Raw genomic sequence first — 140068 nt, 5'->3', positions numbered from 1 at the left:
GCCTCAGATGAGGCTGAGGGTCGGCTCCTGGATACCTCCTTCCTCAGGGTGGAGTGGGTCCGGGGCTGAGGACTTGGCAGGAGAGCGGGCTCTCAGCAGAGGCACCCACCAGGCACCTGTTCACGGGGGCGCTGTCTGTCAGGACGTTAGTCTGTGTACCCCTGAGCACCCCTGGGGAAAATGGTGAAGGATCCATGTTGAGACCTCATGGATTTGGATGTGGTGTCTTTTATTTTTTAATTTTTAAAAAGATTGTATTTATTTATTCATGAGACACAGAGAGAGAGGCAGAGACAGAGGCAGAGGGAGAAGCAGGCTCCATGCAGGGAGCCCAGAACCCCGAGATCATGACCTGAGCCAAAGGCAGATGCTCAACCACTGAGCCACTCAAGTGCCCTTGATGTGGTATCTTTTTAAGAAAGAGACCTCCCCACTCCCTGAGGAGGTGACACACGGCCAGGGAACTCAATCTTGGTAAGCAGAGCATCCTGGGAGCTGTGCCTGGTGAGGACAAAGGCTCCAGGCCCATTGGGGTGGCTCTGCCCAGCTGAAATTGGTTCACATAGCCCCTCAAACCAAGCCCAGGCCAATTTGCATCCTTGATTTTTAAAATTTCATGTGACTTTTTATCCCCATGGCCCTGCATCCCTGGTAAAATAGTTAACATGCTGGAGCACTTTACATAGCAGACATAGTTTCAAGTACTTTACAGGAGCTGGCTTGCCTAAACCCAACAATTATTCTACGGGAGCCCCATTAGCCCCTTTTCTAGCTAAGAACACTGAACAAAGGTTGGACGAATGTGCAGGTCACACGGGCCTGGGACCTGGCCCAGCCCTCAGGTGGCTCCATGATAACTGGAAGTTCCCCAGGCTGGGCACTCAGAGCATCTCAGAGGCTGTTCTAAGGGATTAATCCACTTCATCCTCTTAACAACCCTGTGAAGTAGGTATTAGCATCGTCATCCCCAGTGCACCCATGTGGAAACAGGGGCACAAAATGGTCTAGAATTTGCTCCTAGCCACACTGTCCAGAAGTGTGAGCTAGAACCCGTGCACTTAACCACAATATCCTGCTCCCGGCGGGGGGGGGGGCGGGGGGGGGCAGGAAGGGAGGTGCTTTCTTTTCTCTGTTGCCCCCCACCTGGCTCTTGTTACCTAGGATCTCATGGCATCCACCTCAGATTGGTGTGACCACCCTCTGCTGTTGGGCAGGGGTCTCGTACCTCTTGCCTCTATGGCTTCCTAGAATGGGTTCTGAAGGCTTTCCTGGTGGGGGCCAGAGGATGCTTTGGAAAGACCTACTATTAAAGAACAGTGTACCCCTGGGAGCCTCTCCAGTCCCGAGAGAGGAAGAGAGCTCCTAGCTCTCCTGGGATGGCCGGGATGAAGGCTTGATCAGCATTTACGTTCCTGCCCCCAACCTATAAAACAAGACCAGCAGACTCCTCAAGGCTGCATGCATACTGGCCTCTGCAGCCTCCAAATGGGCACCCAACTGGGTCCAGGATTCAGGTTGTGCCTCTGGCTTTGCCTAGGGGACACCAGGGGCCAGGCAGGCAGAGCTGAGCCCAGACTTTTCCAAGGCCAGATTGTTGTCTTGATCCCTTTGACCTGAAGCTTAGGACTCATTCTTTCCCTGGCGGGTAATGCTTCGGAGGTCGTGATGAGATGGGAAGGACGCTGGGTTCTATCCTGACTCTGCTAGGACGTCTCTGGGGCTTATTTCCTTCTCTATACAATTTGAGGGCTGTGAAAATGTATCTGACAGTATTTACTACTATTTCCCAAAAATGTGTTCTGTGGGAGAAGGCATCGCTTGAACCAGGGTTCCATATAGTCAAATACGTTTGAGAAACACTGCATATCTGGTCTACTCTTAGAGAGCCACAGCACACGTCAGCACATGCTCTGAGAAGTTCCCCTTTAAAGGCACGTATTTAGCCTGACTCAAGCGAGCTTCTTCCATTTTACTTGTTAATAGAACGCTTTTTTATAAATGTGGCAACTGTTAAGTCTCCTACGGAGGGTATGTATAGAAGCCCCTGTGGCATCGGGTCTGGGCTATGTTCCTCTGCAGACAAAGAGGTGAAGGAGACAGCCCTACCCTCCAGCGGCATGAGGCCCAGTAGAGACATGGGGCGTCCACAACCTGGCCTAAGAGCCAGAAGGGGGCTCCGGGAGGGAGACTCAAACCTTTCCATCCAGGCATCAGGGAAGATTTCCTGGAGGAGGTAGCCTGAGAGTCAGGCCTGATGGGGTAGGCTGGGGATCGGGCTAGATGAAGACATGCGTGTCTTGGTCTGATAGTCTAAGGTGGCGTTGGGGAAGGGAGGACAGGGTGCAGCGTCTCCTCTATGATCTTGAGCACCCTGACTCTGACTCCGAACCTACAAACTCCACTTGGCAAATCAAAAGCCGTCCAATTAAATGGCTCAGCTCCTTAGAAGACGAATGAATAGCCATCTTCTGTGCCTGGGTTCGCTCCACATAGCTTGTTGGTATTCCTTCTAAACACATGCAGTTTTATTCTTTAGAAGAGTCCTATTAAATATACTTTTCCTGTCCCCTTCACATTCTAGTGATATTTCAGTGCTTCTTAAGAAATGGAACCCATCCTACCCCTGAATCTGGCTCTGACAGCGGAATGAGTTAAGGGAGCGATGTTTCAGGCATGCAGGACTTTTGTTCATTCTTTTGAGTTTTTCTTTTCTTTTTTTTTTTTTTTCTTTAATGATAGAGAGAGAGAGAGAGAGGCAGAGACACAGGCAGAGGGAGAAGCAGGCTCCATGCACCGGGAGCCCGACGTGGGACTCGATCCCGGGTCTCCAGGATCGCGCCCTGGGCCAAAGGCAGGCGCCAAACCGCTGCGCCACCCAGGGATCCCTCTTTTGAGTTTTTCAATAGGCAGCATGTACTGAGCATCTACTCTCCTGTTCATTCATTCTCTCATTTTTTTTTCAATCAACAAACAGTTACTGAATGCCTCTTCTGTTCTAGGTGTTGTGCTAGGTGCTAGGGATCCAGAGGGGCATCAAACATGCCCTTTTCCTTAAAGAAGCCCAGAGTTGTAGCCCTCAGAAAGGCATTGCTCTTGTAATATAACGGTGAAGCTTCCATGTGTCATAAATAGAACATTTGTGGGAAGCTGCTGCGTCACAGCGTAAGAATGGCCATCTACTGGGTGCAGGGCCTGAGAAGGGCACAAGCATCCCGGGTGCAGGACAGCTCTTGGAAGAGGAGTCGAAAGGTAGTCCAGGCAGAGGAAGCAGCCTGTGCAAAGGCACTGCAGCCTAAATTGCTGAGTGTGGAGAGCTAGAATTGATGTGGTTGTTCTTTTTTTTTTTTTTTTTTTTTTTTACATCGACAAGGCCCAGATCATGAAGTGCCTCTTAAGCCATATAAAGGAGTCTGCACTTTGTCTTGAGGGCTATTAGTAGGGAGGGGATTTGATAAAATGTGTCTTTTCAGGAAGATCTCTCTGGTCATGAGTGGAGGGGTAGGGGCTGGCAGGATGGCAGTTTCCAGAATGAAGGGACGCTCCTACGTCGTGAGGGCCCAGCACAGCAGATCAGTATGTCCCCAAGGGGCAGGCCGGACCTTGGGTTTGGAGGAGACCTGGAAGGCAGATGGGGCAGCCGTGCTGGGGAGATCCTGGGAGCCCCCACCCCCGGACAGGCACTGCCCCCTGCCCAGCTGGAACCTGCCAGGCAGTGAGGGCAGCGGGGGCACAATTCCGGTGACACGCCTCCAACAATAGACTCGGGAGCTCTCGGGACATCTCCAGGGGACATGTTTCTTCGAGAGAGAGCAGACAGTTTCTGCTCCAGGACAATCCCTTCACGGTATCCAGGCAATTAATTATTTCTTATCTCACCAAGTAAGGGGCCCACATGGAAATCACTCCCATCCTTCTGTTCAAATTTTTTGTTGCTGTTTATTCTGAACAGGAAAAGAGCAGAAAATAGAACTGCTTTCAGATGAATGCCAATTAGAGGGTTTTTTCCCTTTTATTTCTGAGTGGTGGGGAGAGGGTGAAGGTGGGGGCCGCTTTTCTCTGGGGCCGTGGGGGTGAGAGCAGGCTCGCCCCGGGGATGTGCTTGGGAACTGGCCTCCCCAGCACCCACCAGAGGGGGCCCTGAGAGCCAAACGAGCCCGAGCCCAGAATCCACAGTAGCCCTGACCTGACAGCTCTTCTTGGGGTCATTCCCTTTGTGGGGAGGGCTGAGAACAAGCCTGGTTGATAGGACCTAGAGCGGTTCAGGCCTGCAGCGTCTCCAAGGGACCCGAATGAAAGAAGGGAGCAGGGCACAGGCCCGCTTGGCTGGTTCCTTGGTGTCCTGAAGTGAGCACTGGGCTGGGAGCAGGGAACCCAGGCTCTGGCCTCCGCCCTGCCTACTGTGTGATGCTAATTCTGCTCTCTTTCTGGCCTCAGTTTCTCCCTCTGTAGAATAGGCCTTCCACCCTCAACAAATGCCCTGGAAAAAAGTGTAATACGGCTCCTTAACTCCCACACACCCAAATAAAACACCTAACACTATCCTCCAAGAGCAAATGGACTGGAAGTCCCGGTTGGTTACTGTGAGGGTGGTGCGCTGGTTGGCAGGGCTGGCGGTTGTCTCCAAGCCATGGTTTTGCTGCAGTTTGTGTCTCCCTAGAAACTGCAGGGAAGTGGCCCACCACGGGCCTGGATATCACCTGGGTTTCAGAGGAGGGTCCCTGGAGCCTTGGAAGCTGGGACGAGGGTTGACAGGCCCTGGAAGGGAGGAGGTGGAGGCTGAGTCAGGACTGCCTGGCATCGGGAGCAGGAAGGAGTCTCTCTGCCATGGCCCTGCTGTGGGTCCTCCCTGGGCCCAGCCATCTCTCTGAGCTTCTGTTCCTTCATCTGTGCGCTGGGGATGGTGACACTAGCCTGGTGACTGAAGGAGAAACAACAGAGAGAACAGAGCGGTCATGTTGAAAGCGGTCACCACCACAAACCCAGTACCTAGGTGGCCTCCAGGAAATGTCTGTTTGGGACGCCCAGGTGGCTCAGTGGTTGAGCATCTGCTTTGGCTCGGGTCGTGATCCCAGGGTCCTGGGATCGAGTCCTGCATCAGGCTCCCTGCAGGAAGCCCGCTTCTCCCTCTGCCTGTGTCTCTGCCTCTCTGTGTCTCTTGTGAATAAATAAATAAAATCTTGAAAAAAGAAAAAAAAGAAATGTCTGTTTGTTGAATGACCACTGGAGTGAAGTGCATATTGCACTGTACCCCATACACATAGTGCAGTGACTGGCGGAGAAGCCAGCGTGGCAGCTGTCCTCCCTGCCTCCATCCCTCCTCAGTGGCACTTACTGGCTCCGGCGTTTTGCACACTCAGGGATCTGTGCTCACCCCAGCTCTGTGGTCCTTGCGGTTCAAACTCCATCACAAAGGGATGTCTGTGCCCAGGTTACCATGCCCTGTTCTCTGTGGCTGCCGGAAGCCTCCATTGTCTGCCCCACCAGGTGCTGAGGCATGTCGTGGAAGATACCTCCCCAAAGAAAGCAGGGGTCCCCAGGACTCAGTTGGGGTCAGCCACCTCTGCCCTGCCCTACCTTGTATTGTCCTCCTACCCAGGGCGGGGCTGAGCCACGGCCCCCCGCTCCCCTCAGGGCCAGCCTGGCCTCGCCCCTCACCCCCTGACCTGCTGGATGTGGGGCTGTGGGCTGCCTCTTCTGGTTTGGGACAGGAGTCCTCCTCGTGCACCTGCCCCTTTCACACCCACTTCATCTCAACCCCAAAGCCCAGCTATTGTTTTAGGATCATCTCAGGCCCATCCTCAGCCTCTGGCTGTCCATGCTGGGATTTGAGTAGAATGCTCAGATTTCTGCCACCCACTCCAAACTGACTGTTTTGGGAAGAGTACTTAGCTTGTGCTCTCTGTAGCACTCCGGGCTGCAGGGGCGAGTGTCCTCCTGGGCCCCTGTGGGCCTCTGACTTGAGCAAGGTTCAAACACTCACCTGGGACCTCTTCTGCCTCCGTTCCCCCAAGAGGTCTGCATCCTGCCTGGTGCCTGTTTCTCCCCAGAGCCCTCCCTCAGCCCCCACAGCCCTCCATCCACTCTCCTGCTCCCCTAGGAGAGCACCGATGGCCCCAGGCCCCTAAGAGGCAGCCACACATCTGTTCATAGCAAGCATTACACAGAAGCTTGCTCACCCTCTCTGAATAAGGCAGGGCTGGCCTGCAGGTTGTTGAGAGTAGGCCGGCCCTGGTCTAGGGCTCTTAGTCAGGACCGGGTGGAGTCCACCTGGGAGGTCAGTCCCCTTGCCCAGGGTGTGGTCTGTCCTGGCTGTGCCTCCACCTGAGCCACCCTGAGGCTGATTCTCCTACTGAGCCCACCTGCCAGGGCAAAGGCGTGAGGTTGGTGAGGCCTCGAACAGAGCTGCAAGAGGTTGTGACCCAAGTGCAGCATTTACTCAGCACCTGTTCTATGGGGGTGTGGCACCAGCTGTGCCTGCCCCGTGTAGTGGGGGCTCTGGGGAATGAAGTGGGTGTTGTGACTCCAATGTGGGCATTGGGAAGCCCTCATGGAGGAGCTGGCCTTGAACTCTTGCACTTTCAACTGGCAAAGGTGAGGAAGTACATCCCAGGTGAGAGGAACAGAATTTGTGGAGGCCAGAGGTCAGAAGGGATGGCCATCTTGAGGGCTGTGAGTAATCTGGGCTTTCCTGCTGGGTGAGGGCACTGGGAAATCAGGTGACCAACTGTCCTGCTTTCTGGGACTGAGACGCCTCCTAAGACAGAGGACTTTCAGCGCTAAAACTAGTTCTAGACAAACGGGGATCAGTTGGTCAGTGTGTTGGGAAAGTGAATTGAATTTTGATAGAAACAGGCTTTGACTATCCTAGTGAGAAGTTTGGGGTTCTGTTCTCTAAGCCATGAGGAATTACAAAGGCCTTTCTTTCTTTTTCTTTCTTTCTTTCTTTCTTTCATTCTTTCTTTCTTTCTTTCTTTCTTCTTTCTTTCTTTCTTTCTTTCTTTCTTTCTTTCTTTCTTTCTTTCTTTCTTTCTTTTTCTTTCTTTCTTTCTTTTTTTTTTAAGGGCTAGGGGAGGAAGTATCTTCTACAGTCAAGCCCACTGATCCCCACACTGATGGCAACACTTATCTCCATCTTGTAGAGGAGGACACTGAGTGTCAGAGAAGTTAGGTCACTGGCCCCAAATCACACGGCAAATCAGCAGTTGCTGATTCCAAAATTTGTGCTCCGAACCACTGACTCATCGTCTCAGAGTGAAGGTCCGGCAGGACAGGGACTGGGTATTGTGGCCTGAAAGCCGAGGCTCCTGGGGTCTCTCTGGAGATGGGGACTTCAGGCTCCTGGGAGACAGGCCTGCACTGACCCTTGGTGTCCTGTCTGTGGCACAGGCCCCAGGGCCACGAGACCTTCCTAGCTCTGTGTCCCTGTTGTCTATCCAGGGGCCTGGACAGGGTGGGCTTCAGTGAACAGTATTGAAAGAACAGTGGGACCTGTGCTGGCCTCCCTGTGACTGAGACGGACCATGAGGGGCTGCCCAGCAGCCCTGCTCAGCAGCAAGGAACAGTATTGCAAGGAGGCCACAGGGTACAGAAGGAGACCTGGGGTGAGGAAGGCTCTCCCCTTGCTGAGCAGATGGCACATCTTCTGCTCCCAGCAAGAAAAGGCGCAGGTCCAGCTCTCCCCCTGACCAAGGCCAAGCTGCTTCAGACGTAGCAGCTACTCCTCCCTGGCAGCCAGGCATAGAAGCATTAACGGACGGACCCAGGGAGCCCTCACCTAGAACCAGGCACCCTGGACCGGGGAGAAGCAGGCAATAGGAGGAAGGTGGGCCGGAGAGGCGGAGCCTCGGCTTGACGGCCCCGCAGCATGTGTGGTGGGCAGCAAGCATGTCTGGAGTGTCTGGACAGGTGGCTTGAGCCCGACGACAAGAGTCTGGCAATTGTCAGATAGGTCTTGAGTATCCAAATCCAGAGCAGGAAGCCAGGCAGGTTGATGATCTAGGTGTGTGATAAGGTGGCAGAGGGTGATCTGAGTGGCACTGAGCTCTGGCACACGTCTGGCTTTCAGGCCATCCTGTGTTCAACATGCCCGGGCCATGTAGTTACCCAGGGAGCCAGCCTGCTGAGCTACCCCAAAGTCAGAGCGTAGTAGTGATGCTTCCTCCTGCATAGTTGCTGGGGTTTCTGGAAACTTTGCATGGGGTGCCTTGCTGGGAGAGCCCTGCACTGGCCCCCAGAAGAGAAACGCTAGTGTAGGCGGCTCGGGCCTCAGCCACAGGGCTCTTGGTGGATCTGAGGAAGGAGGCATCTCGGCCTTTGTTAGCCAGAGCAGGGCTGTTTCCAGAGAAGAAGAGGGGCAGGTGTGGGTGTTTGACTCCTCTCCCTGCTTTGCAAGCACACAGTGTGCTGCGCATCAAGGCCGGGATCCCGCAGGGGCACCAGGGGAGGCCAACCCCACAGGCCTTTGTGTGTTGTGTGCTGGGTCTAGAAGGACTGATTCTGGTCAGAAACAAGGCCTCCTTCCTGGGACTGAGGCTGGGTTGGGGCCTCCTCGGAGCCTCTCATGGGGCACCTGGCAGAGGGGAACGAGGAAGGGGGCTCTTGCTTCATGGTTGCAAAGTTTCTGTTGGGGTGACGAAGGTGTTTTGGAAATTGATGGTGGTGCTGGATGCACAACATTGCGAAGGTAATTAACACCACAGAATTGAGCATTTTATGTTGGGTGTGTGTATGTTTTACCACAATTAAAAAAAAAAAAAGGAAAAAAAAAAAGGAAAAAAAGGTCAAGGTCATGAAAAACAAGCAAAGACTTTGAGACCAACAGAGACAGAAGGAGACTTAAGGAAACGTGAGAGCCAAAGGCAAAGGTGGTAACCTGGTCCTGGGACAGGAGAAGAGGACAGTTAATGTTTATTAAGGAAGAATTGGTGAAATTCGAAGAGTTTATAGTCTTGTTAACAGTATTGTCCCAATGTTGATTTCTCAGTTGTGACAAATGTTCTAGGGTTATGTAAGATGTTCGCATTAGAGGAAGCTGGGTGATGGGTGCCCGGGAACTCTCTGTACTCTCTTTGCAACTTGCCTGTAATCTAAAATTATTCCAAAATAAAAAGTTAAAAGAAAAAAAAAGCCAAAACAAAAGCCGGACCCGGACTACCAAGGGGGGCTGGGGCCCAGTGTGGTGCTGGGCCCCTGGCTGTGCCCGGGAAAGGCTGGGGTGGCCAGGGCTGGCTCTCAGCTGGCCGGAAGGATTTGGCGCCAACTTGGCAGGGGTGGGGGTGGGCCAGAGAAAGACAGAAACAGGCGAGAGGTGGGAGAGCTCCCAGTGCCCCCCAGCTGGCTCGGCTTGTCTGTGAGCTTCGCTGGTTTTCTGGTGTTCCCTGCTCTCCAGAGGGGGCCTTTGTGTCTTCTCTGGGTCAGAGCAGAGCCTTCCCCAGCCAGCACTGGGGTGGGGGTGGGGGTGGAGCTTTCCCAGCCAGTACTAGGGTGGGGGGCCCTTCCCCAGTCAGCACTGGAGGGGCCTTCCCCAGCCAGCACTGGGGGGGCCTTCCCCAGCCAGCACTGGGGTGCAGGGGGACTTCCCCAGCCAGCATTGGGGGCTTCCCCAATCAGTACTTGGTGGGGGGAGCCTGGGAACCTGTGTGGACGCGGACTTGGGGGTCCAGCGGGCAATGGAGGCCTTGGTCTGGCTACCCCCTCCTCCAGCCACAAGCTGAAGACAGAGGCCTGGGCCCCACTCTGGTGCTGCCCTGGCTCCATGCAGACCCCACACCAGGGCCTCTTCCCGAGGCAGCTCTGCTCACACCATTTGGGCAGCTTAGAGAATGAATTCCAACTCTGTAATGTGGCCCCTGGGTCTTTCTTAGTTGCGTCCAGCCTCCTTTCCCTGGCTGGCTTCTCCCTCCACAGTCACTGCTGACCAGATACCCTAGCCCAGCTCCGAAGTGCCAGCCTCAGGGCCTTTGCTCATTCCTTGCTGTTGTTGTCTTCATAATATTCAAATTTAGTCTTTCCAGATCCACATCGAATTCCACCCTCCTGCTCTCTCATGGCTTTCGTGACAGGCCCACCTAGAAGCACTGATTTGTTTCACACTCACATCTCACAGGGCTGTCAGACTTCCTTTCTGTCTCCCCGGAGAGACCAGGATAGGGCCTGGCACAAGGGGATCTGGTGAAGGAGTGGTGGAGGTTGAGGCATGTGTGGGGCTGTCAGGGTGCTCCTGGACTGGGGCTCAGCCAAGCCATGAAGGCATTGAGTGCTCTGCCTTGGGGGCGCCGGGTGGCTGAGTCAGTGGAACCTGTGACTCTGAATCTCAGGGTTGTAAGTCTGAGCCCCTGCTGAGTGTAGAGATTACTTACAAATAAAATCTTTAAAAAAATAAATAAATAAGAGTGCTCTGCTTTCCTGCCCAGATATGTGGTGCACCCCTGCCTCAGTTGGCCATGGAAGGACTGAAACGCCTCCTTGGACCTGGCCCTGGGCCCCGGGGTGGGCAGAGAGGAGCCCCTGCACTGGGCTGCTGGCTCAAACTTTTCTGACGGCCCCAGGCCAATGCATCCTCTCATTCTTGAACTGGGATGACGGAAGGCTGCCTCCAAGCCTGGAACTTCTCAGGTGGTGGCTGCAGGGAGCCTAGGGCATGGGGAGCAGTCTGCTGTGGCTGCCAGGCTGGCCTGGTCACCTGTGTTGTCCTGCCTCAACCTGAGCCGGGCCTGGGGTGGGGGTCCCGCAGCGTACTGGCAGGGCCTAACGTGGCGCTTCCTCAGAGTGCCCCCCTCACCCAGCCCCCACACTGCTTGATGCGGCTTCCTGGGTCACTATTTTGCCTTTGGAGGGACCACAGACATCCTGGAAGCTGTCCCCCTCCCATCCTGCCATCCTTCCAGGCTCTGCTTCGGTCTTCCCACACCCTCCACCCCATTGGCAGACACTCCCTGTAGCAAGGAGCCCCCATAGAGCCTGGGTGGTCTTCAGGTCCTCTGGTCCCCACCATGACTGGCCCTGAGCTCAGGGCTCCTTTGAGCATCCCGGGCATAGACAAAGGAACCGCACGTGGGAGGCCCCTGGTCCCTGCTGGAGTCCAGGCCAGCCCCGGACACACTGCTCGTCACAGAGCCTCTGCTTGGAAAGGCAGGTCCTGCAGCCCAGAGCCCCAGTTCTGCCCAGGGCCCCAGTCCAGGCCCAAACCTGCCCTGCTGCTCTAGGTACAGCCTCTACTCTGAGCTCCACTTCCCCAGCCCAGAGAAGGGGGTGAGCCCAGAACGTTCTGTGATTAAGGCTGTGGGTGTTGGCTGTGACTGTACAAAGAAACCAGAGTGTTTCCAGTAAAACACGGAGTGATCTAGAAAGCAGTGACCACGCCCACCACATTTATTCTTAGAAATCCCAGAACTAGCTCACTCTTGGAAACTGGACTCTGGCAGAAGACAAGGGGGTCTGCTGGAGACAACCCCCTGGGCCCCTGCCCGGGACAGAGAGCAGCCTGCGGGCAGGCCTGAGAAGCAGTCGGGAAGGGGTGGTTCACCAGGTCCCTGGCTGTCCTGGAGCGTCGCGGTGACCTGGGGCCATCCTCCCTGCCTCTCAGCTGCCTTTCTGGCTCCAGAGTCCTTGGTTGATAAACACACCTGTCATATGCCCTCCTCCCTTCTCGAGGAATTCCATCCAGCATCCCCCGCTGCTGGGGTCTCTCTGGAGGCTAAGGGGATCCCGGTTGGAAGTCCCTAACCTTTAATTCCTTTGGCTTTGGGGACCTGAGAATCAGACTATTCCTTGTTCCTTGCTTATTTCTTCAGCAAGTGCAAGGGAAGGGGCCTGGGGCAAAGAGACTCAGACGCTGTTCCCGGCCTCCTTGGGAACTCTAGGTGCGAATAACTCTGAAATAACAAGTGTGAAAGGGCCAGAGAAGGCACCAAAAGTTTACGAGGTGAGGAAAGAGAGGTTTGGCATAACTGTGTGGATAGGCAGGCTTCCTGGAGGAAGGGACATTTGACTGAGACTCGAAAGAATTACTGTCTTTTTTTTTTTTTTTTTTTACATCTTGAGTATTGTAGAGGAACAAGGCAGGGGGAAGTCCCTGACAACAGGAGCAGGAGAGGTGAAGTGGGATGACGCCAACCGTGTCAAGCAGGACTGGCCCGAATCCCATTCCTGAGAGCAGGTCTTTCTTCCCGAGTGCATTTCTCACTGGAAGCAGAAGAAGATCATGAGGATACGGTGCAGGAGCTTGGGAGAAATCGCCCGGCCCCGGCATGGGGGACACCTATGGGCAGGACCCCAGCCATACTCGCTGGTGCTGAATGTGGTGATGACCTGCTGGATGCTCCAGGTTGCCTCCAGGAAGATCTGGTTAGTCTGGTGGCACTGGTTTGCAGGGAATCATTAGACACTGAACACAGAGTAAGCTCGAGGACATGACAGTTGGAAGAGATAAATGTTGTCACCAGAGCCACGGGTGGGTGGCCAGCACTGTCTGTGTGTATAGGTCTGTTGTGCAGACCCGGGAGAGCTCCACGCTGAGGCCCCTCCCCACGGGGAAAGGAGGCTGAGGCCTGCACTTAGGCCCGCGGGCATCGGAGGGGCTCGCAGCAGGGCTCCATCCTCACTTCGCTCCAGAAGAGCCCCCTGGGTCATGTCAATATGTCCAAAGGAGGAACAATGTACATCCAGTGAAGGGATGTCTGTTTACACTTTTCTCCTCAGGCCCTCTGCACGTCCAGGTGGTTCAGGGCCTGGGCTCCTCAGGTGATGAGGAGCGTGCAGGAGCACAGAAGCCTTTTGCTGTCCCCAGTAACAGAGCTAAGGCTTTTGCTTCAATCCTCAAAGAGCAAACAGGGGCATCCTTGAGTTCTTTGCCATGTGATCTCGAGACAGCCATTGGCAGCCCTGGGGTCTGACCCCCCACTGCAGGGAAGCAGCTCAGCGGGCAGACTGTAGCAGGTGGACTCTGCTGCCACCTGTGGGGTCGGAACTACTGGGAGCACAGAGCACAGAGTCTGACCATGACCATTCCTTCCATGGGCAGGGGTGGGGCTCTGGGGAACCCCTGCTCTAGGTCCCCTGTGTGAGTGAGGAAGCCGAGGCCCAGGGAGGGTGGCAGGGACCAGGGGTGGGGTTGAGGAGCCTAGGGCCTGGACTGAGAGGAGTCTAGAAAACCCCTGAGTTGGGTTTGTGGTGGTGGTGGGGGGGGGGGGGTGGGTGAAAGAGGGGGTGGGAGAGGCTGTCAAGGAGCCCCAGGAGGGATCCTTGTGACAAAACCTTCTGTATCTTGTCTGCACTGTCAGTATTTCCATGTCCCCGCAGTGGCATGGCCCTGGAGTTCTCCAAGATTGGGAGGGACATGGTAAAGAGGATACAAGATCTGTATTATTTCTTTAAATTGCCTGCGAATCTACAATGATCTCAAAATAAAAAAGGGCAATCAGAAAAAAAGAAAGGAGGAGAACACTTTGGAGCTGGCTGTGTCCAGAGGACTGAGGGACAGAGGAGCCAGCCGGGAGCAGACGCCTGAGATGGGTGAACAGTGGGCCACAGGCGCTGGGCTGGGCTCGCTCTGTGAGCAGTGACTTCTGGGCGGGACAGAGTGAGTGTCATAGGGCAAGGAGCAGAGCTGAGAGGGCGCCAGAGGGAGTAAAGGGTGAGGAACCATCAAAGATCCTTGATGACTGGTGAGGAGGGGTGTGGGGCTATTGGTGAGGTTGGTGTCTGCTCTGTGGCCCAGTGTCATGGCAGTCAGAATGGGACTTGCCAGCCAGCTGAGGGCAGGAGGGCAGGAGGGCTCTGGGATATCTCTAAACCAATAGGTATTTACATCTCCATGGGAAGGATCTCAGATCTGAGGCCAGGAAGGCATGGCCTGGAGGCAGGAAGTGCTATCAGAGGCTGTTTGATGAGCTGCCCGGCTGTGCTGCCTGCAGCTGGGTCAGAGGCAGGTGGACCTTCCCGGCGTGTCTGCACTTCGACCCTTCTGAGCACGCACCCGGTAGCAGGTGCTGGGGAAGATGCGCGGATGCTGGCATCCCATCCTCCCCTTGGGGATGGCGACACAGAAAGCAGAAAGGTGACTTTAGTAGCAGATGAGATTGAATCTGGCAAAGGGACTCATGGGCTGGGAGCTCTGGTCAATGGCACAAGGTCTGTGGTTTGCAAATGCCTCCTTATAAATGCCCTAGACAGAGCCCAATCACTGGGGTCCCCTTCTGTTCACGAAACCAGCGTTTCTGAGTCTCCTCATGTGCCTGAGAAACACTCCCACGTTTTCAGACTTCAGTCCTGTTCCCTTTTAGCCCCCACTACACCTTACACTCCACGTCCCAGCCCAGACAGGGAAGCCAACATTATTTTGAGGGTTCCTGCCTCTGGCTGCTGGAGGAGCCCCTGTGCACTGAGCAGGGAGACAGACGGAGCCCCTGTGCCCAGAGCCTGCCCACCTCGTCTGAAACGAGGCCTGCAGAATTGCCGTCAGCCCTGCTGAGGCTTGCCTTGTGCCCGATGCTCAGGCAGGTCTGGGGACAAGGCAGACGGGAGGTGGAGGTGGGAAGACCCACATGCCGCCCCACATAGCTCCCGGCCACGCTGGTGCAGTGTGAACTCATCTCACAAAGCCAGAGATAATTAGACAGCGGGTGGGGGTGCAGCCCATCTGGGCTGCAGGCCCGTGGGAATGTTGACGTGGGGAGGCTCTTCTTGAAGGAGGTTTGACCCCAGCGTTCTCTAGGTTGGGGATGTAGCCGGATCAGGGAAATCTACTGCAGGGGAAGATAAGGAAGGGCAAATGGGCCAGGGTGGGCACCTGGTGGGTTGTGCCAGATAGGCCGGGAGGGTTCCGCTTAACGTCCCGATTGTCCTCTGGGCTGCCTCGCCACTCAGGACGTGTGCTCCCTCCAGTTCAGATGATGGAAGCAAGGTCGGAGGAGATAAAGGACCACCCAGGGGCTCCGAGCCAGTTGCCAGAAGAAACCAGCTTCTCAGCTGTGCCATCCAGGCCAGTTGGTATGGGCTGGAGAGGAGAGAGCTCCTGGGGGGTAGGCACAGAAAGGCAGCTGGGCTGAGGGCGGCAGTCTGCCTGCAGAAAAGCCTCAGAAGTCAAACCAGGGGGTCCCCACGGTGGCGGTGGCTAAATGTTCCGTGGCTCACACGTGATTGAAAGGCCGGGTCCTCCAGCCGCTCTCGCTCTGCTGCAGGCTCTGGCCGTGTTTCTGGAGAGCACTCGAGGGGGCAGCTGGTACAGGACATGAGCACACGCTGGGACTCCACTCTGGGTTCCAGCACCTCTTAGCTGGTGGCCTTGAACAGATCCCGTAAGCTCTCTGATCCTCCGTTTTTCAGTGTGGCGGGATCTAATAATACACTGCCAGCTGCTGCGAGGATTGGAGGTACTGTACGCAGAGTGCTGGATAGATGATCACGCACTGCAACGAGGAGCTATTAATATTATGTCAGCTGCTGGCTGTGGGCATGTCTTCCTGAGGGTCCCTGTTCAATCACCCGATCGCCTCCACGGGGCTTGTGGCGACCCTTGCTAATGCGGTGAGAGGGAGGGGAATCTCCCAAGGATTTGAGACAGAGCCCTGTGGTCTGGGATATGCCCGAACATAAGGAAATCGAGTGGCATCCCTAATCCTGCATCTCACGCGTTTTACACAGCATCCGAGAGGAGCTGCCGATGTAGACAGCTGGTCCCGCAGCGCTCCCTCTCAGAGGAGCTATTAGCTGTGTCATGCATCCATTTGTAATGAAATGGAAGTGTTTTGATTTCTCTAGGAAGCCGGATTTTCTCCCAAATCCTTGCTGCTTTCATCCTTGGACATGAAACAGCCCATTCTAATCTCATATGAAGGGGCAGCAGTTATAAGGCGCCCATGAAATCTGATCACCAACTCAGCTCCCAGGCGGCAGCTTTGATCGCTGGGAGGGAGCGAGGCGTCCCCAGCTTGGCGCTAATAGCCCTATGCATTATTGAAGAGCCACGTTTCAGTGACAGACATGTTCAGGGAGATATCCAGATTGCAGGCTGGAGTGTCAGCTGCTTCCCTCACTCTGCGGTGATGGAGCTTTGTAATCTGGACAGAGCCACTAAAAATAGGCACCTGACAGAGCTGTCTGTGCAGCTTACCCCATCCTCGCCACCGACTACTTGGGGGCAGCTGACATGGAACATGCAAATAAGGTGAAACCACCACTTTCCAATTCGCTTAATTGCTGGTCCTCTGATCCAAATGTCTGAGGAGTGAACAGCTGCCCAGGGAATAGCCTTCGGAAATGCACATCCGATGCCTCAGCTGACTATGGGCTGGGCTGTGGCCTGACTGTGCTCTCCTACCCTCCGAGTGGGATACAGATGCCCAGGCTTTGCGATCTGGGGCCGGGCAAAGGTTGGGACTTAATCATCCCTGAGAATTTGCTGGCAGTGCTAAAGGAGGTGGGTAGGCTCCCTCTATCCATCCTCACTTAATTATTGAAGAGGATAACCTAGGGAACCCTCTTTCATTCATTCAAAACCTATTATTTCAATGTCTACAATGTGCCCGGCACCGAAGCTGTACCAGGGAGCCAGGACAGACAGGATTCTCAGCTGTGGTAGATTCCCTTCAAGATGGCCTCCAATGACGCCTGTAGTCACGTACTGACATAGCTCCCACCTACACGATTACGGTTGACCTGTGTCATCAGTAGAGTACTGTGGAAGCGATGGGGGGGTTGCCTATAGCAATGTCACAAGAGATGCAGCGGCTTCTGCCTTCCTTTCTTGGATCGTTTGTTCTCTGAGAGAAGCCAGCCGCCATGTTGTGAGGACACTCAGCCCGACGGGAGAGGCCCAGCAGCCATGCTGGAGGTGGACCTTCTAGCCCTAGTCAAGCCTTCAGAGGATGGCAGCCCTGACTGACCCCCTGACTGTGACCTTGTGAGAGATGGTGCCTCAGAATCATCCAGCTAAGGTGCCCTCAGATTTCCAACCAATAGAAACCATGAGATAACAAATGTTTGCTGTTGTAAGCTGCTACGTTTGGGGGAAATTCGTGGCATTACAATGGATAGCTGATACGCTGGTCTTCAGAGAATATCATGTCTGGTTGAGAACTAGATGTGGATTAATTACACCGATAGCTATAAAATGGCAACCGTGAAAGTTGCTGTAAATGCCTCCATTAGGTGGCACTGACCTAGTCAGAGAGGTCAGAGAAGGCTTCTGGAAGGGAGCGATCGCTGATTGGAGGCTGAGAGGTAAATCCAGGTAAAGCAGGTGAAGAGGGTAGGGGAAGAGCACTCCAGGTAGAGCTTGAGCCAGGCCCTGGGATGGGAAGGAGCCAGAGGTACAGGCATCGGGGGGCCCAAGGGGTGAAGGTGGTGAGGGAGAGAGGCACGTAGGTTGGCCTAGAAAGGCAGAGAGGCCTTCTACTGCTCAGGGATTTGCTACTCAGCCTGAGCCATGGATGTCCCCGAAGGTTTTTTAGAAAAATGAGTAACACACTCAGATCTGTTTTTTCAAAGGTTCTTTTAGTTTCTGTGGAGCCTGGTGGGCAGATTTTAGTAGAGGGGGCTGTGGCAGGGACCCAGTAAGGGGATGGGGTGTCTAGAACCATTAATAGTTGGTGTCAATGAGTATGGAGAGAGGTGGACAGATTGAGAGAGATTTGTGAGGTTGAGTTGAGGGTACTTGTGATGAAATGGTCATGAGGGTGAAGGGCAGGGGTGGCTGGGAGGAGTTCTAGATCAGACCACCATGGATGATCTGGGGGAATGAACTGGTCTGAGAGATCCATACAAGTGCCCTTAATGGGGCGGGGTGGGGTGGGGGAGGACTGTGTGACTCCGACATTCTGTCTGGGAAGTGCCCAGCGGTCTCAAGGACACAGTTTCACCCACCCCTGGCCTCTGGGTGTGGCCCTGTCCTATCAGAGCTCACAGTCTAGGGGAGCAGATGGCACCCTTGCAGGAGACAATGAGGGACTAGCAAATTGGTTTGGTTCCTTTCAAAGGGACAGATCTTTCAGGACAAGATCTAGAGCAATGGCCCCTGTGGGGTGCTGACATTTTTCTCAAGGTATTTGGGGCTAAAAAACTATTTTCATAACAGAACTAAGACATCATTTGCCTTTTTTCACTCTCATTCTTTCATATGATAAGGTGGACTATTCCAGAATCTATGTGGGACATCATTTTGCAGGGGATTGAATGCAGAAGCAGATATGATCATCCAGCGGTTTATTAAAACAGACACTAAAGACTACCTTTGTTACGGATTTTTATTATGGAAAAGTTATTTTTCATAAAAATATACACATCAACATATAATAATAGATTTATCATTGTTTTAAAATGAATTAATACATAATTTAAAATTTTCTCAGCTTTAATTTCTAATATGGTTAAATATTGATAGCTATCACCCATCTACACAGAAGCTCTTACGGGTTCTCAATAATTTTTAAGAATATAAAATAGGGGTCTGGAGACCAAAAAGTTTAAGAATGCCTGATGCGGACAAGGAGGCCCCTTAACAACTGGGGAAATCCTCAGACCCCTCTTTCATTGGTAGCTGAGTCATTAACAAGATGTCACAGGGTAGCACAGTTACGTTGGAAACATGCACTCTGGGCCCGAATGGCTGTGGTCATCAGGGAAAGCCCACCTACGCACCCATCTATGGCACTCATGACTGGTTGCTCTGGCTATAACATGAACGGAAGCGTCACTTCTTGTTTGTAGGCTGAAAATGCCCTTCAGAAGGCAGATGTTAGGAGGACCTATACCCCTATACACTGAGGCATATACATAAGAGCAATCCCTTTCTAAACCTTAGCTCATCTTCTCTCACTTGGAGAGTTTATGGTCACCTTCTCGCTGTCCCCTTATGCTCACCTGTTAATTAGAATATAGACATTGATCTTTCTAAAAACACTTGGGTCCTATTTCTGATTAGACATCCTTCAACTGTTCCAGATCAACTTGAGAAATTAAATCCTAAAATATTATTATTTTTTTTTTTTTATTTTTTTTTTTTAATTTTTATTTATTTATGATAGTCTCAGATAGAGAGAGAGGCAGAGACACAGGCAGAGGGAGAAGCAGGCTCCATGCACCAGGAGCCTGACGTGGGATTCGATCCCGGGTCTCCAGGATCGTGCCCTGGGCCAAAGGCAGGCGCCAAACCGCTGCGCCACCCAGGGATCCCTAAATCCTAAAATATTATTAAATCACCCACGGTCCTCCGTGGTCTGGTCCCTCTCAGCATCACTACTTCCCACCAGCCTCAGTCAGCTACTGGAAGGTTCCTGAAATCCCCGGGTCTCCTTGCTTTAACACATTGTGTGATACCTGAAATGCCTGTCTTCTTCCTTGCTTCCTCTTGTCCTGCAAGATTCAGCTTAGAAGTTGCTGATCTAGGGAGACCACTGACCCCTCCTACCAAGGCTGCTAGAATGTTGTGTTCCCTGCCCCTATCAGCTCCCAGGGCCAGACCTTGCCTGTGTAAATCAGAATGTGTTGGTTGTTTATAGGTAGTGTCCATTCCCATTGGTCAGTTTCTTTCTTTCTTTTTTTTTTTTTTTAAGATTTTACTTATTTATGTATGAGATACAGAGGGGGGGCGGTGGGGGCAGAGACATTGGCAGAAGGAGAAGTAGGCTCCTCGCAGGGAGCCCGATGTGGGACTCGATCCCGACCCCGGGATCACTCCCTGAGCCAAAGGCAGACACTGAACCGCTGAGCCACCCAGGCAGCCCTGAGTGCTTGTTGCCCGTACCATTTTGGTTGTTGAATATTTTAAGACCACCCTTTCCAAAAGCCTTGAAAGAAAGCTTTCAGGGACCCCCCGGGTGGCTCAGTCAGTTAAGGGTCTGCCTTAGGCTCAGGTCATGATCCCAGGGTCCTGGGATCTCAGTTGGGCTCCCTGCTCTGCAGGATCCTGTTTTTCCCTCTGCCCCTCCCCCTGCTTGTGCACTCGCATGCGCTCTCGCTCTCTCTCTCTCTCTCCCTCTGTCAAATAAATAAATCTCTAAAAGAAAAGAAAGACTCCATAAGTATTTGTTGAACAAATAAATCGAACAAAGTGATCTGGGCTTCAAAGTCACAAGGTGAGTTGGTTTGAGGACTCCACACTTGAGGCCCCCGATCTCAGAGCTGGTGATTAAGGAGGTTCTACTTTACCACTAGCCTGGCATTTGAAACATCCTGCACTGCCCCAAAGTCTGAGCTCCTCAGTCAATTGATAGTTTTCTTTGGGCCACACAATAGCAAATAATCAAAGCTTGCACTCCTTTAACAATCTCTTTCTAACTTGCTAGATCTTCGCACACTTGCACCGTTAGAAGCAAGGAAAAGCCCTGCCATACAAAGAAATGCATTGTATGGTTTCTTGGATTGGCCAGCAGACATCCTTGGTCCAGAGGGATCATTACTGAGGCCTCACCCTCTGCGATTGTAATTTAACAGCTCACACTACAGGTTGAGCTCCCAACTGAATGAGCTGCAAAGTGCTCCAATTACTTGAAACAATTATGCACTGGAGTCAATATCTTTTCATAAATTGCTCAGAAGAATTGTATTCTAAATCCAATCCAATCACTGCCACTAGGTTGGAACACCCAATAAAACCCCAGTGGCTCTGGATCTGGACACTCTTTCTCATTATTCATTAAACCGACACTCTAGGGTCACCCCTGACCCAGGGGAGAGTATGAAATTGTCATTTGCATGTGGATGGGCCATCTGTGGTAGAAACAGGAGTGCTTCTACACAGAGAAAGCCCAGCCTCCTTTCCCTGACAATTAAGATCTTTTATACTCTCCCCTCCAGCCTTGCCTACCTAAATCCATTCAAGCCAACCAATGAAAGTCAAGCCCATCTGCTCCAGGGAGCCTGCAGTCCTGACATGACACGGTGCTGGGGCCGAGTGTGAGCACTTTCTCAGTGTGTTAAAAGGCCTGGTGAAGACTTGGTCACCAGTTAAATAACTAAATCAACAAAGAAGTTCAACTGATAAGATTAAGATCAGAAATACCAGAACCGACACCAAATGCTGTTGGATTGATTGGTAACGGCTGGCGGCGGGCGGATGCATCGTGGCCTCATTTTTTCCATTCATCTGACAAATGTTTACTCAGTGCCTGCTGATGTGCTAGGCTCTGTGGTGCAAGCCCCAGTACGTCTCACACACACAGATACACACACACACACACACACTTTTGCTTGGAAAATCAAGGAATGCAACTTCACAGCAATTATCACAGAGGTAAAAATTCCCCAAGAAGGAACAAGAAAGAAGCCTCATTCTCCCAGTTCTCTACAGAGAGCTGAGCCAGCCTGGAATCCATGGTCCAGGCTGGCTCCTGAAGTCTACCTTCTGGGCCTGAAAGTGAAAGGGACGCCTGCGTCAGGTCTCTGTGTGTGGCTCAAAGGCCAGGCTCTGCACATTCCCCTGGCCGCCTCTGCTCACTCCAAGTGTGGTCAGACTGCCAGGCCGTCAGGCTGGCCAGGTGGGCAAGGCCACAGGATAGCAGGCATGTTCTGTTGGCAGCCCGACCTCTCAGCCAGCTCCTCTGCAGCTGTTTAGAAAAAAAAAAAAAAAAGAAAGAAAGAAAGAAAGAAAGCCAGGGAAAGCAGAATCTTGGATGATCGATGGGCTGTGTGTGTCTTTCTCTTGCTCTCGTGGATTTTTCCATCGGAAAGAAGGGTCTTATCTCTCATTTTTAATTGATTTTAATGTGGCTCAGCCAGGCTAGATCAGATCTCAACTCCTCTGTGGTGTTCGATGAATGTGTGAGGAGCTGCCTGAATGTTAATAAGACCGGGTGAGAGAAGCCAGAGAAGGTAATGAGGCCATTGTGTGCCTGCGAGACCTCCTCCGTTGCTGTTGGGGCTGAGCTGCCAGCGTAGACCCATCTTTGGATTTCAAGGGTGGCTGTGGATATGGGATTGGGGGGAGTTTGATCTCTAGATGATGCAGAGGAATATAAATGTGCAGTTGTGATTACAGCCTGGGGGGCTTCTGGCTTAATCCATTACAAGGCTGGGGCTCCAGCTAGGCTACCCCTCAAAACATTTACCCACCCTCCTCCTGCCAATTCCCCTCTGAAAACCCTTCTTGATGCCTTTGCAGTATTTAACCATAGCACACTCCGTACCTCCCGGCATCGAGGATTCTCTTCTCACTTTCTGTGTTGTCCCTCCTCGCCGCCAAGCCTTGTCGGGCTCTGTCTCTCTGTGTAAACTTGGGCTAGTTGCCGAGCTCCTCTGGCCCTCGGATTTCTCCTCTCAAATGAGGTAACAGCATCCACTGCAGGGCATTATCTGAGGCAGTAGAGAAGTTAATGCAGGTAAAGCACCCAGTGCGGTGCTCAGAGCAATAAATACTCAGGTGTTATTTCCTTTCCATCCAACCTCCCTCTCCACTGGGCCAATTCTGTCAAGAGACGCAAGCAAAATAATTGGAAAAGGGAGGAGGGCTGAGATGGTATCCCGTGGGGATGGACTCAGGCCGTCGTTGCAACCACATGATATGAGAGTTAATTGATAAATGCCTTATCCCATTTTCTTGGCTGCAAAGAGATAATAGGCACCTTACAGGAGAGATTCTCAAGCTTAGCTGCTAGAGAAGAGATGCCCAGGAACACTTTTAAAAGCTAGTGCTGGTTGTTATGGCCCAGAGTCTGGTTTAATTGGCCTGGGTGGGCCAGGTGTCGATAGAACATGTGTGTGTGTGGGGGGATGGCTGGTGAGGTCAAGATGGGGTGGGAAGAGGGGCACCCGGGTGGCTCAGTGGTTGAGCATCTGCCTTTGGCTCAGGGTGTGATCCTGGGGCCCTGGGATTAAGTCCCACATCAGGCTCCTTGCAGGGAGCCTGCTTCTCCTTCTGCCTGTGTCTCTCTGCCTCTCTCTCTGTTTCTCTTATGAACAAATAGGTAAAATCTAAAAAAAAAAAAAAAAAAAAAAAGATGGGGTGGGAAGAAAGAACCTATCCCACAAAGCAGGAACCCCTTCTCAACTATTTTTTCCTGTATCTCTGCAGCCATAAGCCCAGGTGGCAGGTGGCAGGTGGCAGGTGGATGGGTGGAAGAGGAGGCATCTGTCTCTCCATGTTCCTTATTCTCTGTCTCCTTCCTATGGGGTTCAATGAGGAGAGCTGGTGCAGCCCATATTAAATACATGCTCATCATTTTCCTGTATGGGCTCCAACACTCAAAGGTTGGTTTCCCAATATGGACATGCTCTGGAACAGTCTTTCCCAGAGACACCACAGCCCTCTAATCCTCGCATGTACATGCAAATGTGGTCAAAGCCAGACTCACTGAAACACACGTATTTACAAACATCTCGTCAATAATTCAAAGGTCTGAGATTTTCTCTATTAGCAGGCTACCGGGGTAGCCCGTCATGGTTTTGTGGATGCTGGTGGAAAACACAAGCTTCCTGAGCCGGGGTGAAGGGTGGTTTATTACTAACAGCGATCACACTCACCAGTGTAACAGTGTTTGGTGCCAATTCTCTGAGGCCAAGTTCCCCCAGGGTGACGCAAAGAGGATCAGATGACACCCCACATGCAACGGGTTATACTAGAGGAAGGAGCTCTGAGCTTAGGACGTTGGCATCTTGCGGTAAGCAGGAAATGTGACTGTCCTTTGCTCGGGAGGGAGATGCTAATTCTATCTACCAAGGCTATCTGCTCTTCAACATCCTTGAAAAGATAATCCTGGGGGGTGCCTGGGAGGCGCGGTTGGTTGAGCATCAGACTCCTGCTTTCTGCTTGGGTCGTGATCTCAGGGCTGTGGGATCGAGCCCCTCATGGGGCTCTGCGCTCAGCACGGAGTCTGCTTGGGGCTCTCTCCCTCTCTACCCCTCCCTCGCTAAAATCAATTAATAAATCTTTTTTTTTTCAATTAATAAATCTTAAAAAAAAAAAGAAAAGATAATCCAGAGCCCAGGGCATCAGCGCTTACTTTGCAAGATGTGCAGAAACATGAGATCCGTGTTACCTTCTGCCACTTACGTCCTCAGCTATGCATCCCTATGGTCTGATAGACTCCCAGCTCACATTCACACAAGCGTGAACTTGCCTCAGCGAGCCTAGAAATCCACACAGCGTCATACACGTGCCGCCATCCTGCCGCATCCACCAAGCTTAGGGAGTGCCTGGGCAGGAGGGTTCTTCCATATGAAATTGAGGATGCCTAGCTTGAGACGCCACCTGGAATCTGTTCTCCACATTAACCTTGACGTGGCACAGCAATCTGATTGCTTTTCTCCCGGACTTAAACCCACCTGCCTGCAGGACCTGGTTCCGGCTTTCTTTTTCTTTTTTTTATATTTATTTATTTATTCACGAGAGACACAGAGAGAAAGAGGGGCAGAGACACAGGCAGAGGGAGAAGCAGGCTCCATGCAGGGAGCCCGATGTGGGACTCGATCCCGGGTCTCCAGGATCACGCCCTGGGCTGAAGGCGGCGCTAAACCTAAACGGCTTTCTAAAGTGGCCTGTTGCCCCGTGGCCTCCTCTCTTCCTTCTCCGCAGCCCAGCACCCCTGCTTCAGCCGGCGCTCCTGCCCGCCCTGTGCCCACTCCTGCGGCGCACCCCCTCGCAGCCTGGCATCCATCGGGTGCCAATCACCGGCCTGCAGAGCCTTCCCCCACCTTCCCCCCACATCCGTGTCTGCGCCCAGTGTCCCACGAGGCTCACTGTGCTACACCTGCCGTTTGTTTTCTTGGCTCTCTCCTCGTTCTAGGCTGGGAGCTGCTGGGAACCGAGGCCCTTCTGGGCTTCCCTGTGCCCTACCATCCCCGCTCCCTGACACACGCAGCTCCGGGCAGAACCACCAGGACGGCGACCCCTCCTCTCTCCACCACCACACACAGCAGCACAATTTCCTACCACGATTTCAAAAGATGCTGATCTCTGTCAGCTGCATTAATGAATCACAGCTCGAGAGGCGCCAACCTTCCTAAAAATATCTGAGATCCCTCGGTGCAGAGAGAGGCTGCAAAGGCGTGTGCATCCCCAACGATGCCAGCCTGGCCTGGCCTGACCGCCCAGGCCACCTCCTCCAGCCCCCTCTCCTGCACAGCCCCAACCCCACCCGCTCTGGGCCCCACAAGCCTGAACTGATAGGTGCAGAGCCACCTCCAAGAGAGCCTTCAGCTCACCCCCACATAATGGATGGAGAAACTGAGGCCCAGAGGGGGAAGGATCAGAGGCTGAGGCCAGTCGGTTCCCAATGAAGGGCCCTGCAGGCTGCTGCCTCTGTGGCCAGCAGCCAGCTGAGGTGGGGAGGATGAAAGCTCCTCTGCCTGGGGTGATGGGGCCCTGGCCACCCCATGGATCTAGTAAGGAGCCCCTTCAGGCAGAAGCAGTTCACCAGGGACGGGTGAGGTTATGGGGGGGAGGTCGTACAAAGCCATGATGAAGCTATCTTCCTGTATCACGTGCACACTTCTCAAGCACGGGAAACTATGCAGAGTGGTGGGGATGGACTTAATTCTGCCCCAGAAAGGACGGAGTCCATTCTTTTGAGATTCCTGCACTGGAGTCTTCTTAGCGCCCCCACCCCCACCCCCACGCCAACTCCCCTCACAGAATCCTGATGGGTCTCCTTGGCAGCTTCGGCCTTGTTTCGGCCCAGGTGGTCCAGGACCAGAGCAGCAGTGCCTGGGGGCTTGCTGTCAATGCAGAACCCCAGGCCCTGCTCTGGACCAGCTGGGGCAGACCTCCGAGTGATTCTTACGTCCATCAGGGGTTTGGAAGCACTGGCCTCTGGAACCACTCACCTGGCAGTGACTCACCTGGCAGTGACACTTGCGGGTAATTGCACATGAACACTATTATTAGCGCAGAGAGGGTTGGGGGCCTGGGAAAGGAAGGAGGGATCCCGAGGATGGCTAATCCATGTGAAAAGTAGAAACTGCTACCCAGCGTTTTGGAGAAATGAAATTCGTAGGATGATTAAATCTGGGAAAATATGGGGTAAGAGATTTTGTCCTGCCTCCTTCTAAGGCTGGGAGCTCCTCTGCAGTCTCTCAACAACTGCTCTCCAGGCCCAGCCCGGGCTCCTAGCCTGACGGGGAGCTCACCACCTCTCAGGCCGGCACAGGGGGACAGCTCTGGCCCTGGTAAGGCCTCCCTGCCAGGGAGCAGAGCCACTTCTGTGGTCCTGGCCGGCCTGCTTTCTGGCCCTGGTCCCCTTGGGGCTGCTGGTAACCAGCCCTGTCCCTCCTTTGATCTTCGACACCCCACCTCTCTGCTCTTTCTCTAGTTGCAGAAATAGTCTATTTGTATGTGGAGAGTCTCTTTTCCCTGAGCCTGGAGGTGTTGAAGAGGCCTCTACAGAGGCAGAACTGGTGCTGCAAGGATTCACCGCATTGGCCTCATTCCTCCCTCCTCTGGGTCACCAGCAGAGTGGGGACCAGGCCGGCTCGGTGCAGTCGGAGGCAGGGGGTGTGGCACCTCCCTGGGTCTATGGAAGCGGCAGACACAGGTGCACATGGAAGGCAGAGGCGCTCAGGACGGCGGTCAGGTTGCACAACATCACCCTTTGCTGTGATGGGCACCCAGGGGTAGAGACAGCAGATGTGCGCGGCTCCGGGTGCCCAGCCCTCGCTCTCCGTGGGGCTCCAGGTCAGTATAGCTCCTGCCCTCGGGACACCTCTGACTGCCCAGAGGCCTCAAACCTGTGCCTTCTAGAGCTTAGCTCATCCCCCCGCTGCCCTGCCCTGTGCTGTCTCATCCTTCTGAGTGGTGCTTCGTTACCCAGAGTCCCAGCCACAACCAGGGGGCCACCTTCAGCTCTGCCTTCCCCCTCCCTCCTCCTCCTCATCTCCTCCATGCCTCCTGTGGAGTTCCATGAATTCTGGAATTCTGGGATTGGCTCTGCTAATTCCAACTCCTTCAGATCTCTAGTCTGCTTTCTCCTCTCCACCCCAACACCAGCGACCCTAGCCAAGCCCTTGAGCTTTTCACCTGTTGTCTCTCAGTCGGTCCTATACCTCCAGTCTCTCCTACAATCCAGCAGGGTGATCTTTCTGAAATGTAAACACTATCACAGAAACCTGCTTGTCTACAATTCTGCAGTGAAACCCCAGTCCTGTGGCTTCAAACCCCGTCTCTTTCATGGGGCCTACAAAGCTCTCAGAAAGGTTTGGGAGGAGGGTTAGATGGGGCACTAGGGGCTTTGAGGCCAGACCTGCTTGGATTTGAATCTTAGGGTTCTCTGCAGCCCTTCCTCATCCCTCTCTCTACCTCCCTTTCTCCCCTCCAGGAAATCCCACCTTTAAAATCTCTTGCGCTCCCCTGGAGCCCCACCTGCCTGTCCAACACACTGATAGCCCTTGCCATTGTTAAGGATCAGGTCCCTAAATCCCTTTCGGGTCTTGCAAGTTCTCAGCTATGGATCTGGACATCGATGGGGTTCCCCTGTCCAGTCACTGCTCTACTGTAGAATCAGAAAGATAGGGCAGCCCGGGTGGCTCAGCGGTTTAGTACCACCTTCAGCCCAGGGTCTGATCCTGGAGACCCCGGGATTGAGTCCCACGTCGGGCTCCCTGCATGGAGCCTGCTTCCCCTTCTGCCTGTGTCTCTGCCTCACTTCTCTGTGTCTTTCATGAATAAATAAATAAAATCTTAAAAAAAAAAAAAAGAATCAGAAAGATAGGCTCTGTCCCAGGGTCCCCCGGCTTCCTGGAGGAGGCAGACACCAATGCTGATGAGATATAGCTGGTTCTTCCTCTAGCTTTTATTAGTTTATTTTTATTAGTAGTATTTTTTTCTCTTTATTTTTTTCTTATTTTAAATTCAATTAATTAACATATAATGTATTATTGGTTTCTGGGGTAGAGGTCAGTGATTCTCCAGTCTTCTTATTTAAAGAGTTTATTTATTTATTCATTAAAGACACACACACACACAGAGGCAGAGACACAGGCAGAAGGGGAAGCAGGCTCCTGCGGGGACTCAATCACAGGTCCCTGGGATCACGATCTGAGCCGAATGCAGACACTCAACCACTGAGCCACCCAGGTGCCCCTGTTTGTATCTTTGGTGTTGGTTGTGATCTCTCCTCTTTCATTCAAGATTTTACTTATTTGGTTCCTTTCTCTTTTCTGTTTGATAAGTCTGGCCAGAAGTTTATGAATCTTGTTAATTCTTTCAAAGAACCAGCTCTTAGTTTCGTTAATCTGTTCTACTGCCTTTTTGGTTTCTATTTCGTTGATTTCTACTCTTATCTTTTTAAACTCTCTTCTCCTACTGGGTTTAGGCTTTATTTGCTGTGGTTTCTCTAGCTCCCTTAGGTATAAGGGTAGGTTGTGTATTTGAGACGTTTCTTGTTTCTTGAGAAAAGCTTGCATTGCTGCCTTAGCTGCATCCCAAAAGTTTTAAACGGTTGTGTTTTCATTTTCATTTGTTTCCATGAATTTTAAAAATTCTCCTTTAATATCCCGGTTGACTCATTCATTCTTTAGTAGGATGTTCTTTAGACACCATGTATTTGAGTTCTTTCCAAGTATCCTCTTGTGATTGAGTTCCAGTTTCAAAGCATTGTAGTCTGAAAATATGCAGGGAATGATTCCAATCTTTTGGTACTGGTTGAGACGTGATGTGACCCAGTATGTGATCTATTCTGGAGAATGTTCCATGTACACTTGAGAGGAATGTGTATTCTGTTGCTTTAGGATGGAATGTTTTGAATATATTTGTAAAGTCCATCTGGTCCATGTGTCATTCAAAGCCCTTGTTTCCTTGTTGATCTTCTACTTAGATGATCTGTCCATTGCTGTGAGTGGGGTGTTAAAGTCCCCTACTATTATTGTATTATTATCGATATATTTCTTTGATTTTGTTATTAGTTGGCTTGTATAAATGGCTACTCCCATGTTAGGAGCATCAATATTTACGATTGTTAGAACTTCTTGTTGGATAGACCCTTTAATTATGGTACAGAGTCCTTTCTCATGTCTTATTACAGTCTTTGGTTTAAAATCTAATTTGTCTAATATAAGGATCACTACCCTAGCTTTCTTTTGATGTCCATTAGCATGATAAATGGTTTTCCATCCTCTCACTTTAAATCTGGAGGTGTCTTTGGGTTTAAAATGAGTCTCTTACAGACAGCATATCGAAGGGTCTTGTTTTTTTATCCAATCCGATACCCTGTGTCTTTTCATTGGGGCATTTGGCCCATTTACATTCAGAGTAACTATTGACAGATATGAATTTAATACCATTGTATGACCTGTGAAGTCACTGTTTCTGTATGTTGTCTCTGTTCCTTTCTGATCTATGTTATTTTGGGATCTCTCTTTGCTTAAAGGATCTCTCTTAATATTTCTTGCCGGGCTGGTTTGGTGATCACAAGTTCTATTAGTTTCTGTTTGTCCTGGAAACTTTTAATCTCTCCTTCTATTGTGAATGACATCCCAGTTGGGTAAAGTATGCTTGGCTGCATATTTTTCTCATTTAGCACCCTGAATATATCATGCCAGGTCTCTGTGGATAAGTCTGTACCCTCACATGGTGGAGAGAGAGCCAGCAAGTTCTCTAGTGTCTCTTTGGTTAAGGACCCTAATTCCATTAGATCAGGGCTTCACCCTTATAATTTCATTTAACCTTGATTACTTACAATGGCGAATGCTGAACACGGTCCCTATCCTAAGTTCATTGTGGACTCGAGGTTGTTGTATACTGTGTATCTGGTGTGGTGCACAGCCTACCATGTATCTATTCCCAGTTGGCCAATCTTTACAGCTACATTTGGCACTATTTGTGGACACATCTCTAGGCTCTTGTACCATCAAGCTTAGTGTTCACACTGGCTGCCTCCTAAGATTCAAGGGAACTCTCAATCCATAGAGTTAGAACATCTAGGGGTGGGTGGAGAGAGAGAGGCACCTGGGCCCAGGTGGCAAGGTGGCAGTGCTATGCAGAGGAGAAAACATTGGCCTCAGAACTCATGGACTTTGTTCTGGTCCCACACTGCCCCTAACTCAGGCAGGTTCTGATCTTTCTCTGAACATTTTCCCTGTCTACCCTCTGGGCTGGGTCACTCTAGACCTGTGCTGACCAATGGAAACAGCTGGCCACCTGTGGCTCTTTAAATAAAAATTAGCTAAAGTTAAATAAAATTCAAAATCCCACTTTCCAATCATACGCACCACATTTCAAGTGTTTGACTGTCCCATGTGGCTAGTGTCTATGGTATTGGGCAGTGCAAACATAGAACATTTCCATCATGATAGAAAAAGTCCTGGTGGACAGTGCTGCTCCACTGCTCAGTGAATTTGAACGAGCTTCAGAATCACCTGGATTCTTGTTAAAATGCAGACTTGGCCTCAGAGGCTGGCAGAAGGGCAGGTTCTACATCTCCAGCAAGCTGCTGAGCTGAACCCAGCACTTGGAGTAACAAAGACTTATAGTCCTGCTCTGAGTGGTTGGGGAGTCAGCAGCCTCAGGACCAAGTGGAAGGGTCTTGCAGATGCAGGTCTCGGGCCCCACCCCAGACCTGCCCACTCAGAAGCTCCGGGGGCTGGGCCCAGGAATCTGTGTATGCACGGCCCTCTAGGTCAGTCACATGCACATTTTAGCTTGAGATCTCTGATCTAGAAAGGCAGAGTCCATCAGGGGTTCCATGAAATTATTGCTGAAGTTCAACATGTCCCAAAGCATGTCCTGTTATGTCCAAACTTGCCACTTCTAAGCGAAGACAGGGAGCCTTGTGCCAAGTCTATCAGAGCTCCATCCTGCTCTCTGGGGGCTCAGGACGATAGCAGCAGGCCCAGCCTCTATCCATGCCTTGTCCTGCTTGAGCTCATTTTGCATCTGGAGCTCCCACCTCTTCCCAGCAGCAGCCAACACTCTCTGTGGGAGAATACAGGGCCACAGTATCCGGCTAAGGACACCAGTCTTTGAACCTTCCCACCAGCGAGAGGGCAGGACTCTCCCACTGGCTCAGCCAACCAACAGAAAGGCCTAGTGTCAGCTAGGCATAGGGCTTAACATGGGGACAAGGCCACACCCAGCTCAGGACCCCAAACACGAGTGGCCTACTAATATCGCACACTCCCTTGTGGCCCACATCTCTCTGGCTGCCTCCCTGGCCCATAGCTTGCTCTCGGCACTGCCGTGACTGCCCCTCTACCAGGCTGCCCAGATATTTCCAAGGTCATTACTCCTGTTTACTTGCCACACAGTCTAGGGATCCCTCCAAGCACCCTGGCCTGTAACAGCCCCATCCCCACAATTACTGATTTTGGCAGAATGTACCTCCCCGCCCATGCCATGCCTGACACAAGGATGCTCAGGAGGCTGTCTCTGGGGCTTGACCCCTGCAGACATCTGCAGCCTGAAGCACCCCCAGAATGGGCAGCGGCGGGCACCTCCTCCCTGCCTTGGGCAGGCCAGCTATGCCTCATGGGACACTCCCAGCATGCAGTCATGGCACTGGAAAATGAATGTAGGACCTCTGACCCTGCTGCCCCTGGACTGACCAAGCCAAGGCCACCAAGTAGGCCAGAGCAAGAAGTTCTGTAACTGTCCTCAGGATGGGAGGGAGAAAGGGCAGCCCTGCGAGAGCCAGAGACCTGCTGGGGCCACACAGTGCTCTGGAGGCTGAGCCAGGGCTCACAGGCCAAGGCTTTTGTGGAAACAGCCATCACCTGTTGACAGCAGCTCCAGCCTTGCAATTTCTCGAGCATTGTCAGTCAGCACAGTGGTTATGAGGATCCTGTTTCACTAATGAAGACAGAGCTCAATGAACTTGTCAAGGTCATGCAGCTAGCAAGTCTTTAGGAGCTCCGAGCCCTCAGGGCTGGACATGACAGGTTTCACAGGACGAGGACTCTGTAGCTCCCACACTCAGCTGCTCTGTCTCACCCACCGCAGACTGGGAGTCCCCCTTCAGGAGCCCTTCCTGAGGTGGCCGGACTTACTCTGCCTGTGGTTGAGTTGAAGCTGCTTCCCCGTGACTACTGCGTGCCCCCTGCACCTGTGTAGGGCTCTCCGAGTCACAGACGGTGCCTGAGCGGACTTCCTCCCTGGCCTGGCCTCTGCACTGCCCAGGGATGGGGGGCATGTGGACTGGCCTGGGACACCCCTGGAGCTTCCCGCGTTTCCACCCCTGCTGCCCCAGCTCCGAGGCCCTGGGAGATGTCGAAGTCACACTGGGCCTTGAATGGTCTAGGACGACGAGTTGGAGCGGAGTCCCCCCTGAGCCTGTCTGCACGCAGCTGGGAGGCTGTTCCAGGTCTCCCTCTCCTCTTCCCAGAAGCCTTGCTGGCCCTGAGTTCGGGGATTGTGTTTCTCCAGCCCCCTCTCCCTCTCAGAGCCTTCTGACACCATGGGATCCACAACGATCGGGTGATGTGCGTGCAGAAGCCACCTCTCAATAGCATTATCCGGGGAGTGTTACTAGCCCATTTTACAGATGAGAAGACTAAGATTTGGAGAGCTGACGTCGCTGGGAAAAGGCCACCTCCTTGGCAAGCACCAGTGCTGGGATTCAAACCCAGGTGGATGATCCCTGGGTTTGAATTATCTCAACAGGCCAAACTGCATCCCACTTAGGGTGCTACTTCTGGAATGAGGGGCAGAAGCTTAGAGCCCTCAGCCAGATCCCTGCTGGACTGCTTGAGGCCAGGCTGAGCAGGACGGGCAAGGGCTATGTCCCTGCAGGGTGACAAGGGGCAGCAGCCCCGGGACCTCTGCCCCGCCCCCACTCTCACCCCAGCTGCTTGACTGGGCCAGACAGTGGGGCCCCCAAGGAAGGCAGGCAGTGCTGGCAGCCAAACAAAGGGGTCTGCAGTCAGACACTTCCTCACTGCACAAAGCCCTACTTCCCCCCCAGACACAGAGCTCTGGCCACAAGGACCCCAAAGAATGCCTGGAATGTCGTGGGGCCAGACGGCCTCCTGCAGAGGGGCAGACTGGCTTTGTGCTCAGTATGCCTGGACAACTGACCCCAAGTTAGAAAGGTCACTCCTTGACCTGTGACCTTGCCCTCTCATTCTGTCTCTGGGGGAGCCCAGGCTTCCTTCCCGGGAACTGCAGTGTCCCTCCCACGACAGGAGGACCCCAGTTTGCAGAGCCTTCAGGAAGCCAAAGAGGGAGAGCAGGCTGTCCCCAGGAGGCTGGGCTCTACCCTGAAGACGCAGCTGGGTCCCCTCCTCCCCAGTGTGAGCTCCCTGGGCAGTGGCACCTCCAGCCCCCACCTCCCCGGCTCCTCCAGGGCCCTCCCCGCCCCCGCCGGGCGCCCCGACAGTCCTGGGAGCAGATGTGAACCCCCCTTCACGGGCAGGCACGCGTGCTGGCGTCGGAGGTGACCAATCAGCCCAGACCCATGGGAGTCTAGAGCATGAGGCTGCCTTGAAGAAAGAGAAGGGGGTGCTGGGCAGTGGGAGGGGGTTGCCATCTCCGTCGGTGTGATCAGGTGAAAAGGAGATGTTTGAGTGAAAATTTGAAGGAGGTGAGCCTTGTCGGGAGAGAGCATTCCAGAAAAAAAGGAACAAGTGTGAACGAAGTCCTGCTTGAACAGGGCCCAGCAGGAAGCGCAGTGTCGGCACCGGGAGGCTCCTAGGAGCCGAGTCCCACGGTGATGGCGGGGGGCAGGCCCAGGCCTCAGGGCTCATTCGGGGTGAGATGGGTGCCCTCGTGGGGTTTTGAGCAGAGCAGCGCTGGGATTTAACATGGTCCTCTGCTGCGGGCCAGACTGGGGGCAACCGAGGGGGCAGGAGGCTCCTGGGCCCAGTCAAGGCCTGGCCAGCCTGCACCCATCTCCGCCGGTCCCACGGGAGCCTGGGCCGGGGCCCTGGGGCTGTGCAGTTGCCAAGGCTACATCCATTCTACACTCGGCAGACAGACAGAGCTCTAGGCTAGGACGGACGCATAGCCACAGGACCCTGTGCCTCTCCCACTGAGCCCCTGCCTGATGGGGAAACAGGCCGAGGCAGCCTCTCCCGGCTCTGAGCCCCAGAGCTCAGGGCTGAGGCCTCCTCGTGGACACAGCACACCCTGTCCCCATCGGGCTCGGCGCCTGTCTACGGGCTGCCCAAGAGGCCTTCTTGCTTTTCTAAAGTTTGGCCCCCAGTCTGGCCTGTGACCCAAGGGCCCCGGCACCCATCTCCAAGGGCAGAGGCGGAGCTGGAGAGGGGCCCACCTCACCCCTTGGGGTCAGTGGAGTTAGGAAGGGCCTCAGGGACCCATTGGGGCTGGGAATGACATTGTTGGTGGAGTTCTTGGTAAACTGAGTCAGGGCCCAGCTGGGCCTTTCCAAAGGTAGCAGCATGAGGGAATGTGCAAAGGAGAGAGAAAGGAGGCCAGAGACCACCTTACCCCAAAAGCCAGAGACACATTTTCAGCTTGCCTGTGACTCACTCTTCCTCAGCAGAAAACTGTTTTTTCCTTCAAAAATCACAGACTTCCACTTTCAGACAATACAGTGTTCTCAGGAAGTTACACGTTTTGTTTTTCTGTACAAGCTGCCGGGGGTGGTGTTTGTTTTTGAAATGTTTTATTGTTATGGGGTCTGTGGGCCATGGTGGCCCTCAGACCAGGCTGGCCCCTAAATAGAATGGCCCTATGTGGCAAATAAAAATATACAATGTGCAGCTAAATTTGAATTTCAAACGAACAAATACTTTTTTAGTCTAAGTACGTTCCATGCAATATTTGGGATGTGCTTAAATGAAAAGAAAAAGTGTGTTCATCTATCTGAAATTCAAATTTAACTTCTATTTTACTTAGCCACCTGCCCCTAAGTCCACCGAGCATGCCACTCCTGGCCACCAGCCCCATGGGTCCCCAAGGCCCCTCCTGGTCCATTGACCCTTGAGGGGGGGAACTGGCTCCCAGGCACTGGCTCAGCTCTGCTGGTGCGGGGGGCGGGGGCACTGAGGCCCTCAGGTCACAGGCCAGACTGGGGGCCGAGCTCTAGAGCAGCCCCAAAGCTACAGCCCACACATCTAAGCCTTGTCCCGCTGCTCATTTGCTCCCCCGTCTCTCCTTCTCTCTCCTTTCAGGAAAGGCTGGCAGGTGGTGCTGCTCCCTGCCCCTTAAGTCTTCCCCCCTGGGGTGAGGACCTTCGTCCTGGTCCTTAAGGAGGAGTTGTGCCCTGGCCCTGGCCTTCTGGCCTTCTGGCCTCAACACGAGGGACACAAATCAAAATTTGGCCCTTTACAGGAGGGGCTGCCTCCCCCTGGAAACAGTCCCACACTTCTGCTCCCCTGCCACAAGCTCCTCCGGGGCTCTGGATGCTCCAGAGCTGGGCCTGTTATCCTAGCACCTGTCTCGGAGGGCCATGTTTGAAAGGCATGTTTTCTCCCTCTTTGCTGGCTGAGATACCCAAAGCTCAAGTCCTGCTTCATTTAATTTTATTTTTTTTAATTTTTAATTTTTAAAGATTTTATTTATTTATTCATGAGACACACACACAGAGAGGCAGTCTCCCCTTGGGGAGCCTGATGAAGGACTCGATCCCGGACCCTGAGATCATGACCTGAGCTGAAGGCAGATGCCCAACCACTGAGCTGCTCAGGCGTCCCCCCGCTTCCGTTTTAAAGCATTCCATCATAACCTTTGAGGTATGTACGTTTCCAGCTTTATGGAACCCGAGAACAGATGAAATGCCTCTCTTCTGTTCTCTCACCTCCACCAGGTCACCCACAGATCACTGACCCTGAGCTCTTTGGCTCATTTAACTAGAACCCCCTCTGGACACCTGCTTTCAGCAAGGTCCAGCTTGGTCTCAGGGGTTTGAAGACATAGAGAGGCTCCACTGTGGCCTCAAGGAGCTGAGGATGGTAGGAGTGAGATGGGTAAATGTCTCATCACCTTACGATGATTCCAGGCTTGCCATGGCGGGTGTTTGGGGGCTACCCATGCTGAGAAAGCAGGGTGGGCTTCCCAGAGGAGGCAATGCCTGAACTGAGTCCCCAGAGGTTAGTCAGATTCTATTGGGGAAGGAGAGAAGAAATAGCTTTTCAGAAAAAGGAGAAAGGGGGAACAAAGGCCAGGAAGCTTGGGAGTGAGCAGCTCTCTGAGCTAGAGGGCTTGGGGGAGGTGAGCCCAGGGAGGCAGGAGGACAGGCCTTGGATGCGTCGAGGAGCTCAGATTTTATCCCAAAGAGCCATCGGTAAAATCCTCAGGCTGCACCCCTTTGTCTCAGGCCTTCCCCTCCCTCTGATCCCTCTGTGTTTTTCCACCTCGGGCCCAGACCCCCTCCCCTCCTGGCCCTGCCTGAGCCTTGGGGTCACCAATGCGCTTCCAGACTCCTGGAGCCTAGGCCTGCCCGGCAGCCCCGGCCCTGTTCCCATCTCTTCCTGCTGAACACTCCCCACATTGTTCGCCTTTGTGTCCTTTTTCCTGTGCCTGAGCTATTCTAACTTTATTGCCCTGCTTCTCTCCAAGGGTCATTTGCCAAACTCAGACTGGCGCCACGGATCGGAGAAAACAGAGTCCCACAAGCCCCCAGGACCTCCTCCTGCTGAGGAAGACGGCACAGACCCTCCCAGCCTGCTTCCTCCCCTCCGACCCTTCCACAGGACCCTCATCCTAGCCCACAGGGACTTCTGTGGTCCTGCTCTGGGCCCCTGACCACTGGACTTCCCAAGAGAGGCTTTCTCTGGAGGCAGCCTGCGTGTCCCAGGGGCAGTGAACCCCCGAGGTCCCTGGGTCCCCAGGCAAAGCTGGTGGCTGACCCTAATGACAGCAGGCGTCAATTTGTGAACTTGAAAGGGAACCTGCTGCCTCCTGGATTCCGCTCCTGGGACACTGGGATGGACCTCAAATCACCAAGTCAATGCCGTCCTGTCTGCACATCTCCTTGGTAGGCTGGAGCAGCTGAGGGAAACAGGGCTGCAGACTTGGAACCACTTCACAGATGCCAGCAGCCCTGCTCCATCCTCACTTTATTTCCAAGGAAGTCAGGCTCCGAGGGGTTTGGGTCATCTGGTAAGGCCACAGAGCTGATAAAGCCAGGACTGGCCCCGAGACCCAGACTTCTGGCCTCATGCCCAGTGCCCTTTCTTCCCTGTGCCAAGGGCTGACTTGGTCCTGAAGCTTGTTCTATGGGGAGAGGGAGGGGTAGCACAAGGCCCAGGGAGAGGCTGGGAAGCGTGGCTCAGGCCTGACTCTGCTGCCAACTTCTTACGGGATTCCTGCCAGGCTCTTATCTGGCTCAGCTGCCTCCTTCCAGCTCAGAGCACCCAGATTTCCAGGTTGGAGCCACTTTCTTCTGACTGACATTCTCCCCTGGGTTGAACTCCAGTCAGGCTCTTCTGAGCTCTCTTCTCAACTTGGCCTGGGTTTTGGGCTTCCATGTTTGTCTCTGCGTTGTCCAATGTAGCAAGAATCCTGCTAAACCAGCCTACCCAGAACCCCCCATCCTCAATATCTGATCATCCTCGACATCCAATGGAGTTCCCAACCCCATGCCTTCCCGGGGGTGACATGTGACCTCCCTGGCCTGGCTTCAGCAGGAATCCTGTGAGGCTGGTGTCCCCAGAATCCCCTGACCCCTGGGGTTTCCTCTCAGTACTTTTCCATCCACACTCCACCCTCGCTGCTTGGCTATAATTCCCTCTTTTCGTCCTGTTCAGAGTGAGCCCAGTCTCCCTCCTCCACTGCAAAACCCCATTGCTGTGGTCCCTGTATGGCTCGGATCGTGACAGTTCCCTGACTAGAGTTTCCCCACCCCCTCATTCTATAACAAGTGTCATGATAACTGTTTTTGTTTTTGTTTTTGTTTTTAGATTTTATTTATTTATTTATTCATGAGAGACACAGAGTGAGAGGCAGAGACATAGGCAGAGGGACAAGCAGACTCCCTGTGGAGAGCCTGATGTGGGATTCGATCCCAGGACCCCTGGGTCACGACTTGAGCTGAAGGCAGACGCTCAACCACTGAGCCACCCAGGCGTCCCATGATAACTGGTTTTTGAAGACTTCTGTTCCTATCAGAATCCCCTCTTGCTGGTGTAGCCCTAAGGCTCTGAAACGACTTCCTCACATCCTCCTCCCGCTATGCCTGTGATTTGGAACTCTAGGTTCCTTACAAGGAGGGACAGCAGGGTATCCCTGGGTGGCGCAGCGGTCTGGCGCCTGCCTTTGGCCCAGGGCGCGATCCTGGAGACCCGGGATCGGATCCCACGTCGGGCTCCCGGTGCATGGAGCCTGCTTCTCCTCTGCCTGTGTCTCTGCCTCATTCTCTCTCTCTCTGTGACTATCACAAATAAATAAAAATTTAAAAAAAATTTTTTACAAGGAGGGACAGCATGATGTTCGTGAAAACACCAAGGACGCTTTTTTACTTTAACCAACTGGAAACTCTCAGCGTGAGGGAGGGGAAATTTGGGAGCCCAGACACTTGAGAGAGGGAAGACCTTATCTCAGGTGCTGCAAGCCCAGATCCCCAGGCTTCTGCTGGCTCTGGGTCCTGAGGAGGGAAGGCCAGCGGATCCATGATCTTGTCTGGCTTTCCCCTACCCCTTCCCTCCCACAGAAAAACCTTCTCTTCAACCTTGAGACTGCCACCCCCACCCACAGTGCCTTGGGTCTCTCTAGGAGGTGTGTTTTATACCTTGTTCTTTCAAGGGGGACCCCAAAGCACCTGACTCCTTTATTTTAATCCTGAAACCCACATCATTGGGCAGATTGTGAGTTGCCTTTCATAGACTGAAAAAAAATCTAAGAATCAGAGGTTCCCCAGAAAGGACTAGCTAGGGTAGACCAGCAGTTGGAAAGGAGTGCTTCTGGAGGCTTAACCAAATCTACAACTCCCTGCAGTTCACTCGATAAGGAGCTCTTGGGTTTCCCCTTCCTGTCCAGATATTGGCTTAAATTTGTTTTCCTTTTTCTGGTCTGCAAGTTACAAAACCAAGAAATTTTGTCATAAAAATAACAATGACCAAAGCCAGGCTCCAGAGAGCCTCCAGTCAGAGCCAGTAACCTCAGGCTGCTCAGGCACCCAGCACTCTCACCCCGACTGCAGCCAGGAGAGCTGAGGGCTTTGCTGCACCAGTCCAAGTCGGGGAGCGAGCAGCAAGACCAGTATCAGAAACCAAAACATGCCCGGCACTCAACACGGTTTTGAATGCCATGGAGAATGCCAAGCCAGGTCTTTGCTGTGTGTGCTGCCCTCAAAAATCCAGACAAATGTCCTGTTCACAGCAGGGAAAACAATTGCACTGATTAATTGTGCTTCTGTGGATGTCTCCATTCTCCAGACTTCTGAGTGCATTCCAGTGAGGCCGTCTGCCAGATGGAAGTGTTGTCACACACAGTTTCTTGGTGCAAACTGCAAGGCTCATGAGCCTCAAGCAAGCCTGTTAGAATTCCTTTTACTAAATGGCCATAATCAAAGAACAAGCTCTTAGTTATCTAGCAATGAGCTTTAGAAATCGATGAGTACGCAAAATCGCAATTTATGAGTTCAGCAATTTTTCTTTTGCTGCTAAAAATATTAGCCCGTGAAAATCTTACAGTGTCTGGAAGGGATACAGTCAATTGCTAAATTGTGTACAAGAGGCCGATCCATCGCTCCCTTCTTGCCACCACTGCACAGGGCTCGGGGTCAGGGAGCGGCCTGAGCTGGCCCGGGAGAGGGAATGTGGGAGACCTCATTCTCAGGTCCCCACGGGCCAGGGCACCAGCAAGAGGATGTGAGTACTGCCTGGCCTGAAGAGTGTGTGGCTACAGACAGAAAACCCTAGGTTGATGTGAGGACGATGGTTGACACCTGGCCTTGGCGCAGTGGCACTTGGGGGCAGGCAGTGCTGGGTCAGCCTGGCCTCCTGGCCACCCTGCAAGAGTCTGCTTCCTTATCTGGCTCACTGTGCCAGGAGGCTCAATGGAACCAGGCAATGTCCTTCAGGCTTATCCTGTCCCTCGACGGGTACAGCTGGCCTCACTGAGCTGGAGGGAGAGAAGCTGGGCATTGGGTTCGAGCCTCAGCTCCAGCGTTCACTGCACTGGAGGTCATGGGCCCCTTGGAACTCAGGCCCTCATCTCTGTAACAGGTTGCTAATATGGGCCGTGCTTGGGTTTTGGCCAGGATTAGATGAGAACATGGAGGGGGTGGTTGTTATTACTGGCATAAAAAGAGCCATTTCCTAGCTCATTAATGTGGAAAATGTAAAGTCTGGATGTCTAAGGACAAAGGCTCCACTGGCCCTTTCCGTGCTCCCTCCTCACTCCCATATTGTCCAGGGTTTATTTTGGTTGTTTTGGAACTTCCAGAACAATGGGTTCTGCGGATTGGTTCTGCAGCCATTCTTGGCCCCAAAGGATGCATTTGCTGAGCTGAGGCCACATTCCAAGAGTAAAGGGCCTGGAGGGATGTTGACCTGGCTCAGTCCTGAAGCTTAGTGAGCTAGCCGTGCTGGGGGTCGGAAGCACTGGGACATGACCGTGTCACCACCGCAGCCCTAGCCCAGGGCCTCCTGGGCTTATTCTAGGTCATCAGCTTGACTCTTAAAATTCAGAAAAGGCCAAGAAGTGCCAACTCCTTCTTCCTCCAGCTCTGACCCTCCAAGGTGCTGTCTGGCCTCCACAGTCTCTAGCTACCAGGCTCCCTGGCTCTCTAGCCACGCTGCTTCCACCTTGTAGGTCCCCAAATGTAGTGAGTGTCCCTGGTGGCCCCACTGCAGTGTCAGATGAGGGCCAGGGCCCTAGGGAGGAAGCCAAGCATGTCTCCTCCCTCCCGTGTCTCTAGGCTCGGGCCTCAAAGCACCTGCATTGTTTATCCACCGGCTTGGCATCCACAGAACTGAGCTCTTCCACATGGGATCCTGGTCTGTAACTCCTCCATGTCCTCTGTGCCACCCTGTCCCTCTGACCCACCCTGGCCAGGGAGGACAGGACAGCTGGGGGACCCCTTTAATGTGTGAGAGGTTAGAAGGTCCCTGATGCCTGCTGTCAAGGAGGGATTGCCCATTAAAAGACAGCTGTAGGGACACCTGGGTGGCCCAGTGGTTGAGCGTCTGCTTTTGGCTCAGGTCGTGATCCCGGGGTCCTGCGATCGAGTGCCGCATGGAGCTCCCCGCAGGGAGCCTGCTTCTCCCTCTGCCTGTGTCTCTTCCTCTGTCTCTCTGTGTCTCTCATGGATAGAGAAATAAAATCTTAAAAAAAAAAAAAAAAAAAAAGGCAGCTGTATATAAAGAGGGATGGCTAAGAAGCTCCTGACAGGCTATTTGGGAGGGAGCTTCAAATCCATCCCGCGCCACCTTCTTTCTGTTCAGGCTTCTCTCTCTCCATCTTTGCTCATGTTCTTCCTTCCACCCAGACTCTGCCTGTCGCTTCCTCTCTCCTGTCCTGAGAGCCAGCCTGAGCCTCACCTCCTCTGAGAAGCCTTCCCCATGCAGACCCTCCTGCCACTGGCATCCTGCTTTCTATGCTTTGTACGGGGCCTCCCTGAGACTCAGGCCTGATTCTAGAGGCTTCCTGGCCATATGACTCTCTCTAAAGCAGGGGCAGTGTCACCTACCTCACAGTGTCATAAGGGCCCGGCACATAGTGGGTGCCCCCCGATATTCTGCAGGGAGGGAGGCTTGAGTGGCACCCTCAGTGTGAGTCCAGGGCATGTGCCACAATCTGGGGGTTTTATTCTACAACAGAAATGGAAGCTGACCCCATCCCACTCAGTCCATGCTGTTTGTTGGGCCTTCCCTTCCTTCTGGGAAGTAGAATTTATTATCAGAGGGACAATGCAGGCTGGAGTTTCTGTTTCTATTCTGCACGGAGCAGTTGCTTTCTATGAACCAAAGCATATATAGTAATATCCTTTGGGTCAGCGGAAAATAAATGATAAGGTCAGAATTCCCCCTAAAGGACCCTTTCCCAGTGAGATGTCCTGGATAGATGGTTTCTGGGAATTCCCAGCAGCAGTTTGTTTGGGGTCTACAGGGTCCCGCCAGCCCCGTTGCGGGAAGGTCTAGCTCCGGATCTGACCACTCCAGAGGGAGGCCAGGCCTGGACCGGCGCATCAACAATGTCTGCGAAGGCTCAGTCCCGTGGCCACGCTGATGCCAGAGGGCTTTTTACGTGGAGTCCACATTCGGTCAAGCCTTGGCCAGGCTGATTTAGGGGCCTGTTTGGATTAGTGTCCTGGATGAGCACCATGGTAGGTCTCATAATTAGACTGAGGCTCCACGGCACTAACTCTGTGGAATGATCAAGCCCACAGGAGTACAGAGGAAGGCAAAATCATGGTGGCTCTGTTGGCCAGCAAGGGTGACACAGGGCGACTGGCAGCTGACCTGGGCCTGGGGACAGCAGTTAGGTGACCGGCAGGGGAGAGAAGAGAGCATGGCAGGTGAAGAGTCAGCCGTGGAGACCAAGACCTGGGATTGAGGATGACTGTGTAGCAGCCACAAAGAGGCCAACAGGCTCACAGCGGAGGGTGTATGCTAGAGGCTCCAAGTGCAAAACACGGACATGTCGTAGGGTCCTGAGTGGCCAGTAGTGGCAGGAGTGTCACGGGGGCCCTAAGAGGGGAGCAGTGGATAGCAGTGGGCCTGTGGCTGTATCTGGAAGGCAGAGTCCTTTTTCTTTTTTCTTTTTTTTTAAGATTTTATCTATTTATTCATGAGAGACACACAGAGAGAGGCACAGACACAGGCAGAGGGAGAAGCAGGCTCCATGCAGGGAGCCCGACGTGGGACTTGATCCCGGGGCTCCAGGATCACGCCCTGGGCTAAAGGCAGTGCTAAACCGCTGGGCCACCAGGGCTGCCCCAGGGTCCTGTCTTGAAGAAAGCTGGGGCTGGGGACTCCCGACCTGAATGCCTCTGGTACAGCTGGTGAGGTCTGAGCAGAGAGGATTGGAATCTGAATTTGAGGCTGGGCAATCATGGGTGGGGTGAGGAGAACAGACGTGCATGGATTTGAAGACAGACTCCAGGTGTGCTGAGCTGGCAGAGAGGCTGCTGGGGCCAGGCAGGAGTGTATCCGGTGCGGGAGAGGGCATGAATCTGGTGAAGTAATCACACACACACACACACACACACACACACACCTCTCTGCACACACCCCTACATCCTGCACACGTTGGGCTGCAAGCCAGTGTCACGCGTGCCTACTGCAGACTCAGGGTAGGAGGCCCTGCAGTCATTGCAAGCATTCCGGAGTGCAGACACGGCCACGCCTGGGCTAAGTTCTGGAGAAAGAACAAAAGCAACACCTGCCACTGAGCGGGGTTTGCAGGACCAGCAGGGGTGGGCCACTAAGACTTGGGGCGGCCCAGTGCAGGCTGAGGATGTGGAATTGGGGATACTAATGTTGGCTCCACATTTATGTGTGGGGGAGGGGTTGAGTGGGAAGACAGAGAAAGGAGAACCCTTTCTGTGGACCCGAGCGGTTCAGCCCTGGCCCCACACGCAGCCCACTCAGAGAGACCAAAGGCCTGCAGACCCACCCTCCTTAGAAAGCTCCCAACCATCTGCAGGGCCCAGCGTGACTCTTGGGGGTCTCACCTCCTCCCAAATGTCTTGTCCAAGACCTCCTTTGACATCATGTGCACTGTCCTCCCGGAGAGAAGCTCTGGTTCATGCGACTTTCCCAGCTCCCTGAATTCCCTATGACACATCCGTGGCTTTAATACAGCTCCGACTGGCCAGAGGGGGCATGGGGAAGAAAGACCCTCCAGCGGGAAGAAGAGCCCATGTGGTAAGTGTAAGGGAGCTTCCTGGTGGCTGGAGGGTAGACCGGGAGGAGAGGTGGGCAGGCGCTGGAGCCGAGCGGGGGCCAGAGTGACTAAGGCCCTGGCACTGAAGTGATGACCATGCTTTTGAGCCTGAGGCAAGTGACATCCGTCAAGTGGTTTGCTGCTCCATGCAGTCAGGAGGCAGTGCGAGGGGCTACTGTCCAAGCACCTATCCCTGGCATTGAGGCTGGGGTGCGGGGCACGGGGGGTGGGATGGGTCTTCCAGAGACTGTAACACAGGTCAGAACACGCACGCCAGCCGTATCAGAACCAATGTGGTGCCTCTTTCATCAAACCTCCGCAGTGTGACTCTTTGGCTTACTTCACAGGTGATGTTTCTGTGGTTGGGGGATGACCATGGACTTGCAAAAGCCCCAGTAACGTGTCTAGTTTCTCCTGATGATCATCAGTCTGGGAACCTCTGACACGGAACACTCAGCACTGTGTCATTTCCCCTTAGGTAGCATGCTGAGCCCTGGTGAGGGGTATAGGAAGAAGGCTTGGGTGCAGGGCCCCAGACTCTTGGTCAGGGGTGTAGGGCAGGGGTGGGCAGGCAGCCCACCAGGAACAGCTTCTCTTGCCCAGTGCCTGGCATCCTCCCTGCAGCTCTTCAGCTGCTCATGGTAGCCCTCAGAGGTGGGACGGGGGCAGTCCGCACCCTGGGATTCCTGGGGTTCAGCTCTGGGCTCCCCACACCTACGGGCCTAGACTCCAGCCTGGTGGTGTTTCCAGGTGGTCCTTGGAGCAGTCATTCATCCTGCTAACCAGTCAGATGTGAGACGCCAGCAGAAGGTGACAATGACCCCATTCTTGGGTCTCAGACCCCCTAGGGTGGTTGTTTCCTCCTGAGGCTCTGGAGGCACCCCACCCATTGCCTGCCCTCACCTGAGTCCAGAGGAAAGGTGGGCGTGCAAGGAGCACGTTGGGCTGTGCACGCCTCTGGGAGGTGAACCAGAACAGAAGCCCAGCCTGGGGCCTCTTCAAAGCCACAGGGGAACGAGGGCAAGAGAGGAGACTCCTGGTTGCTAAGGGCCAGCTGTGTGCGGGGCAGCTGGCGGATGCAAACTCATGCACAATCCCATTCTATCGAGGGGGGAGACTGAGGCTCAGAAAGGTAGAGGGACTTGGTCAAGGCCCCTCAGTTAGTGGGTGTGTGGCTCTGGGACTCTGGAGCCATGCCCTGCCCCAGCCAGGGAGGGATGCTTGGAACCACCACCACCACTAACAGAAACGTCCAAGTTCCAAGAATTGAAACGGCCTGGGGACCACATGGCTCATTTTTTCTGGAATCTCTGTCGAATCCAGCCAAGTGGAAAGTCCGACCTTTGTTCCCTTCCCAGCCTCACAGGCCGAGCCAGGGTGGATGGCCACCCCGGCCCTCGACTTCCTGCTGGTCCCAGGTGGCCCCTCCGGGGGTGCTCCTCATACACTTGGCTGGGGCCGCCTGAGCTCAGGAAGGTGGGGGGGGGCGGGCGGCCGCCACCCGCGGGGAGCCCCAAGAGCGCAGTGGGGCTTTCCCTGGGCTCCGTGAGCCGGGCCTTTCTTCCTGGCTCGGCCTGGGGCCAGCATCACGCCCCCCCCCCCCCCCCCGCCCCGGCCTCCGCCTCCACCCCTCCCTGTCTCAGGCCCAGGCCCCGGGAGCAGGAGCAGTTAGGGGGCGGTGAGCTTCCCGGGCTGTCCACTGCCAGGGCTTCCCCAGGACAGCTGTGACCTCATCTGCCAGCAGAGCAGGCCGGGGGACATCCTGCGTGACTCATCGGTGGGCCCCGCACCAGGGGCTTCCGGGCCCAGGAGAAACCAGACACAGAGGCCCATTGTTTGCTCCGGAAGCCCCCCCTCTCACGCTGCAGCCTCAAAGGGGGCGTTTGTGTGTTCTTGGTTCTCTGTGGCTAGAGTCCTCTGGGGCGTGGGGGCCCCTGCGGCAGGAGGAAAGTCAGCAGCCAGGCACTCACCCTTGAACCCCAAAAGTACACCCCTGATGTGGGACCCCCTCTTTCTCCCTCCTGGCTCCAAAAAAAGAGTGAGTGAAAAGGTTGTGGGTCAGCAGGTGAGGCAGCTATGACCTGTTTCTCTCTGCTCTCTCCGGGTCCCCATGTAGGGCACCCCCCAGGACCCAAGGGGCCGGGCAGGTGGCCTAAACTGGGCACAGCTGGGGAATGAGGAGGAGCGGGCTGCCCCGCTGCCCCTGGGGACGGGCCAAGCTGGGTGTCCTTAGAAACCTCAAGGGGAAAACAAACAAACAAAACAAAACTTTTTCTTTCTTCTTCTTCTTCTTCTTTTTTTTTTTTTAGAGGAATCAAAGGATATAAAAGAGCATTTACAGGAAGCAAAATCCAAACGACTAACAAGTTCGTGAAGAGGTTGTAAACCCTGCTAGCTATCAAGGAAATGCAAATTAAAACAATGAAGTACTATTTCACACCCAAGAGATTGGCAAAAATGACCAAGACAGGTATTGTCGAGAATTGGCAGCATGGGCAAGGGGGGAATCAACTCTCAGGAGCTGCTGGGGGGAAAAAACACCGGCAGGCAAGTGATGGGTTTTTACTGGAAATCTTTATGTAAATTCAATGTGTACAGACCTCTGAGCAGGAATCCTGCCCCTGTGGAGCTCAGCCCCAGAGTACTGGGTGAGGCCCTAGAGTACCATGGCAGAGAACCCTTCCCCAGCTGGGGCCCCCCCACCCCCATGCACACGTATTCCCCAGTGTGCGGGCCTTCTTCAGCAAAACCTGGAAACCTGGAAACCAGGCCCCAGGGAGGTTCCCTCACCTGCTGTCCTTCCTGGAACCCACCACTGTCCAGCTGCCGACTCTGGCCCTTGGGGGTTTGGTTTCAGGACCCTGACCCTGAAGAAAGCAAGACACCCCATTTCCTTTCTAAGCTCCAGGATAACATCCCAACCCTCCCCACTCAATATGAGCTTTCTATCTTTGGGGAGCAAATCACCACAAACTTGGCAGCTTAAAGCAGCATGCCTTTGTCACCTCATCTCACAGTTGCTGTGGATCAGGAATCTGGGCCTGGCTTCTCTGGATCCTTTGCTCGGGGCCTCAAAAGAATGTAGTCTAAATGTAAGCCGGCAGCATTCTCATCTGGAGGCTCAAGTGGGGAAGAAGCTGCTTCTGAGTTCAGGCATTTCCTTGCAGCTGGATGACCGAGGCCCAGCTCTTTCTGACTTCAGCTGGAGGCCACGCCCTGATCGAGACCGCCTGTGGTTCTTTGCCACATGGGCTTCCTTCACATGGCTGTTTATTCCACCAAGCTGGCAAGGACAGGCTGTCTACTCAGAGGGGGCCCAATCCCATGTTTAAGGGTTCTTCCCCAATTAAGCCAGTCCCACTCAGAATAACCCCTGTTTTGATTAACTCAGAATTGACTGGTTTGGAATCTTACCGACACCTGCAAAATCCCTTCATATTCTATGAGCTAGGACCAAGTCACAGGTCCTGCCCACACCCAAGGGGAGGGAATTATGGGCTGAACATAGGGCGGGAAAACATGGGGGCCACTCTAGGGTGTGTCCACCACCTTTTCTGTCTTCCTGTAGAGGAAAGCTCCCATCTGCTGAAGGGAGGTGAAGGCTCAGGTTGTAAAGAACAACCTTGGGAGATGCAGCCTTCCCCACAGGGTGGTACAGGGTACCTGATGCAGGGTGGGACAGGGTACTTGGTGAGGGTGGGACTGGGCACCCAGTGAGGGGGAGAGAGGGCGGGGCTGTGGAGTAAGGGCCAACAGGAGTGGTGCTGGGGTGCTTGTCTACCTGAGGTGTGGAGGATTTTGAGGGGTGGGTGGGAAATGAGGTCCTGGGGAGGGCTGGCCTCTCCAACAGCATGAGTAAGTGAGGAGGAGTTGGGGCAGTAGGCACGGTGTACTCTGTGGGTGCCCTGGGATGACCAATTCTCTATTTCCAGCTGAGAGGGCCCCAGAGACAGGCACTCCTCATACATGTCAGCCCCTTACATTGCAACCTCTTCTGCCCCCACTATCCTTGCAATTGGGGGACCCACCCCCTCCTCTGCACAGCTTTCATGGGCGCCTAAGAGGTCAGCTATGGGGCAGATGGGAGGGCACTACGTATCCCCACAGAGGGATAGTGGGAGGATTGTCAGCCTGCTGGCCTCAGCTCAGCCTGCTCCAGGGAGGAACATTGTCAACCAAGAACAAGCACCCACTATGCTGGGCCTCCTCCCACTGCTGGGTTCGGATCCAGCAGGGACCCTCTTGGAGGTTCAGAGCCTTTAGTGCCTGTGGGCTGCCCTGGCAGCCCAGGTTTCATACTCCATGCCCTCCTGAGAGAAAGGCACAAGGCCCTGGTGGCCCCGGGTAAGGGTGAGTCCTTGAATCTGGGATCCTGCCCAGATGTCCTGGCTTTCATCCTGCCCAGTTCTTGAGAACTCCCTGCCCTGCCTCTGCACCTTGACCACCTGCCAAGCTGTGAGGTGGATGGGGTACCTGCCTCCTCTGACCTGGCCAACAAGGAGTCCCAGCCCTGTGCCACTGACTGGACCCTGGATCTCAGGCCTACTTCAGTTTCCTCTCACATTCTGGCCTACCTACCACTCTCACCCTAAGCTGAGTGCTCCCAGGACCAGGTTCCTGACCCAGAACCAATATCCTCAATCACCCTCAGCCTTTGCTCACACGTCAACCAAGCAAGGGTTCCAGATAAGGCATACACAAGCAAAGGTGGGGCCCTGGCACGATGGTTAACTCCTCTGAGCGGTGCTGGCCTCAGCACACGCTGGTCTGTTGCACTTGGTCTTCAGATGCAAACCACAGAAACCAGCTTTGGCTAACTTACTTAGAAAAAGATTTTAGTGGAAGAGTATTGTGCTGCTCACAATGGATTATCAGGAAGGCTGGAGAGCAAGGGAGGTGAGCACCGCTGGACAGTGTCTCCCATGGGGACAAAGTGCTAGTACCTTCCACCCCTGGGTGGACCCTGCTGGATCCTTCAATCGTGTCAGCCTCTTTCTGAAGCTTTGTGTCACTCCCTCCAGATTCAAAACCCCAGGTACAAGAGTTTGACTGGTCAAGCTACCCCCTGGCTGAGGAGTGAGGAGTGGACAGTAACTTCATCTTCTATGGTGCGAAGTAGGCTCTCCTTTCTTGGGGGTCGTCCAGCAGAGGAAGAGCATGGCCGTCACCTCTCAGGTAGACTCCCCCGTCTTGGCAATGGTGACTCCTGGGGCCCAGCATTCCCAGTGTGCATCAGATCCAACCAGTACGGGTTGAGGTCTCTCTGACCTGCCTCAGGATGTCTGGAGGACTGGTCACTCTTTGGACCTGGCCTGTGCACTCTCCATTTGTGTTGATGACAAGCAACTGTGCCTCGTTTCATCCCAGAACTGAGTCCCCCACCAAGCCTTAACAGACACACAGGCATTTGTGTTCCATACCTTGGGGTTTCTGACACTCCATATCTGGTACGTGGCTCATAGACTTCAGCTTAACTGGTGTTTTGCTCCTCTAGCGAATGTCCACCCTCAGAGTCATCAAATGGGGCATTTCTTCTATGATTTTACAAGATTCCCTATAACATTGTTTGGTTCTGCTGAACAAGGACATGAAGAATCCCTGGTCTAGGCTGGGCAGGGCTGGGAATGAGGAACCCGGAGCAGCAGCCTCCCAGCTGAAAATAGTCAGTATCCAGAGGGACATCTGGGAGGCCAGGAGGATAGGCCAGAGACTGCTCTCTTGGTCCTGCATCTAGAGGCTTCTCTCCTCTCCCGTGGCTCAGGGGATGGGCCTGGGGAGGCGTGGGGTGCCATCCCCGTCACAGTTCTGCTTCCAGACTCCTGCCCCGGTTGACTCAGCCTGCTTTCTCCAGCAAACTGAATTTTGGCCCTGAACATGGAAGAGGGTTCCTGAGCATTCGCTTGACCTGACAACCACCCCACAACACCATAAGGGTCTGAAGGGGAGGAGCAGAGCCCAGAGGCAGCTACCATGAAAGCTTGATCCTCAGAGCTGACTCATGGGCTCAGACCCCCCAGGGCTTCTAGGCTCAGCTAACTGCCCACCTTAGGATGAGGAATTTGCTCCCCGAACGAGGGGGATCAGATTGCACATTCCTGAGGCCTGAGTCACTCCCGGATCTTGCCTATTTTCGGGAATGTGTTTGTGCTAAGGCTGGGAGGAGAGCTGAGGGCCTGGAGGGATTGCACACTCCACAGGCAGTTCACTCCGTGTCCAGCTGGCCTGGGGCGGGGGATGAGGGCCCTCCCCCAACAAAGACGAGAGGGACAAGGCTGTGACCTTTGGAGCCACTGAGATGCGGTTCTGAATGGGCCCCAGAGGACCAGAGAAGGAAGAGGTCAGACTGAGGCAAGAACCCGAGCCTTTGCTTTGTCCAGAGTTGGCTTTAATTTGATCCCATGGGACAAAGAGTGGAGAGGGGCCAGTCCAAGCAGGGCTCCCTTGCCACAGCCCTGGGAAAAGGACTTGGTCCCTCCCCACCTCCTTCCAGGAAGGACAACCTCCTGGAGGGCACAGAGAGCTGAGTGAGGGTCTGGTTGCTCCTGGCTCCCCCTGAGCCATGGCTGTGAATCCTAGCCCCTCGCCCACCTTAGGGTGCTCCATCCAGGGTGCTCTGTTGAGATGCTCCTTTTCTGTCTCCAGCATGATCCACGCAGCTGTGGAGAGAACCCCCGCACTCCTCAGTAAATCGGCTGCTGTCACAGAGGGCATATTCAGGCACACACTGTAACCAAGCCCTTTGTGTTGTGTGGCCATGTGCCCTGGTTTGCCTGGATTGCTGGACAATTATTAATAGTACCTCTTTTCCCTCTCAAAAATGTCCTGGTTTGGAAGATAGGTGTATATTCACTCTAATTTTATAGATATTATTTTATTTAGTCCCCGCAATGCCCTACAAGAGGGGCTAAGAGCCCCATTTTATGATAGAGAAACCAAGGCTTACAGAAGAGAAATAACTTGCCCAAGGTCATACAGTTGGAAGTGGCAGATCCGGAAACTGTTAGGAACTCAGCTCTTGACTTCAAAGCCCCTTGACTTAGCCACAACACAAATTTCCTCTCCTTTGATGCCTTGAAGGAGTGAGAATCCAGTATCTCCAAATAGTAGAGAAATAACAATTAAAGTCCTGGAGTTATCTTGGCTCTCCTCCCAGCCCCACACTTCGGCTATCTTTGGCATGTTGTTCCCTTTTTGAGAGACAGCGTGCACAAATCTGATTTGCTTGTTGGCGGTGGAGGTATCATAATCATCAGACGAACAAGCATCGCTGTGCCTTCCGTGTGCCAGGCGTTGCATCCAATCCTCACGCCAGCCCTGCAGGCAGGATGTTTTGGTCCTCCTTGCACAGAAAGGAAACTCCCCAAGGTCATACAGCTGCAAGGAGTCAGAGGGGTCAGAACGTGGAGATCCCAGCTTTGAGCCAAGTGAACTCTGCGCAGGGTGCCATTTCGGAAGCTCACCAATGGAGCGCTGTGTGGGCTGCAAGGGAATAAGGTTCCACTGCGTGTATGGCAGAGACAAATGGCTGAACCACTTTATGGACCCAAAGACTCTCAAAGTCCCCAGGCATCTTGGCTACCGAGGAGCCAGGGCTGTCTTGCCCAAGAGCACAGCAATAAGCCCCATGAGTTGGTCTGAGGCCCATACACAGATGGTCTTCATTTGCTGATACATCACATTTAAAAGGTTTCCAGACGGCGCTTTTATTTCTTTGGTGGAGAGATCAGACAATGTTCAGAGCAGAGCATGTCCACCCTGAAGGTAGAAAACAAACCGTTTCTGGAGACCAGAACTCCCTGCTCCAGTTTCTGCACCCAGAGACCAGCACACTGTGAGAGCCTCTTCCCGCCCCAACACCCTGGTCCCTGGGGGAGAGAGATATAAAAGCAAGCACATTCCAGATGGTCCAGGGAAAAGGGGATTTGGGAAAAGGATGTTTGTTCAAAATTTACCAAAAATAGATAACCAAGGGGAGGAAGAGTCCACCTCTTGACCCATTTAAAAAGCTATTTCCCAGGAAAGACTTTCTAAGTAGTGGACAGTCACAAGAGGAAAAACCAGTGGCTTTGACAATGTAAAAATATAAACATTGGGAGGTTAAAAGCCATCAAAAAACAAAAATAAAAGGAAACAGCACACTAGTAAAACACATATGCCACAAATGTCACAATGGCAATGTAGAGAGAGCTCATAGAGTGATTTGCTGGTATTTCCAGGAACTGGTGCAGACCCATGACACTGGTCCTCTTGGACCTCAGCTGGTGGTGGCATATAAGTCAGGGACAACCCTTCTAGAAATATTTTGGCAGAATCAAGGATGTTTAACTAGACAACATAAATGTCTTGGAATTTTCTCTGTGGAAATAATTAGAAATTCAAACAAGAAATTATGGGCAAAGATGATCCATAATGGGAATGTGGAGTAGCAAAAAACTCAGAAGCCTAAGATATTCCAAAATAGGTGAAAAATTAAATATATTACACTCCAGCTATATGATTACGCGGCCCTTTAAAATGGTATTTTTGAAGAATGTTCATGCAGAGCAAAAAGAACTATAAAATGTTATTGAACAGGGGGAATCCCTGGGTGGCGCAGCAGTTTGGCGCCTGCCTTTGGCTCAGGGCGCGATCCTGGAGGCCCGGGATCGAGTCCCACGTCAGGCTCCCGGTGCATGGAGCCTGCTTCTCCCTCTGCCTGTGTCTCTGCCTCTCTCTCTCTCTCTGTGACTATCATAAATAAAAATTAAAAAAAAAATGTTATTGAACAGACTGCAAGGCAATTGTATGATCCCAATTTTAAAAAGCATGCATCCGTACATGAATGGCACGGCTATGTAGAAACATGACGACTGCCAACCATATACCCCGGGGTCAGGGAGAGTATGTTATGGCACTTTCCCTTCAGGCACCATCCCTAAGGCATGTAAGCTGGCACCACCCCCTGCCCTCTGAGGATGGTAGGCACGTCATGAGATCACTTAATGTTCCAGAGGATGGAGGGGAGGCTGGGAATGGGGAAGGAGCCTGGGGGAAGGTCCAGAGCAAAAATGGCCCGGAGAGCAGGACGTTCAGGTGCCACCAGTAATGGTAGGTCCGGAGAATGTCAGGGCCAGTGGACCATAGGCCAGTGGACCACGAATATCACCACAATCCGAGTCCAGATGACAGCATCAAGGACCAGTCCCCAGATTAGCTCCATGGACAGAGACAGGCGCAATGGTTGGGTTGACCTGCTCTGTGGAAAGGAGTCAGAAGAACTGGGTCGTTGGCCTCTGTCTCTGCCCCAACTCACCACCTGGTCCTGGTGAGATGCTGAGCTTCTCTAGCCCCCGTTAGCTCATCTCTAACACTGGATGTGAGTTCACCCTTTGCCTACCTGTTGTGAGGACTGAAGCAGGCCGTGTAGACCATGTGGGGATCTATGGATTCCTGCTGGCCTCTGAGGGATGAGGCTGATTCCAGGACTTGATAGCCCCAGGCCCCTCCAGAGCCAGCCTTTTTCTAGAATCCTTCCCTTTCCACAAGCCCCAGGCCTGTTTCTTCTGGACCCCTCCAGCACTTTCTGCCTGACCACACAGATCCTTAGCTCTTTCATGCGTGAAAAGCTCGTCTTTATGTATTTTTTATTTAAACTCAATTAGCCAACATAGAGTACATCATCAGTTTCAGGTGTAGTGTTCAATAATTCATCGGTTGCGTGTAAAACCCAGTGCTCATCGTATCGCGTAAAGCTTGTCTTTACAATTACATTGTCAGATGGTTGGCTACTAAGGACGCTCGACTGTGCCCCAGGCTCTGTCTGGAGAAGAGCATCCCGCAAGGGGAGTGAGACATGCTCCTCTCTGAGAGTGAAGGGACAGTGGCCAGCGCAATCGTATGGCTGCTCTGGCTCCCCTGGAGGTGGAGACGGGCACTGCCGCAGGTGACTCAAGGGCCTGTCTAGAGACCAGCCCCGCCACCTGTTGACCATAGAAATCCGCAGATGGACACGGCTCTTGCTGGAGGAAGGCAGGGTGTTGGAGACACTGCCTGAGGCTGTTTAACCTCCAAGCGCCAGGATGGGCTGTGTCACTTCAAAGCTCTCTTCCAGATCCCAAGGCTTCAAGTTCCAGGACGGTAAGCACCCAAGGCCTTGGGATTCAGAGGACAGAGAATTCCAAGTGGTGCAAGTCCTGAGACTCTGAGAAGTGTCCTCAGGAACAGCATCCCCGGGCCGCCCTCCTCCATAGAAGTCACACAGCTTATTCAAACCCATGGGGGCGCCTCCCCTTGACATTGGGGAAGTCAACATTTCTGCCCAGAAGCCTCCACAGCCAACCTGTCACCAGAAAACCAGAGGTGGGTTATCCAAAGGAGAGGTGCTAATTAGTCATCTAAGACCAGGGCTCGTGCAAATGAAACACAGGGACATGAGACCCTCAGTATGTTCTGTCCAGAGTGTGCCCTCCTGAGACAGGTCTTCTCAGATGCTTGCTGTCCCTGGCTGGGTCATTGGGAAAGTCAGAAGCCTAAGTCCTTGCCCTGGGGCAGGGTCTAGCTCTTGAGAAGGAGACATTCCAGTGGGTCTCAGAGTTTTAACTCCCTCCTCACCATGGTGAGAAGGGTGGGAAGGCCACCTGATGTGTCCTTGGATCTTGTTGCTGACTTACTGTGCTGCCATCCCTGGGGGGAGGCTCGGATTCACTGGGGCGGAGGGGCCTTGAGAGACATACGGCCAAGCACACCCTGTCCAGCCTCCCTGGAACGTGTGGCCCCCGAAGGACAAAAGAACAGCCTGACCACAGGCCCAGCCCTGGGAACAAGGGGTGGCTTCTGGCCCTGGGACTGATGAGCTCATCAGGTTCCTCTGGCCTCATGCAGGCCAGAACGTTCCCTATGCTGCAGAACCCTCAGAACCTGAACCCTGTCCCCACCCGTGCCTGGCACAGCAGCCTAGAGCTGCCTGGCGGGAGCAGGGCTCTATCTGCAGGGCACGGCAGGTAGGAAGCAGAATGGGGAGTTGTCTTGACCATGAAGTTAAGCGTGGGTGTGAACCTGGCACTCGAGAACTCACATCTGGCACAACTGCCTTCTCCAGGTTAATATTCCAGTGCCTCAGACCTCTACTCAAGCCCAGGTGTTTCTTTATTTTTATTTTTATTTATTTATGGTAGTCACAGAGAGAGAGAGAGGCAGAGACATAGGCAGAGGGAGAAGCAGGCTCCATGCACCAGGAGCCCGACGTGGGATTCAATCCCGGGTCTCCAGGATTGTGCCCTGGGCCAAAGGCAGGCGCTAAACCGCTGCACCACCCAGGGATCCCAGCCCAGATGTTTCTATGTGACTCCACAGTTCAGCTCAGCACTGAGTTGGGGCAGGAGCTGATCCTCCCCCAGCCCTAGCACACATGCCAGCTGCCAGGCAGGGGCCCTGGTAGGCTAAAATGCCACTGCAGTTGGAGAGGGACATCCCTGGGGCCAGGAGGACTGGCTCTGATCACTGAATGCCCACAGGTTTCTTTCCTCTAAGCCGAGAGCCCACTGTGGAACGGGATGCACTCACACACTCCTACACACGGTCACCTTGGACTTTGTATGTATGGATTTATGTATGGATTTATCCATATGGTTTTTTGCCACTCAGCAAAAACCAGTGGGTCCCAGCAGTTCTCAACTGACTGCTGAATTCCTGGTGCCTGGCACACAGTAGGCACTTAGTCAGCACCTGAATGAATGAATGAGGCTAATGCATCGAGGTCATCCAGGCCCCAGCAGTTCTCAGGCTGCCCTTGCTGGATTCCCCACTCCCCTCCCGGTGGACAGATGGGGGTGCTGAGGCAGAGGCCAGGCAGCCCGCCGGCTCTGGCGATTTCACCTGAGTGGCTTGGACCTCAGGCTCTGGGCTTTGTGCATGGACTTTGGCTCTGGGCTCGAGCCTAATCCTCATTCCCTGTATCCTCCTCACTTCCAGCTTGGCCGTGGGCCTCCCTTCTTCCCAGCTCTGCAGGGTCTGTGAGACACCGGGGGAGGGTGAGTGGCATCCTCCATTTCCTCTTCACCGAAGCTGGTGGAAGGGTGTGTCTCCGGCCTCTGGGGCTCCCTGTGGGCAACAGTGGGATTGGATCATGGCAGAGGGCCCGTGGGGCCTGCCTCCCACCGGACACTGGAAGCAGCTCCTTGGCCTCCCTCCTCTCCATGTCACCCTCTCCCAGGTCCCGGCTGTGTCTGACTCATTGGCCCCTCATCCCACCCCTTCACCACCTGACACAGCTGACAGATGGATCCCCCACCCCCCATCCCTGGGGCATGGGCAACTGGACTAACCGGTATTTCTAGACTCAGAGTCAACGCAGGGGTGGATACTACCCTGGCACTGAGCTAGGATTTCACCTCTACCCACTTTGGTGATCCTTGTCGGACTCTGTGAAGTGCCGTGTATTGACTCCGCGTCGCACTCGAGGAAACTGGGGTGCAGAGGGTTGAAGCTACTGGCCCAGGACGAAGAGCTGAGCTGGTGCTTCTCCACACACCACCCAGGAGCCCCACGCCGGCCCTCGCCCCCCTCTCCTCTGTGTTACATGATCCTCACCCTGCGGAGCTGCGAGTGTTGGCAAGCGTGGCATCTCCGGGGAGTGGGGAGCCCTCGGGAGCAAAGCCAGGCTCCGGGGCCAGGCCGGGGGGCAGGATGGTCTCCCCGGGGGGCCTGGAGCCAGCCAGCCAGGCGCTGGTAGTTTACAGCTGTTCTCACGACACAGGGGGCAGAATCCAAGACTTTCCCAGCCACTGAAGAGGGGCATCTCCATCTGTGCCCGTGTCCCTGTGATGCCACCAGCTCTGTCCGCGACGGGAGCTGCCAAGGGAGGAGAAACCTTCTGTCATCGTCCTGGGGCAAGGAACAGCCCTCCTGCCACACTCACTGCCTGGTTACCTTTCTCCTGCTTCACAGGAACAGGACCCAGTCTTGCTTGAAGCTGTCTACCCCCAGGCCACAAAAAGCCTCAAATGTCGCAGGGCCACCAACCGCCACAAAGCCTCCGCTGCTCAGAGCGTAGGAGCCCCGAGAATCAGACGCCGCTCAGGGGTTCACTGTCAGAGTGTTTGTCCTCCGACTCCCGCACCGGCCCCGTATGTGGTCCTGCTGCCCTCTGGCCCTTTGGAGCCCATGTGAGCTGAGATTTTTCTTTGTTTCTTTGTTTCTTTCTCTTTTTTTTTTTTTTTAAAGATTTTATTTATTTATTCATGATAGACACAGAGAGAGAGAGGGGCAGAGACACAGGCCGAGGGAGAAGCAGGCTCCACGCAGGGAGCCCGACGCGGGACTCGATCCCGGGACTCTGGGATCACGCCCTGGGCCGAAGGTGGCGCTAAACCACTGAGCCACCGGGGCTGCCTGTGAGCGGAGATTTCCGAGCAGGAGCACAGCCACAGGCGGCTGGCTTGGGGCGGCTATGAAATCTGACAGCAACTGGCAGGGCTGCGAGGGACATTTCGATATCATGTCCTGCAGTGGGTCCAAGGACCGCACAGCCCTGGCACCAAGGCCGCGCCCAGTCCGAGGCTCTAGGGGAAGATCCTTCCTTGCCTCTTCTAGGTTCTGTGGCCCAAGACATCCCTAGCCTGTGGCTGCATCCCGCCATTGTCTGTCTCCGCATCTACACGGCCTTCTCCTCTTCTCTGTGTCCATCCTCTGAGGGTCTCTTGCAAGGACACTTGTCACTGGATGACCTCAGCTCGCAATCCTTAATTTAATTACATCTATAAAGCCTACCTTCTCCAAATAAGATCCCATTCACAGGTGCTGGGGGTTGGCACGTAGGCATATCTTTTGGGGGGAGCACAATTCAACTCACGACAGGTCATTATGTCACACATTATAGGTCTACACCGGCCGGGGAGGCCCTGTGGGATCTGGTGCCCATCCAAACTCTGCACCTCCCACCTCAGCCCACCGCTGCCCACTTCCACCCCGGCACCCCTGCTGTTTCTCCAGCACACCAGGTTAGCTCTGGCCTGGGCTCCTCGGGTGCTGGTCCCGCTGCTGGGAGAGTGCACCGTGGTCTTTCACACACCTCTCATCATCAGAGACAGCGTTCTTTAGGGTGTCAATCTTCTGATGGGGAGGCCTCCTTGGTCACCCCGTCTAAACTTCTGACACTCTTCCAAGCACTCCCTCTCTGTCTCCTGCTGTGTCTGTCCCCTCAGCGCTCATCACATTGAACCTACATGCAGTTTCCTCCTTTATCTGTGTGCTGTCTGCCCTCTCCTAGGAGGCAGGGCTGTTTCTGTCAGTTGTGCTCATGGCTGTGTCTCAGCAGCTAGAAGGGCTGGGGCAAGGCGGCCTTGGTTGAATGCATGAATAAATGAATAAATGAATGAATGAATGGATAAGCCTCTGCTTAGGCTGAGTTCTGAGTTCCCAGAAGCCTTCATGGTTGTGCTAGCCCCACTTCCCTGAACTTTTGGCACAACTTGGACTCTGAAGGGCCCACAAGTCAACCTGTGAGCATCCTCTTTATCAAGGGTAAGTCTAGAAGGGGGTCACTACTGCTTCTGCAGACACTCCCTGAGTCCACAGACAAGTCAACCCCAGGCCCTGGGTCTCTCCTGGCCCCTCTTGCCACACACTTGCCCTGGTCACAGTCATCCCATTCAGACATGTGTACCCAGGGACCAGTGTGGGAAGGATGGGTGGGCCCTGCTGCCCCTGCCCCCCTTCAGAGCTGCCATGGGAGAGGGGCACAGGGTGGGAGCAGGTCCTTCTGATGCACTAAAGCCTGGATGAAGGCCTCCAGGGCACAGAGGAACACACATGGGCAGCGCCCAAGGCCCTGCAACACTGTGGGGAGGCTCCCCCAAACACCACCCCTACATTTGGTTGAAAATCCTCCCCAGCAGAGTCTCCACTTCAGAAGTGGTAGATTATGGCCAGAACCCTGGGCCCAGAGGTAGGCAGGACCCTGTCTTTCCCCTCCCAGCTGTGGGACACACACACATTCCCTTCTATTGCTGGTCTGCTTCCTCATCCCTAAGTCAGGGCGCTCGAGCGCAGGAGGGATGGCTGAAATAGGATTCTTCTATGTTGACCCAAAGAGCTCTGTTGTGGCTGCCTGGAGCATTGAGTTGAGAAGGATTCTGAGGTTCAGTCGAGGGTTACAAGGAAGGAAGCACAGTGGTCAGTTAGCAATGTCTGCCATGGGGCTGGCGGGGGGCGGGGGCCGGGGGAGAGTGAGTGCCAAGGTGTGGGAAGGCTCAGTGAGATGTGTGTGACGGTGCTTTGGGCTACAGGTCTACACGGGTCTGCGGATGCCTGCGGGAGCACCAGAAGTCCTTGCTGGGTTCGGTTGGGGACTCTGAGGCAGCCGAGGTGACTGCTGGCCGGGAAATCCTCAGTGACCCAGTGGAGACACTGCTCCTTTCCTAGGCTGGAGTGGAGGCCACAGGACAGTGAGCCGAGGCCCCACACTACACTTTGGCTTCGGTGTAGCCCTGGTGCTTGCCGGTGGAGGCTGGCTTCTGGCCCGGGCTTGGATCAATGCGGCCGTGGCCCTGCCTGGGCCTGGCCAATGCCCTCCTCAGCTGTCAGAAGAGAGGGCTCCTCGGGACAGACACGGAGCCCCGCACACCCCCTCCCGGAATGCTGGGAAGACTTTTCACAGCCAGAGTTGCCAGAGCAGCCTGAGCGCCTTGGCCACCTTGGGAGGAGGTGCCCCAACATGCCTAGAGCCTCCGTTTCCCATCCGTGAGGTAGGAATCACACCAGCTGTTGACTTCTCAGGAGGGGCAGGTGTAGCTGTGCCTGGCAGAAAGGCAATGGCCGTTGGGTGGGTGAGTGGCAGCCACATGGCCAGGGCCAGAGCTGTGGCCACCTAGAGGATGGACCACCTTTTCCTAATGCGCACAAAGGCGCCCTGCGGGCCAGTGGCAGCTCTGGGGTTCCAGATCATGCTGAACCACTAGCTTCATCGTTACAGATCTTCATGCTCTGAATGAGGCAGGCAGGTTCAGAAAGAGGGAGTCATCCGACGTGGTGCCAGGAAGGCTTCCTGGAGGAGGGAGGGCTTGAGCTGCGCCTTGCGGGGTCCGAAGCAACGTTGACCACCACGGGCCAAGTCTGGACAGCTGACTTCCCCCAGACGGACTGCGACCGCTCTGTGCCTTTCCCAGCAGAGCTGTTTACTTTCCTACTTCTGTATTTTGGTTCCTGCTGACTCTTCTGTGACATAAATGCAAATGAGACAACAAGCACAACAACTTCAAAGCCAAGGAAGCCTGCGGAGGGGGCTGTCCCCACGGGACCCTGCTGGGCAGGGAAGCTGGGCAAGGGGATGGCCCCCTCCCTCAGTGTCTGCCCTCCCCCGGGCTCAGCTCAGCTGGGTGAAGAGGCCTTCAAAGGGCCCCAAGGCCTCTGAGCGACCAGCAGGAGAGGGCGGCTGGGGGCAGAGTTCTGCACTAACCGACAAGAACTTCTAGCATGGCTCACGGCTGGATTTTCCACATAATTTTTTTTTTTTCTTTTACCACTGGGAACTTAATTCAAAGGTTTTCCTGTGCGGAGCTCCAGAATATAAAATGGAAGAAGGAATGACCCGGAGCTTACACCCTATCCACTTTTTGGACACCTTCCTGAAACACTTCTTGGGCCACCAGTAGTTTGAAAACTCCTGAGCCCCAGGATGCGACCCAAATGTTTAAAGCTCTTGCCAACTTTCCCCTCTGCCTGCCCAACACCTCTGCAGCCCCACGTGTGGCCACACCAGGTACTCCCGTTCCTGGCCAGGCCTTCACAGGTTTTCACACTGTCTGCTTTGTCATCCCAAATGCTAATCTCTCTCCCTTTCTTCCTTCCTCCCTCTCATTTTTCTCCTGGAAAACTCCTACTCATCCTTCACGACCCCAGCTAGGATACCACTTTGTTAGAGAAGCTTTTACCGTGATGTCCCTCCACCAGCCACTCACAGATGTAGACAAAGTGGTCCTTTCTTCCTCTCCCTTTGCTTCGTCCCCAGCCCAGCATCAAAGTATTCCTTCTACTGTGTTTGAAGTACCTGATTCCCTGTTTGTCCCCACAAGTGTCTAATCTCCTTCAGAGCCTGCTGTCTTTTCACCTCTGCCTTCCCTAGGGCTGGGAACCCATCTGCCCTATATGGGTGACTGCTCAGTGGTGTCGGGAGGCAGCCACAGGGGCCTCAGCTTACTGGCCTAAAGGTGGGATTTGGGCCACTTGATGGTGTTTGGAGGTCCAGCTCAGGGCTACTCCTAAGGCCACACAAAGTGGTTGAGCCTGCATCATTGCTAATTTCCGCATGCAGAGGGAGGCCCAGAGGATGGAGGAACCCTGGGCTCCCTCGATCTTTCTGGTGTGGCTTTGGAGATCCAGGTTTATAGGCCTTGAGCAGTGTAAGGCTCTTCATCTTAGCTCCGGCCACTGCCGCCCCCCACCCCCGGCCCTCCAGCCCAGCAGGAAAGAGGCATCTCTGTTCCAGGACTCTGGGGCAAAAGGTCACTTCCTGGGCCAGGGTAACCATGGCAGCAGCGTGATCGCCTCCCTTCCCCTCTCCCCCAGCAGCCTCGGACCAGCCAACTGTCTTCACAAGCTCTGATTTTGTCCAAATCTGAAGTTTCAGGCTGAGGAAGGTCTTGCACCAGTTTCTGAGCCCCGGCCAGATTCCCAGGTGTCCTGGGCAGTGTAGGATCTGCCGCTTACTCATCCGGGGGGCTCCTGTAAGCTGCTGAGCCTTCTGCTTCAGTTTCCTCAGCTACAAGGGAAGGAAGCTGATTTTGGTGAGAGGTGATCAAAACTGGGCTGAAGAAGCCTTAGGATTCCACAGACCTAAGAGTACTTTTGCCAAGCCCACTACTTTGCACGTTTTTTTTTGTTTTGTTTTGTTTTAATGTCAGACATGTTAAAGCTCTGGGTAGGATTTTTTGCTTGAGAAAAGAATAAAGATTTTAGCTGATTAAAAAAAAAAACACCTGTGAATTACTAGATACGATTTCTATGCATTTAGACACCCAGTGTGTCCTGAAATTCTCAAAATTGGGACAGAGAGAAACTGGGGGGGAAAAGAGCTGTTTCCTGTTTCCCAGCCATGAACCTCTGCTGTCATTGTGACATTACGAGGTGCCTGCAAAGCCTCTGTCTTCCCTGTCTTTTGCTTTCAATGTCAGCATTTCACTCACTTAAGACCGACTATATTTTTGTGCTCTTCAAATTCTTTTAGGGGTGCCTGGGTGGCTCAGATGGTTGAGCATCTGCCTTGGGCTCAGGTCATGATCCCAAGGTCCTGGGCTCGAGTCCCACATCAGGCTCACTGCTGGGGGCGGTGTGGGGGTAGGGGAGTCTGCTTCACTCTCTCCCTCTGCTGCCCCCCCTGCTTGTGCTCTCTCGCTCTCACTCTCTCTCATATAAATGGGTGGATAAAATCATTAGATAAATAAACAAAGTCTACTTTTAAATCTCCCTCCTCCTTCTCCATGGGTTCCTGGGGTGGTCAGCGGAGTGTCTCCCTGGCATAGGGGAGGGAGGGGATGGATGTGGGGGAGGTAGGCTGGGGGTTGGCTGGATGGGGTGAGCGGTGTGGAGACAGGGACACGGGGAACTGAAGCCCGAGTGAGCACTATCCCCTGGGACCTGGGGCCTATAGGAGAGGTTACTAAACTCTGCGGGCAAAGTTTCTATTATTCTGCCCAGGCTCCTGGCAGCCGACCCAGTAACAGGGGCTGCTGGGATTCCAAAACAGGAACTGGGGCAAGAAGATGGAGGAGCTGTCACGGCCCAGGGCTGAGCGAGGACACAGCAGTGCCGGCCTGTCCCACACTCCCTGCCACCCCCCGGGGCCCAGGGAAATGCCTCTGACGTGGGCAGTGCTGCCAGCCACAGCGAGCCACCTGGATTCATGCCCAGCTGGGGACAGGAGCCTGCATCACCCCAGTCGTCCTGGCCACCCAGGTCAAGCAACTGAGATGTGGGTATTTTAAAATCAGAATGGGACACATTCCAAACCCGGAGTCTGTCTCAGGAGAGAGTATTGGCACTGGAGACGGAGGCCAAAGGACCTTTGAACCTACTCTGCAATGTTCTCTTTTTTCTTCCCCCAAGGAAAACGTATTCGTGGACTACTTAGGTAATAAAAATTATTAAAAGCCTTAAAGAACTTACTGTAAAAATATCAACTGTCTTACAGTTAACTCCGAACATGCTCCTTTTTAGAGATGGGGGTAGGGACTGACTGGTTCGGACCGTGCTCCCGACTTGTCAAGTGGTCAGATCTGGCTCCTTGGGCCTCCGTTTCTCCATCTGTACAACGGGGAGGTGAACCCAACAGGCTCCAAGGTCCTTCCAGCCCTGACATCAGGTAACAAGAAGCTTTACTGTGTGAGGCAGCAAACAACCAAACTGACAGTCTGTGTCTGTCCAGGTTCTTCTGGGCCTTCTCAAGGTTTATACTTATGTGGTCTGGATTCATTCCAGATGCAGTGTCCCCTGAGCTGCGAGCCCTCAGGGGCTTGGGTGTGGTCCCAGGGCCATAGGCGACCGCAGAGCAGCCCGGGGCTCTTCGGGCAGCTGAGCTGAGCTGCCTTTCTGGGGACAGTATGCCAGGCCTCAGAAAGCCTCAGGGTAGTCAGGACAAACACTGGCCTAGCAGCAGGATTTGTCACGTCCCTTTCTGAGTTGGGGATTGAACAGCCATGACCTGTGTGTGTCATTAAGACAGAGATGGTCTGGTGAGGGACATTGGCCCAGTGACCCTGCCCCCGGCACCAATCGCTATGACAACAGCTCAATAGGGTCCCAAGAGCCTAAGAATCCTGCTTCCACTGAGAGCGGGGTTGGCTAAGGTCAGACAAAGAAGGATTAATAGAGCCCTGTTCTCATTAAGCCACAAAGCGCCATTATTACAAGTCGCAATGGCTCTACCAGGAGATGCATCATGTTTTCAAGTCACAGAAAGCCCAGTACACCAAAGGGAATGGTTCCAGCATCAGCCTCATAGTCACCCTGAGCCCAGAATCTGAGGAGGAAGAGAAAAACGAGAAACACCCCAATGTTCAATAGATGGTTACATAAAGCATAGCGCGGTCAAACCACAGCCTGGGCTGCACTCATGCACACGTCCACGTTCATGATGTTATTGCGTTGAAGTCCTCACAGTACACGGAAACAAGGTTACAAAATCTGTCCATAGATGCCTTTTTTGTTAAGAAAAAATCATATGTATATCTATAAATCATATACATATATATGTATACACAGCAAAAATACAGAAGAAAATATTTTAAAATGTTTTCAGTGATTATCTTTGGCAAATGTCACTTTTTTCTCTTGGTTTATCTGTATTTTATAATGAACATATATTGATTTTTCTTATATATATATTTTTAAGATTTTTATTTATTCATGCGAGACAGAGAGAGAGAGAGAGAGAGAGAGAGAGGCAGAGACACAGGCAGAGGGAGAAGCAGACTCCATGCAGGGAGCCCGACGTGGGACTCGATCTTGGGTCTCTAGGATCAGGCTCTGGGCCGAAGGCGGCGCTAAACCGCTGAGCCACCCGGGCTGCCCTTTTCTTGTATTTCTAAACACTTGTTTTCTTAAACGTTGGTACAGAGAATTAGAGGATGGTCATTCTTTCCCTCTGTAGTCAAACTTCAGTTAATAAAACTTATAAGACCTCATTGATTTGGAGGATCAAATTTTCTTGTAAAGAATATTTATAATCTAATATTTATAATGTAATATTTTATTAATTCAGGAACACATTTTTTAAAATTTTGCATTAGTTGCATTTTCCTTGGCCATTAAGAAGCCCTGTGTATGTAATTCTACACACTGACTTTACCCTTAGTTCTCTGTCAGATGCATACTTATGTTTTGTCTAGAATTCTTTATTTATAGTTTTCTTCTTATTTGAATTTCCATAAGTAGCATCAAATTATGTTTGGATCAAAGTGTCATATCATTTAAAAAATTCTTTAAAAGTCTCAGCTTGAAAAAACAAAAAAGAGAATCAAGAGCTTTTGCTATTTTGGTATGGGCACAGTTTTCTATGTGAAATATTGTTTTAAAAAACGGGGAAATCTATGACCCCAAAAGTACAAACTACCAAAGAAAACCAAAACACATTGGTCTTCGTTAAAATCTAAAACTTCTGTGCTTCAAAGAACACTACTGAAAAAGTGAAAAGGTAGCCCACAGAGTGAGAAAAAATATTTGCAAATCGTAGGTCTGATAGGGGACTTGTATCTAGAATATATAAGGACCTCTTACAACTCAATAATAAAAAATCAAACCATCCAATTACAAAATGGGGAGAGACTCTGAACAGACCTTTCTCCAAAGAGGATATAGGAATGGCTAATAGGCACAGAAAAGATGCTCAGTATCATTAGTGGGAAATGCAAATCAAAAGCACAATGAGATACCACTTTATATTCATGAGGCTATAATGAAAAGACAGATAGTAACAAGTGTTGGGGAGGATGTAGAAAAATCCAAGCCCTCATCCAGCACTGCTGGGAATGTGAAGTGTTGCGCCTACTTTGGAAAACATTCTGGCCGTTCCTCAAAAAGTTAAACATAGAATTACCATATGATTCAGCAATTCTACTATAGGTATATATCCAAGAGAAATGAAAACATATGGCTACACAAAAACTTGTGTGTGAATATTCCTAGCAATGTTATTCATAATAGTCCAAAGGTCTATTTGGGTCTAAACAACCCAAATGTCCATCAATTAATAAATGGATATTCCAAAGTGTGGAATAATAATATAATAATAATTTATTCCATATAATAATACGATGGAATATTATTTGGCCACAAAAAGAAAGAAATACTGATGCATTCTAGAATGTGGAGGAACCTTGGAAATATTGTGCAGGGTGAAAGAAACAAACAACAAAAAGCCATTTATTTGCTTGTTTCTCTTATATGAAATGTCCAGAAAATAGATTGATTGCTTAGGGCTAGGGGGTTGGGGAGATTGGCATATGGTAGCCAAAGAGTGTGGGGTTTCTTAGATGATGAAAAATGCTCTGAAATTGATGGTGCGGGTTGTTGTGCAGCTCTATGAATATAAGAACCACTGAATTGTACATTTTAAGTGGGAGAGTTGTATAGTATGTGGATTACATCTCAACAAAGCTTGTTAAAAAATCCTGGGAAGTCGCCATGCTTGGCCCACTCAGTAGAAGGAGTGTTCTTGGCAACTCAGGTCTACATGGCAGCAGAGATGGGTTTAAACTCCAGCTCAGCCATTTCCCAGCTGGGTAACCTTCTCACAGGAGTCCCTTCACCTCCCTAAAATGGACACAGTGATAGCAGATGCATCATGGGTTCCTGCTGGGCCTAAGCCAGCCAGCACTCAGACTATGATGCTCTCCGGGGGGTCCTCTGTAGCACCCCTCAACCCCCCCTCCACCACTGCCGAAACCTTCCTAAGTGACCGGGACTTGCAGATTCTCTTTATGGGATTTGACTGCCATGGGCCTTGTTAATGTTTAAATAATTAAATAGCAGTTCATCAGAATTTACAGGTTTGAGAAACTCAGAGAGAGTGCTGGAAGGCAGGAACATATCGGGGGCTATTTTTCCCACCCCTGTTCCCTAGGGAGCCTGATCCGGGGCGGGCTGGGGATGGCCTGAGGAGTGGCTGTCTGCCCTTCAGTGGCCATTTCATTCCTTGACCTTCAGCTGAAGAATGAAGAGCTCTTCAGTCTACACCCTGTGGGTCTCAGGCCTTATATAAACTGCCCTACTTTTTTTTTTTTTTTTTAAAGATTTTATTTATTTATTTGAGAGAGAGCATGAGCATGAGTGGGGCGGTGGGGGGTAGGAGGGCAGAGAGAGATGGGGAAGCGGGCCCTTCCTTCAGAATAGGAAGCCCCACACCAGGGCTCAATCCCAGGACCCTGAGATCATGACCTGAGCTGAAGGCAGACACTTAGCCGACTGTGCCACCCAGGTGCCCCATAAACTGCCCTCTTTCCAGACAATCCTCAGGAACAGCCTAGGACTGGAGTGTAGTCATAAAATTACAGAAAGTCAGGGCCAGCCCCCCTGCTGTTCGAAATGAGGGGTCAGGGGTGCAGAAATGGGCAGGCCCTGCCACAGCAGCCTCCTCGCTCGCTTGGTTCCCTGAGGATTCAGATACATTCAGGGACCCCCTCTAGGGTGCTATACTCTGCTCACGGTTCAAGTGCATTCCTGCACTTAATCCCAGCAAGAAACTTATGAGGTGGATCTTATTTCCCCTCCTATGAATGAGCCCACAGAGATTTGCCCAAGGTCACTCAGGATGTAAGCAAGTTGGATTCCAACCCAGCCTGTCAGATGCCAAAGCCCATGCCCTTTTTCCTGGACTGGGCTCCCAGTTTCTCCACTTCAGAAATCAAGCAGGTCACAGGGGAGACGGTCACCTCCATACCCATCCCCCATGAGGGGCTGCTCCACACTCGGGCTTTACAGAGTTTGCTTGGGCCTCACCTGGTCCTGTTGCTGTCCTTCCACCTCCCTCCCCCGCCACCTGGCTCATTTCTTCTTCCAGGGGCTCCATGCTCCCCAGCCCAGGTCTGTCCCTCTCTCAACCTGAGCCTCTGTGCTTCGGTTTCAACTCCCATGGGAGAGATGGAGAACCCGTTATGGATGTCCCCACTTCTAAGCCTTGAGCCTATCTGTTAGGATGTCTTCTGTTGCCAAGGAAAATGAAACAGATGTCTGGCAATAACTTCACAGGTTTCCTGCCAAACCAGGGGAGAGCTTGTCTTTGGTTTAGAAGCAGCCAAGAAAGACAAGCCCTGGCCCATATCATTCTCAGGAAACGCACGAACACACACGGGCTTCTCAAACCTGGGGGGCCTGCGCTCCAGCAGCCTCTCCCACCAGGATTTCAACATCAGCTGTGGAAACATGCTGCCTCCCTTCCTCCACCTGCTTCATGCCTTCCATCCTCCATGGCCCCCCCCGGACCCCACCACTGCCTGCTCCCCATCAGCTAGTGATTCCGTTGCCTCTTGGCCCGGCAGGCAAGGCCAACTTCCTTGCTGGGCTTATTTCCCAGCATGCCCTGGGTACACTTGTGTGTGTGTGTGTGTGTGTGTGTGTGTGTGTTAAAATACACACAATGTAAAATTTACCATTTTAACCATTTTAAGACATACAATCCAGTGGGTTGGTATATTCACAACATTGTATGCCCATCATGACTGTCTACTTCTGATCACCCCAAAAGGAAAGCCCATAGTCATGAGACAGGCACTCCCCATTTCTCCAGCCCCCAGCCCCTGGCAACCACAAATCTGTCTTCTGTCTTCTATGGATTTTTCCATTCTGGACATTTCATATAAATGGTTTCATACAATATGTGGCCTCTTGGTGCTTGGTTTCTTTTGCTTGGCTTAATGTCTTCAAGGTTCATCCACGTTGGAGCACATGTCACTACTTCATGTGTGGATGTTCTCTGGCCAAACAATATATACCACATTGTGTTTACTCACCCATCAGCGGGTGGACATTTCAGTTGTTTCTATCTGTGAGCTGTTTTATGAATGGTGCTACCATGAATATTCTCGTGCAAGTTTCGTTTGAACATTTTTTTTCAATTCTTTGGGGGCATATATCCATGAGAGGATTTGCTGGACCTTACTGTAACTTTTTGTCTACCTTTTTAAGGAACCACTAAATTTTTTCCTCAGCAGCTGTACCATTTTGCATTCCTGCTGGCAGTGTGTAAGGGTTCCAATATCTCCATAGCCTCACAAACTTGTTATTTTTCCAATATTTAAAAAAATGAAAGTCATCCTACTGAGTGTGAAGGGGTATCTCATCGTGGTTCGGATTTGCATTTTCTTGATGACTACTGGTGTTGAGCATATTTTCATGTGCCTCTTGGCCATTTATATATCTTCTTTGGAGAAATGCCTGTCAAAGTCCTCTGAGCATTTTCAACTGATTTGTTTTATTTTATTGTTGAGTTGTAAGAGCTCATTATGCATTCTGGATTCTAGATCATTATCAGATATATGGTTTACAAATACTTTCTCCCATTCTCTGAATAGACATTCCACTGTCTTGGTGGCATCCTTTGAAGTACGACTGCCTTTAATTTTGAATTAAATGAAATTTATTTTTTCTTTTGCTGCTTGTGCTTCTGGGGGGCATATCTAAGACTCCATTGCCAGATCCAAGGTCATAAAAATCTACCCCTATGGTTTTTTTCTAAGAATTTTATAGATTTAGCTTCTATATCTATTTAGGTCTTTGATTCATTTGGAGACAATTTTTGTACATGATGGGAGTTAATATCCAAGTACATTCATTTGCATGTGGATATCCCCTCTGGCACCGTTTGTTGAAGAGACTTTCTACATTGAATGCTCCTGGCACCTTTGTCAAAAATCAACTGACCAAAAAAAAAAAAAAAAAAAAAAAATCAACTGACCATAGATGTATGGGTTTATTTCTGGACTCTTAGTTCACTCCACTGATCTATGTCCATCCATGTACTAGTACCACACTATTTTGTTTAAACTTGGCTATACATTAAAAAAAATAATTTAAATTCTATTTAGTTAACATATAGTGTAATATTGGTTTCAGAAGTAGAACTTAGTGATTTGTCACTTACATATAACACCCATTGCTCATCACAAGTGACCTCCTTAACACTTGTCACCCATCTAGCCCATCACCTGTCCACCTCCCTTCCAGCAATCCTCAGTTTGTCATCTACAGATAAGTCTCCCTCTCTTTTTTTATCCCCTTCCCCTATGTTCATCTGTTTTGTTTCTTAAATTCCACATATGGGTGAGATCATATGGTATTTATCTTTCTCAGATGGACTTATTTCACTTAGCAGAATATACTCTAGCTTCATCCATGTCATTGCAAGTGGTAAGATTTCATTCTTTTTGATGGCTGAGTAATATTCCATTATATATATATCCATATATATCCATATATTAATGGATAAAGAAGAGGATATATATATATATATAGTTGGTGGACATTTGGGTTCTTTCCATAATTTGGCTGTTGTTGATAATGCTGCTGTAAACATTGGGGTGCATGTGTCCCTTCAAATCAGTATTTTTGTATACTTTGGGTAAATACCTAGTAGTGTAATTGCTGGGTCATGAGGTTTTGAGGAACCTCTAAACTGTTCTCCAGAGTGGCTGCATCACTTTGTGTTCCTACTACACTATTTTGATAACTGTAGCTTTGTAGCAAGTTTTTATTTTTATTTTTTAAATACTTATTTATTTATTTTAAAGATTTTATTTATTTATTCATGAGAGACACAGAGAGAGAGAGGCAGAGACATAGGCAGAAGGAGAAGCAGCTTCATGCAGGGAGCCTGATGAGGGACTTGATCCTGGGTCTCCAGGATCATGGGCCAAAGGCAGATGCTCCACAGCTGAGCCACCCAGGCATCCCTGTAGCCAAGTTTTAAAATCAGAAAGTGTGAATCCTCCAATGTTGTTGTTGTTGTTGTTGTTGTTCTTCTTCTTCTTCTTCTTCTTAAAGATTTTATTTATTTAGTCATGAGAGACACACAGAGACAGGCAGAGACATAGGCAAGGGCAGAAGCAGGCTCCCCGTGGGGAGCCTGATGTAGGACTCGATCCCGAGACCCTGGGATCACGCCCTGAGCCGAAGGCAGATAGATGCTCAGCCACTGAGCCTGAATTCAGGTGTCCCTAATGCTATTCTTCTTTTGCAAAATTGTGTTAGCTATCTAGGGTTCCTGGCAATTTGACACAAATTTTATGGTTATGTCTGGGCCTGCCTGGCCAGAGGAAAAATAAACCACCAATTCTTGCTGGTCTGACTGGCAGGTGACCAGAGAGAACGGATGGCCATCCAAGAGACGCAGGTGTTCCAGGGCACCTGGACCTCTGGCAGGTGGAGGCTGCTGACTTGGCATGGAAACCTCTGCGGGCAGGACCTTTTGTTCCCTTGCCTCTTAGCTGGAGGGAAATCCTGTAAATGTCCACAGTGATGCCCACGGCCCTGAAGCCAGGCATCTCAGTGAAGATAATGCTGCCAGCCACAGAAAAGGCAAGCTCGGTGCATAAGTTCAGAGACAAAATCCAGATGAGTCCAAGTCGATGATTTGAGGTCATATCCTCATAGGAGCCCTTAGTACCTTCTCTAAGACCAGGCCAGAGGCTGCTGGGGATCCTCAGCCAGGACTGGCACCAAATAACTCCTAGGAAAATTAGACAAAACAATCTTGACAGTGGCATGCCCCTTGGGAAATGATGGGTCAAGTAGACCCAAAGTAAATATGAATATAGAATTCTGAGAAACATAATTAGTAATTTAAAAATTCTATATATTCTACTTGTAGAATTTAAAATACCCATTTAACATTTATAAAAGTTGGCTATGTGTTAGGCTATAAAGAAAGATTTCAAATTATAGAAAGCAGAAATCATACAGATTCCCATTCCCAGATCATATGCAATAAGACTAGAAATGAATCACAGAGGGATAATAATAATAATAGTGATAAAACCTTGGAAGCAAAAGCACAAACACATCAACATTGCTAGTATTTACCATAGCTCGTCACTTTTAAATGGGAAATAAAAACTTCCAATTTAGAATTCTAAAAAATTAATGAAAATGTGAAGATTATGAAATCTGTGGGAGGTGACCCAAACTGTGCCAGAGAAAATTCTGTAGTCATACATATTTTTTAAAGTAACAACAAAAAAGGAAAAGTAAATTAAAAATGTGATTCTAAAAAAACAAGAACTAAAAAAAAAATAAAACAAAACAAAACAAAAAAGGAGAAACGGATAAAGTGGAAGTTAATGAATTAGATGGAAAAGAAGTAAAATAGATCCTTCATACCAAAAACTGGTTCTTTGAAAAGATAAACAGAATAAATTTCTGACAAATATTACCAATTAAAAAGAAGAATAAAAAAAGAAAAAAACCCAGAAATGAAAATTGCACTATAGCCAGCAGCATGAAGACAATATTTAAAGGTATAAAAGAGCATGATATGTATTTGACATCTGGATAATTTTCTTTTTAAAAAATCTTTTTTTAAAATTTATTTGAGAGAGAGAGAGAGGGAGAGAGAGAGAGAGAGAGAGAGAGAGAGAGAGAGAGAGAAAACAAGCAGGGGGAGGAGCAGAGGGAGAGGGAGATACAGGGCTCAATCCCAGGACCCTGGGATCATGACCTGAGCTGAAGGCAGAGGCTTTACTGATTGAGCCACCGAGGTGCCTTGAACAATTTTCTAGAAAAATATAAATGATCAAAATTAACTTGAAAAGAATTAGAAAAACATGAGCAAACTCATGTTCATAGAAGAACCAGAATAATTACAATGGGCTAAGCCCCACCAGAGCGCAGGACATTTCAGAGATGAGTGCAGGTGGGGTTGAGGATCCACCTCCAGGAGGGGGAGGAGCAGGCCTGAGGGCTGGCTGGAGAGCTTGCCCAGGTGCCGCATCACCTCTACAGTATGTTTTTTCTGATCTCCGTGCAAGTCCGGGGACCTAGATTCAGGATTCAGACTCTGGGCTCCCTCTTCTCTCTCTAAACTTGGGACCCTTGAGCCTCATGTCTAAGGGCATCTTCCTCAAGCTCAGCCCAAAGACACCAATGCCAAGAAACAAATTCTTTCAGGAACAGGTGGGAACAACAGCAGGAGCTGCCTCTCACCTATTAGCAGCACCTTAGGCTTACATTAAGGGGAAATGAGGTACCCTGGGTAAAGCTCCTCCAATGCAACCATGTAGCCTATCCGCTTGTAGGTGACCATGGGACAAAACAAAACACCTACCTATGTGTCCAGTGCCACAGGAGGATGAGATTCTCCTGGGAGGCAGAGGCCTGGCCCTGCCCCAACCAGCATCCCTACCTGCTGTTCTAACAGGGCCGTGTGAGCAGTCTTTGGCTCTCTGCCCCTGAGAGCCACACAACAGGACTTCCTTGATCCCAGCAAGCAAAGATCCAATGCATTTTCCAGCCCAAAGGGAGAGCTGGTGGCAGGACTGAGACTTCAAAGTCTGCTCCCAGGGTCCAGGTGGACCACTGAGTTTCCTCCCAGGAAGGCTCATTTTCTTGACAGCTTGTGTAACCCAAGTCCCTGGACCTTGTAGAGGCCTTTGGGAGAGCCCCTGGCATGATTTCCTAGTACTGAGGCCTCTCAGCTTCGTTCCATGAGAAGACAAAAGGAGCAAAACCTGGACGTGCTGCTCCATGATTTGCTCAGGAGAGCTCACCCACCTCTGCAAGGCACTGCTCCATCTTACAAGAAATCCTCTCCATCTACCTGTCCAGGACAGCTACAAGGAGGAAAAAAGGAAAGATGGAAATCATACAGAAGAGAGGCCGTGGAGGATGTCACTGAAGGTGGGGCACTGTCTGGATGGCCGGGCTGACCTCTTGGAGCAGCAGGCGTCTTCTAGGTTGGTGAGCCCCAACTTGTCGTTCCTTTTTTTTGTTTGTTTGTTTTTTTAAATAGACTTTATGTTTCAGAGCAATTTTTATTTCACAGCAAAATTAAACAGGAAGTACAGCGATTTCCTCTATCCCCCCTGCCTGCACACAGCCTCTCCCATTATCAACATTCCCCACCAGGGTGGTACATTTGTTATAAATGATGAATAAATGATGAATCTGCACAGACACATCTTCTCCCAAAGCCCAGGGTTTATATTAGGGGTCACTCTTGGGGTTGTACATCGATGGGTTGGCCTGGATGCAGAATGACATGTATCCACCATCCTGGCATCCTACAGAGTGATCTTACTGCCCTCAGCATTCCTCATGCTCTGTCTGTTCATCTTTCTTCCCTCTGTCCCTGGTCATCACTGATCCTTTCACTGTCTCCATACTTGTGCCCCTTATGGAATGTCCCACTGTTGGGATCACATGGCATAGAGCCTTTTTTAGATTGGCTTCTTCCACATGCATTTCAGGTTCATCCGTAGAAGGAAGTTCTTTTTGTACCTCAATGATTCATTTCTTTTTTGTGCTCAGTAATATTCCATTGTCTGGATATATCACCGCTTGTTTATCTATTCATCTGCTGAAGGACATCTTGGTTAATGGGTTACTTCCAAGTTTTGGAAATTATGAATAAAGCTGCCCTAAACCTTGGTGTGCAGGTTTTTTTAAAAAAAAATTTATTTATTCATGAGAGACACAGAGAGAGGCAGAGACATAGGCAGAGGGAGAAGCAGGCTCCCTCCCGGGGACCCCGGGATCATGTCCTGAGCTGAAGGCAGATGCTCAACCATTGAGCCACCCAGGTGTGCAGGTTTTTGTGTGGATGAAAAGTTTTCAACTTATTTGGGTAAATACAGAGGAGCATGATTGCTGGATTGGAGGGTTAAGAGTATGTTTAGTTTTCGTATCCTGGTTCCTTTTTCAACAGCTTTCTGGAGGTATAATTCACATACAGTAAAATTCCCCTGTTTTAAGTGTACAATGTAATGAGTTTTGTATATAGTCATGCTCAAATTTTAGACTGTTTCTGTCATCTCAGAAAGTTTCCTCAGGCACCCTTGTCCAGCCCCAGCCCCTGGCAACCACTGATCTGCTGTTGCTATGGTTTTGCTTTTTCTAGAATTTCTTATAGATGGAATCGCACAAGATGCGGTTTTGGGGGGCCTAGCTTTTTCCACCTAGTCTGTTTCTGAGACCTACCATGACAACATATCTGTTCGCATTTTCCTTTTCTTTGCTGAGCCGTATTGCACAGTGTGGGTGTATTTGTTGGTTTATCTGTTGACCAGCTCCTGGTTACTCGGGTTCCTTCCTTCAGCTGGTTCTGTTATGAATAAGAGTGCTATGAGCATTTGCATATATGTCTTTGTGGGTGTGGCTTCTTTCCAAAGGGGAATGTACTAACCCCACCCCCAGTCCTGGGAGATGAGGAAGTTGGAGGAGGCTCAAGGCATAAAGAGGAAGGGGTATCACGTCCAGGCCCTCTTCACAGCCCAGAAACCTCTCTCCACCCCACTTTCTCTCCCCAGCCCTGCCCAGCCAGTTGCTCTGAACAAAAGGTCAGGGGCCAGCAGAGGGAAGTAATGTGTTTATTTCCTTGTCTCCATGGTGCTGGGAAAGCTGTACTTGGTCTGGGGTGTGGGGTGTGCTGGGATGCGCTCCCTGCTGCCATGGCCCTGCAGGTGTTATTAGTAATCCTCATCAGAATGACGTCTTCTCCAGAGGTTCCTTTCCAGCATGTTCCATCTGCCCTTCCTCCGGTCACCTTCCATGGCCCATCCAGATCTAGGACCCTGGCCACATCTCAGAGCCCCCAGCCACCAGGTCCCTTTGTGGCTCTCAGATGGCATATCTGTCACATATGATGTCTCCCGTGACCCCCACCTCACGTGAGGTGGGCAGAGCAGATTGACTTGCCCCATGTGGCAGATGGGCAGACCGTGGTCAGATGAGCCGAGAGGCTGGCATGGGACGGCACGCCCTCAGATGGCAAGCCTCATCGGCTTCCCCTTTCTTCCCCAAAGGTCCGGCTCTTACTCTCAGATGAAGAGAAGGAGCACTTGAATCCTAGAATTACTTGTAGTTCAACCAACTGAGTCACAATGCCCTGGAATGTTAGTTCTTCACATATGTGTACTAGGCGTCAGGCACTGGTCAAAGAACTTTACAAATTCGAGCTCATTTTCTCCTTATACTTATCCTAATGCAGCAGATCATTACCCCCGTTTTGTAGGTGAGGACACCGAGGCACAGAGAGGGTAGGTAACTGGCCCAGGGCCACACAGCCAGCAGGTAGGAGAGCAGGGAGCTGCCCCGCACTTTCAGCCACGGCACCCGGCTGCCCATGGGTTGGCTTGCTTGTTTCATGCTCCACTCATTGATTTTTAAAACAGTTTGATGGAGGTATAATTTAATGGCATACTTTAATTTAAAATTCACCCACTTTAAAAAGTAAAAGAATTTCAGTAAACGTACAGAATGGTGCAATCATTACAACAAACCAGCTTTAGGCCATTTCAGCCACTCCAAAAAGGAGCCTTTGTATCTATCTGCAGTCACTGTTTCCACCTCTAGCCTGAGGCAGCCACTGTCTACTTTGCGTCTACAGATTTGCCTCTTCTGGAAATTTCATAGAAATAGAATCACCCATTCTGTTCTTTTTTTATTGCTGCATAGTATTCCATTGTGTAGCCAGCCCACATTGTGCTTAGCGGTTCGCCGGCTCGCGGGCTTGGTGATGGTTTCCACTTCTTGGCCGTGGTGAATGAGGCTGGTCTGAACATTCGTATACACTCTTTGTGGGGACATCTGTTTCCTTTTCTCTCTGGGTATGTTCGTAGAAGTAGAATTGCTGGGGCGTACAGTAAATTCATGTTTGACTTTGAAAAAACTGCCAGGCTTTCACCAAGGTGCCGAAACAGTTTCCATTCCCATGCCCATGGGTTTTACAGTCGGGGGCCAGGGGCAGGGTTCCAATCCCAGGGCCACCCGTAAAACCAGACGAGCCTGATGAGAATCCCAGGCCATCGGGCCATAAAACGAGGCCCTCAGGCCACCAGCAGATCCTGCAGAGCCTCTCTGCTGCCCCCGATGGCCTGAGAAACAGGGAGACAAGAAGTCAGCTGTTCTGCTGTTTCACCTAGAAGAATCACCTTCTGGGACCAACAGCACCTGCTGGGAAAAATCAGCAAAATGGCTATTAAGCCAAGAGAAAAAGCCCAACCACACATGTGGAGAAGTTGGGAGAGATCTCACAAGGGAAGAAAACCAACTGGAGAAAGCAGGGGAGGCCCCCTCGGGCGCTGGGGAGTGGGCCAGCAGCTCTCAGGCTCTGGAGGCCGGTTCCCACCACCAGCTTCATCAGAGGCCCGGCAGGAAGATGATGGGGAGACAGTGGGAGGGCAGCCCTGGCGGCCAGCTGCCCGGGAAAGCCATCAGGCCACTCCTGAGCCAGGGCTCTGAGCAGAAGGCACTGCGGCCCCACCAGCAAGCCTTCCACCTGCACTGTGGGACCCTCTAGGAAGGGAGACGTGGGCCCCTGTTAGCCAGGACTGCTCAGAGCACTGCTGACTTTCCATTTGGAGCCACCGGTTGTTCCAAAGAGTCATTTTTTAAAGGAAGTTTTGAAGTTTCCTTATTCAATAAAGAGATACAATTTTTGATTGAGAGGTTTTGGGATCCCTGGGTGGCGTAGGGATCCCTGGGTGGCGCAGCGGTTTGGCGCCTGCCTTTGGCCCAGGGCGCGATCCTGGAGATCCGGGATCGAATCCCACGTCGGGCTCCCGGTGCATGGAGCCTGCTTCTCCCTCTGCCTGTGTCTCTACCTCTCTCTCTCTCTGTGTGTGACTATCATAAATAAATAAAAATTAAAAAAAAAAAAAGAGGTTTCGACATTGCTGGTGGCAGCTGCAGATGAGAGAACTCCTACTCTGGCACATGGCAGGTGGCCATCAGACACTTCCCTCCTGTTCCCTCCCTCATACAGACGGGGTGGAGATGACGGGGTACTGCTGACATACCCCTAGAGCCCGCAGGGATGGCACAGGGGCCACGGCCTACACAGGTCAGGGATGCTGCCTGCCTGAGCTTACCCCTAAAGCCAGTGGTTCAGGACAGGAAGTTTTTTGACCCATTCTCGGCCTGCCATTGCCTGGGGAAGAGGAGGCTTGATACCCAGGGAGGGTAAGGCCACACCTTGGCCAAGTGGGGAAGGACGTGAAACTCCACAAGTCACACACTTGGTGTGTCCTGCTCCCATCTCTGATCACAAGTGATGACAAAGGTTGAGATTGCTGTCAGTGGCAGGTCGATTCCAGGGTCTCCCAAACCTTATATGATAAGTACCAGATGGCACCCAACGGGCCCTTGGAGAAGGTCTTTGCCAGGCCCCAGAGTGGATACTGAGGGGGCAGAAATCACCGCTTCTGCTATCAAGTAACTCAGCCTGTGGGAAGGTCCCAGGCCCTTAGTGACTATACAGGGTGGAACAGTGTCCTCCCCAAATTCATGTCCACCCAGACCCGTGGACGGGACTCTATTAGGAAATCGCGTCTTTGCAGATGTAATTAAGGTCAAAGGAGATCATACTGGGTCCTAATCCAATGGATGGTGTTCTTACAGGAGGAGGGAATTTGGACACAAACCAGAGAAGACACAGAAGACAGAGATGGGCGTGACGCAGCTACAAGCCAAGGAACTCCAAGGAGTGCCAGCAACCACCAGAAGCTGGAAGAAGCCAGGAAAGATTCTCCCCAGAGTCTGAGCCGAGTGGCCTTGCCAACACCTTGATTTCGGATTTCTGGCCTCCAGAGCTGAGAGGGAATACATTCCTCTTGCTCAAAACCACAGCAGACGGGAAGCTGGGCTCAGGGTGCACGCAACACTGTGCTGGCAGGTGCTGGAGGGGAGGGAAGAGAGGTGCCAGGAGGAGGTGCCTCTTTCAGCTGCTCCTGCTGTTTGGGCAGGAGGCCCGGAGAACAGAACTGGAGCTAGGGGCTCCGCGTGGCTCACAGCTGACCTAGCTTTAAGGGCTTATGTTTTTCCATCTCTGCGACCTCTCTGGAGCCTGGGAAGGGCACCGGACCCCGTAGGTGCTCAGGAAATTCTCCTGGGATCTCTCATTCCCTGTGTCCCCGGAGCACCCGAGCTGTGCCTCCTACTTGGTCCCGGCCTCCCTCTGCTTCGTGCTGGATTCTGGCATGACTGGCCGGCGGGCTGGAGGAGCTAACTTGGCTTTACTAAATCTAAAAACAATTTAGACGCTGCTGCTAACTGCTGAGTTGGCAGAGAAGCATCGGCGCCCCTGGACGCAGTCAGTGGGGATCCCTGCTTATGAGGCCACAAGCTCGGCCCATAACCTCCAGGGGCTGTGGTTTATCCTGAGGAGTGAAATCGCTCAGCTCTCCCCGTGGCTGGAGTCACGGAGAGCAAGAGCCTGAGGTCAGCATGAGGGGGGTTAGCACCGGTCCTCCAGGTTATGCTCATCGCGTGGTCCCGTGCGCCACGCTGCATGGGGCCCAGCACTTGGCAGCCTGGATGCTGGGCTGAGCTGAGCGGAGTTTGCCTTCTGACCGCCCGCCGCTTCCCATTAGCGTTCGGCTCATCCTGGGCAGGGGTCCTCTGGGACACGCTGGTGATCAGCCCACGAGGACTCCTTCAGCACCAACAGCACATCATAGTCCACTTGGCCCCTTCACGAGAACCTGGGGAAGTCTCTTCACCTGGCACGGTGGGTCATGGTAAGAGGGTGCCACAGGGCCCAGCTGGACTGAAACCTCGATCTTTCCATGCTCAGAGCCTGATGGCCGATTCCTCCAAGGGTCCTTTGGTAACTATCCCCCCCCCCCCCCCCGAGGCCTCCGGGTGCTGTTGGGGAACGGTTTGGAGTGATCAGAGTTGGAGCTGAATTGTACCCTCCAAAACTCGACACTGAAAGGTCAGTCACTCTAAAAGGCCCTGAGTGTTGGCCACACCTGGTCTGGGCAGCCATCAACTCACGCGAAGACCAAGCAGCCCTGGGAGGTGCCTGCCGCCCAGTCAGGGCCACTGTCTGGGGGACAGCAGCTCCACGGCCCTTCTCTCTTCCAGGATATGATCAGCCGGACAGTGGGCGAGCTGGACAACTGAACAGGATTTCCCACACCAGGCCTCCCTGGAGATTCCAGGGGTGAGGCCAAGCCAGGCCTACTGCTGGGTGTTTAGTCTCCCCACAGAGCGTATCAACACAGTGCCAAGGGGGCAGCTGGTCAGGGGCCAGGGGTCCCTGAAAAGGGCTTGGACTATTGCCGTCTTGTCTGCATCCAGCATGAGGACTCAAGCTTTGGGGCAGCCCCCAGAGCTCGTGGAGGAGAGGGAGGTTCCAGACAGTTGCCCCGACGTGAATATGGGACTCAGAAGGGTGCGCGCTCCCCGGTGAGCCCCACTGCGCAGCCTGGCCAGGGCATGAGCTAGCATCGGGACTTTCCAGCAGAACTGGAGTTCCTGGCTTCCTGAGAGGAACAATGCTGGAAGGAAGGGGACCCTTGCCACAGATGGCACATCCTGTCTATGGAGCTCATAGGGGCTTCAAAACAAAGAAGGCCGCCTCAAATCCCGCCCCTCGGCTCACTTTGTGTGGTGAACTTTCAGCTGTAGGCTCCTTCTCAGAAGAGCCCAACTGTTTGTCCTTGGGAGCCAAGACCCCAATTCAAGCTTGGTTACGAGGCCCAAAGCCAAGTGGTGGGAGGAGGCCAGCGTTGGTCCACAACCTGGTCCCGCTCGGGGGCTCCCCGGCTCCTGGGGACCCATTCCTGGTTCCCCAGTGACTGTCAGATGCAGAGCTATCGGCGCAGGACCTCTGGGGTCCAGGCACAAAGCAGCCTCTCAGAACCTGAGCTCCAGCAGGGGTGCGGAGGCCAGGACAGGTTTGTGTGCGGATGGATGGCTTTATATGGAAGGGCTGTCTGATGTCAGAGCTTAAAGACCCTAAGATGGGTCCAAGCCTAGGCCAGTCGCCACTATGAGGAGATGGCACATCTGGAGAAGGGAAGCATTCTCTTTCCAGACTGTTATCCAAGGGTCCTGGCTGGCCAGTTACTGACTCAGTGATCCCTGTGGGGCCTGGGCCTCTAGCCCCTCTGCCTCAGTTTACATAGTGGAATCCTCCCTTTGGCTTCAACTCCTAGAAAGCTACTGCTTTCTAGCCTGGGAGCCTGGGTAGAGCCGTGGAAGACCTGAGGGTCCTTCAAGGGCAGCTCCTCTTGCTGAGCCCACTGGTAACAGGATACTCTCTGCCCTCCTCCCCGCCCTGCCCCCAGTATTTCCCATCAGCCCAGGCGCGGAAAAAACACCATTAACAAATGCTGGAATGAGTCACGGAAATGAACTTTATTGGATCACTGGGCGTCATCAATTCACCAGTAGGTCACAGACCCGTGGTGGAGAACCAACCACAGATTGAGCATCATCATCTGGGGACGTGCACATGCTCACTCAAGTGTCTAGGTGGTGCCAGGCCTCCAGGGAGGCCAGCCTGCTGCGGATGAACCCCCACCAGGATGGCAGGTTCTGTCCGTGACCCCTTCCAGGCCTGCAGGCTGAGCCCCCATCACAGTTGGCGAGAGGTGGTGGTGGGTGGGGAGCCGGCATAGGAGGGAGAACAGGGGGCAGCCCTCACCTGGGCACTGACTGCCTCTGAGGTCTCCTGGGCTCGGGGCATGAAGGCCTGGCAGTGAAAGGGAAGCGGAGTGGCAGGCACTAGGAGCCCCAGAGCCCGTGCAGAGCCCTGGGGAGAGAGGCCTTGGAGCCTGGGTAAGGCAGCGGAGAAGGCATTCAGCTCTCAGACCTCACAATTGCCTATTTCCTGCCACTCTGGCCTAGGCTGGGGGAGGGCAGCCTTCTCAGACCAGACAGCTGACCGACGGGGGCGCCAGGGTGCATGAGACACAGGACAGAGCAGAGGGAGGGCTCCCACAGCCCCACAGGCCCAGGCCCAGGCCCAGGGCAGCAGCAGGGGTGCCAGAGACTGATGGCGGCGAACAATCAGCTTGGTCAGGGCGCCCCATCAGGGAAGCGTCTGGGGTCCTGGTTCCAGACCCTCTCCCATGTCTTTGTCAAGAAGAGGCCAAGGGACAACAGTTGTTGTAGTTCATTAAAAACTGTGTTTCATTAAAAACTAGTTCTGAACACAAAGGGTATATTTAAAAAGATATTCTTTGCTCTATTAAACATCATTCACTGAGAATTTCCTGAGCACCGAGTGCCGGGGCGTGGGGGTCCAGGGGAAGGCTAAGGCACGGGCCCTGCTCTGGCACAGGGCTCCTTCTCCCTAGAAAGGCGGTCCCCGCTGCTGAAAGGCCGGAGAGCGTGTGCAGATCTGGGAGACTGGCAAGGCCTGGCAGTGCCCACCGCGGGAGAAAGTGCTCGAAGCCGCAGCTGAGAGCATCCCAGGCCCACTGTGGGTAGGAGGGACACCCCAGCTGCAGGCCCAGCAGAGTTCTGCTCTGCTCAGAGCTGCAGTGGTGGACACTGGCCATTTGGCCAGAGCCCCATGGTGGCTGTGGTCTGGCCAGGCATTCCCCGGGCAAGGAGGAGGGAGGAAGACCAGGGGCTTGTCAGGCCGCCCACACTCCAGAGAGGCAGGCCTGGGCCTCATGTCTCCCTCAGGTTGGATGCAAGGGAAAGTGTATCCTGCTTAGCACCTGATGACCAGAGGCAGCTCAGGGACGCCCCACCCGACCAGGCTCTCCCAAGCACCACTCGGCATCTGTTCCTGGGGACCCTCTCAGAGCCCACAGGTCTCCAGGAGCCACACTGCTCAGGGACACCACCCTTCCTTCCAGGTTGGGCACATCCTCCCTACTGTGCAGTGGGCACGATGGACACACCCTCCCTGCCCCGAGTAGGGCCTCCCTGGGTCCCTCCTGTCTCGCTTCATCCTGCGGGCTGGGCTGAGCTCCTGGTTAGCAAGGCACCTCACGTGCTCTCCCTTCCACATCCACGTGGCTGAGACAATTTGGACTCCAGTTCTAACGGTGACCTCTCTCTGTGCCCTGCAGGGTACTGTGACCTTGCAGGCCCAAAAATAAAACCAAAAACAAAACAAGGTGGTACAGGGGGTCCTCTGACCTGGGCACCTGCCCCTGCCTTGGGAATTGAGGCCCTGGTCCTGCAGGGCAGAGTACCCACCTTGCCATACACCCCTCGGGGGAGAGGCTCTGCTAGCCCAGGGCCAGTACAGGGGTGGGAGGGTCAGAAGAGGCTGGGGGCAGCCTGGCCAGGTGCATCATGGTCCCGGATATACTGTAGGATGTCCATTTCGTCCATGGCTTGAATCTGCTGCTGCTGCTTCTGCTGCCCCACCAAAGCCTCAGGCAGGCCTGCTTTGGGGGGCACAGCTGGCTTTCTGGGTAGTGCTGGCTTGGCTGCCACTGGCGGTTTGGGCTTAGGCTGGGGCTTGGGTGTGGGCTCAGCCCCCAGGTTCAGAATCTGGTCCAAGTCCTCTTCAACTCTAGGGAACCAGAAGGGAAGCTCTGAATATAACCTCCTGCAAAGGGAACAAGGCCCCAAGGCAATGACACCCCACTACAGGCCTCAACCTGGCCTTGGCCCCAGCCTGTCCCCAGGGAGGGACAGGAGCAGGCTACTCCTTCCCCGCAGCCCCACAGCACAGGGGGAGCAGAGCCCGCCCCTCAGCAGCCTCTGGAGAGCTGCTTTTCAGGTGGTCCCTCTCTAGATGATGGCCCTTTATGGGATTTATCCTTCAACCTCTCAAGGAACGAGAATAACAGCTGCCAGATACAGACCTCCCGCTCTGTGCCCAGCACTTCACACACACTATCTTGTTTTATCCGCAAGCCCTTTCGGGGTACGACCGAGCTCTACCCTACAGATATGAATGCTCAAGCCCCAGGAAGCCGAGCTACCCTACCCACCTAAGGTGACAGTGTGTGACGGTGTCTGAGTCGGGACCAGGGCGTCTGACTTCAGAAGCTGAGCCATCATCTAGACCAAGTTCAGCCTGAGAAGGACTAAGTGAGGGGATCTGATCACCGTGGGGTGAGGCTGCCCTCCATGTACCCACTGTGGGCCGCCCGGGTTCTAGGCAGAAAGCCCACCGAGGGCAGGAGCCACCATGGCCCTGGACCTGACAGCCCATTGCTTGGTGGGACTACAGCCCACAGGAGCCTGACAGTCACACGGGACCTGCCCCAGGTACTGGACGGCAGTTAAGGAAAGCAGGCTACAACCTGGCTCTGCCCTCTTTGCCAGAGGGGAGTACTTGCTGCCAGTTCCTGGTAGAAGAACTCAATTTCTGGAAACCAGAGGCACAAGGCAAGACCCTTTTGATCTATCCCACCAGCTTCCCACTCGAGCAACATTCTGCTCAATATCTAGTGTGGTCAGGCATTTCCACATCATTAACTCACTACATAACCATAAGATGCTGTCTGGTAGTAGGTATTAGCCCCATTTTACAGATATGGAAACTGAGGTACAGAGACATGAAGGGCTTTGCCTGGGGCCCATGGCCAGCTCGCGAAGGACTAGGACTTGGCCCGGGGGTGGCTGGGTCTCTCAGGTGCATCTGCCTTCCTGGGACACCAATGCAACAAAGCCCTTTCAGGTGGGGTTTCTCCAAGGTCGAGGGTCCCTCTTTATGCTGAGGCCACAGATCCCCTGAGGCCCTTCAGGTGACACCTGCTGGACCTGTGGCCTCTGGGGACCTGACCCAGACACGCTCTTGCCTCCTGAGGGAGGAGCTTGGGGCTCTGTGATAAGCTCCATACACCTGCGTCCTCAGGGACTATCCCCCCGCCACTGCTCCCGGGGTCAGGCTTCACGACACTTGCTGTCCACTCCTCTGTCCCTCGACAGATGGCAGTCCCATGTGGGACATGGTGATTCTAAGAACTGCAAAGTAAGTGACCACTGACAGGGCCCTTCCCCTCCCTGGGTCTTAGATTCCCCATCGGCGAGGGGTCGGATGAGGTCATTTCACGGATGTTCTAGCTTCCATGAGATGCTAAGGAAGAATGGCCTGACCAGTGCTCTCATGCTCTCCACTCAGCCAGGCAGAGGGTGGATGGACGCTGTCCTGGCCTCACGCTCCCAGGGGCACAGCAGCCTCCATCCTGCCCTCTGGGAGAAGGTGTACACTGGCCAGCCTGTTCTGGAACCAGGAGACAGCAGGAGACCCAGGGTTGGGGGTGTGGGGGCAGGAGTCTGGCAACACTATCCTGGGGGCTTTCACAGAGTCACATGGAAAATACCCTTTGAAATCCAAGGGCCAATGTATGAATTCCTGAAAGAGGATTCGTGGCCCTTTACACGCTTCCTACACCAGCCACCAGCAGAGACAGCCAGACAGATGCTGCCCACACGTGGGCCGAGGTGTCTAAGGCAGCTCAGTAGACCTCATTCGGCCATGCCGGGGACAGGGGAGGGAGGGCACAGGTGCTGGAAGCAGAAGACCCCGGTGTCCTCCTCTGTGGGATGGTAACAGCGGCATTAGCCAGCAGGACTGCAGAGCCACTGGGTGTCCAGAAACCCAGCGCTGTGCACGGAGCACAGTCCCATTTCTCTCCTGGGACTCCTTCATCAGTGGCCTCAGGTCCACCTCATCACTCTGCTCTACTTCATCCTCGGTCTCCCCATCTGTAAACGGGATCCAGCTCAGACATCAGCAGGGCTAGGAAGAGGTCTGTTTGAGCGTGGAGTGCCCAGCACAAACCTCCCCTGGAGGGGTGCCTGCCGAGCACCAGCTGCCAGAGGAGCTCTGGGTCACCCTCCTGCAGTGAGTGGGGCACAGACCCTCAGGGGAGAACTCACAGCCTCTGTGGATGGCAGTGATGTGAGCCTACGGCATCTTTCCAGCCCAGGCCGAGAGGGTCCAGCCCAAGCCAGGCCTTCAAAGACAGGCAGCTATCTTGGGTTTGCAGCAGTCTCAAGAAGTGTAACCTAGGACAGGCTGCTCCTGGCAACCTCAGCTCAGGTGTGCCCTGGCTCCCCACAAGCAGCAGCTTCTCCCTGAACTCCCTGGGGGCAGGTGCTGGCTCTTCCTCACCCTCCACTGGAACTAGAGCCCAGGAAAAGCTCAGAAGGACCGAATTATCCTCACACGGGACCCTTCGGTAAATAAAGCAGCAGCTAAAAGCTTGTTTCAGAGTCCAGGATTTACACTGCTTGGGAAATCACTGTTTGGAACTCATCAGAAGCTGCTCTGAGGTGGCAGGTGGGGCAGTCACACTCGGGTTGGGGGGGCCTCAGGGGTACCCCTTTCCATGTGCTCCCAGGCTACCTGAGTCATGGCTGGAATTAGGACCCACTAACTCGAGGTCTAACCCTCCCTCTGTTCCAGGCCCTGCCAGTGCAAGGTCAACCACTGAGAGGCTGCGGGGCACTCGGAGGACCCTGGTGCCCCTCCCCTTCCCCAGGTCCCTGCAGAGGACAGGCCACACCTGCAGGCCTTCCAATGGCGTGGCTGCACAGCAAGAGGAGACTGAGGCATATCGGACTCCACCACCTGCCGCTTCGGGCTAGCTGATGGCCATGAAGGCATGAATGGTGACAGCATCAGTGAATGAAATGAGTATCAGGAAGTTTTTTTTTTTTTTTTTTTTTTTAATCATAAGGAACCCCGATCACTGCCTGGATAGTCACAGAGCCAGCACAAAGGAGAATAAAACATGGCTCCTGCTCTCAAAATGTGAATTCTTTATCACCAATGTGTGGCAGAGTGAAGACAGGGCTGCAGACACCTGGCCCCTAAGGGAGTGATTCCCAGAGTGCTCTGTGGGATGCCAAGGGGCACGACCAAGGGAAGGGTCCCAGAGACCAACAGGGACGTGGAATGCTACACTCAATTTCCCACTCATGCCCTCAGAGTCCTGCTTAACACTGGCACTGCCCCAGCCACCAGCCACGGAACCCCTTTGAAGGCAGAACTAGAGCTCTGCAGAACGTGGGTTGGGAAGTGCCGGTGTCATGGATTTAGAGTGAATTGTGCCAGGAAAGTCCCAGTAGGATAGCCTCCCTGGAATATTAAAAAAAGAAAACCATATCTGGGGGCATCACAATGCCAGATTTCAGGTTGTACTACAAAGCTGTGGTCATCAAGACAGTGTGGTACCAGCACAAAAACAGACACATAGATCGATGGAACAGAATAGAGAACCCAGAAGTGGACCCTGAACTTTATGGTCAACTAATATTCGATAAAGGAGGAAAGACTATCCACTGGAAGAAAGACAGTCTCTTCAATAAATGGTGCTGGGAAGATTGGACATCCACATGCAGAAGAATGAAACTAGACCACTCTCTTTCACCATACACAAAGATAAACTCAAAATGGATGAAAGATCTAAATGTGAGACAAGATTCCATCAAAATCCTAGAGGAGAACACAGGCAACACCCTTTTTGAACTCGGCCATAGTAACTTCTTGCAAGATACATCCATGAAGGCAAAAGAAAAAAAAAGCAAAAATGAACTATTGGGACTTCATCAAGATAAGAAGCTTCTGCACAGCAAAGGATACAGTCAACAAAACTCAAAGACAACCTACAGAATGGGAGAAGATATTTGCAAATGACGTATCAGATAAAGGGCTAGTTTCCAAGATCTATAAAGAACTTACTCAACAGCAAAGACACAAACAATCCAATCATGAAATGGGCAAAAGACATGAAGAGAAATCTCACAGAGGAAGACATAGACATGGCAACACGCACATGAGAAAATGCTCCGCATCACTTGCCATCAGGGAAATACAAATCAAAACCACAATGAGATCCCACCTCACACCAGTGAGAATAGGGAAAATTAACAAGGCAGGAAACCACAGATGTTGGAGAGGATGTGGAGAAAGGGGAACCCTCCTGCACTGTTGGTGGGAATGTGAACTGGTGCAGCCACTCTGGAACACTGTGTGGAGGTTCCTCAAAGAGTTAAAAATAGACCTGCCCTACGACCCAGCAATTGCACTGTTGGGGATTTACCCCAAAGATATAGATGCAGTGAACCGGCAGGACACCTGCACCCCGATGTTTCTAGCAGCAATGGCCACGATAGCCAAACTGTGGAAGGAGTCTCGGTGTCCATTGAAAGATGGTGGATAAAGAAGATGTGGTCTATGTATACAATGGAATATTCCTCAGCCATTAGAAATGACAAATACCCACCATTTGCTTTGACGTGGATGGAACTGGAGGGTATTATGCTGAGTGAAGTAAGTCAATCGGAGAAGGACAAACATTTTATGGTCTCATTCATTTGGGGAATATAAATAACAGTGAAAGGGAATAAAGGGGAAAGGAGAAAAAATCAGTGGGAAATATCAGAAAGGGAGACAGAACATGAGAGACTCCTAACTCTGGGAAACGAACTAGGGGTGGTGGAAGGGGAGGTGGGCAGGGGGTGGGGGTGACTGGGTGACGGGCACTGAGGGGGGCACTTGATGGGATGAGCACTGGGTTTTATTCTATATGTTGGCAAATTGAACACCAATAAAAAATAAATTTATATATATAAAAAAAAAGGATGGCCTCCCTGGGGCATGCTGGGTCCTGGAGATGGCAGTCTCCCAGGCAGGGTGCACTCAGCACGGCCCTGCCACCCTCCCCAGGGCTGACTCTACTACATCTGCTTCTCTGTGCCTCAGTTTCTCCTCCTAAAGATATAGGAGCTTCTCCCAGCCTGCCAGGGCTGTCAGGGGTGAGGACACAGGATGACAGAGAACAGATGCGAGGGACCACGGGGAGATGTAAAGACAAGACACCTTCGCTGGGACGCAGGCGTGGTGGGCACTCACAGGGCTGCTTAACAGCCCGAGGCCGCTAACGAGGGTGCAGATGGCAGCCTCTCGGGACCACATGCCCCATATAACTGTTCCTGGAAAGAGACTGCTCAGCTTCCTGTAGACCTCTGAGCATAGCCGCGTTCTGGGGGGCGTGCGTGACGCAACGGAGACGTGTGATGGCAAGCACACCGAGAATGCAGCGGCATACGCAGAAGCCCAGGGAGTGTGGCCAGCCCAGGGCCGGAGGCCAATCTTCCAGCATCTCCTCCTCTAAGTGCTCAGAGTCCTGGAAGGAGTGGAGGGGACGGGACACAGGTGGGTAGACTGGGTTCCAATTGTGGCTCTGTCCCTTGGGAGCTGCGGCCTTGGACCATCTACCTTTCCCACACTCTGTTCTCTAAAGCAGAGAAAATCGTGCCTAGGTGGCGGGCTGCTGTGAGGATGGAATCAGGCCACGTGTAGGGTCTAGCACACTGACCACGGCAAGCAGTCTGACGTAGGAGCAAGCACTTGTGCACACGTCGTTGATCCAGACTAGGCCTCGGTCTCCCCCCTAAAACCTGCTGTGGGGACCCTGCAGGGACTGGCCGCTGTCCAGCATATGTGTGTCCTGCTCCCTTTGGGAGGGCTGCCTGCTACCGAGAATCCATTTCACTTATTTCCCAATCCTGTTTATGCCAGTGATCCTTGCGCTTGGAATCACATAATTTAACCATTCTTCACATCAACTACTAAAGTGTATGTGAAAAGGAAAAGACTTATATTCACTAAGTTCTTTCTGGAATTTGCTAAGCTGCCCTGGACCACTGACTACCCCCACCCCTGAATCAATCCCCGCCACTGCCTCCTGGTTGGTGCCCACCCACAGGCTCCTGCCTCTGATGGGCCGAGACTGCCTCCCTTGGAGGCTGAAGCTGATGAGACGCTCCCATGCTGGGACGGGTCCCTGGCTCTGTCCAGGCTAGTCTCGGGGCTTGTGGAGCACCGCGGGGGACAGGTGGTACCTGAACAGCTCCGGGTGGGACATGGGCCCTCCACTCTTGTTGGCGGCAGGCAGTAGTAAGGGGTCACCCAAGGGGACGGCCCCGCCGAGATCAGGATCTTCAAACAACTTCAGGGCTGTGGAGAAGGCAGGAACAGAGTGTTCAGAGGAAGTCCAGGCCTGTTCTCAGCTGCAGGGGGTACATGGCAGAGACAGCCTGGCCCAGCCTCCTGGCCCAGCCAGGAAACAGTGAGCAAGGGACAAGACACAGCACAGAAGAACCAGAAGAACAGAAAGAAGGGAAGGGACAGAAACTCAAAGGCTACCCTGTAATTGTCAGGATGTATCCTCAGAGCCCTGAGGCCAGGACTGTGTCTTTCTCATCAATGAGTTCCCAGGCTCAACACAGAGCCTGGCCCTCAGTGGCTGGTCACCAAGTGCTGGTTGGATCCATGGGTGACATCATTTGTCCATCCTGAAGGAGGAGCCGGGTGGGGTGAGCAAACGTCAGACCTAGGATAAGCATGAAGTCCCAAGGCCGTTTGGTTTTCCCCTTTCCAACTCTGCACAGGACCCTCCAGAGGAGTCTATACAGGTCACACAAAATCCCTCATTACAATCTGAATTGTAGAGTCACAGCACTCCTGGGGTGGTTGCATCCAACTCCCAGGCAGTGCCCACATCTGGCCACTGGAATGAAAAAGATTGGTCCACTCACAGTCCACACTTCTCAAGCGACCAAGGTGCCACCTTCTCTTCCATGGGATGATTAGAATAAACACCCAGCCCTGGAATGTTCCAGGCTATCGGGACACGAAGTGCAAGACTAGATCTCCCCAGAAGAAAAATCTTCATAAGCTGAGTGTGCATCAGGTCAAAATAGGACAAGGGGAAGATTTCCATCATGCTCACGTGTGGCAGGTCCGAAGCCACTTACAGACACTGGCTGGGTCACTGAACGGACACCAAGACTGAAGGGAACACTTGGAGGCTCTACTTACGGTCCTTCAGGGGCACGTCCTCTGCAGGGCGCTGGGTGGAGAGCTTCGTGCTGGGGCCAAAGAGCCCCTCATCAGGGTCCACCTCCTCATCAAAAATGGTGAGTCGGGGTGAGGGCTTGGGCTTCACAGCCACTTCGGGGCGTTTCTTGGGCTTCTTAGAGCTACAGAATCACAGACACAGCTTAAGGTTAGGACTTTTCTCGAAAGCACTGATGGCCAGTGCACATGGCCTGGTCAGAGCCACACAGGCTAGGTGAGCTTTAGCTTGTGTCAAGAAGGAACTTTCTGGCACCCTGACAGTGGAGGTGTGAGGCCCTGCTACTGCAAGTGGCTGAGCCCTGTGCCCCAGGAACCACTGCCGTCAGGATATGAGGGAGGAGCAGGTGAAAGTCTGAATGAACCAAACGACTGTCGCACAGCTCCCAGCCCTGAAGGGCCACCCAGGACTCAGGCCTGCCTGCATGGTCACAGGGCAGGGAAGCTGCTTTCCTTCTGGAGGCTGTGGGGGCCGACGCCTCCTGCTGCTCCCAGAGGCTAGGCTCAGAGTCACTCCATAGCCACTGGAAGGGGGGCTGGACGCAGTCTGAGGCTGCGGACAGGTGGTACCGGGGAACAGCAGAAAGCAGCCTTGGTAAATGCTCCCCTGTGTCTCTGCCCCCTGAGAAGTGGAACCTCTGTCGATCTAGCAAACTCTTCAGTCCCACTGAGCAAACCCCACCTCCTTCAGGACACCCCCTTGGCTACTCGGAGCCCCACTGGCTCTGTCACCCCCACTAAGATCCCTTTATGTCTCATTCACCCACTGGCCAAGGTCCTGCTTTGGACTAGATGCTGCTTCGGGAAACTGGGAGAGAGCACAAGGGAAGCTTCTGGACCACGGGACGGCTTTGTTTCCCGACCCGGGTGGTGGTTAAACAGAGTGCATGTAAGCACTTGTGGAATTGAACCCTGAAGGTCTGCAGCCACATTGCTGATAAATAAACAAACTTGGTTTAACTTTAACACGGTGATCCAATCCCCGCTCTTGATGCCCAACTTAGCCATTATAAGGTTCCCACAAATAGTGAAAATCCGCTTTTTACTGGAAACAAGCCGTCTGCCTGGCAGGCAGCTCCACTGGACAGAGGTCACCGTCTGGGCTCACGTTGGCAACAGTGTGCGGCAAGACTGCACTGAGAAGCCGGCCCTGCCCTCAGCAGTGGTCAGCCCAACCGGCGGCAGATGGACAAAGCAGCAGGGTGGCCCTGGGTGCCAGAGGGCAGGGTGCTCCGAGGAGACTGTTCCCACGGTCTGGGGATAGACTTCCGGTACAATCTCGGGCTCCCGCTGACATGCGAGAAGCTACAGAAGCTGGAAATGCACCTGCTGGAGGGTCACACTTCCAGGATGCAGCACACCTAGGCACTCTGGCAGAGGCCCGCTCACGGTCCTGTGCTCATGGTCCTGTGTCCCAGGAGCAGGAAACACATCCAGGATGCGGGGAGGACAACAGGTTCAGGGATGCACATTTTGAGGATGAAATGGAGAGCGGAGACTCAGTGGCAGGGCGGTGCCAGCAAGCCCCAAATGCCCCCGTTCCTGCTTTCTCTATCCTGGGCACAAGCCAGACAGGCTCATGCCACAGGCCACTAGGGACATGCCTCTGCTTTGGCATCACCCCCCAGGCCCTGCTTGTGGTGCTGGGCAAGGTGGAAGGAGGCTGGCCTGCTCCCTTCTCGCAGCAAGTGCTTTCCAGAAACTTCAGCCATGCCACCTCATACGCCTTGAAGGGCCAGGGTGGCCTGCTCTGACAGGGACACCTGTGTTTTGTTTTACTGGTCAGGCATGTTGGTTTTAACGGCCCCTGGGAAATGGATACCAAAGACAGGCCGGGCCCCTCGAGGCAGGCCAGCCGGAGATGGCTCCAGCCGAGACCTACTGAGTCAGAACCGCAGGGCCAGCCCAGGAAGCTGTGGTGGAGTCTCCGTGGAATCTGATGATCAATGGGCTCTGCCCCACTGCTTCCCTCAATCACCCAATGGCCACCCCTCCCCTGGCCCTTCCCGGCCCCTGCCCAGGGCTGCAGTCCCCAGGGAGGGCTGGGCCGAGGCCTTCCCTCTGCAGCACTGTCCGCAGGTCCACCCTGTTCAGAAACTAGCAGGTCCCTGAACATTTCTTAGGAAAGCAAACTCGAATCCTATATGGAGCACATGGGTCCCCAGGGGCAGGGGGGTGACAGGCTTCCCATGAACCAGAATTCGGAGGAAACACAGAAAGGAGGGAAGCGTCTGAAGAGCAAAGGAAGGGAGAGAAAACAAACACGAGTTATGTCTGGAGCAGCTTTGCAGAGATGTCAGTGATCTCCCTTCTTACACCTACTCTGGTTCTGAGAACGCAAATGAGGCCTGACTTTCCTGCTATGTGACTTCTCCTCTCAGATTGGATGAATGTTCTTGTTTTTCTCCCTGGAGCCATTTCTGATCCTTCCTTGTCTTGAACTGAAATCAGGTGAACCTATGGCACGTGTGAAGACAGGCAGTTGTCAGCACTAGTCTGAGACAGACGGTACGTGGAGGGCTCCGCTCCTCCAAAGCCCGCAGTCCCGTCAGCTGGTCTCCTCACCGGCCCTCGGCCACTCTGTAAGCAGCTCCTGCCTTCCTCCCCAGTGCCCCGTGTGACCCAGCACTTTTGAAGCACCTTCCACGTGCAAGATCCTGGTGAGACCTGCCACGGTCCCCAGAAGCTCACAGCTGAGAGTCAGACACGCAGAGACCCATCATGACCACACAGAGCAATGGTCCCGGGATACGCAGAGCACAGAGGAAGGATCCAACCCAGCCCAAGGGCTCCTGGAGGAGCCAAGGCGATGGAGGCATGGACTCGGCACTGGAAGCGGGCCCTTCGTCTGTGGAGGTCTGCCGAGAGCATGGCTCGAGCATGACCAGGAATCAGGTCCCCACGGCAGCTCGGCTCATGGTCCACGGAGAAACGATCAGGGCCTGGCCTGTGGGAGCACCGCAGTGTGACAGGGAGATGAGGACAGAGAGAATGGGAGAATGTGCTCCTAGAAAGGCGAAAGTGCTCCTAGAAAATCTGGACTGGGAAGTGATCAGTGGGCAGAAGGGGCGTGCCTAGAATGATGCCAGATTTCTGGCCTTGGGGACAGGGTCAGGCATGTCATGTGCGAGGTGAGTCTGCAAGCGCAGTTTCTTTCCTTCATCCACAGACTGCATGAGCGTGGCCTCCAGGCTGCACACACGGGTTATGGCCCTGGAGCGCCTCCCCCATCCCTGCTCTACTCCTGCCCCACCAGCATCCACCTGGCTGTCTGCAGGAAAGATCTAAATGTGAGACAAGATTCCATCAAAATCCTAGAGGAGAACACAGGCAACACCCTTTTTGAACTTGGCCACAGCAACTTCTTGCAAGATACATCCACGAAGGCAAGAGAAACAAAAGCAAAAATGAACTATTGGGACTTCATCAAGATAAGAAGCTTCTGCACAGCAAAGGATACAGTCAACAAAACTCAAAGACAACCTACAGAATGGGAGAAGATAATTGCAAATGACGTATCAGATGAAGGGCTAGTTTCCAAGATCTATAAAGAACTTCTTAAACTCAACACCAAAGAAACAAACAATCCAATCATGAAATGGGCAAAAGACATGAACAGAAATCTCACAGAGGGACATAGACATGGCCAACATGCATATGAGAAAATGCTCCGCATCCCTTGCCATCAGGGAAATACAAATCAAAACCACAATGAGATCCCACCTCACACCAGTGAGAATGGGGAAAATTAACAAGACAGGAAACCACAGATGTTGGAGAGGATGCGGAGAAAGGGGAACCCTCTTGCACTGTTGGTGGGAATGTGAACTGGTGCAGCCACTCTGGAAAACTGTGTGGAGGTTCCTCAAAGAGTTAAAAATAGACCTGCCCTATGACCCAGCAATTGCAGTGCTGGGGATTTACCCCAAAGATGCAGATGCAATGAAACGCCGGGACACCTGCACCCCGATGTTTCTAGCAGCAATGGCCACGATAGCCAAACTGTGGAAGGCACCTCGGTATCCATCGAAAGATGATGGATAAAGAAGATGTGGTCTGTGTATACAATGGAATATTCCTCAGCCATGAGAAACGACAAATACCCACCATTTGCTTCAACGTGGATGGAACTGGAGGGTATTATGCTGAGTGAAGTAAGTCAATCGGAGAAGGACAAACAGTGTATGTTCTCATTCATTTGGGGAATATAAATAACAGTGAAAGGGAATATAAGGGAAGGGAGAATAAAAAGACTCCTAACTCAGGGAAATGAACTAGGGGTGGTGGAAGGGGAGGAGGGCGGGGGGTGGGGGTGACTGTGTGACGGGCACTGAGGGGGGCACTTGACGGGATGAGCACTGGGTGTTATTCTGTATGTTGGTAAATTGAACACCAATAAAAAATTTATTAAAAAAAAAAAAAAGGATGCACTGCCTAGCTCTGCTGTTTCCGTCTGCCAGCCCACCCTCAGCACCAGCGTGATAAAGGATGCCTCTCCTCTCCCTTCACTGATTAGACTCTTGTCACCAGGGCTGGGGTAATGGGGCAGCTGGGCACTGAAGAGAGCTGTGCCATGGACAACAGAACTGCTCCTGCCTTCCTAGTGAGCACGCAGGAGGTCACCTGAACTTGTGCAGGCTCTGACACAGCACAGGTGGCAGGAGATGGGTTGGGGGCTCCCTGGATGGGTGCGGGCGAGTGGAAGCAAGTTCCTGTAGCACGCAGGTGTGTGCATGGACAGACGTCAGCTTTCCTGCTTTGTGTGCCTGATGGCAGACAGATGTCCAGCCCAAGCCGCATTCTGCAGGCGAGTGTGGAGCAAACGTGAGGGAGGCAGCAGATGCCGAGGCTGACAGCTCTGACAGTCAGAGGCAGCCCTGCTCATGTGGCTCAGGCAGTTCTGGTGACAGTGACAGACACATGACAGCAGCCTCCCCTCCAGCCACCCAGGGGGCCTATGTCCGTGTTCCCAGATGCACCTGCCTCCCAACCCCAGCAGACCACCGATGGGCACCAGCTGCCCAGGACCCGCATCACTTGAGTTACAGGAGCATCTCCTGGACCAGACAGAAGGTGGTCGATCCTTCTGAAGCCAAGACTCAGTGACAACATGACTTACCTTTAAAGCCAGAGTGATGCTTCACCAAACACAGAAGTCAACCTCCTTTCCAGTCATACAATTTTCCTGCCTTTACACATTGGTTTTCATTTTTAAATTTTAAATTCAGTTCCTTTTTCATTTAGAGAAAATTCTCAGAGTACCCGTAAATGAACTTTTGTGAAGCTTATTCCGGGACAACGCTATCTGTAGCAGCGCCAGGCCTCGGGGCTTCCACGATGACCCAACAGTGTGGTACAGGTCACTGAGGAGAGGCAGTCACCCGTGAGCCGGGCTAGCCTCCCCCGACAGGAGCTTCGGGGAAGTGCTGGGTGGGGGCTGAGCAGAGTCGGGGAAGTGATGCTCTAAGGCACAGAACGGTCCTATAAAATGCCAAGGTGGGAAGAGCTTGGCTCATGCAGAGTGGCCAAGAACTGGGCAGCAGGCACACGGGGGAGGGAGGAGTCTGAGGGGAAGTCGGGCCCACAGGCCAAAGGGCCTGGGGAAGATTCTGGCCTTTCTGTTCCCGGGGAGGAGCACTGGAGGGGCATCCATGTCTGACCTCAGACCAGTCATTTCACTTCTCTGGGTCTTTCTCCTTAGCTCTTAAATGGGAGCAAGGAATGCTCTGGAAGCTGCGACATGGAGCCCACATGCAGGCTGGCACAGGGCACAGCAGGAGACAGTGATCACACGGCTAGGTTCACATGTTTCAGCCCCAAAGACTTGATTCTGGGCCCTAAAACATAAACGAGGCCTGGCAAACATCCACCATTTGCTGTAGCCCTAGGGTCACACTCAAGGATCTTTCTCAACAGCCGGAGCCTGGCTTCCCAGCCACAGAGCCCCACTTGAGGGCTGACCAGCACCTCATGACCCCCCACCCATCTCAGCTGGGCTGTGTTGACATTTCTTCTTGTCTTGCCGGGGCCAAACCCTGCCCCTGCCGCAGCACGGCTCCTGCATCACCACGGAACCAGGCTGGTCTGGCTGCAAGGGCACGTCCCCCCCACTGCTGCTCACACCCGAAACGGCCCCGAGAGACTGAACATACTAATGGGCAACGGTCCCGATGGTCAGGACTTGACCAATAACTGCCGGCAACCCTCATCTTTACCCCTGTCTCCCGCTTCATAGGACCAGCTAAAGAAAGCCAAATATGCTCCCCCAACCAAGTGCACAGCGTGCAGGACGCCCCACTGCCAGTCAGCAGCCTCCCTTGCCAACCGCCTCTAGTCGGGGCACACCTGAGCCTTCTCGTTCCCATGAGGAATCGTTCCTACTCCCAGCCTGCCTTTGAGTCTCTGCTAAATGCAGGTCTGAGGGCCGACCCCTGCTTTGCCATGGCCAGCTCTGAATCAAGGCCTTTGCCTGTTCTCACCGGGGCAGTCTTGGTTTATTCCCATATCCCTGAGGACACTCCAAATGCTCACATGACCAGTGGGACCTGGAAGTCCCTTGGATTGAGAAAACCCATCAGCTCCATCACCCAGCATGGAGAATGCATGGACGAGGGCTGGGAAGCTGGTACCCTGGCACAGCTCCTGCCAGGAGCTCCATGGTACGTGAGTGTATGATCTCTCGAAGGCTCCTGATTAATAACCAGGAAGACTCTGGATTTTTCCCTCAAGTCCTTCAGTTTAAGGACTATGTCATTCTAATGCTGTTACTTGCGGGTCCCCCGAGGCAGGGGAATGGCAGGCCTGACCTCCCAAGTTTCTATGGAGTCAAGTGACCATTCAATCCCATAGAGGACAGCTAATCAAGCCTGCTGCTCTGAACCATGTTCAGGACCACGTTCTGGACCAAGGCTACCGGGAGGCACCCTTGCCACCTGGAAGCAGCAAGTCTGACAGGCTGTACTGGGTGCTGGTATTTGCATAACAGAACAGGAAATGGGAAGGCTGCCTTTAGTTCAAACAGCCAAGGGCTTCTTCAGAGCGAAGCTAATCCGAAATGGTCGTAACATTACCCAAAGGAAATTTCCTGTACTACATCTCACTTCATCCTTCTACCCCTGGGGCTACTTCATCCTTCTACCCCTGGGGCTAGACTTGGTCTTTCATTTCTAAAAGGACAAACTGAAGTGCTAAAAAGTTCAATGACCCGGACAGTCTCTCTGGCTGGTAAGAGGCAGAACTGGGACGGCCTGCCTACGCCTAATTCGGCTGGGCCGACCACACATTCAGCTTTCCCAGGGACTCTCAGGCCGTGCTCTAGGGGCCTGGACCTCCTCTCAGGGGAGAGGTGAGCTGAGGCCGAGGCGGCAGAGATCCAGGCTCTACTCCTGTCCCAACCAGGCCAATTCTCCCTCATTTGGCTTCATACATACTGGGGCTCTGTAGGGGATTTCTCTTGAGCTGAAATTTCTGCAAATGAATTAAAGAAGTGGAAAGCACTGTCACACCATTCATTCAGGCCAGACGCTGTGCGCTGACACGGACGGGGAAATACGGTCAGCAGAGCACGTAATGCTGCCCTAATGGGGGGTGTGGCTGTGATCAGAGGGGCAGCTCCAGGGTGCGGCCGGCGGTGGCCGTCATGGTGCCCCCTGCATTCCTCATTGATTTTGGTCTCAGGCCACAGCTGAGTGGTATCTGCAGAGATATAGGGCAAGGCCCGCCGGTGCTGGCTCACAGCCCAGCTGTGACCAGGAAGAGCCATGTCCTGGCAGGTGGCAGGTGAGAAAGTAGGGAAGCCTGAGAGCCAGAGGCGGGCCAGGACCGAGGGTAGCAGGAAGAGCCCTGAGCAACCCCCCAGCCCCCCGAAACCCCTGTGGGTAGCAGAGCCGTGGCCAGTGAACCTGCTGCTCCTGCCTCATCCAAGGCTTTCATCAGCTTTGGTTTCTGGGGCTCCTCAAATGCGAATTTCCCTAAATACGTGAATCACCTAAAGAACTCCTTAAAGCCCAAGTCTAAGAGGACTTCTCGCAAGCTCCAGGATGGTGCTGGATTCACAGCAGGGCTGGCTATCCTAGGCGGGGGTCAGAACATTAAAGACATCCCAAGCCAGTGAAGTGGCCACGAAGCAGCTCCTGTGCATCTCACCAGGCGGGGCTGAGGCCACCTGCACGGCCCCTCCACGGCCCACCCTGGGGGACCTCTTGCTCCCAAATCTCAGAAATAATAGTTTTGTGAGGTGATAGAAGTGGCAACTAACCTTACTGTGGTCACTACTTTTCAATATATACACACATTAAATCATCACATTGTATACCTGAAGCTCACACAATGTTATACGCCGATTTGTTCTCCATAAAACCGGGGCAAAGAGAAATAAATCTCCAAGTGGAGCAAATCTGGGGGTAACTGGCAGTGTGCTGAGAGGTTTTCAAAACCACAGAGTCATCCCAGAGCAGTGATTTTATCCAAATATAAGGAGTAAGACGTTTTTATACTACAACACATAGGAAACTTTGCAAAGATAAAGCAAAATATGTATACACAACTGTGACAAAATACAGGATTCACACTCCAAAAAAAAAAGGGTCTAGCCTCCTGACTTGAGGCCATCCCTGTGAGCAGAGAGAGGGAGGCCCAGCCCAGCTGTAAGGGAAGCCACATTCATGGAGGGACCAGCCTGCCCCTCGGGGAGCTGAGGGTCCTCTGGCACCTGGGGCTGGAGAGGGGCTCCCTGGGCACTGGGGGAACAGGTGGGGGGCAGCAACCTTGCCTGGTGGGCAGGGTTTGCAAAAGCAGAGATGCCTTCCCAAAAGAGAGGGGTTAAGTCCCTAAAAGAATCCTTTCCTGGAGTTGCACAACCAAGGTCCCCAGGGAAGAAGCTTCCAGGACCTTGCTCGAGGGCAGTTATCTGGGAGGAAAAGCTCCATACATGATAAAGCTCCTCACTGTCTGTAACAGAAAACACCACGATGCCCCCAGGCAGGCACCTGGCAATACCACTCACAGCACACCCACCGGGCCCAACGGACCAGCACAGTTAAGAACAGAGAAGTCAGTCTATTTACTGATCTAGAAAGACCTAGCATAGAAGCTGAAAATAAGCAAATTTTGGAATGGTGTACTCAACACAATCCCTTTTTTAGTATGAAAAACAGATATCCAGAGATGCCTGGGTGGCTTAGCAGTTGAGCATCCGATTTTGGCTCAGGGCATGATCCCGGGGTCCCAGGATCAAGTCCCACATTGGGCTCCCCATGGGAGCCTGCTTCTCCCTCTGTCCCTCTGTCTCATGAATAAATAAATAAAACATTAAAAAATGTGTATCCAAAACCATATACCTTCACGGCAAAAGGCCTTTTCACTGCGTCGTTAATTTTTCTGTTCCAGTCCTATGTTATTCAAGTTACAATTAAAGATGTTCCTAACAGGGTATTTCCGGCAGAAGGCAGAGCTATTATGGTAGAACTTCGTCTTTCTCAGACGTGTGAAGTCTCTAAAATAGTGAAACACGGGAACTGTGTACAACGCGCAAGGGGACCGTGAGAGGACAGAGAGAAGCGCTGCGCGTGTGGTTACCGGGTGGCCGGGACAGGGACGCTCCTGCAGACAGGAGGGCAGCAGGGCCAGGACGGGCCGCCTGAGAGCTCTCTCCCTCTCGAAGCACTTGGTACTGGTGTAGCAACTCGTCTTTTCCCTAATCAGAACCAGGTTTAGGAGACAAAGAAAAGCCAGGCCAGTCCTCGCACGGGGCTTTGTGCTGGCCACCCCCTCCCCGCCCCCCAGCAGCCCTGCGGTGGAGCAACAGCGCCCCGCCTGGTCCACGGCAGGAAGGACCGGACGCCTATCACCTGGAAAATGTGGCTGCTCCAGAAAGCCAGGCCCAGATGGGTGCTTGGGGGGGGGGTATACATCTGGGAGAGTGGGGTGCTGCATCTGCAGGGGGACTTGAAGGCACCAGAGCGGGACATATACATGCAAGGCCTAAGTCTCCTGCAAGAACCAGAATGCTCCCCACTAACAGGCAGGTGGACAGCCTGCTCAAGAGTCAACAGGTCACAGTGGTGGGGGGCAGCAGGGGGGTCGGTGCGCTGCCACACACACAGGGCTCGGCCAAGTCCCTGCTCAACTGTCCTCAACTTTCCCATCTGTGAAAGGGGGATAATCCTAGGGCCTTGCCCACCTCCCACACTGCAGAGTAACTGGAATCAGGGGACAGTGCCAGGGGACGCCATTGCATCATGACTCTGCCATTGGTGGCTGCATGAATTTGGATGAGATATTTGTCTCCAGACTTCGGCTTCCACACACACGATGAGCCTGATGCCACTGCTGGCTTTCTAGAGCACCATTTCTCACACCAGATCCACACAGGTCCTGGGAGCAATGTGTCATGACCTCTTAAAAAAAAAAAAAGGGCAGAAATAGAAATGTCTATTTACATGAATGGGAATTGGTTCCTGGCATTTAATAAGCTCTCAAAAAGCCTTAGTTGTTTTGTTTTTATCCCTAAGATAATAACATAACTGCCCACTGCCACACCAGTCGTTAAAGGAGAAACTAGAAGGTCTGAAGCCTCTGGGATCCCTCTGAGGTGCTATGCTTTCCCAGGATCCAGGAATGAGGTCCCTGGAGTGCAGAGCTGGTGACGGTGCTGGGGGGCAGGTGGTCCCAGACAGCTGACGCATCCCACGAAAATCTGCTACTAGAAATAAGTAGGAAATTCAAGGCGGCCCTTGCCAACCCCAAAGAGCATTTTCCTACCCAAAAAAGGAGCCGCTTTGCTAAGCGTGACCTTCAGCCAAAGGCTGGCGTAAACCCTTGAAGTCCTTCTCAGTTTGGCTTCCCATGTGGTTACTCAGAACAACAGAGAACATGAGTTCAAACAAAGCCTTATCCTGACCCAAATAAAGCCCAAGAAGGGCCTGCAGGTCGTCCAAGGCTGATAAGAGTGGCTATGACTGGCTTCTCCCCATGTAACCTCGCACCCTCTCCCACTGGGCTGCTGACCCCCGTTCAGGTCAGGGCGGCTGTTGAGGGCCGGGTTGGGGGGCGAGGACACCTGACTCCTGGGTACCAGGGTGCTGCACGATTTCTGGCTCTGGTCCCACATCTCCTGGAGCACCAGATCTTCCCTGAGTGTAAACCCTTGTCCCCTCTAGGCTAGTCACAGGGCGGCCCTGCTGCCACACCTCCTGCGTGTCCCCAGCCTCACATCCCCTCCCCCACCTCCACCCCAGGAGAGAAAGGCTGGTGGATGGCAGGTAGAGCCTTCTAGACTGTGATTCTTATGCCCTTTATGGTGAACTTGCCCCTCCCTGACTTCTGGAACAGGACTTGCGAGACTGCCCTCCCCTCATCTGTTGACTGAACTTCGATCTCTCATCAGGGCAGATGGGATGTCACCCCAGGTCTGCGGTCTGATTCTGCTGAGGTGGTGGGGCAGTAAGCTGCGGCCATGAGAGGAGTGAAGCACTAGCATATCTGTTAACTCAGTGTCCACAGAGCCCTCCAGAGAGGTGCTATCATTCCCCTATTCCTTGCAGAGAACCAAAGACAAGGGGTAAGTTGCCAGGGACACATGGCTGGCAAATGGCAGACCCAAGATGAAGCCCAAGCAGTGAGGCACCAGAGTCCAGGACCCTGACCTAGATCTGAATCCCAGGACCAGTATTTACCGGCTGTCTGACCTTGGGCAGGGCCCTTGGCCTCTGCAAGCTTCGGTCTCTTTCACCTGTAGTGTGAGATAACGGCATCTCCTTGCAGGCAGGGTGTCAGTGAGTGCAAAGTACAAAGCTCCCCCCAGCACAAAACAGTCATGCGGCAGGGGCTCAGGAGCAGCACACTGATGCCGTAAGGCCGCTGGAGGGCCAGGAAAGGAGAAGGCCGCAGGATGTCGAGTCAGGACACCAAGGGGCCACCGAGACCACACCTGCTTACCTCTTCTCCAGCCAGTGTACCTGTGTGCGCACACCTGTGTGCACGTGTGTACAGGTAAAGGCGACACCTCTGACCAGCCAGGGGGCCCCAGGCCTCACTCTATCATCTTCATCACACACAGGTGGCACCTTACAGGTTATCAGTTCCTTCCACCCGTGTGATTTATGGGCCTTACGACTGCCTTGTGGGGAGGCAGGGCCCAGGTAAGCACCCCTGCTTTAAGAACAGTGAAATAGGGCCCACGGAGCTCCGATCGTATGCCATGAGTCCCAGGCTGCCGGTGATGAGCGGAGGTGGGGGGTGGAGGGCCCAGCCCAGGGCTCTGGGGCCGCTGAGCTGTCAGGGGTGGGGGCAGCTCTGCTGGGACTCAGTGCAGAGCTGGGGACCAGGAGCCTGCCTTGTGGCCAGGGAGGAGAAGGCAATACCTGAGCCCAGCCCGAGCACACCAGGCCACATGGAGTGATGACCCAGGAAGACGGGTTTTCTCAGACTTCCAGGATAGAGGGAGAACCTGGAGCAAGCCAGAGGAGGCTCTATCCAGAGACCTACCGCATGATGCCCAGAGGGTCCAGTGCCTCTTCCTCTTCCTCCTCAGATTCTCCTGCATCCTCACCCTTCAGGTCTGGGATGGGCAGATCCTCACCCTCCGCTCGGTCCTGCTGCTCGAAGAAGTCAAAAGCCTCCGCATCATCCTGGGCCTGGTTGTGTGCATCCAGGACGGAGACATCTCTGCTGGAAAGATCCGCAGCCCCTGGAGATCTGGTGCCTGTGGAAGGACATGGAAATGAGCACCTGACAGTCATGGCCAGGGGACAAGGGGGCGACGCACCATACCCCAGCTCCTGTGCCAGGACCTGTGCTAGGGGCTTCCTACCGTGTCCTGGGACAAGTGTGGTGGGTCTGGGTAGACAAGGGGCAGCCAGGGCTCCAAGCCTAGAGCCTGCAGCAAAGCCTCAGTGGAGTGCTTATAGGTGGGAGCCTTGGAACAAGTTGGCACCACCCCAATAACAGAGCCTATGGCCCCAGGCTAAGGGTAGGAAACGCCAGCCAGTGTACATTGTCAGGGAGCTCTGGCAATCACACAGGAAGGCCCACTCCAAGGGTCTGGGCACTTAGACCATGAACCCAATGGATACATAGTGACCCCATGGAAGATTCCAGAACAAGCTGTAATGGCTCCATTACAAACTGGCTTACATCAGCACTTCTCAAAGCATGGCCCACAGACGGATGTTCATGATGCGGTAAGCACAGAAAGGGAGAGCAGGCATCTGGAAACTTCCATAGCAGCTTGGCATTGTCACGACATCCAGGCATGTGATTTTGTATTTGTGAAAGTATCTGTCTGTGACAGATTGGGAATACAAATCTAGTCCTTCCCCACGGATGGATTGAGAAACACGGGTTTGGACTACTTGTTCATCTCTATCCAGATAGTTACCAAGTGTAGATCTTTGAAAACAGTTCCTTAAAAAAGAAAATACCACGCTTAGATAGAGAACCTACCAGATGCCTGGCATAGAGGAAATTAATATGTACACCAAAGTAATACGTGTGACCGCGTTACATAAAACTCAGCAGTAATGATTACGTTGCCTCATATTGCGCTTTGTTATTTTATTAGGACAAATGTGAAAAAACCATTCGAAATCGCATGAAACTTCAAGTTCACATAAGAGGCATCGTGTAAAAATCATCTCAGAGGGGCGGATTCACTGAACCGCCCCTTTGTAAAAATTGTAAAAATTTTTGTGTAAAATTGTAAAAATCCACGTGAGGGATCCTGTCTGCACCTTCACTTTACAGATTAAGAAACGGAGGTGCAGAAAGGCTAGGAGAGTTAGACCATCTTATCCCGCTTCTCTGTAACCCAGGGGCCAGGAGATCTGGAGTTTCTTCCTGTTATGGGTCAGCTGGAGCCCCCACATCACAGGCAACACAGCCCACTGGGAAGCAAGCAGGTCGTGACTGGGACCTCGCCACCAACGACCCGGGGCCGGCAGGCACCTATGAGAGAGAAGAACCTGTCGCCTTACCCAGCCCCAGCCTTCTGTGCATTCACCGCCTTTGCTTTCTTTATCCTTCACCCTTAAACGTTTTTTTGGCTGTTAATTGTCTTCTGAAAGACTCCCCTCTGTCTTGTGGAGCTTAGAGACCACAGTCATCGGGGAGGAAGAGCTAAACAGAACAGTCCAGAGAAGACAGAGTCGGGGGGCAGGGAGAGCCCAGCACCTGCCTCGGGGACCCCTCCCTTGCCCAGAGGCACAGAAGCACCTCATCTGCCTCGGGGCACCTGTGTGAGCCCGGCCAGCGCCAGGGGTGCTGGGTTGGGGGGTAAGTGTTAGCCAGCCTTCTAGAGCACCTCCTGCCCGGCAGGCTCTGTTGTAGGCACTTCACATGTGAGAGCTCCCTGACTTCTCACGCCACCTGGCAGCCAGGCATCCTCCCCTCTGAGAGCTGAAGAAACTGGAAGGGGGACGAGGTGGCTGTGGACACGGCCTGAAAGGGTCTGAGGTCCCCATTACTGGGCCAGCGTGGGGGGAGCCTCTGGCGGCCATACCCACCCACATCGCTGGGCCAGGTCCCCAGGCCGAGCGGGGCGGGTGTGTGTGTGTGTGTGTGTGTGTGTGTGTGGAGGGGTTGGGAGGGCTCTGGGGATGGCCGGGAGGGGCATGGGTGGGGTCAGTCCTCGAGGGCCGGTGCGTCTCCTCCTGCCCCTCGCCCTGGCCCACCTGCCCCAAGAGGCTGGCGGAAGCTTCCCGGCTGCAGGCAGAGGCCGCGGCACCACTCGCCTCGGCCAGGGCAGCAGGGCAGCGAGGCCTCGTTCTGGGCCAGCGGAGACCTCGGGGTTCGGGACGGAGCCTCAGGTACCTAGAAACTCTAGCAGCTCGGGGCTTCCTGCCAACTCGGCGTCCCTGGAGACACAGCGCAGAATCTCATTGAACACGGCTCTTCTTTCCCGGATGTCGGACTCCCCGACGAACAGGACCTTCTTGGGGAGCGGGGGAAGGCTGGCCGTGGGATGACGACTGCTCAGCTTCTGGTAGAACTCCTCAATCTCACTGTACTTTCTGGAGACCTGGAATGAGAGGGGCACGTGCCTCCTACCCTCTCCTCACCCCGCTCCGTCCGACGGGCGCCTGGGCGTCCTCGCTCTCTGACCCCGCAGCCCCCCCCCCAGGCTCCATTCCCAACACCCCCAAGCAGCGCTAGGCTAAATGGCTGACGTCTTAGTAGCCAAAGGGAAGATACAGTCACTGTGGATTCCATTCGCTGTCACAGGTCCAGGTAGACACATCCGACACAGGGGCCCTGGCCTGGCCCGTGGGTGACCACGGAGGCTGGCTGCCTCCATTCTGGGCCCTCAGCATATTAGTGGGGTGACCTCGCGGTCTGGCCGGCTGTTAGGTCACCTTCCCACAACAACACGAGTCACCTATTCTCAGCACAGATCTCGGATGGTTCTCCCGTGCACGAGCAGCAGCCTTCTGGTGGGGACGGTCCCTACAGTGCTCATGTGGAGAAGGACCAGCTGTGGTACGGCTGTTTGTCGGCGCTGCTGTCAGCCAGGACCCCACTGCACCCTGGGACTCCAGGGACGCAGGCCACTCGAGTCACCCTGAGAGCGCACTCAGTTTCCGGCTGAGTTTGCTCTGTGAGAGGTCACCCCAGCATGGTCTCTGCCCCACAAGGCTCGGGCCTCATGTGGAGCGAGCAGCTGTAACACGGGGTGGTGGTGGCATCGCTGTAGTCTGTGTAGCCCAAGGTGGGCTCTCTAAGAGGCCCCCTGCCCTGAGCCACATACCCCAGCACTCCCAGCGTCCTCCCCTGTCTTGGACCCTGTGCTCTCCCTGTATGCTAGACCTGTCTCCCCGGCTCCTCCGAGGGAGCATGGGGCATGGAGCGTGCAAACACGGATACTCCCACTTCTGCTCCCAGGCCAGGGCTGTGTCTGCAAGCACAGCACTACTGAAATGCCGGTGTGGCCGATGGACTGGGGGCGGGGGGCAGGGGGAGGGGGCCAAGGCAGGTGGGTGGAGGTGCTGACACGAGACCTGGCAACCCCGGTGCACAGCTGTGTCAGAGCACGCGCCCTGGCTAACCAGAACTCTCACCAGTCCCCCCAGCCTGTGAGAGTCTCAGAGGCCGGCAGGTGTTTGGGGCGGAATTAGGATCTGAGCGCCCGGGGCCCCACACATACACTGAGGGGTCATCTGGGACAGGAGGCTGCAGCCTGCAGTTGTCAACACCAGGGCCTGGCTCTGGAGCTTTCCTGAGAACAGCCCTCGAGGAAAGGTAAGAGGATCCTTTCACAGAAGTGATGCAGGCTCTAATCCCTGGTGCTCCTGAGGATGGGGACTCCAGCCAGGCTGACTCAGCCCAGGCCTGAGCGGAGTTCTGACCCTGAGGGCTGAGCGCCCTCTGCTGGCCTGACAGCGCCATGCGGGCCCAGCCCCCGGACCCACCAGGACTGGGGGCCTGGAAGCTTTGAGTCTCCAGAGCTCTGATGCTGATGGTGCGAGGGGGCGGGCAGTTTTAAGTCAGGGTGTCACCCCATCCAGGGCCCACATTTAGCAGTGTTCCAAAGCCAGGGCTTTTCATGTGGCTGCCTGAACAGCAGCAAGAGGAGGCTAAGAGAGAGGCAGGGAGTGCAGAGGGCGGGAGCTCCTGTTTATCTGGCGCGTCCACGTGCAGGGTAGACGGCACTGCTACCCGGAGTCTCTGGCGAGAGTGTGTGTGCCTGTGCCACCAGCACACGTGGAGTCCGCCAAAGAGCAAGCGTACACAGTGCCCCTGTCTGGGGGCTGGTTTTACTTTCTGATCAGCAATTAAATTCATTTTTCTATTAAAACATGTATATCCGGGGACCCCTGGGTGGCTCAGCGGTTTGGCACCTGCCTTCAGCCCAGGGCGTGATCCTGGAGTCCCGGGATCGAGTCCCGTGTCAGGCTCCCTGCATGGAGCCTGCTTCCCCGGCCCCCTGCCTGTGTCTCTGCCTCTCTTTTTCTCTCTGTCTCTCATGAATAAATAAATAAAATCTTTAAAAAAAAATGTATATCCTTTTCAGAAATAGAATGCAAAACGCTTTTTTTCTTTTAAGCTAAATCTCAAAACTTCAGAGATTTTCAGGCTTTGGGTTGCATCCCCAGATTTCATGGGGCGTAAATGCATGCTTCTCTGCTCTCACAGGTGGTTCAAATGCCTGAGAAGCACCTGCACGAATGGCCACGCAGGCACGCACACACACCCTCTGCAGGGTGTGGGTGTCACTGGTCAGAAAAGTGGCACTGGTGTGATGCGTGGAGGTATAGAGACATCTTCACGCACAGCCTCACACGTAAGGCTGGCCCTTGGCATGGGACAAGCAGGCTGGCGTGGATGCTCCTCAGAGCTCCCAGAATGCTGTTTCCATTATTGACCAAAAGTCAATCCAAGTAGCAAATGAAAGACTTTTAGACATCATGCTCTTTTAGATGTTTCCGGTGTGTTAAGTATCCCTCAAAGAAACACCTGTGCCATACATTTTTATCTCCTGAGAAGGGGATACCTCTGCTACCAGGTCACCAGGGCCAGGTAATTCACTGTTTCCCTTTCTGTCTTGGCTGCCAGGAGATTCAGAACCCTCCATGTGCAAAGCTGTGGCTACTGATCCCGTCTATACCACAGGGCGCTTGTTCATTTTACCTTTATCTTAAAGCTTTTTTTTCCCTTAGCTCCTGTGACTCCTCGACTTCTCTCCCCGTGGCCTCAGCAGCTCCTCCCTCTCCATGACTGTCCCCGGGCTGCTGTGTCTCTGGGGTTCCCTCCTAAACCCTCCCCTCCGCCCTTCACATCCACCTACTCCCAGGCTTTCAACCTCACCTCTAAGCTGACGTCTCCCAAACCTGTGTCCTAGGCCTTCACAGTCCACCCCCCCCGCCAGACCTGCCCCTCTGCACCTTACTTCCGTTGGTGCGGATGGACGGTCAGTCAGCAGATGACACACCCGTTACCTTGGAGATATTTTACAACTGTCTGCCTCCCCCTCACACCAACCATGACCGGCCTGCCTTTGGCCCTCCCCTGGGGCAGCACTGGCCCCGTACCTGGGCCCCTTGTCCCTGCCCCTGCCTGGTTCCGTCCAACCCAACTTTACTCCCCTCCAGATGGGCCAGGGAGTCACTCCCCTACTGAAAACTCCTCCTTGGCTGCAAGATGAGTCAGGCTCCCTACGTGCCCTCCATGACCTGGACTCTGCCCGTCGCCTCCCGCTTCCTCCAGGATGATACTCAACTGTGGGCAGCTCCCCGCGCACAAAACCCTGCGCCCGCCCCGCTGAGGCTGTGCCCTCCGCCCGGACACCCTTCCCCGGCTGTGCAGCTCTACTCGCTCAGCCCTCAATCTTCTGAGAAATCCTCCAGAACATTTCCCGAGGTGGGTCAGGTGCCTCTTCACATGCCCACAGCCCCTTGTGCTCCCGGCACGGCCTGCATCTCTTTACAGGTCTATCTCCACGGACCAGAAGCTCCTGATCTGTCCTTGTGCACTTACTGCCCGACCGGCCCTGGCCCTCTCAGGCCCCACATCCTGATGCCGCTCACGCCTTGTGGCGGGTGTGTCTGTGCACCTGGTCCCCGGGCCCCCTGGGGAGCATCCCGGCAGAGTCCCGGGCTCACCAAGAACTGGACGACATCCTCGGGCCGGTGCTTGGCCGACTTGAACGCCGCCAGCCGGGTTACCACCAGGATCTGGTACTCCACGTGGCCTGACATCATCTTGCCCCGCACCTCCTGGTGCTGGGGCACGGTCAGGTCGAGGCCCGTGTGGACATTCTGAACTCGCCTGCCAAAGGGAAAGAAGGCAAAGGAAGCTCAGGTTCAGGTCAGCAGGCTTCTCGAGCGAAACGCAGACAGGACCTCAGGGTGGCCTGCAGGCCTGGCTGGGAAGCTGCGCCGCTGGCTGTCCTCAGCGGCCCCTGCTTCGGGCCACCGGGACCACCACACACGGGCCCCTCACAAGGCCTGGGCCCTCCCAAACGGCTGACCCCAGCAGGAAAACAAGTGGGAACAGAAGAGACGGGGCTCGGGGCAAATCACTAACAGTGACGTGTGTCCCACATGCTCGGTGCATGAGTCCCCGCAGGATTTGGAGGGACGGCATCCGGGGCTCTGTTCTCTCCAAGGAAAGTGCCTGGCTCTGCGCACAGCCCAAGAAGGACACGCCGCCAGGAACCCCAGTAGAGACACAGCTCTTCAGCCCATCGGCGGGCCGCAGACCTACGACAGAACCTGCCCGGGGCGGGTAGGATGGAAAGGGCACTGGATGCAGGGCCCCCATTAGCCTCGGGGCCCCGCAAGGCACTGAGGAGGCTGCTGTGTGAGGCTTTGAGAGGGTGCTCAGTAGAACATCGCGGCTCTTGGAGAATCTGTACGCGCTCCCCACGCATACTGAATTGTACGGGGGGCAAACGAGTCATGAAACGTTTTCTCTCAAGTGATAAAAAACGGTAACTGTGCCCTTATCCTCTGTAAGGGGGTAACGTAGACCCACGTGGACAAATACATGTCACACAAACACCTGTGACAGGACCCCTCCTCATCAAGGTGGAGACCTACTATGTGCTCGGCAGGACTTCCAGGACAGGAGCAAAGGGATGCTCTGAGGAGGAGGGCGCTTCTGCACTAAAACTATACCAGGGCAAGGGCCTTTCCCTCTCTGGACTAATGTCCCGATCATTTAGAGACACTCTGTCCCCCGGGGCTCCTTCCACACGGATTCCTGCCACCTCCACACTAGGCATGCAACACCATCACCATGGTGATGCCGCTGTCACTCAACTAGGGAGGACAACTGCCATTCGCCTGCATATGGTCCATACACAATCCTGGACCAGACAATCCTCCACACACACGAACGTCCTCATGTGGCACAAGGTGCGCTGTCATAAGCACTGGCCACTTGGGAAAGCCCAGGCGAGGCCAAATGCACCTCTGCGAGATGGAAAAGCACACCTGACTTATCAGCCCTCCTTTCCTTTGGCCAGTAACCTAATGAGCATTCTTGGCCTTACACTGAGGTGAGACCATGGTGCTCCTGGCTTAGTGCATCGTCTACTTGGGGGTTCCTGCTACAAGGGCAGGGGCACAGAGTGGATTAAAGGGGAGCCTGGTAGCAGCTGGCACTGCTGCAGGCTCTACGGACCTCACCTAAGAGTCACTCCTTCCTGGCTGCCCTGCAGTGGGTCACAATTGCTCAGACACATTTAAAGAGAAGGGAAGAGGCACAAAAAGGGAGTCACCTGTCCGGGGCTCAGCAAGTCAGAGGTGAAGCCAGGGTTCACACCCCGGCAGCTGCCCCAGAGCCCGGGGCTGCCTCTTCTCAGGTGGAGGGAAGTAGGCATTAGGATCATTATGGCAACGGGGCATAGGTGGGTGGAAGTGCAGAGGAGCGGGGCCTCTTGGCCAAGAAAAGCAGGTGTGAAGGACCCCCTGACCTCCCTGCTGGCAGGAAACTCCTGTTGGCCGTGCTCACTCTCTCCCTCTTAGTACCTGGCATTTGGCAGTTCTTTGGCCCCGCAAGGGCCTGCAGTCCACCACCTCACTGCCATCCACTGTCCCTCCTGTTCCCGTCATGCCTCCTCCGCTGGGAGGCCCTGACGTGCCACTACTGGAACCAACTGCTTCCGGCCTCTGCTCCTCTGCTCACTCCAGGTCTCTGCCTCCTTTGTACTGGGACCTGGGACTGGGACACTCATACATGCCACCTGGTCCCACAACCTGCAAGCTGCAGCCTGGGTCTGGCACCCCTCCCTTAGACTAGCTCTGAGCTTCTCAAAGTGTGGTCCCTGCTGCATCGGTGTCACCTGGGAAATTCAGGACCCTGAATTGAAGCCCTGGGGAAGGGGGGACCCATTATCTTCATGTTGCCAACTCCTCCAGGTAACCTTTTTTTTTTTAATTTAAAGATTTTTATTTATTTATTCATGAGAAACACACAGAGAGAAGCAGAGACACAGGCAGAGGGAGAAGCAGGCTCCATGCAGGGAGCCTGATGTGGGACTCGATCCCGGGACTCCAGGATCACGCCTTGGGCCAAAGGCAGGTGCCAAACTGTTGAGCCACCCAGGGATCCCCATCCTCCAGGTAACTCTGATGCATCCCAGCCTGACTCACTCACTCTCCCGCTCCCCTGGACCCCAGGCAAACTTTTGCCATAAAAGGCCAGATTAAGTAAACATTTTGGGCTTTACAGGACATATGACCTCTGTCACAACTACTCAAGGCAGCCATGTGGCATGACAGCAGCCACAGACGACATATAGACTTTATTTACAAAAGGGAGAGGTGGGCAGGACTTGGCTCCTGGGTGTAGTATTCCCAGCTATGCCTTAGACCAAGCTTCTCCACCCTCAAGTGCATCCCAGTCACTTGAGGAAGCTGTCAATATGCAGATTTGGATTCAGCGGGTCTGGGACGGGGCCTAAGAGTCCGCATGTCCAGCCAGCTCCCAGGGGATGCAGATGCTACTCTGCTGTTCCTGGGACCATCTGCCGAGCAGCAAGGCATGGAGTCGAAGCTGCCTCTCTCAACAAACTGCCCATAAGCGCCCAATACCTGTTCTTCCCCGAAAGCTCTGGTTCTTATTTCACTGAGAAGGGCAGCAATCAGAGAAATCCCTGCATCCATTTCCCTGACCCCTGGGGACACACTGGTTGGCTCCTACCTGAGGTAGGTTTCTGGATCTTCCCCCTCCCTTCTCTCTCTCCCTTCACCTCCTCCTCACCATAGTCCCCCCACTGCTTCCAAGCCCACAGTTCTTCACTGCCTCATCCAACACTCCCCCAGGCGTACTCCACTCCAGCCATGCTGGCCTCCTTGCTGGTGTCCAAGCACCCCCTGCCCCAGGACATTGGCTCTGCTGTCCTCTCTGCTCGGTACGTCTTGTTCAAGGTATCCTCATGGCTCTCTCCCTCAGGGAGCTTGTCAGGATCTGCCCAACTGCCATTCCATCAGAATGACACTCCTGGACAAATCAGCACACCCCAAAACCCAGCACTCATTCCTCCTATCTCCTCCCCCCCACCACTTTATTTTCCTTCATGCCAGTTATGATCCCTGACACATTATCTATTTATCTACTGTCCAGCTGTCCCCACTGAAGCTCCACGAGGTGGGCTTCATTTTGTTCACTGCTGCACCCTAGAATCTGAGCCAGTACTTGGGACAGAGTAGGCACTCGATCAGTAGCTGCTGGATGAACGCAGGTGTGAATGCATGTGGTGGTGAGTGGAAAGCTGAGTTGGGGCCCAAGTGTGAAGAGCCTGCCTGGTGGCTGGTCTCAAGTGTTGGGACCCACCCTGTGGGCAGCTCCTTGGATTGGCCAGTGCCTGCCAGCAGGAAGGACTGAGCACCACCCACCTGGCCTTCATCACCAGCACCCATCACTGTGAGCCAGCCCCGCTCACAGGGTTGGGGCAGTGAGGGGAGCCACCCACCCCCTTCCGAAGAACCCCACTCCAAAGTCAGACCATGTGGTGTGTGTGTGTGTGTGGGGGGGGTTCTGAGGAGGATGTCTGCTGCCAGCCCTATTCACACCTGCCAATCTCAAACCTCCTTTTTGCAGAAAATGCAACTGGCTCCGGGAGAGGTGACTTATGTATCACCAGATACACCTCTTTTGACAATGACAACACAACCTGTGACCTCACTGCGTCATGCAGAGGACACCAAACAGGTTCTGGCATCAGGGTTTACTTACAGAATCACATTTTTCTAGACCTGAAGTGACCGAGGATACATCAGATTACAGCTGGAAAAACAACAGTTGGGCTGGGAAATCAATAACATTCGTTATGCAATCAACTGACATCTTCGACCAAGACTCTTGTAGGGGGAACAAGAGGGGTGTCCATGAAAACACCGTGGTCCCTCTACAGAGGAGTCAAAGCATGTGCATCCCATCCTTCCCAGGGTCCATCTTGCCCTGGGTCCCCCAGGTCGGGGTCAGGGTGGGGCCACACTGCACCTGCTGCCTCCCGAGGCCTCCTCTGCTGTAACTTGCACTTCTCCGAGCTACTTCCTTGAGCAGCTGCCACCTCTTCCCTCCCCTCCACCTGGTTAACTCCTACTCTTCCCGCTGCGGCGCCGGGGCCCTTGCACTGTGCGCCCACGGCAACCCCCACGGCGACCTGAACCTACTACCTCCCCCGGCTTCTGGCCCCCGCGGGTGTTCATGCCGGGTGCCCTGCAGAGCCGGGCCTTCGTGATTCCCCCCATCCCCAGGGCCATGCACCGCGCCTGGCACACAGCGAGCCCTGAAAGGATGCGTAAACTGTATTTTCGGGGCTGAAAAGAAACGAACCGTGCAGAGACGGGGAGAAGTGACCCCCTCTCCGCCCGCCGGCGGGGCCGGCCAATCCCGGCCTTCCACCGGGTCCTGGACGGGTCCGTTACCCTTTTAAGGGCCTCAGTTTTGCCATCTGTAAAACGGGGACACTCCATGCGCCCACCTCTCCTGCAGGGCGGTGGAGCGGCCGAGCCCGGACGACGCGCCGGGGCGCTGGCGAGGCCGGGCCGCGAGGCCAGGGGGCCGGACGCCCCCGCCTGCTCCTCCGACTGGGGCGCATGGAGCTCGTTCGCGCGCACCCGAGGCTCCGCGGCGCCGGGCACGGGGTCTGGCTCACCTGGAGGTGACGAGCACCGCCGGGGACTGCATGACCGCGGGGGCTCCGGGCGGGGCGCACGGTCACGGGACCCGCTGGCGCTGGCGCTGGCGCCGGCGTCGCCACGTCCCCGCCCCGCGCGCTCGGCCCGCCCCGGCCCCGGCGCCGGCCCCGGCCCCGGCCCCGGCCCCGGCCTCCGCCCGCCCCCTGGCGGCCGCCGCGAATTTCCGGCCTCCCTGGAACTTGGGCGCGGACGGCGCTCGGACTGCGCGGCGGGAGGCCCGGGTCCAGCTAGGCCCCGCCCCCGCCCCGGCCGGCCCCGCCCCCGCCCCACCGGCCCCGCCCCCGCCCCGCCCGGCCCCGCCCCCTGCTCCTCCAGGCCCCGCCCCCGCCCCGGCCGGCCCCGCCCCCTGCTCCTCCAGGCCCCGCCCCCGCCCTCCTTGGCCACGCCCCGCCCCCTCCAGGCCCCGCCCCCGCCCCTCCAGGCCCCGCCCCGCCCCCCGCGCCCGGACCGCTGTCCTGAGCCAACCCAGCGGCCAGGAGGCGAGCAAGCAAAAGCGGGGGAGCCTTGCTGGTACCCGCAGGGCCGGGTCTGCGCCAGGTGTCCCGGCAGCCACAGCGCCCGGTTCACTGTTGGGACTGCCCGGAGTGTCCCGGCTCAGACGCTAAATTACTTGGCTCCCCTGGCTTGGGGAGGGTGTCGGGAAACAAGGCAGCCAGTGGTCACTTAGAGGAGGGTCAAATGAGGTAACCCCTAACCCAGCAAACAAGACCCAGCCGACCCGACCCGTTCTGGGGCGTTGTCTAAAGCAGCAGCCGCCGAGCACTCCAGAGGCCTGCCGGTGGCTTTCCGCGAAGAGGCGGGCAGGGTCTTCCCAACCAAAGCTTCCCAAAGCTGCTTCTCTCTCCCCCGCTGCAGAGACGTCGTTGGGACGCTTGCTAAAACCCCACGGAGGACTTCCTGAGGCTGCTGCGATCTCGATGGGCTCTGGACTCCCGGAGCAGGGGGGCCGGGCCCAGCTCAGTACACTCAGTACAGCAAGGGGTGGGGGGAGTCGGGCTCCACCTTCCCCATGGTCCTGGTGCTGGGTCAGGGTCAGGGTCAGGGTCAGGGGTGGAAGACTGGAGGGGGCAGCAAGGAGAGGGGGGTTCTTACTAAACCCACCTAGCAGGATTCTTGCTGAAGGCAGGCCAGGACTTAGACATCATATGTGGAAGTGATCAGTTTTCCCCCCAGGGGGTGGGGGGAGTTGGTGGTGGGGGGCAGTTGTCTCTCAACTGACTTAACAGGATTCTTTTTTCTTTGTTTAATTTTATTTACTTATGAGAGACACACAGAGCGGGCAGAGACACAGGCAGAGGGAGAAGCAGGCTCCATGTGGGGAGCCCGACATGGGACTGGATCCGGGGACCCAGGGAATCACCATCTGAGCCAAAGGCCGATGCTTAACCACTGAGCCACCCAGTGCCCCTGCTACCCAGTAATTCTATCAGGAAACTCCAGCTGTGCAACCACCTGTAAGGTGGGCCAGAGTCCACAGTGACATTTAGTTAATATGTTTGTGCTGCTCCAATGTGTAGCACTAACGAGAATTCTGCTTGGTTTCTGCCACCAGTCAGATTCCATCACAAAACTGCTCTCTGCTTTCTCTTATGGCCTTTTCATGCATTCATGCATTTACTCATTCATTCATTCAATAATATCTACTGAGCTGGGCCTCTATTCCGGGCCCTGGGGACGCTCCGCCCCTCAGGGCTGGAGACCCTGATGTCAGGTCCTGGGTAGGAAGCTGCGGAAGCTGCCTGGGGCTGAGCCTTCATTGAACCCATGGAGAAGATGGCCCAGGAAGATTTTAGGGAAGCGCTTGCCCCCCTCCCCCAGCACAGGTGGGAGGTTGCCAAGAAGGGTACTGGCCCTTGTTGTTGCAACTGGTAGCCTGCCTGTCACCAATGCCTTGCAGGCAAGTGAAGCTCAGGCCCTGGAAACCCAGGGTTCCTGAGTGCACAACGCTGGGGCACTTGCTGCTCCTAGTGGCTGCCAAGAATACGACTGGTTCCCTATGAGGGTGTGACCCCATCCCTGAGAGCAATCCCACTTTCTGTCTCTGTGTGTCCTTCTTGCCCCTATGTGGCTCCAGTGGATAATTGTATACAATGCACGGAATGTGGGATCTAAATCTGATATTTTCTGCTTCCTGCCTGACTCAGGGAGCCCCTTCCATGGCTGAAGCTGCAGTAATGCAAACCACATTGCAGAGGATCTTATAATTTCCCTTCTCACTGCCCTGGAGGAAGGCTCCAGGCGTCAGTCCCCCTACCCCAGGGAAGTCCCTGGGCCCTGGGTGGGGGGGCAGTGCAATCCACAGCCACAGGGAGTCTGATCTGAGCTCTGGCCATACCATGCTCTAACATTGCCCTTGTTTCTGGTGGGGTGGGTCTTCTGGGGGGTCTGCTGATTTGTCTCTGTCCTCTAAAGTGATGCTTTAGCACCTTAGGGGTCTAGACATCCCAAGTGGAGCAGGGCCACCACCTCCCCGGTTACTCAGCAAATGCTTCCAGGCACAGCTCTGGGCCTGTGACCTTGCCAGGCTTTGAGGATGCAGAAGACACAGGCTTTCTTAGTGGGGCTCACACATCACTCAGGAATGGTTGGAGACATCAGCACGGATGCAGGCCCAAGATGCGGAGGGAAGGAAGGGCATATAACTAACTCAGCCTGGGGTTGAGGCATTCAAGGAACTCTTCTGGGGAGAGGAGGTGGTGTCAGACCTGGGTCATAAAAAACCTGAGTGTCATCTCTGAGCTTTGGGTTTTCTCATGGGTGCAATGCACATAATGGAAACCTTTAATTCACAGCACTGCTTGAGACTAAATATGACTGGGATGAGAGGAAATGTATGGTAAGCACTGTAGATGAGCTACCCCAAAGCCTTTCACAACCGTCTTTAGCTTTTACTGCCACAGAGGCTGGAAAGGCAAAACACTCCCAGCTTCCCTGGCAGTTAGGAGGGCATGTGTGACAACTCTGGCCATATATACAGAAGTCCCTGTGGATGATTTGCCTTGTTAGGAGAAAACTTTTTGTTTCTTCCCTGTCTTCTTTATGGAAAGGAGATATGATGCTGGAGAGGCAGCAGCCACCTTGTGGCTGTGAAGCACAAGCCTGAATTTGGGGCCTACATATCTAGGATGGAAAAGGCTGGGGACCTGATGGCTCATGAACTAGCATACAAGCCCTAGACTCTTTCTTGAGATGTGTCAAGCCTTCTCCTTGCACAGGTGCTTAGACCACTCTAAGTGGGGCTTTCTACAGTGGATTCCATGTTGGTACAGTTGTAAAGTACTTACATAAGGTCTGAAATTAAAAAAAAAAAACTGTTCAATACGGGCTAGGGATGCTTGAGGAGGAGGGGGGAGGAGAAGACATAGAGTGTATCCTAGGCAGCAGTGCAAAGCCAGGGTGCCTCCAGACAGCCCAGTGTACTCGGGGCTAGGGAGAAGAGCTTGCAGAGGGAGGGGTGGCCTGGACAGGAGGCTGCAGGTACCACATGGGATCTGCACTTGGGGGGGTGGGCTTGTGTGCCACGCCCAAGAGTTTATATTTACCCTGAAGAAGAGTGGACTCAGAATGAACAAAGGAAAATAATATTTCAGGATGGGGAACTGGAAGTGTAATGAGCAGTACCCTCTAGGAAGCCGAGGCCAGAGTCAGGGTGAGCCTCAGGATGGAACTGATGGGGACAGGGATGGTGAGCTTGGCACCCTTCTCCAGAAGCTTGATTCTGAAGCAGAGGAGGCAAGCAGGGGATCTTCTAGAACTGTTATACAGATCTAACTCATCCTCACTGAAAAAATACATGAAATATGGATAGTCCAAAAACAAAACAACATAAAATTCACCACTCATTCTATAGCAGACCTAACAACTATTAACTATTTTAATAGTTCCTGCCCTCTTGACGTTGTGTTCTATACCCATACATATCTTTCCAACAATGCAAAATCTTACTGGATGTAGTATGTTGTGACTTGCTTTTTTATTTACCACCCTGTTAACAGTTTTCCATGCTAAATTACTGCCCAAACCATTTTAAATCCTTACCTAGGATTCCGTGTGCCAATATACCATAACTTGTCCAGTCCTTAAGCTATAGATATATGATGGAAAGGCGGTGTGTGTGGCGGGAGATGGATGGGTGATCTTGCAAATGCTAGCTGGCTGTTTGAACCAGATACACCAGGAAAAGGCCGTGTGGGGGGAAAGGGCTAATGTCAGAAAACACGTTGGTGAGTCTCCGTGTGCTTTGTTGAGTAAAGGGCGGTCTCAGGAGATTGGGAGAAGGGCACTCAGAGCAAGAGCTTAATCTTTTTGCATTAAAAAGTAATAGACATTTGGGAGGAGGTGTCTGTGGGCAACTTCTGAGCTCTGGGAGAGGAGGGTGGGTGCCCCAGCCGGGTGGAGGACCCTGCTGGGATGGTGGTGCTCAGTGGCTGCCTTGATCCTGTTCTGCTCTGTGATGCTCTTCCAAGACTCCCCACTGCCTGAGGCACAGCAGATCCAGCCTTTCTGTTTAGATGATAAAGTCTGGAGAACTTGGGCGCAGGCACAGGGACACAAAACTTTCAATGGCTTTGCTAACCACCATCGGACATTCCCGGGGAGGCTGGGTGCAGAGCAACTCCCCAGACCCTCTACAGCCCGGAATTCATTTTCTTAAATTCTCTCAAATTTTTTAAGTGAAAATGAGATGTCTTGATTTAGAAGTGTTTTATTTGACTCCTAGTGAGGTTGAACGTTTCCATCAGTTTGTTGGTCTCAGCATGTTTTTATGTAGCACTCCTGTTTATTTCCTTTGTGCCTGTTAAAAATTGGGCTGTTTGTCTTTTTTTTTTTTTTAAGATTTTATTTATTTATTTGTGAGAGACAGAGACATAGGCAGAGGGAGAAGCAGGCTCCCTTCAGGGACTCAATCCCAGGACCCCAGGATCATGACCCAAGCCAAAGGCAGATGCTCAACCACTGAGCCACCCAGATGCCCCTGTTTATCTTTTTCTTAATTGATTTGTGAAAATGCTTTATAAATCAAAGATATTAACCTTTTCTGATATGCACTATCCCCTGCTTGTCTTTAACTTACTTTTTCACCTAAGTGTTTATGTTGAAAAAGTTTCAAACTCACAGAAAAGCAGAAGGTTCATAGGTCACGTGCACACATTCATCTAGACTCACGCTGGGGTTTCAGGATGGAACCGGCAGATCACCAGGGCAGGCAGCAGGGCTGGGCAGAGGGGCTGAGTGCCCCAGGCATAGCAGAGGCCTAACCCGGGGCAGGGGGAGCTTGGATGACCCTCCTGAATTGAGAGGAGGAGGTAGGACTTTAACCCCTACACTGACCAGACCCCACAATGCGCTGTGGGCCACCCCTTGGAGGCAGCCCTCATCACAAGTCCCAGGGAGGACTGAGCAGAGACTCAGCACTCCCAGCAGGGAGCGGGTAAGCCCTTCAGCCCGGAGAGGGAGGAGGGAGAGGGGGAGGAGAGGGAGACGGGTGTGGGGCTGCGGTGAGAGCAGCACAGTTAACACTGCCGTTGGCTTTATCCTCTCTCTCTGTTCTTCCTGAAACACTGACGCGTTCAATTCTATTTTTCAAATTTTTTACATACAGGTTTTAAGATTTCCAGGTAGTTCCAACCCTGGACACTCCTCTTGGTGTTTTTCTCAATGAAATTATATAATAAAGAAGTATTCCTTACTCCAGACTGTTTAACAGTCACAATTTTTTTCCAAATATATTTTTTCACAATTAATTCTTTGATGCACTGGGACTTCATTTTGGTTTATGTCATTTTTTCCAATATTTAATAAAATATCCAGTACCATTCATTGGTAAGGGTTTTTTTTTTTTTTTTAAACGATTTGTCCTTTCTTCCACTATCTAAATACTCACAAACACTATTGTTAGCAAACATTATTATCTGGACTCCCTATTCTGTTGTCTTGATCTGTCAATTCAGCTTCGAGGGCTACATGGGAATTCCTTTATATTGATATCTTTTTTTTTTTAAGATTTTATTTATTTGACAGAGAGAGAAGAGAGAGCACACAAGCGAGGGGTGGGTAGAGAGAGAGGGAGAAGTAGGCTTCCCGGCTTCCCGCTGAGCAGGGAGCCAATGCAGGACTCAATCCCGGGACCCCAGGATCATGACCCTGACTTGAGATGAAGGCAGCTGCTTAACCAACTAAGCCACCCAGGCGCCCCATACTGATATCTAATAATGAAGTTCTCTGAGGCAGATTTATTGTTTCATGATGTAAAAAATGTGCATCTGTTTGTAGATGGAGGAGAGAAGTGAGAGAGATTCTCCGAGGAGAGGAGATGGCTGGGGGTACAGAGCATGGGTGGAAGGACAGTGACAGACACAGTGACAGTTGGTCACACATCCATCAAGGCAGCCTGGCCTTTGGTATGGATGGATGTTCCGTCCTCTTCCTGTACTCTGTCTACCTGGCATTTGCAGTATCATGTATTGCAGGCATCTTTCGATGCTACCCACTGAAATCTGAGTCTTACAATAGGGGAAGAGCAACCTATGTGAGGGTGTATCATAATTTATTTTATTATGACTCTACTAAAAGCCATTTTGGTGATTTCCAGTTTTCACGATTTCCTCTATTTTAAAAATGCTTGTATATTTGTCTCTGCTTGTGTAAATATACCCATAATGCCTTAAATTCCTACAAATGAGAGTACTGAGTCAAAGCATTTCCTTTTTTAACATGTTGATGCTGTCACATTGCTCTTGGAAAATCTATGAATGACCTTACTTTCCTGACAAGGGTATACAGAATGCCCACCTTTCCACTGCTCACCAAATAGTGGGTTTTATCTTCTGTGGTTTTACTAACCTGAGAAGTAAAGAAAAATTGGCATCTCACTGTTCTTTTAATTTGTCATGATTTGCAGATGGCAAAATCCCAAAGGATTTTGATTTTGTCACCCAAAGTTTTCCTAACTCTCTCAGATTTGTGTCCTCAGGAATCAGGATAAGAATTTGATTAGAGTCCTCCAACTCTTTATCTAACCCAGGAAGCAAGACTGGGAGGAGAGAACCCAGGTGGGGTGTTCCCCTAAATTAAGGTATTATTTAGAGGTGGGTCAGCTACCTAGGCAAGTAGGGAGCACTTGGGGCGTGGTCATGGCCTAGGGCCAAGTTCCCAGTTTTGTAGCCAGCCTCTTCCTCCTCAGGGCAGCCTCAGAGACTGTCTCTTGAAGACAAACCTCACAGATACCTTTGCTACTTTGGGCCAGAAGACCTGAGAGAGGCCACCCAGTGGGTGGGCCATTGATGACAGTGGGCCCCCAGGTCAGCCCCAGAGCGCTCCCACTGCATATCCTGCTGTGGGAACCAGATTTTTTTGGTGCCTATGTCCTCATCCTCGGAGGCAACTGCAAGGTCTCACAGCACAGATTGAGAGACACAACTGGTCCCTCCAACTCTGCTCCTGACCCGTGTCAGCCCCCACCTTCTCAGACGAAGACAGTATGGTCCCCTATTCACTGTGTGTCTAGAACAGAAACTCTGAGCTCCTATCTGACCAAGATTAAAGGACTGGGCATTCCAAATCATTAAATATTCTAAGAGCACCTGTTTTTTAGTCCAAAAGGAATTTTGTTTTTAATCTTATGTGTCCATGAAGGTCTCCAAGAAAATCTCCAGAACATTCAGACCACTGATACTCACAAGATGGCAAGCTGACTGACAGAAGGGAAATGTCTCAAAGACAGTGGCAATACAGAGGGTACTGGATGCGGGTTAGGTTAATTAGCCTTCCAACTGGTTACACTGACACTTGCCCAGAAAGCAATAAAAGCCGTCATGTGTTGAGTCAGGCAGTGCGGTAAGGACTTTACCTACTTAATTCCCTTTACACTTTGGCGAACCATGACAAGTAGGAATCCCTACCTCCATTTAAAGGCGAGGAGATGGAGGACTACAGGTTAATTAAGTCTACCAGGGTCACAAGCTAGTGCACTGCTAAGGTGGTTTGCAAGCCAGGTCTGTATCACGACCCCATACTGTAGTCTCTTTCCTGACCTTAGTGGAGGCCTGCAGTCCTTGTCGTGTGCTCTCCCAGGATACCTTACAGCTCCAGGTCAGCTGGCTCCACTGCCAGGACCCCAGAGCAGGGACTCCTGAGTCTTCCCCTAGACTGGCAGGGTGCTCTGGTCTCCCTGATTCCCAGTGGGCGGGAGCTCTGCCACACTGTGATGCTGTTATAACCAGCGACCAGCAGATGGCAGTGTCCACCAGCCCGTCATCGTCATCATTTGTCCCAAAGGGCAGCAAGGGCTCTGAGAGGTCCCCTGTGGAACTTCCCAGGAAAGAAGCCACCCACTCCTTTCTTCTCTGTCCCCTCCCCTCCCCCACTCAGCAGCCCGGGGGCCCAGGGGGCAGGTCGAGCAGGTGGTCCCGGGCCGGGCTGCAGCCGACCGGTGTGGATGCCAGAGCTGTTGCCGGGTAACCTGGGGAGAGGCAGCCCTGGGTTGAGCATGGGAAATTCCTGGGAGCCTGAGGAAGCCCAGCCCCGGGCAGGGCATCAGACAGGGACGGGGCTGAGCCAGAGCCCTGCTGGAATCTTCCCGCACCTGCAGCCTAGGCAGCCCCAGCCCAGGTCTGTCTGGGGGAGGCCTGCAGTGGAGACCAGCAGCACCCGATGCAGGGGTGGTGGCTCCCTCTCTGCACCGTAGTAACCAGAGAGACTGTCTTCAGGGGCAGAGCCAGGCTCACCCAGGGCCCTGCCTCCTCACCACGAACCCTCTCTCCAGCTCCAAGTAGCAAGGGCCAGAGGCCACGGTGGGTGCAGACCAGGAAGGCTCCTGGCTGGGTCCCTGGCAGTGGGCCCCACCCTCACGTGCTGTCCACCTCTCACACGGGCCCACGGTGGCCATTTGATTGTCCACCTCACTGTGCGTTTGCCAGGAGGGGCTGAGGGACATGCAGCCCAAGGTTAGGGGCTGGGTTTGGATTCTGGTCTGTAGATCCTCAGGAGCACCAACCAGTCACAGCCAGGGGGCATCGTTCTAGCTTCCAAAACACTGCTTGACTGCAGGGACCCAGACAGAACCCTTCTAGAATCCCACTTGGCTGCCACGGGCAGGGTGGAGGCTGAGCCCTCATTGGCCTCACCTACAGGGTGCCCAGGCACAGCTGGGATGAGACTAGTTGAGCAAAAGCGCAGGATCGCAGAAGGGACTGGCCATCCCAGGTGGCTCGCTGCCAAGTAACAGAGCGCAGATCGCTTCCCTTCCCCGAGTCTTGGCTTCTTTGTGGACAATGGAAGCCGCGGAGCTTCCCATGCTCCTGGCATCAGACTTGGAGGCCCTGTGTCTGGTGTGGTAGGTGACACTTGTTCAAGGCTGAGCGGGCTGCAGCTGGGGCCGGGGCAATTTCTGGTGCTTGAAGGTCACTACAAGGTGACTCTAGGGAGCAGAATCCAGGACAACAGCTGACCCTTGAACTACAGAGTTTAAACTGCATGGCTCCACTTCTACGTGGATTTATTTTGATAAATTCAGGACAGAACCATAAATGTGTTTTCTTTTCCTTATGATTTTCTAATAACATTTGTGCTTTTTCTAGCTTATTGTTAGAATACAGCACAGAATACCTGTAATATATAAAGTGTGTGTGATATAAAATTCTACTGTTTATGTTGCCAGCGAGGGGCCTGGTCCAGAGTAGGCCATCAGTAGCTAAGTTTTGAGGGAGTCAAAAGCGATTTTCAGATTTTTGACTGTATGGGGCCAGGGGGTGATGGTGGTGGCACCTAATACCTCCCCCTGCCCTGTTTAAGGGTCAGATGGAACTTCCTAAGTGGCATCAGCCCAGCATGCCAGGCGGGCTCGTGTTCCAGATGCCACGTAGGTTCTGGTCAGTAAAGGTGCCTTTGAGAGGTGTTGTGGCTCTCACAGCTGCAGTGTAATGAACTTGCTCACACTCAGAACTCTCAGAGGGCTGCGTGGGATGGGGCTTCCCATCTCTACAGGTATACAAGTACAGCTTGGGTGGCAATTTGTCGTGATTCAGGTATGGTGCGGAAAATTGGCCCAAATAACTCAAAATGTTCCTTTAGATTCTGGGATTCCATGACCTGAACCAGAGCCCTGGTGCCCTGAGAAAGCAAACAGCTTCTGCAGGGAAGGATGAGCAGCAGAGTACTCTCCAAGGAAAGGGTCTGGAAGTGAGAATGTGGGGCCGTTCCTCCCCACCCCAGTCAATGAACAACCACCCCTCCACCAGGCTGCTTTCATCCCCCCTCCCCACCTTGGAGCCAGTCTGGCCTCTTCTCTCTGAGGGGGTAACAGTGGTTGTTTGGAATTCTGGGGGTTGGGGAGTGGTCAGCAGATTGATGAGGAACAGAAGTTCAAAGTCCCCTGTTTTCTGCATCCCTCTCTGAACTTCCTGCACTGGCCTCAGGGCTGCATCAACAGCTTCTCAGTGACCTCTGGGGCAATGCAGAGGAGAGAGGGAACTCCCTTCAAAAGAAGCATCATGAAGAACACAGCTTCCAGGTCTGCAGGCGGGAGTGCTAGCTCCCTCCTGCCAGGCCTACGGAAGGCTACCTCCCACCCCCCACCCCTCCCCCAAGAGAAAGACTCAAGTAAGCCTGGGCCAGCCTGGCATTGGGAGCCAACCAAGGGCCACTTGCTCACCAGAGGCCTCAGCTTCAAGGAGTCAGGGACTCTGTGACTCCTGGGACTCAGAACTCCTGGTTTCACTTCTCTCCCCCCTGGGATGGCACCATCTTCAGGGTGGACAGATGCTTATTCATAGGCCCCAGAGCCCCCATAAACAAAGGTTAAGTCAAGCCCTGGTTGTGGGCCTGACTCGATAGGCCATCAGATCCATATCATGTAAAATTAGCAGTTGGACCACATGCTCCTGCTAGCCCATCCTGTTCTGAGCTCTGTGGAGCCAGAGGCAGACCCTGCTGGGGGGATGATAGAATGTGTCCCAAGGCAGACGTTTCTAGCTCCTCGCTAGCAGCAGCAGCTGGAAGGAGTCCCCAGGGTGATACTTTCATGCTCTTCACCTGGACCTGACCAGAGAGTTTACTCTCTGCTAAGAATTTTCCAGAGAGATAGAGAGGGAAGGCAGGAGCATCTGCCTATTCGGCAGGGTCAGGGAGGGAACTGCACACCAAGTGCCTCACATGCCTACCTCCCTGTGGGCACCCAAGGCTTGGGCAAACATAGCTGGTGACCCCAGGCTCTGGCACTTACCAGGTGACCCAGCAAAAGGTGCTGAATTTCTTTGTAACTCTACTCTTTGCAACTCTACTTTCTTTGTCTATAAAATGGGAATAATAATACCTACCTCACAGGAGATAGCAGTGGTGGGAAGGAAGTGACATGAGGTATGGTAAGCAGCCAGCATGATGCCCAGCATTCAGAGAAGGAAGGGTTACTGTCAGGGTTTCAGGGGAAAGAGAGGGAGCCAGACAGGGCCAAGTGTCCCTGGGCCTCCCTCCTCTCTGGGGCTCAGCTCTGCTGTGTCCTCTGCTGATCCAAAAGCCCCCACAGCTCTGTGCGTTGCTGACTCAGCAACCCAGAGAAGGCTACTGGCAGTAAGTACTTACTGGAAAGAAGGAATGAATGGGGGGGGGGTGGATAAATGAGGAACGAATGATTACCTCATAGTACAGACAAGAAACGCAGGTGAGAGTGGTTAAGTCCTGGCTAGAGCGCAAACAGCTGGCGGGCAGTCTTTTCCAGAGCCTTTTGGTGCCTATGAATCGCTTCTCTCTGGGCATCATCACCCGTGTCCAGGAGGGCACAGGGCAGGTGGGGTGAGGAGCAAGGCTACTGAGCCTCATCTGTGCCAGACTGTTACCCTGGCCGCACCCAAACTCCCTGAGGCGAGAATCCTCTCATTCTACAGATGAGGAAATCTGGTCTCAAAGAAGCTCCGTGGCCCATTCCCATTGGGGCAGCAAGAATGCAGGGGTTCCAACCCAATACTAACTCCTAAGGCCCAAGGCAGCTGTGCGGCAGGGGGATCCTATAATCCACACGTTTACTTGGCACAGGTGAGGCCACACCTGTGCCAGCACCTTTCCATTCTCTCCTTGCTGTTAAGAGGTCAAAACAAGGACTAGAACTTGCTCTGCTGACCTCAGCCCGAGGTTCTAGGGTGTTTGTACAAATCAGAATCAGTTGATTTGTACAAACATCCAGCAATGGTTCACCTGTGGCTGCAGGGGGGAAGGCGGTGAGAAAGACAGCAGGGTGGCAGCACTGGCCTAGGCCTAGCGCCCTCTGGCTGAGCCGGAGGGAGCCTGAGCAGCGTCTCTAGGGTGAGGCTCTGTCAGCTTGCTCAGGTTTCCGCGGGGTGCTTTGGACCAGCACCACCCAGAGAGGGAGAGCTGTGGCCAGGGGCCTGTGCCTGGCACCCCGTCCTCAGTCCCCACAGCTGGGCGGGTTAATGCAGCCCCTGTCACCCAGCTCCCGCTGCCCTTCTCAACCACACCGTCCCACGCTAATCTCCGGTCTTTCTCTGGCCCACCAGATGGGCCTGGGGTCCGGGCAGGGTGGGGGGCGGGTGGCCCCCCAGACCTCTCCTCCTGCCCCCACGTGTCCCCGGCCGTGATGAGGGGACCAAAGTGCCAAGATGAGCAGCCCTCGCGTCTCCGCGGTGGCCGGCACGGTGACGAGTGAGGAGCACGCTTGGGACCAAGCAGCTGGGGCAGGGGAACTCCGAGCCCGGCCGGAGTCGGCCTGGGAGCATCCTGGGCGGGGGCCTCTTCCGAGGGCCAATGTGGCACAACCCAGAGAGACTCGGGGCTCGCTCGGCCTTGGGTGCCGTGGCGTCGTGTTGGCGCTGGTCACTCACTCAGAGTGCCCGTGACGCACAGACCCCGTCTAGATGTCAAGTTCGGTAGCAAATCGAATTTTAAGGGATAACGCATCTGCGCTGCTTCGAGGGTCCGCTGGGCTCAGGCGCTCCGTCTGCCTCCCGGGACCTCGTCCTTCGGCGGGACGCGCGGCGTCGGTGGGGGCTGCGGTGGAGCTGAACCGACCGGTCCCTGCCGCCGCCGCCCTCCCTCCCGCAGCGAGTGCGCTGGGCGCGCCGCCACCCGCCACCCGCCACCCGCCACCCGCAACCCCGGCCCGGGACTAGGGCGGCGCCACCCGCGGGCTCTCCGCCGCCCGCCCGCCCGGCCTCCCGGCTTCTGGCCGCGCCCCAACATACCAGGTAGCCCGCAGCCGCTGGCCGGCCCCCTGGAAGGCTGCGAGGGTCGTCACTTGCGACGCACGGATGAACTCGCTGCCGAGCACGTCCTCCCATCACCCCGGGCTGCCTCCGTAATTCCTGCGCTCCTTTGAGGTCTTGGCTCCGGCTTAAGCTCCCCTTCTCCGCCCGGACCTTTGCTTTCCGACTGTCGGCCGACGTCCGTCTGTCTTTCCGGCCGGCCCTTCCAGCCACGAGCCCTCGCTCTTCCCCACGGGTCCGCGCCCTGCTCCGGCCGCGCGCTCCGGTGCTTGGAGGCTGGGGCGGGCTGCGCAACCGTCGAGCCGGCGAGGGCAGGCGCGCCTTTGTGGGAGCCCCGCGCGCCGTGTGGCCTCCGCGCGCCCTCGGCCTCGCCGTGCGCCCCGGGCCCCGAGGTCCCGGCCCCCGCCTCCGGAGCCCCGGGCGCTCGCGGAACCGGGCGCGGCTGCTGCTCCTCGGCAGGGGAGCGGGGACCGAGCGGGGCGGTACGCGCGGCGCCTCGGAGCGGCCGCTCTGGAGGGCGCGTGGGGCTGGGGCGCGGCGGGGGCGGCGGGGGCGGCGGGGGCGGCGGGGGCGCCCCGCCGTGGGGAAGGGAGGCGGGGCCCGCTTCGCGGCGGGAGCCCCGGCGGGTCCGCGGGCGGGCGAGAGTGCGGGCCCCGCGCCCGGGCGCGGGGAGGAGGCTCCGGGCCCGACTCCGCGTCAGGCCCGAGCGGGGGGCGGGGGGCGGGGGGCGCGGGGCGCGGTGCTGCGGCTCCAGCGTTCAGCAGGGGGCGCTGCTCGGGGCGCTGGGCGGGGGTGGGGGAGGGGGCGGGAGGGGGCCGCGACTGGCTGCGCACGCTTCCCCCGTTATTAAACACTATGTTCAAAAGGCGCCGGGGGACTTCCCGGAGCCACGGAGCCCGCGCCGCCCGCCCGCCCGCCCGCCGGCCCACGGAGCCCATGGACCTGAGCGCGGCCGCCGCGCTGTGCCTCTGGCTGCTGAGCGCCTGCCGGCCCCGCGACGGGCTCGGGCTCGAAGCGGCCGCCGTGCTGCGAGCGGCGGGGGCAGGGCGGGCCGGGGGGCCGGGGGGCGGCGGCGGCGGCGGCGGCGGGCGGGCCCTCGCCCCGGCTGCGGGCGTCTCCGCTGCCCCGGCCGCCGCGGCTCCCGGAGCCCGCGCTGCGCGGAGGGCCGCCGGCTCCGGCTCCGGCTCCGGCTCCGGCTTCGGGAACGGCTCGGTGGTGCCGCACCAGTTCATGATGTCGCTTTACCGGAACCTGGCCGGGAGGGCTCCGGCCGGCGGGGCCGCCGCCTCCACCTCGGGCTCCGGCCGCCGCGGCCGCGCGGACACGATCACCGGCTTCGCAGACCAGGCGAACCAAGGTACTCGCGCCTCCTCTGCGCCCGTCCGTCCCGTCCGCTCCTGGGCTGCGGCCACCGCCGGAGCCGAGCCCCCCGCTCCAGACCCTTCGGGGCGCGGCCCCCCACGTCCCAGCCTCGGGGGGAGAAACTCCGCCGAGGCCCACGCACCCCAAAGGGCTGAGCCGGGGCCCTCCGCCGGATCGTCCTGGCCCTGCCGGCCGGCCGGGTCCCCTCGAGGAGGCAGGATCCGAAGCACGAAGGGGCCCGGGCCGAGAGGGACTGCGCCGTGACGGTGGTGGTGGCAGCGGCTGTTGCGCTGCAGCAAACTCTGCAGCTTCTAGCTCCTGGGGGGCTGGGGGGGGGCGCGCACAAACTGGGGGAAACTCAGGGGAATGAGAGAAAGAGGCAGGCTGCAATAAACGGCCCCTGGAGAGGCTGGTGGCATCACCAGGTACTCGCAGGTCCCCTCTCGGCAGGCTGTGTCAGGGTGGAGGTGTATGGCTGTGGGTGCCCCTGCCCTGTGCTGGGCCCCTGGGACAGCCAGAGGTGGAGGACTCCAGTCGTGGGAGGTGGGGAGGATGGTCGGTGAGACCCTGCCGGAATGCAGGCCCGGTTGGGACAAGCACCCCACCTTACTCTGTCCAGGGTCCTTCAAAGGTAGGGTAGGACGTGGGTATGACTGTGGCGGTTGCCGTGTGTCATCTGGATTTTATTAATCCCTATTGAAGTCATTAAAGCAGACAGATAGGGAAAATTCAACTAATTTCAGGCGGAAATGCAAGTAATGTTGGCCTTAATTCTATCCAGCCAGAGACCCAGCATGGAAGGCAGGAGGGAAAGAAAGGGGAATAGGGCTGGAAAGGAAGCGGCAGGCTGGCTGAGCCTGGGAGAGTCTCTTGCTGTACACCCCAGACTCTGGCCCGGGAAAGCAGGTAGCAGTGGTGCAATGACGAAATCACCCACCTCCTCCTACACACGCACCATGCCTACACACAGACTGCTTTATTTTGGGTGCCGGGACCTCCTGGGCCCAGATGGCCCTATAGTTCAGTGGGAACCATCAAGCATTCTCTGAAGGCCTGGTATGCTCCCTGGATTGGATGCTGAGTACTCCTACAAAGCCTGGGTGCTAGTGTCCAGGGCCCCTGCGAAGGTTCCAGCCTTGAGGCTGCTGCGTGTGCCCCCAGGATAGAGGGGAGGTGGGTGTGCAGGATGCCAGCTGCTTTCTTAAGTAGACTTAGGCCTACCATTAGCCTCAGCCTGAACTAAATCTTTTCTTGTGGAGCTCTGCTTGGCTGGCAAGGCTCTGAGGGCACTTCTCTTCTTCCCTCTGTAAGGAGAGGATGCAGTGGCAGCACTCTGGCCCGGGCAGATGCTGCAGAGGCAGCTCAGAAAAAAATGCTCGGGGGAGCCCAGAGGGAAAGCAGTGGCAGGGGGGAGGAAGCACTTGCCCGGCACTCGGAGCCTCCCTCCCTCTCCACTCTGAGCTTCAACTTGGAGCAGGGTTACTTGAGGTCCCCAGAAGCCACTGGCAGAGCCCAGACTTTGGACCTCAGGACGTGAGGGCCTGGCGGCAGTGGTGGGCGAGCAGATCTTCAGTGGCGGGGGCAGCGTGCACAGTCTCTCCGACTTTGGGGCAAAGCGAAACCATATGACCCTCTTCAAAGGGAGCTCCTTATCTGCTGCTCTCGGTGGAATTTCAACCGTTTTTTCCCTCCCTAAGCCCAAAAAGAAAAAAAAAAAGTGCCCACGACCAGAAATAAAACCCCCTAACTCTGAGAGGTAAGTCATGACGGAGGGAAAGAGTGTATCTGCGAAGGGATCGGCGGGTCCTGGAGGCGAGCCCTCCTTGAGACGCTGCCCTCACTGCAGCAAGGAAGGCAGCCCGGGCTGCCCCAAACCCTCCGGAGAAGGTTCCTTGCGCTCCTCTGCCGCCTTCCCACCTCCATCGGAGGTCGCAGAAAGTCGGGAGAAGCTGAGCTAGGGGCTTCCCACCGCGGCCAGCAGCGCTCGCCGCTAGGAGCCCTTGGGCCGAGCCGGGCGCCTCCCGCCTGGGCCTTAGCTCGCCTGCAGCGTAGCCGGGAGGCTGGATGCCCCCGAGGGTCGGCGGCGCGGCTGACGCGTCCCCCCTGGACGACTGGCACGCAGGGCCCCAGCTGCAGGGCAGGCAGGTCGTGGCGGGCAGGAGGGTCCAGGCGGAGCCGGGGCAGAGGCAGCCCAAGCTGCAGAGTTTTCAGGGGACGTGAATGGTCCGTTTCGCCCAGCCGGGCCTCCGCGGCCGTCCCGGGGCCTGCGCTGGGCGGCAGTGAGCAGTCCCGGCACAGCGCGGGGCCTCCGCGGGCCTCCGGACCCTGGACGGGGCGCAGGGCTTCTGAGGGGCCCCCCGGGCCTTCTGTCCGCCCGCAAGTCTGCCTTGGGGTCCGGGCCCCGCGAGCCCGAGGCTCTGCGTCAGGCAGCGGCGGCCGTCGTGGCCCCGGGCGGCGGTAAGTGGGTGCCGCGGGTCGTCGCGGGGGCAGCGCGGTGGCGGGCGGCACGGGACGGGACGGAAGCCCCGGGCGGGGGTCGGGCGGGGGTCGGGGCGGCCGTCGAACCGCCTAACGGGCGGGGCTCGCTGCAGCTGGGAGGCCCCGCGGCCGGGGTGCGGGGTGGCTCTCGGCCCTCACCGCGCCCTTTCTCTGTCTCTGCCCGACTCCTGCAGACGACCCGCCCGCCGAGACCGGCCAGAGCTTCCTGTTCGACGTGTCCAGCCTCCCCGACGCCGACGAGGTGGTGGCAGCCGAGCTGCGCGTGCTGCGCCACGAGTCGCCCGGGCCGGGTGCCGGCCGCGCCGCCGCCCCGCCGCTGCTGCTGCTGTCCACCTGCCCCCGCGCCGCCCGGGCGCCGCGCCTGCTGCACTCGCGGGCCGCCCCGCCCCTGGCCCGCGCGCGCTGGGAGGTGTTCGACGTGGCCGACGCCGTGCGCCGCCACCGCCGGGAGCCGCGCGCCGCCCGCGCCTTCTGCCTGCGGCTGCGCTCGGTGGCCGGGCCGTCGCGGGAGCCGCTGGCGCTGCGGGGGCTGGGCTTCGGCTCGCGGGGCGCGCGCGGCGCGGGGGCCGAGGAGCGCGCTCTGCTCGTCGTGTCCTCCCGCGCGCACAGGAAGGGGAGCCTGTTCCGGGAGGCCCGCGCGCTCGGGGCCGCGCTGGCCGCGGAGCCGCCGCCCGACCCGGGACCCGGCCCCCGGTCGCCCGCGGCGGTCACCGGGGGGCGCAGGCGGCGGCGGACGGCGCTGGCCGGGGCGCGGCCGGCGCAGGGCGGCGGCGGGGGCGCGGGCCGGGGCCACGGGCGCAGGGGCCGGAGCCGCTGCAGCCGCAGGCCTCTGCACGTGGACTTCAAGGAGCTGGGCTGGGACGACTGGATCATCGCGCCGCTGGACTACGAGGCGTACCACTGCGAGGGCGTCTGCGACTTCCCGCTGCGCTCGCACCTGGAGCCCACGAACCACGCCATCATCCAGACGCTGCTCAACTCCATGGCGCCCGACGCGGCGCCGGCCTCCTGCTGCGTGCCCGCGCGCCTCAGCCCCATCAGCATCCTCTACATCGACGCGGCCAACAACGTGGTCTACAAGCAGTACGAGGACATGGTGGTGGAGGCGTGCGGCTGCAGGTAGCCTGCGGGCCCGGCCCGGCCCGGCCAGGGAAGGGGCAGCCGCGCCGCCCCCGGGACCCCCCTGCCCCCGCCCCCCCGAAGAGCGTGGGTGCGCGTCGGACTCTGGCCCCGAACCGGCCCCGTGGAGGGAGAGCGCGCGTTCACACTCACACCCACACACTCACGCGCACCTTTCCCGTGGGCAGCAGCCTGCGTGCGAACAGGAGATGACCCGACCTCCCCGAACGAACGAACGAACGTGTACTCCGCAAACACTCCGTCGCACCTCCCACCACCCCCTTTTGGAGAGAGAGGATGGTGGGTGTGTTAAGGTTGCAATGACAGGCACCAAGTCCGGTAGAAACGGGTTAGGGAATTGGGGGTTCCAGAATGGGTGAATTAATGGGGGTAGTGGAGTGACTCTTAGCCCACCCTGTTTTTCCTTGTGGCTGAGTGTGGGGGAACGCCAGGCTGGGTGGCTCAGTGCCCGCTGTTGCGCCCCGGTGTTGACCGGTAGAAAGGCTCTCTCCTGCCCTTTCTGAAGATTTGCGTTGCGTGGCGGCCGTTTACTCCGGGAAGGAACCGCTGCAAAAGGCGTGTTTATTCTTTAATTTTAAAAATCTAACGTGCCCCTTCGGTTTTGAAAGGGAACATTTGTCCGAAAGAATGCATGGTGGAACTACCCAGATCTCTGCAAGGGTCAGCACTACCCTTTTAAAAAACGTCAGTTATAATTAGGAATGATCTAGAATGTGGGGGGGGGGATGTTTTTCTTCCGAGGGGGAAGTGAAATGGTGGAGAGGCTATAAACCGCCAGTCTGGTCTGATATGGACTTGGGGGTGGGGTGGCATGGGCCAAGTTCTGAAACTTCAGGGCTGGGCAGCTCACGGTGGCAGCGATGCCTTGGGGGTGCTGAGGGGGAGGCTTAGTGCAGTGGCTGGGAATGGGGAAAGGCCGACCGCTATGCCTTTTCCTAGAGACCCGCCAGGAGGTTTTGCTAAGGAGCTGAGAAAGAGGCTCCTAGGGCTTTGAAAGAGGCAGGGAGGCGTCCCGGGGCGGGCTTCTGCAGAAGTCTCAGGCTCCTCTGCCAGGTAGGCGCAACCCTCTCCAAATGGTGTGCTCGCAATGTGCCAACATGTGCTTGTGCTTAGCTATCAAGTCTGTGTTGGCTTTTACACGCTCTCACTGTGTTGTTGCTGTAGGTTTTGGCAGTGTGATAGTAACGGGAAGTGAAGCTACACAAAAGTGCTTTTGTGAGATTTCAGCTCCCCGCGAACCCAGTGGTTCAAGGCAGGAGGAAGCCCCTCACCGCCCCTCCCTTCTGCAATGTAGAGGGGCTTTTGCAGCTTGGCTGCTGTGGCCCCTTCAGAAGGGCAGGGCCTCGGTGGGGAGTGGGGTGGGGGGCAGAAGGGGAAGCCTCTCCTCCAGTCCCGTCTTTGTCTTGTTGATGGTAGGACTGCCTGCCCCGGTAAAGGGAAGCTGGAACACCCATCCTACATTGTTTTATTTGGTTCATTTCTGCCTGGGAGTGCTTTGTGGCCTTGCGTAAATGGTGGAGGGAGGAGAGGAGGAGGAGAGGAGAGGAGAAGCGACGTGGACTCCACCTGTCTGGGGCTTCTTTGAAAACCCCTGCCGCCTCCCTGGGTATTCTTTAAGGTCATGCTGGGCTTTCTCCTTCGGGGTTCCTGAGAAAGGCATCCATTCCATGCTTCTTGTCTTGGATGCTAAGGTCCAGATTTGAATTCTCAGTGATTAAATATTCCAGAGAGAGGAATACTAAGGATTTAGATACAGCGAATTTACTTAAGGGCCCCACCTGAATCTGTTTTATCCCGTAAAATTTCCCCCAAAGGAAAAGAAAATGCACTTATAATATGAATTTATATGCTGTGGCTATGTGAGTAGCTATAAATAATCAGAAAATGCAAGTCTCTTTAGGTTAAAACTCACAAACAAAATTCCCAAAGTGGCAGCTATGGTACACTTCCTCTCAATTTCAGTGACCCGTGGCCCCCTTAGGTTTATGGATTTGGCCAGAGAAGCTTCACTTTTCCAAGTAGTTTTTAATAATTGCACGGTGATTGCTCTGTCATTAATGAAGAATAAAAAAATGACACTAAAATATGAGAGGTTGTGGTATTTGAAGTTTTAGAAAGGGAGTTAATGAAACACTAGCTATCACTCTGCAGAAATTCTAGGTTATTTAATATCTTGGACAAAAGGAAACATTTTGATTCTTTTTTAGTGACTAGGAGAAACAATGTTTTGAGAAGAGATGTTTTGATTTAGCCTGAGCTTTTCGTGGCAGGGAAAAAAATGTCCATTTTCTCAGTTTTTTCCAGATGACCTCCTTTCTACCAAGATGTGTTGTAAGTGATGGAGGAAGTAGGCATCTTCCTGTATCTGGAGGTGCAGGCTGCATCCGGGGAGGGGGCTGGTCCTTGGGCAGTGGCAGCTCCTTCGATGCTCTCATGCTCTCGGATACCCTCAGTGTGTTCTTGTTTACGGAGTGGCAATGTCTCCAGGATAGTTCAGGAGCTGTACGTAACCACCAGGGACCACCCGTGCCTGCTATAACTCAACTCAGGCCTCTGGCATCTCAGAGTTAAAAATAGGTGAATGGAGAAGATGTGTCACACTTTGTGAAAATGACAGCAAAGGGCCCCACCACATGTCGAGGCAGACATGTCTTTGCTGCTATGATGTGGTTGGATGAGCTTTGCCAGGATTTGGAGGAGGATTCTGCTAGCGCAGTGGTAGTGGCCTGTACTGTCTGTCTTCTAGGCAGTGGGGTGCAGGGCCAAATCACTCAGCTGGAAGCCCCGGTCCCCACCCGTTGGGAGAGCTGGCTGCTGGCAAGTAGGGATAAAGTGTGACGGCACTGTGGGTGAAGGCAGTGCCCCCTCTCCAACTCAGACTCTCTTGGGTCTGGGGCCACCAGAATATTCCTCCTCCAGTACAGTGAATTTTACATTTTGTTCGGGAGACACGCGCACTTCTAGTTGAGGCCTTTTGAACCACTCCTTCGTGCTAGAGAATAGGATGTCGTCCCTGCTTGGGGAGCATGGGGCAGGCCAGCTGGTGCCCAAGGGGGTCGGTACTGGGTCTGCTAAACATGAAGACCGTCTAGTTCTGCTGCCTAGACACAGCAGAAGCCAGACTTCTGTATTAAGGGAGACATTTCCACTGGCAGACGGCTGTGTCCAGCGATGCCCAGACGCTCACCTGGTTGAAATCTGGTTTTCTGAGCAGCAGCCTTGGGTCCTCCTGAGAGGGTGGCAGGCTCTGTTGTCTTAGCTCATGGTCTGTCCATTCATCATGTACGTCCTAGGCTTCATCCTAGTGTGCTCACATCTTACTACCAGAGTGGCATGGGAAAAAGAAGAGCTGTGGATTGTGTGATGTCGAGTCAAACCTAGCAAAGCTAGTGCAGTGACTGCTCCTGGGACAGTCTCCTGGAGGTGTCCGCAGGAGTGGGGACCCCGCTGTCAGTGTGGAAGGGAGTAGGGACCACCCTGTGGATGTAACAGAGCGTAACTCAAATCTAAGAAGTCATTTATCCTGCTTGTGATTTTTTATTTAAACTCATGGCAGAAAATAATCCAGGACTGTGGACTGATTGTCTTCTTAAAGCAGGGAGCAAAACTGAATTCTTCCCAAGAGGACTTGGTGCACATTAAAAGGCAGACTCTTCTCTTGCTTGAATCTAGTCTTTGGAACAGCCCGTGAGAAGAAGAGCAAACACTACTGCTGTCTCTGGGACAGATGTCATTGGGGCCTCGCCAGTCTCCTGAGAGCAGGTTGGTGGGGTCACAGAAGCCTCCCCCGGCCCAGAAAGCAGGGCCTTTTCAGTGGGTCTGGGCCAGGAGCCCTCAGACAGGTGCAGCATCGAGGGTCTGGGAGGCAGCCATCTGTCAGAGGCAGGGAAGGACCTCCGTTGTTCCCCTGAGGTGTCTGGATTGGGAAGGAAAGAGAGGCAGCTGACAAGAGCGCCCCAGAGTTGAGAGATGTGGGGAGTAGGATAGGAGAGAACTGGAGCCCTCTGAGGTGTGTCTGGGCAGCGCTGGTGTGTCTGCAGACTTCTGTGTACCCGGGAGTGAACTGCCCCCTGCTGTCGCCTGCTGTCTGCCTGCTGTGAGGTCACCTGGGTGCTGGAGCTCCGAAAGGTGCCTCCTGAGAGGTCTGGGACGGTTGTGGGCAGCCACCTCCCTACCCGGAGCTTCTACTTCTGCCCCTGTAAAAGGAGCAGCTCTCCAGTCCCCTGGTTCTAGGATTCTAGATGGTCCAAAAGTCCATTAACAGAGTTTAAAGGCAGAGGAGCTGTGACTGTTCCTGGAAAGGCCCCCCGCCCCCCAATCCCAGAGCCACTTCTCACAAGTATCACAGCTCTTGCCTGTGTCTATGTGTGTGTGTGTGTGTGTGTGTGCGTGCGCGCATGTGTGCACGTGTGTCCATTACAATCCTAGAGTCTGTTGGTGCCCTATGGATGTGGCTTTGATTTCCAGCTGGGTCAAGGCAGGTGCAGGGGAGACCAGGATCTCAGGGGTAGGGCTCAGCTCACCAAAGCCACAAGCTTTCCTATGTTCTGGGTGAGGGGCACTACCAACCCAGCTGGAGATCTGTCCCCCCCACCCCCACCCCACTCCGCCACACACACCCAGGGGCAGGTGGAGCCACACCTGCTGAGATTGTCCTGTGACCAGATTCTGGGAAGGCTGCCGCCTGCTGCTGGGGCCTCTGTGGGAACGGCAGAAGAAAGCAAGCCTGGGCCTTGCTGGCAGCCCAGCAGGGACCTGGGACTGTCCCAGAGTCCCTGGACAAGGCAAGCAAGCCTGTGCAGGGTGAAGTGCTGGGCCAGGTCCCCACAGGCCCCCACCCCCTCCTCGCTGCCATGCCCATGTCTGGTCCAGCTTGCTGGAGGAGTGACCCAGCGGCAGGCACCTACAGAGCTGCTCTCTTCCTTTTTGTGGCCTGAAAAATGGTGGTAGAGTTTAACAGTGAGAGACAAGGAGGAGTCAAAAGAGGTAACTTATAATTTTTCAGGCAGCTCTGCCTTTTGTGCCTGGAGCTTCTGGCCACTTGGGCTAGAGCAAGCTTCTTCCTCCTTTTGTTGCCATTTCTGGACTTTAGCTTGTTAAATAGTTAAATCCCGACGGGACTCAAGGTGAGAGAAACCTGTTCTGGTCAGGAAGGCCACACTTCCCTTAAGTGGAGTCACCTGCCTGGAGGCAGCTGCAGGAAGAGGGTTGGAAGCTGGCTTAGGAAGTCAATGGGGGTGACTGAGGGCTTGACATTTGCTGTGTGGGCTCTGATGATTGGTTCAGGGATACTCTCTGCTCATGATGTGTGCACACCCAGCTCCACCAGAGCTTGGCTTCTTCCCACCCACCCTCAAACTGCCGGCACCAGGCCCGTGCTTGAGGCCGGCCTGGGACTTGGCCATTGGCCTTCTGACTGGGCAGCGTTTGGGTTGGCGCTTCACAGTGACTGCCACACTTTCGGCCGAGGAACCTGGGGAAAGGTGGAGTCGGAGTGTCAGCGAGGTCACTGAAAAACTGGTCTGCATTTCGAGTTTGTGCTTAGAGTTCTTGGAAAGTACAGCACGCCCTCCGACCGGCCCGCCTGGGGGGATTTGGTCCGCTTGCTCCTGCCTTCGTACACCTCCAGGGAGCAGTCCTGCAGGCCCCTCTGGCATCTGTGTGTGGGAGTGTATGTGTCTGGGCTGCAAAGGACAGGGCTGGTTTCCCTCACCCGCATCCCCCTACAACGGCAAGAGGGCTGCAGTGTGCATGGACGCTTCTGCAAAGAGGTGTTTCTGAGTCTGCTGGCAGGACAGCTTGGCGTGCTGGTCTATGAAGCACTTCCTTCCGCTTGGTTAGAAACCCTTCATTCCAGACAGGGCCACCTTGTTCTAAGTCAGTGATAGGAAGCTGAAACAAGTTGTTTAGAAAAACCAGGAAAAGCTTCTGATGGTCGCGTCTCAGGCACCTTTCAGCCTGGTAGTCCAGACCTTCCAGGCTGTGGCCGGCTGCTTGGTTTCTGCATTTCTGTGTTACAATCTTTTGAGCTGTTGGCGACTAGGAGTGCGGTGTGGAGGCAGCTGGAGATTTGGCCAGGCACGAGGCAGGAGGTGGGTCAGCGCTGTCTTCTTTGCAAAAATTGTCTCTGCACTGCTCCATCTGACCGGCAGTGGCAGCGACCACACCCAGCTGCTGCATCTAGAGATGGGGTGGTGGGGGTGAGATGCCTGTTCTGAGCCTCCACCCTGCTCGGACACTTGGCTGCAAGAATCTAGAACCTTGTCTGAACCTCCTGGTGCTGAGGTGTGCCTCTGTTTGACAGAAACCAGATCCCTTGCAAGGCTCAGGGGTCCTGCTGAGCTGGAGGTAAACACAAAGCAAGCGGAGGCAGGCGCTGGCTTCAGTGCCCCTGAGCACCCTGCCTGGTGCCGCTGCAAGGTGGGAGGGGGCGTGGTAGCTCGGTGCACCTGCACCTGCACACTTGGCCGCTGTTTGACGCACTTGCACAGCTTCCTGACCAGCCTGGCCTCCCTCAGACCTAGCGCCTGGGCAGCCCTAGCCTGCCTGGACTCCTCAGTGGAGTGAGTCTGAAAAGTAAGTCCGACAACGTGCACGGGAAGCCTTTCTTGGCCTGTGAGTGTATCTCCGAGCGTGGGAAGGTTGCTGAGGGCAGGAAAAGACGCACACGTCTGAGGTTTCCCCGGGGGGCTCGGGACAGCAGCAGCTTGGCTTGAGGTGAGCAGGCTTGTGGTTGGAGGACGGGGTGCCCCTGCAAGCAGGGCTTATTTTTCTTTGCAATTTATAGTTCCGGATCAGGGCCCGTCAGAGTCAGAAGAAAGCCAGCCATTCAGCATTCTGTTTAGAAAATGATGATACATGTTCAGGGAGAAAGCAAGAATGTATTTTCTGGCCGGGAGATACTCGAGTGTTCCAAGCCAGGAACAGAGACTCTGGAAAGCAGAGTTTCTCTGGCTTTCTCCACCTCCGATAAATCACGGATGGCGAACATCAGCTTCCTTACAGTAATTGCCGTTTTCCTGTTGTTGTTTGGGGTTTTCTGTTTTGTTTTTTTGTATTCCACTTTTTACCGTAGTGCAAACAGCTTCTGTGTTTCCTGTGACAAAGAATCCTGAGTCCCCTTAGGTCTCTCAGCTGGAAGTATTTCGCCCCAAATGAGAAGTTAATGCATTTTTTTTTTTTTTTACAAGGATTTGTATGCTGAGTGTAACTTGCTGTTCAGCAGTTGAGAATAGGGGATTCTGAAAAGTTTGGAAAAAAAGAATTTTAAATAGATATCAAGAGGTTCCTGCAGAACTCCCGCACCAGCCTCTGGCACACCTCTGTTTAAGCAGGCTCTTGGTGGGCAGCAGCTTCTGACATGACGGGCGCCCTGCCTCCGAGCGAGCACCCTGACTCTGCTGCCAATACCGTGATTCTAAGGATATGAGCGAAACTCAGAATTACAGTAATGCCATCACAGCTCAATACGTACCATTCCCTCGGCAGCTGAAGACAGAATGTATTATTTCGGGGGGCTCAAATCCCTTTCATTTCACAGCCATACCCACTATTTCTCAGCTTGGCTTGGGAGTCAGATGGGAAAAGTGGTGAGAATTTTAAGCTCATTGAATGCAAGCTGAGATCGCCTTCATCGGCAGTCGTCCAGCTCTGGTTTGGCCAGAGCAGAGCTCCGAGGCTTGGAGGCTGGAGAGCGGGCCGCCTCCCTGCTGCTCTGCTGGGCCGCTGGGGCAGCACGAGCTGATGTTGTGAGTGCTGCTCATGCCCAGACCAGCTGGCAGGGAGCTTTTCCAGGCCAGGTACAAACCCACTGTGTATATGTATTCTCAAGTTTAAATAGATTGTACATACTGGAATGTAAATGAACTGTAAAACAGCAATCTCTATTTTTCTTGACAGTTATATAGCAGTATATATTTGTTAAACAGGCTCGTATGCTCTTCATTAGCCCTTTTAAAATGTTGTACAGATAAATTGATTAAATATTTTATTGATACACCTGCTCCTGGCTGGTCTTTCGAGAACGGTTTTTTTTTGCCTTGCTATTCAGCCTCTCTCTGGTGGTCGGTTCCCAGTGCTCCACACCAAGAACAGAAGCCAACCATTTAGGTGTTAGGACAACTGCATGCCAATGGGGCCACACGGTGGCTCTGGGCCTGTCAGTCTTCACTCTGACCATTCCCCCTTGAAACAGCGCAGGCTGTCCTGTGTATGCATCTGGGGGCCTCGGGTCGTTGTGACCGCCGTGACTCCGGAGAACACTGCATGGCCTGTACCGCGTGAAGCCACGGCACAGGAAGGTAGCCAAGCTTGGCTT

General features: G+C 54.1%; 2 protein-coding genes and 5 long non-coding RNA genes across 8 annotated transcripts; 4 read left to right on the top strand and 3 right to left on the bottom strand.

The window, feature by feature from the left end:
* Window positions 1-21161: 21161 nt before the first annotated feature.
* Window positions 21162-24846, bottom strand: LOC140600733 (uncharacterized). The gene is made up of 3 exons (XR_012003897.1): window positions 24681-24846; window positions 22122-22287; window positions 21162-21542 (listed from the first exon to the last, which is right to left on the bottom strand). It is a non-coding gene; the product is annotated as an uncharacterized lncRNA (long non-coding RNA).
* Window positions 24847-45330: 20484 nt separating this feature from the next.
* LOC140601674 (uncharacterized) lies at window positions 45331-52368 on the top strand. Its single transcript, XR_012004680.1, has 3 exons — window positions 45331-45713; window positions 45958-46118; window positions 48670-52368. It is a non-coding gene; the product is annotated as an uncharacterized lncRNA (long non-coding RNA).
* A 2367-nt stretch (window positions 52369-54735) lies between these two features.
* Window positions 54736-63387, bottom strand: LOC140601673 (uncharacterized). The gene is made up of 3 exons (XR_012004679.1): window positions 62786-63387; window positions 56216-56476; window positions 54736-55726 (listed from the first exon to the last, which is right to left on the bottom strand). It is a non-coding gene; the product is annotated as an uncharacterized lncRNA (long non-coding RNA).
* An 11777-nt stretch (window positions 63388-75164) lies between these two features.
* On the top strand, window positions 75165-81277 carry LOC140601672 (uncharacterized). The gene is made up of 3 exons (XR_012004678.1): window positions 75165-75360; window positions 75779-75930; window positions 77723-81277. It is a non-coding gene; the product is annotated as an uncharacterized lncRNA (long non-coding RNA).
* On the bottom strand, window positions 80449-113620 carry HS1BP3 (HCLS1 binding protein 3). The gene is made up of 7 exons (XM_072770953.1): window positions 113497-113620; window positions 108491-108656; window positions 104706-104913; window positions 102384-102600; window positions 89862-90022; window positions 88883-88997; window positions 80449-82589 (listed from the first exon to the last, which is right to left on the bottom strand). Exons 1-7 carry the CDS (start codon window positions 113526-113528, stop codon window positions 82331-82333), a joined length of 1158 nt encoding a protein of 385 aa, XP_072627054.1. The 5' UTR covers window positions 113529-113620; the 3' UTR covers window positions 80449-82330.
* A 14066-nt stretch (window positions 113621-127686) lies between these two features.
* Window positions 127687-131734, top strand: GDF7 (growth differentiation factor 7). Its single transcript, XM_072770951.1, has 2 exons — window positions 127687-128107; window positions 130785-131734. The coding sequence occupies exons 1-2, from the start codon at window positions 127687-127689 to the stop codon at window positions 131732-131734; spliced, it is 1371 nt and encodes a 456-aa protein (XP_072627052.1).
* A 15-nt stretch (window positions 131735-131749) lies between these two features.
* Window positions 131750-139747, top strand: LOC140601670 (uncharacterized). Of its 2 annotated transcripts, none has more exons than XR_012004677.1 (2): window positions 131750-135513; window positions 138539-139747. It is a non-coding gene; the product is annotated as an uncharacterized lncRNA (long non-coding RNA). The 2 variants fall into 2 exon arrangements; XR_012004676.1 differs by having other exon boundaries at window positions 131750-138327.
* The last annotated feature ends 321 nt before the right edge of the window (window positions 139748-140068 follow it).

Source organism: Canis lupus, chromosome 12 (assembly GCF_048164855.1).
Source record: "Canis lupus baileyi chromosome 12, mCanLup2.hap1, whole genome shotgun sequence".
In the NCBI taxonomy this organism is placed as follows: domain Eukaryota; kingdom Metazoa; phylum Chordata; class Mammalia; order Carnivora; family Canidae; genus Canis; species Canis lupus.
The sequence above is the reverse complement of the archived record's forward strand: the minus strand, read 5'-3'. Positions and strand labels throughout refer to the sequence as shown.

What these genes read in the sequence shown, in the direction of transcription:
- HS1BP3 (XM_072770953.1), bottom strand. Translation starts at nt 113,528, where the DNA reads ATGCAGTCCCCGGCGGTGCTCGTCACCTCCAG. An exon ending in GCGGTGCTCGTCACCTCCAG is followed by an intron (nt 108,657 to 113,496) that starts GTGAGCCAGACC and finishes TCCCTTTGGCAG; the next exon opens with GCGAGTTCAGAATGTCCACA. An exon ending in CGAGCTGCTAGAGTTTCTAG is followed by an intron (nt 102,601 to 104,705) that starts GTACCTGAGGCT and finishes GTCCTTCCACAG; the next exon opens with GCACCAGATCTCCAGGGGCT.
- GDF7 (XM_072770951.1), top strand. Translation starts at nt 127,687, where the DNA reads ATGGACCTGAGCGCGGCCGCCGCGCTGTGCCTCTGGCTGCTGAGCGCC. An exon ending in CGCAGACCAGGCGAACCAAG is followed by an intron (nt 128,108 to 130,784) that starts GTACTCGCGCCT and finishes CGACTCCTGCAG; the next exon opens with ACGACCCGCCCGCCGAGACC.